At 36.4% G+C, this 102,221-nt stretch overlaps 1 protein-coding gene and 1 long non-coding RNA gene across 7 annotated transcripts; one reads left to right on the forward strand and one right to left on the reverse strand.

Annotated features, from left to right (window-relative positions):
* Positions 1–4,587: 4,587 nt before the first annotated feature.
* Positions 4,588–86,747, reverse strand: TMCC2 (transmembrane and coiled-coil domain family 2). 6 transcript variants are annotated; one of them, XM_026715555.2, is made up of 6 exons: positions 86,527–86,747; positions 85,952–86,170; positions 63,399–63,905; positions 15,440–16,374; positions 10,964–11,099; positions 4,588–8,476 (listed from the first exon to the last, which is right to left on the reverse strand). In XM_026715555.2, the coding sequence occupies exons 2-6, from the start codon at positions 86,138–86,140 to the stop codon at positions 8,165–8,167; spliced, it is 2,079 nt and encodes a 692-aa protein (XP_026571340.1). In that variant the 5' UTR covers positions 86,141–86,170; positions 86,527–86,747; the 3' UTR covers positions 4,588–8,164. The 6 variants fall into 6 exon arrangements, with proteins under 6 accessions (XP_026571340.1, XP_026571342.1, XP_026571341.1 ...); XM_026715557.2 differs by having other exon boundaries at positions 85,952–86,166; positions 86,527–86,743; XM_026715556.2 differs by having other exon boundaries at positions 85,952–86,320; positions 86,527–86,743.
* On the forward strand, positions 60,932–66,658 carry LOC113446095 (uncharacterized). The gene is made up of 3 exons (XR_015742819.1): positions 60,932–61,071; positions 66,083–66,207; positions 66,484–66,658. It is a non-coding gene; the product is annotated as an uncharacterized LOC113446095 (long non-coding RNA).
* Positions 86,748–102,221: the final 15,474 nt, after the last annotated feature.

Consider the following 102,221-nt stretch of genomic DNA (forward strand, 5'->3'; position numbering starts at 1 on the left):
GTTTTATTGTTTTATGTAACTTTGGACCACTGATTCTTTTTTATATTTGCTCATCAAATAAGATCAGGAAAAGTGGACTCTCTCTGAGACTGTTCTGGGAAAAGGACCATGGAGGTTAGCTCTTTGGAATTGAATTCCTCCTCAGATCCAGATGATCCCAATTCTACTGGGATGTAACACGGGCATTAACATCTGGATGACCAAGATACTATAGAAGATATTCCCTATTTACAAGCACTTCTAATACCAAAAGATCGAGTTAGATCAGCAGTCCACTCATAAAGTCAGAAGGCTTACAGGAACTGATGAAACATCCATAGAAATATTGCAAGTAATGGAAGAAGAATCAGTAAACATTCTAACTGAGCTACATAAGCCAATCTGGAGAACAACACAGTGGCCAATTGAATGGAAGAGGTCAATCTACATTCCAATACTGTACTCAAAAAGGAGATTTAACAGTGTGCAAACTATTATACAGTGTATAATAATTGTACATGCTAGCAAAATAATGCTTATCCAATATGGATTAGAGCCCTGCATGGAAAAAGAGATACCAGATGTTCAGGCTGGCTTTAGAAAGGCAAAGAAACACAAGACATTGCTTCTAGAGCATGCTGGATAATCCTGAAAGCTAAAGAATACCAAAAAGAAATCACTATAGGTTTTATTGATTATAGAAAGGTGTTTGATTGTGTTCACCTAAAGATGTGGTAGGTGCTTACAAATATGAGAATTCCAGAACATCTCACTGTCCTTTCTAAGAAATACTCACAGATCAGTAAACCATACTATAGGCAGAACAAGGCAAAACAGTCTGGCTCTATGTTGGCAAGGAAAGCAATAAGACTGTATATTGTTCTCTTATTTATTCAATCTATATCCTGAATATATATTAAGAGAAGTTAGACTAGAAATAGGTAAGCATGGTTTTAAAATCAGAGGAGAAAACATCAATAACTTATATTATTCTGATGACACTACTCTGATGGTTCAAAATTTATTTATTTGTGAACATTTTAATGGCTGCCCAACTCACTCTCAGTTACACCAGGCAGCTTACAATGCAAAGGATCTGCAAGCATTAGTAATAAAAGTCAAGGAGTATAGTGAAAACGTTGAGAATAAATTTATATCTGAAGAAGACTAAACTAATGACAACATACAACAAGCAACGTTAGAACTGAGAATTAAGATATTGAAGTGATAAATTCTGCATTTTAGGACCAACCTTCAACAGTAAAGGAACAAGTAGTCAGAAAAACACCACAGTCTAAGGTTTGGTAACACAGCCATGAAAGCTTTGGAAAAGTTGATATGGTGTGTCTATACCTACAAAGATCAGAACAGTGAAAGCCATGGTATTTCCAGTGACATTCTATGGAAGAGAAAGTTGGGTCTTTGAAAAAGCAGGATAGAAAGAGCAGTGACACTTTTGAACTTGGGTGTTGAAGAACAATCCTGAAAATACTGTGGACAGCTAAGAAATCAAATAAATGGGGCATTCCCTAAATCAACCCAGAGTTTTCACTACAGGCACAAATGACCAGCTCAAATTGTCCTACTTCAAACACATATGAAGGTTTAGCTTCCTAGACAAGGTTTTGATGCTGGGATAGGTGGAGGAAAAAAGAAGTGATGACAAGCAGCAGACTAGATGGACCTGGTTGCAGTGGTGATGTGCACAAACTGTTGAAAGACCTAAAAGAACAATTTGGAGACAGATCAACAAAGCAAGGATCAATCAATGTGATTGCTAAGTGTAAACAATGACCTGTTGATTGATCAATCAGTCAACCAAAACCTGACTTCAACAGGTTTTTTGGGGGAATATACAAGATAATGGCATTGCTTCTTTTTACAGTAAAGCACTTGTTTGACAGGATTTTAATATTCTTTGGTGCACAATTGAAAGTAACTTTGTAATGATTTGTTGGTATCTTCTAATCTTATTTATGGATATTAGATATAAAAGCTATTTAGAGTGACTATTGACTGAAGAAGCTGCCTAGCAATAAATAAATAAATACATACACAAATGCTTTGAAGACTGCACATTTGTCTTTATTATTCAGGTTTGTGATTGTCCTTGCGATATGTGTACTCCAAGTTGTCCTTGAAAGTGGATTAGATGTGAAAGCTTAAGAAGAACAGTAAATCCTTCTGCCTGATGACAATGTCCAGATAATCTTGGCTTAATCCGACTTTCTCCCATTTTGGAGCCAGGACAAAACTTCAGGTACTGATTTTGATGTATAAAACTATTCTTTTGCAGCCAATTCACATGGAGAATTCCAAGAAAAATACAAGGCCACAACCTGGCTCAATGTTTTAGCTGTTTGCTATTGCCTTAATAGGTTAAACCTTGATATATCTAGCTATCAGTGATAGGAACTAATGGTAGTATTGATGGCAATTGAGATATTTTTAGTCTGTGCAGTCACTTTTCCTTTTGTATTTTACTGATTCTTATCCTTTGCTCGAATATATATTTGCCATCCAAAAGATAGCATGTGCTACAAATCCAAATTCCTTCATGCAATTCCAGTCAATACCCATGTGAGGAAAGAGGGTTTCTCCCCCAAGGAATACAACTGCTGAGAATCCCTTTAATGAAGACTTATGTGTGGTAGCAATAATTGTAACTCACTCTATTGTTCTTTTAATTCTAGGTGGGAGATTGGCACTGCCCTTGTGTGCCTGCCTGCCTTTTAAGCTGGAACCAAGGATCTGCAAAATATATGAGCCTAAATTCTAGTTTGTTCTATGATGGTCCATTATACTGAACACATTATCTCTCATTGATTGTAAGATGCACTTCCTATACTTTCTGCTGCAAGTTACCTTTGAGCCTTCTGTCTTTGTACATTGACTGAAAATGTTGGATCGATCCCTGGGAAACAAAGGGAATGTTTATTGTCCATTCTGAAGTCTCCTACAAAGATAGTGGTATTAAGTACTTTCAATAGCAAAGCTCTAATTCTCTTTGAATCATTAATGTGCAAATTGTTTTGCTCTTTGGGTTTGAATTTCACTCTGATAGTGTGTCTCAGCTAGCTTCAAATGCAGTGAGTGATCTCCAGCCTTAGATTAGCAGGTCCTATCACTTTCTAGGGTTTTATAAATAGACAGAATGCTTCTGGTAGCAGATTGCTCGCACTAAATCCAGCATTTGAGACTTCTTGCAGGAGGCTGACCTTCTTCCTATGCCATCGTATTTAACCTAATACTGAGTAAATAATCATTTGTAGGTAGGAATGATAAAAAAGGATTTGATGCCTACATACCAGAATTCTATACATAAAAATCTTAACGTATATGTGGAAGTATATGTGGAGCATATGTGGAGCAAGAAGAGAATTAATATTCAATATTATTTGGTAGAAGATGCAAAGAGAGTCTCTGACAAATATTCAGAGTCAAGTCAAAGGTGGATGAGTGCAGATTTATACTCAGAAATGAACTAAGTTGAAACAAGCCTCTCTTAAACTGGGTTGTCCCATTTTTAAAAAATATAGCCCTTCATGGAACCTTCAGCAGTAGCTCTTCTTAAATAATCGAACTGTTGAATTGGAAGTGGCACTGGAGATAATTTAACTCCCTGCCTAATAGAGGATCTGCAATACAGCTATAGTGCCCCGATCCATTGCTGTTCAACCATTGCTGAAAGACCATTGGCAAAGAAGTACCCGCCACTTCTAAGGCAGCCATTCTACAATTGAACAGCTCCTGCTACAAGGCATTCTTTCCCGATGTTTATCCAAAATCTGCTTCATTACAATTTCTATCAGTTCTTGTCCTGATAATCGCAGTCAGTCATCTTCTTTGCATTCCTTCTTCCACAGATTCGTTATTCCACATTCACTTCTCAGCAAGCAGGTCTGAGCCCCATTTTACAATACCAGTTCTATATTTTCTTTGTGAGAGAACATTTTCTTTAAGCAAATTAATCTATTGGAAATACCAACTCCTAGTTTAGTTAACTCTGCAGAAGGATGAAGTCTTGTGCAAGGACTGAAACTCTGCTCTTCTGGGACTCACTAAAAATTTGAGCCTTCTGAATATTTCTCAGCAAACATGCTTTTTCTGCAGAAAACAAAGATTGTCTGCCAGAGAAGAATCTTATCTTCTGGAGTACCAACAACTGCTCATCCAAAAAATAAGGGATATGGAGTTTCAGGCTGAAGCTAATACAGTATGCTGCTCCAACATGGTAAAATCTGGATAAATGAGGGCATTTGGGAACCAGCAAAATATCTAATAGCTGGTATGTTAAGCCCAGCTATCTTAATCCTGGAGAAAGTTAAATCTTTCCCCAAGCTGAGGATAACTTGGCATAACATACCAGCTGGGAAATTCCAAGAGCTGAAATCCACACATCTCCAGGTTTAAGAAACTCTGTTCTAGAAACTTGGCAACTTTAAGACTTGTGAACTTCAACTCCCAGAATTCCTCAGCCACAAGTCTTAAAGTTGCCAAGTTTGGATACCTCTGTTCTAAAAGGCTAACTTTTTGCCCGTACACCATTCAGTAAATTGCTGTGTATTTTTTTCCTAAGAGGCTTAATAAAGCACTTTTCTTATGCCAAAGTTTTGAATCTCATTTTATTTGAAAAAAAAAGTAAATGAAAAAGCACAGTAAATTAATCCAAACCTGCAGGGCTTGCCTGGGGCTCCTAGTGAAAAAGAAATATAATATTATAGTATGGGGCGAGGGGAGTGGGTGGAAAAGATTCAAGCATACATAATAAATACAGTCAAACATTTCCAGAAAAGGACTATGCCTGAGGGTGAGGTTTAGACTTTAACATAGAGCATCATGAGAATCCTCCACATATATATTTAAATATATAATGGTATAACTGACGGTGTGATAAGAATCCTAAACTAAGATGTAATATGCTTCAAAAATATTCAGAGGGAGAACAGTTTTCCTGGGAACACAGCAGTTCCTCCTATCCTCAAAGCAGCTTCCAGGAGTAAATTCATCACATTAATGGGGTGACTAAAAGAGCTGTCTCTTTTTTTCAGGCTTGTGCAGAAGCCTGCAAAAAATGGGGGGGGGGGGGGGGGTGTTTTAATGAAGAGAGAAGAAGTGTTGTGATTGCCTGAGGCCCAAAGCAGTCCTTCTGAATCATTTTCATAGCGTGCACAGATCTATCCTAAAGAGGCAGAAATTTAGGCTTTCAAGAAACTCGGTATGTGGCCAATGCCACACCTTGGGAGCGAAGTGGGGGGGAAAAAAACAGTACTGAGTCAGCTGAATCTGGGATGGTAAATGAACTGTGCAATCTAAGGCCACAAAGAATTATGGTGATTGATTGATTGCTTTTTTCCCCCCAAGCTTGGAAAGATCACCAGCTTTTCTCCCATCAATTTATACTTAAACTTATCATTTCAAACATCCCAATCAAAATATATACCTTCTAATGTGTACAATGGCATATATAGGCCAATAGATCAGGGGTCTCCAACCCTGGCAACTTTAAGAATTGTGGACTTCAAATTTCCACAAGTCTTAAAGTTGCCAAGGTTGGAGACCCCTGCAATAGATCCCTAGAGGAGGGGAGGAGAATGGAATGGGGAACAGAAATAAGAGACAAACATTTCAAATAATTACACTCTCCTATTACTGTTGAAAGCAAGGAACATTACCTAGGAACAGCACCACAAACTTCCCTTACTAAAGCCAATTTGCTTTCCAATTCACACTATCATTTACTGACAGAGTGAAGTCAGGAACAGTGCAAAATAAGAACCATAGATGAAAGATCCAATCCTGCACAGTTACTCATTCACCACTGACAGTGGTCAACATTTATTTTATTTATCTTCCAGGATAGCACTTTTCTTGCAATCAACATCTCCTTTCTATTTCACATTCAGCACTCATTCTAATGTCATTTTATATGTTACCCATTCAAATTACAGTGTAAAACCAGATCCTTCTGTAACTGATGACAATATATGAACTGCTTCCCAGATTTTTTCAAGAAAATATACAAATCAAGTAGATGTGTAAATGAAAGTTGGGTTCTTCACATCTCCAGGGCTTATTAAGGGCAGAATGATGCTTACATTTGAGAGAATTTTGTCTTTAGAAAAACATGGTACTCAGGAAAAATCAACACTTAGGTCTCTACAGGGAAAAGAATTAGCCTCAGGGCAAAATTCCATGATGCTATTCAAACATGTAGGCCCGTTTTGGTCTCAGCTGCTTTAACTAGAGCCGTTTTCCCATTTCTAAGTGCTGGCAGTGAGTAAAACATAGATGCTATGCGATGACTTATTTTGTCTAAAATTATTCCCTGTAAATATCATTTTACCAAAAAGAATCTAGGAATGTTTTGTGTAAGAAAAAAAGCAAATGTGCAGTATGGTTACAGGAAAGAAGACCAGTGAAGGGAGAATAAAATCATTGTTTTGACAGGGTGAAGTTATTCAACCTTTAGTAGTCCGAAGGAGAATGACGCCAAACAGATGCATCCTTATCGGTTGTCTTGATGCTGGAGAATGGAAGCAGCTACTACAAAAATTAAACTTTCATAATTTCCCTGTGTTGTACGTAAAATAATTCCTTCTACCTTGCTCATATGTAGATGAGCAGATTCTCACAGACGTCAGTACTACCGTTCCTTTTCTTATCTATAACAAGGGCTGTTCAAAGTTCTTTTAAGTGCAAAATAAACACCTATGGTTTTAAAACAATATCTACACATGCAACAGAATAAAGTGGTAAAAGAGAATGAGGATAGCCATGACATGAGTCTGAAGTGTCCACTCTGAACTATCTCAGGACTCTCCCATTTCATTCTGTTAGATATTTAGATTCTAGCCTTTTAACCCTAACATGCAATTAAGTCTCTCTGTTGCCCAGAAGAGCAAGTGCATCTGAGCAGAATAAGAGCCGATGCTAAAATATCATCTGGCATAAACTCCCTAGTCAAATCAATACAATTTAAGCTTTCAACTTACAATATGCCATGATCTGATAGCTTCAGCTGAAAACAAAATGGCACCAAATGAATTGCAACAATTTCTATCTTCAAATATCTATTAGAGAAATATCCCTGGACCCGATGATGCATATCAGATGCTTACTCTTTCATGAGAAAACGTCTATCAAAGAATATGATTTCTCCAAAGTCTCCAGTGACAGTTGGACAAATTATCTACTGCTCTTAATTAATGAAAACACTGTTGAATTCAAGTGGTGGCTCATTCATTTTGTGCACTGAGGGTTTATTGCTATTAGAGCATGTTAAAGCCCTCCATCAAGTGAAGGCAGGTGACTACTTACTAATGCTTGGTTTAAAAAAAAATCTCTGAAATCAATAAATTAACACATGCACACTTACACGCACACACACGCACACACACACACACACTTGTAAAGATTATAAGTATTTCTAAAGTCCATGGAAATATCAAAAGGGAAAACAATTGAAAACAAAGCCAACCAAAACAGTTGAGTTTGCATCAGAAGGCTCAATGCTTTCTCCTCAGATCCTGTTGTCATTAGTTCATAAACCAACCCACAAGGACAACACATCCTTGACATGAAGCAGTCCAGCTAAACATCTGGAATTTCAATTGTCCTATGGAAAGGGAAAGTAAGCTCCATGTTGTGACCTGAATTATCTTCTGTTGTATGCACAATTTAATTCTTGGATTGTTTTCATGTTCGTGAGTTATAAAAAGATAAAGTTCAGTGTTGAATCTTTGTCTTTGTCTTCATATATTACTACATTGATAAATGTTCCATCACTTTTCTCCAACATAGAAGAAAATCCATAACTACACAACTGCTCTTTAGAGAAGACCATTTTGATTGTACATGAATTACTGCCCTCGTCTTCATAATCCCTTTATCCGGTTTAAGGAATGGATAAAAAAGATTGAGCTGTTTTGGGGGTTATTTGTCTTCCCATGCTGCCTTACAAGAGCATTCCAGAGGAGAGGTGTGACACAGTAAGCCTTTCATAAGCTCCCCTGTAATTACTCTCCCTACTGCTGAGACAATGTTGGGCACAACAACAAAGGGCTCTGAAGAGGAAGCAAGTGAGAATTGCACACTCCAAATGGACATAAAAACCAACTGGAAGTTGCTTCAGTTTTACTTCCTTTCTACAAGAAATGAACTCCCTCTAGCTGCAGAAAGAAAATCAGCTAGGCAGCAGCACATGTTCCAGGAGGTAAGTGATGGAGTCCCAGTGCTTCCAGAGAAGGAAGAAAAAAAGCACGAGCAAGGTAGTGCTCAGGAGACGCATGCGAGTCTTCACCATTGGAGTGACGAAACTAGCAATGGTGGAGACAAAGACCAGCAGCACGGCCATTAAGGCCAAGATGACATTGATGAATTTTCCCAGTAGAGCACGGGCATTGGCGTTTTCCACTCCTTCTAGTTGAACCACTTGCTGTTGCTGCTGCTGCAGCTCTAGCTTGGTGACCCGAGTCAGGCAGGACTCCACAGCTTCCTGTGGGGAAAAAACAAAAAAAATAAAGAAGGAATCAAAGTTAATTGATAACTCAGCAATAACTTTTGCATGCTTATTTTACCTAGCTGTAGTAAAATGATCATTATATTCAGTTCATTGTATCTAGCTAGCTATGATGACCCAATAACAGGTAATTGTGTAAAAAGGCACTGTAACACAGACGAGTCAATACTAGGACAAATGAATCCATTGTCTAGTCTAGCATAAACCAACTTTCTATTGATACGGTGCATCTCCTTCGAGGAAAGCCAACAAATTTCACAATGTTCAGGCCCCAGGAAAGTGTATGTCAATTGAACAGTTATAATATTGTGATATCTTCTATTATGATGTTCTAATGTGACCTACAGGAACTTCTTTAGTCACATTAAGAATTTCCTCAATTGAAGATAATACTAATATGTAACCTGAACATGAGTTGCATCACCAGTGGATAGAGTGATAATATGGACAGGAAACTACCACAAGCCTCGTGCAAGTGTAAGAAAGGCATGTAATAATGAGATGGCTCAGTGAAGGGAGAGTGTTGGCTGCCCTTATGGTGAATGTTGTTGCTGTTCACTATAGTGGCACTGAAGTTACCCCTACGTGCAGGGTTCTACAACACTCATAACAGTATTGCTCAGGGACATTCAGAGCCTGTTCCATTGCCTTCCCAGAATTCCTTCTCTTCCCAATATCTCATATCAGATGGAAGCAATTGCCTCAGTCATCTGAACAATGAGAATTCTTTTTCAAATTTTTGATTAGTATACAGGAGAGGATGGGAAAAGATGAGAGCAACTTGTGGAAGATACTTGACATGGCTGTGTTCAGCATTCAGAGAGGCCTTTCTCAAACCACCGTTTGAAATGCTAAGGCAGCTGCATCCCTCAAAGACTTGTGTAGCTTTCCTGGATTCTTTGAACGTGTGCGTGCATGCATGAAAGAAAAAAACCTCCCCAGAACTACTGTTGCATCGAAGTAATAGGATGGTAATATCTCAAAGCAATGTAAAGAAGAAAATGCACTTCTTTTAAAGTATTTAAAAGCAGGTGCCCTTCCTTAAAAATTCTGATGAATCTTTTTTTTTAATGTAAGAAAAAAATAGTGGCTTTTGTCCATGAAACATGCATTATCTCCTTCAATATGTCTGTTCTTTTACTTATTTGTTTGAAGTATTTTGATCAGGCTGAGATGTTCCTTGAATTGCCACGTGGGGGCAGAACAACACATATCGGGAGTACAATTCTCAATTACATGCAACTTTATATAATTTACAAAGAAAGAAGGGAAACATTTTTTTTATATCAGATTATACACAATATTATTTATACAGAAAGAGAGCAGCAGCAAAGTGCAGTGAAGCACAATACAGAGAAAAGAGGAAAGGAATATCAACTCTATATCATTATCACTGCCCTGATGGTGTTACTTAGTTTGGTTAATGAAACATTTGCAAGAAAACAATCAAGCTCAGATAACTCCTAGTATCTTTAATTTCAATCCAACAAATATTTTTCACGTTGATACAGCTATCTGAAATCATCTCCAACCTGCTATACCAACACTTTTGCTTTAATTTCTGCCATGGGATAATGAAGACCTATTTGCTCTCTCCCTCACCCCATCTTTTTAAAATTTTCATAGCAACATTTTTTCTCTCCTAAGTTATAAAGATCATGAGAAGAGGTATGGAAAGCAGGAGGAAGAGGCCTGATACTGAGTCAGATAATGGCTCATCAATATTATCAACTCAGTATTACATTACATGAATCCTGAGGATCTCCACCCAGGACTTTTTCCCAGTTTGGAGATGCCAGGAATTCAGCTGGGATTGTCTGCTTTCCTTTGGCCTTTTCACAACCTGGCAAAAGAAGGTAATTTATTGGCGAGTAATAAAATAAAGTTAAATCCTACAAAAAAAACCCTTTGTTCTTTTAATGTGGGTTTAATTCAGTGTTTCTTGAACCTGGCATGCTGGCTGTGGAATTCTGGAAGTTTAAGGTCCACACATCTCAAAGTTTGAGAAGATTTGATGTAATTCATTTTCTCCTGAGATAAAGATTTTTTCCCCCCAGACATTTATCTTTTTCATCTCCAGACAACCACATTCAGAAAACTCCTTGAGGGTATTTGTCATAGTTTCAGTCAAAAGACTTGGTTGCAAGTGCTGCCTATAGAATAGAATAGAATAACAGAGTTGGAAGGGACCTTGGAAGTCTTCCTGCTCAGGCAGAAACCCTGTACCACTTCAGACAAATGGTTATCCAAACTCTTAAAAACTTCCAGTGCTGGAGCATTCACAACTTTTGGAGGCAAAGTTGTTCCACTGATTGTAACATGCCACCTGAGATTTGTATGGATAGAACCATAAACTTTTGAAATGGTCAGAGGACATGCGCAATTAATTCACACCGAATTATGCCTGTGTGTGTAGAACTGGTTTTTGGACCAACTGCATGAACTTCCCATGTCAGTCTGTACCTGAATATCCCTGGCCCTTTCGTAGGACTGGTAAGCCACCTTCTCTTCCATGCTGGCCAGTTCCTGCTTCAGATTGGTCATCTCATTCTGATGAAGCTCAGTCAGGTCATTGAGCTGCTCTTCCAAGCGTTCATATCTGAATAATGGGAATAAGAGAAAACATTCAACCAATGGCTAGCTTAAAGAAGGGAAAAGCTTTATGCATACCTGCATCATTTTGAGATTACCGGTAACATCTCAATTTTGCTTATTTGAAAGTAAGCCTTCCTTATTTCAGGGAGATTTGCCTTCTAATACTTATGCATAAAATCTTGCTGTAAAATACCCAGCAATTTCTCAGGGGTTGATAGAAACAAGCCTGTGAATTAATCATGGAAAACCAATGCAATGTACATGCTTTAAAATATGTATATACGTGTGTTGCATGTGTGACCCCCTCACATCCTGGGCATAAATCATTTCAATTCCTCTCCTCAAGACACAGCTATAAGTCATTGCATGCCAAAACAACTAGACACAGGGACAGTTTCTTCCCTCATGCCATCACGCTGCTGAACACCTAATTTCCACAGTACAGTCTCATGTCTAAGTATATTTACTGTTTTGTATGGTAGTGGCCCCCTCAGGCAGCCCCCTAATTTCTGACCCTGACTCTCCTTTCTTTCTCTAAAACCTGTTATATTTTCTGGTATTATTATTATCATCCCCATCTTCTCTACTTTCTCCTCTTATTGGTTTCATTATGATTATTATTATTCTGTTGCTTGCCTATATACTGACAGCTTCTGCACCAAAGACAAATTTCTTGTGTGTCTAATCACAGCTGGCCAAATAAGGTATTCCAATATGATATATAAATAAGAGGCAACTATAATAAAATTTGCATGGATTGCTCCAGAATCAATAATGAAAGGCTCTCTGGAAAGGGACAAGTCTTTAAAACCATATGACCCTTCATAAAGTAACCTCTTCTATAGGAAGGGAGCCCATTATTTGGGCTCTTTTCCAATACACTTCCTGGTGTGGTAGGGATTCCAAGCGGCATTCTCTGATTGTCTTCATTAAATAAGCAGTTCTGATCACAAAAAAATGACTTATTAGATAAGAACTCCAAGTCATTAAGGGCCTTAAAAATAATGATTGCATCTGTCATTATGCAATGAAATACATAGCTGAGGAGAGTTATTTGCTTACAGCCTCGAGTCTAGTTAATAATGTAGATTTAGTAGACTTTGACTATTCTGACATTATCAGTGTGATAGATTTTAAAATAGATAAAATATTGCTTTCAAGAGGCAAATCTCATGTAATTGCCTTTCCACTTTTTTTCAGTAATGCTTTTTCTTCTTTATTCTTTCTTGGCCCAATCCTATACCTGGCCCATCACCCTCAAAGTAGTAAATCTCAATAACTATAGGCCTCCTAATATCATATTTTCAAGTTCTTTTCCCCAAAAATATTGAAAGTGGGAAAGGGAAACTATCTGCTTGCTTGCTTCTTGATAGCTAATTATGCTATAACTCCTTCCCTCAAGGACTGCTATTATGATATGATAGTGGCACACAATTTAAAACTATACATCTCAACATTTGACCCTATGCATGCTTATTTGGAAATAAAACGTAAATTACAATCTTCATAAATTCTTCAATAAAAATCTCCTGCACATGACAAGGTGAGACAGGTGGCTGCTGTATATAAAAAAAGTGTTTTCTTAGTAATAACACCAAAGGCAAGTATCTAGTATACTGTAGTACATAAGACTGGTTTAAGTCTCTACTCATCTGTACAGTTCATTAGGTTGTTTTGAATCACTCTCTCTCAACAACATACTGCAGTCAGTGGTGTATTAACCATTAAGCAGACTAACGTGCTTAGGGCACCAGGCCCAAAGTGGGCACCACAAAGTTGAGAATATGGCTTCATTTGTACAGTATGTACAAAGGAGGGAGGCATCAGTGAGCCTTAATCCGCCACTGACTGCAGTACTGCATGGAGTTTTATTCTGAGAATAAAATTATGGGAGGCCTCATGCAGGTCCCCTAATCTCTGACCCTGACTCTCCTTTCTTTCTCTAAAACCTGTTATATCTTTTTTTTTTTAGTACTAAGTCTTTTTTATTTTCTTAAAGTTTCAGACACCTTTTAATTCGGATTATTGTTTTATGTTGTGTTTATGATATTGAGGCTGTTTTGGTACTTACATTTTATTATCCAAACTATTCTGGGAATATATAAATAGACCAAATAAATAAATAAATTAAAAGGCAGTATGAATAAATTTGCAAAAATAAATATAGTTCTAATGTCTCCTTAGGGTTTTTTCCCTATTAAATGTTAAGTCTTTCCTAGTCCTTCAAATAGGACAGATGTAAATGAATGGAAAACAAATGAAGTGGGGGAGGAAGGAATGTCTCTTCTGCAGTCTGCCTGTGGGAACAAAGAGTTTTATTTCCATCCCTGCTGTTACTGATAACTGATTTTCAGAATATTTTGGGAAATTTTCCAGTTTGTTTTTCAACAGAGCTTAAAGGGGGGGGGGGACACAGAATGTAACCGATAACAGTAACCAATGAGAACAATTATCTGGCCATTTCAGCATCCCATAAACTTTGTACAGTTCTTCATTGCATGCAGAGAACCTGTGTCCATTATTCTATCTATATATGACTATTTATATAATCTGTTGACAAAAAGCTTTATGTTCGCATTAATCTACCAATTGTAATTCACAGGTTGATCTGTCATGATGATAGTGGAGGGTCAGAATGACGAAGACTATGAAAAACCAATGCTTAACTTTCCCTCCCCAAGTTCAATTGATCCATGAAAAACAAGAACTCTGCAACTACAATACAGTCGTTTAGGTTCATTGGCTCCTTCCCACACACGAAAAGTCTGAATACATAATTCTTTCTTCACTGATGAAACTCTTAGGGCCGAGAACAAAAGCTTGCTTGATTCTGAACTTCCCATCCATGGAAGATAAAAAGCCAATATTGAGTACTGAGCCAGGAATGGCTTTCCTTTCATGTATTATAAATAGACAAAAAATGAATTAATAGGGTGTCTTTCCTCTTGAAGATAATTTATATAGGAAATTCCAAAAGATTCTTCAAAGTTACCATCGGGCAGGCAGGATGGATTTATTTAAATCATCAGGGGGAAAAATGGTCTGTGCAATCACTGATTTAATCAGTTTTCTCTTTTGCAACTAATCTATTTTCCAAGCAAATAGGAAATAATTTCTCAAAGACTTACCTTGGCCATTAACATAGAATAGTCTGCATATATAGAATGTAAATTCATCTAAATTATGCAGTACACAGCAACATTCTGCCTAGATAAAAGAAGTCAAATTCTTTTTGGTATACTATGTACCTATTTGAGTTTCTCAACCAAAAGGGGTTGGTTTTTTTTTTTTTTTTAGGTTAATAGTGCAAACATATGAATAAGAAGCAAGCCTAACTTTGCAAGATTGTCTAAATAGTGCGTTTATATTATTTCTGGTCCTGTTCCAAGACTGTCCATACTGTTAGACAGATTGAGCCTGCAACATAATAGACAATTATTTATGACTGCCTATTCTCATTTTAAGGCTAGATAGTTTCTGGGATTTTTTGCTTATGGTATATCTTAATTTAAACAAGTAGACTACTGTATCATCTGTTAGGCAATGAAAGGTTTTCTGTGATCTGCTGTAGACATTTGTGACTGAATTGTTTGTAAAACCAACTTTGTAACCTGCTTTTAATATAAATATATGAGTTACGTTGACTCATTTCCAAGCCTAGGATTCTGATGTAAGTATCCTTAATATTAGAAAAGTGCAGACTAGCAATTAAGAGAAGATTTAAACATATGTTTCTCTATAACAGGTTTGCCCAACAGGTCAAAATTCTATCTCTCATCTCAAGCCAAGTCTTGCACACAGCACTTACAGTAGAAAGTTTCTAAAAGTTGCCACGAAATTATAATTTTAATACAACAAGGGGGGAAATGAGGCAAAATATGGCTGCATTATTTGCATCTTAGTTTTAAGTTAAATGAATTTTGTTTTCTCCCTGCCCCTTTGTTCTTACTCCTCCATATTTTGGTCCAAATATATTGGCCAAGGGCAAGTTCAGTTCTTGGCCAAAAAAGCTCCTCATTTCTATTCTATAAGATAGAACATAAAACCCTAAGCTATTACTGGCTACAAGTTATAATTCCTGCTGTAAAATTTATCATAACTTCTTTCACATGTAAATTATTGCTTATTTTACTTATTTTGCTTATTATATGCATATATAATCTATGCTCTCTGTAAAGTGAGATCTGCAACTAAATTGCTGTCCCACACTCAGCAGCCAACATCTTATTATTCTCCATTGCTGTGATTCTGTCACCAGAAATGAACAAGTAAGGGCATTTTTTTAAATTAGTGAGGAATATTTGTTCCTTGGTGAGGAGCAGGAAGACATTTAGCAAACCTTACCTGTATCGTTCCTCCTGCAAGCATTGAGTCATGTATGTATAGTCCCGTTGCAGCTGAGCTTTGAGTTCTTCCATGGAGTCCTCGAGATGGGATTGAATGTCTTTAATATCTCTCAATTCTTCCACAATGGTGTCAAAGTTATAATGATGACTTTCTAAGGTGTTAGACTTAGGACTGCCCAAGCCCCCAGGACCAGCCCCAGAATTGCTACCAGCTGCTGAGCCAGAAGTGGCACTGGAGCACTCATCATCGCTTCCATATTTGGGACTGGACACGAGGGTAGCGCTGCCACTCAGAGTCCGTGAGGCCTCTTCTGGGTGCCCATCCTCCAGAGTGTCCTTTAAGTGTGCAATGTTGTCTGCACTGCCAAATTTGTTGCGTATTAAACTTGCAAATTCACGGGGCTTGGAAACAACAGCTGTGTGTGTTGCTTGAGAAAGGCCTGACAACCCACCCTTGACCCCCTCTACCACACCACCACCAAAACCACTAATACTGGAGCGAACATTGGCTCCTACATCCTTGAGTCCCTGATGCATGTCCCGGAAGACATCTTTGGGCTGACGTGTCGGCCCATTTTGTTCAATCTCCTTTAGTTTTTTGTGGTAATGCTCAAGCTTCTTATGCAGCTGGGCAATGGTCTGAGCGGACTTCTGGTTCTTCTTCTCAAAGACCTGCTTGATACGAGAGGCTTGCTGCTTATCAGCATTATTAGCAAGCTTCAGGTATTCAGCTACATTGTCATCTCGAGCCTCCTGCTCAATCTTTATTTGCTCTGTGATCTTAAGAATCTTTTGGTGCAGGTGGTCAATGGCAGCTTTCGTCCTCTGTGGGTCAGGGTTGCCATCTGGAACATCAAGACAGATGTTGCTTTCAGCATCACTGTGGCTTGTATTGGAAGGCAGGCTGAGTTGGCTCACATCCCCCTTGTCCAACTGTTATAGGAGGCAGGAAGAGAAGAAAGAACACAGAAAGACACAAGTAAAGCTTTGAGGGATATTTTTCTTTCTCTGGAACAGACATTATTAAACAGAACAGTGGAAGCAATAGTAAGGAGGTACAGAAAATAGTTACAATATTCTTCCCTAGTGGTTCCCTCCAAATGTGTTATGATTGCAACATCCAGAATTTCTTTGTTGTTTGGAAATGTTGAAAATTGTAATCTCAAACACATCTTGAGGGAACCAGGTGGGGGAAAGTTGAATTATTTAAAAAAGGAACAATATCTGTTAAAGTATATATTATCAAATCACCTAATCTTAAAAATTGCTTTTTAATCACCCAATTAAAAAATGTTCTGGATAACAAATTCTTGATATATTTTGAATTCTTAAAATTGAGATAACTGCAAGTCCTATCAGATAAGAACAATTTTAAATGCTATATTGCATTTGTTTTGTCATTTCTTGGAAGTAAGGAACATAGAATATTTCCTATTATGGTAATACAACAGAGTCAATTAGCATAGCAAATCCAAACAAGTTACTTTGTGGAAGATTCAGGTATAAAAGACATACTGTGATTTTAGTTTCAGGAAGATCATCAGCTTCCATTCTTTTAAGCTTTTACTGTTAGACAAAAAGCTATATAGCAGTTTTCCTACAAAATGCAAATGTGTCTATTGCCTCTTACCGCAAAACCTGAATGCCCTAATGATTCTCATTGGGATCAACAACTTCACTGGAAATATTAATGAAGTTTTCCCCAGGATCTTGACCTATGTTTTTTATAGACCAATGGACTCAAGGTTCTGGACTTATGGCCCTCTAAAAATTTGAATCATTTGTACTGCTCACAAGTAAGGGACATCATAAACTTGAAAATAAGGTCAAACATTGTACCAAACTATGTACAGATAAACATTGTACATTAGAGATGCCCAAAGCATGGATTTAGCCTGTTATCTGAGAGCAGTTTGATCCCTGTCCCTCTCGGTTAGTAAAAGCTTCCAGGATGGTGACTTCTGTGTGAGTTTGTGCAGTGATTAATACATTGTTGCAGGAGTGGGTGTTCCTGACATTCTTTAAGGAAGCTGTCGTCTGACCCTTCCTTAAAAACCATCAATAAAACCTTTTTAAAAATAATGAAAGTGGAAGTTGTGGGGAGCACATAAAGACCTGCAACAGCCACTCATGATGACACAAAATACTTCTAATTCATTATTAGTAGAACTGGACGTTTGTTCACAGATCCTCATTTTACTCATTTTACAAAGTTTCTTGAACCTGAGGTTCAAGGAATTTGTAACTGATACTGATACTGCTTGCACTTGATTAAAAAACTGGCCCAATGAAAATGTAACTTCAATGGGTGTATGAAACTTATCATGTAACTTGTGGCACATGAATTAAGTGAAACAGTCTTTCACTTAATTCATGTGCCACAAGTTACATGATAAGTTTCATACACCCATATGCACATAAGACTGATCTGTAACTGTTATAAATAACTGTATAACCTGCGCCCCATTGGGTTATTGTTTCAGAAATATTTCATTACCTACACAGAGAAACAGAATGACCAAGGGCAAAAACGTAGTGGGAGCAAGAGTGATTTCCTGCCAGCTTCCTCATTGAATTTCCTTGTGAAAATCTGGCAGGGAGCATCAGAAATCTTCCCTTCTCCTTCCTCTTCCTTACCAGCAGGCAGGTGAGCGGGCGCTGCTGGGTGTGGGAAGGACCAAGGGATTGCTGGGAAACTGTCACCAATCCTTGAAAATGAAGATCATGTGATCGCAGCAGCAGCCCAGAAGTGCAGCAGCAGCCAGTAACACTGAAACAGCCACAATTACCCCAAATTTCATTCCCTCGAGAGTCATGGGTCCCAGATTTTGGATGCATTCGATAAGTTAGCTCATTTGATGCACCTTGGTTCAAAAATTGTTGTCCTATGATAGATACACCAGTTAAAGCCATAACAACAAGAGTCTTAGTAGTATGTAGATTGTTAGCATAAGAAACGAAAGGGCATTATCAGTTCACTTTCTACAAACAGGGCAACTGAGATGTTTGTTAAAATCAAATCAAAACAAGCCTCAACAGGTAAGGGGTTGAAGGATACTTCCTAAAGATTACATTGAAGGAGACTGACCTTGTTTTTCCTGACTATGCAATCATACATCTATCTGTTTAAACAAGCATGCAGGTACTGTCAGATGTCAGAGCACAAATTGTGCCAGGATAAAAAAAACATCATCCAAGAACAAAATATTATTCCTATTTCAATTTATATAAAACAGAAATGCCCAACATCCCAAAGAATCATTTCCAAAAAAAAAAAGGTTCTTTTGGATAGGAACTTAACCCATCTGTTCCAGTTTTGAACATCAAAACCAGTATCTATTAAGCACGTGTTGCTGTTTTTATATACTGAAACACTTTATCTTAAGGTCCAGGTCTAAGTTCACATTACACAGACCACCACAGTTTGAAAAAGATTTTGTTCCTTTGATATTGGTGTTCAGAAAGCAATACAGTTCCAAGGGCCTGTATGTGACCCCAGCCAACTACCCAACATCACTGTCTTTCCTAGCTTCTCTAGAGTAACCTTCAAATTACTGTTTCAATTAATAAAAACAACATTTATACATATAATTTCTACATATGCTTGTCTGCTACTGCATAGTCACCACTACTTTATAGTTATAACAGGTTTTTTTCTTATCTTTCAATATTCCTGCAGGGTGAACCTGAACTTATGCTGTATCTTTAGCACTCGTTAAGTGGCGAGGTTCCATTTTATGTCAAAAATATTAGATTTCTGGATAATAAGAAATTGTATGGATGGTTCAGAAATGCCTATTTATGACAACTCTTCTCTAGGAACAACTGGTTGGAGTATACAAACCAGACAACCTTTACACCATACCTTACAACGCTTATCTGGTTCCAACACTTTCTTCTTTTTCATAGTAAAGCCTCACTGATGAGCAAGAGAAAATCCCTGCTAATAAAAAAAAAAAAAAACTGCCAGGAAACAACAGCTCCAAAAGTTTGTCCAGGTTTTTCTCATCTGTGCCTCACACGTCTACTGATAGGTTTTGCTGGGTTATAGAGGCATGCAGGAGAAAAAAAACCACCACCCACATACAGTACAGTACATCTGCATACAAAACAACCGCAAACTTGCCTCAATCTTATATCAGCACTTTTTTTAAAAAAATTGCAGACTTTACAAATTTTGCTGCTGGCCTATTCTTAGCTTCCCTGTGTTGCTCTGAGGTTTTCCAGGATGAAGAACAGAGTGAAAAGTTGCTCCTGTGCTCTTATCAATTTACAGGCATTGGACTTACAGGAAAAGAACTTTTTTTTTTTTTTTGAAACAGATTGTTTTGGTTTGATAAAGATAAAAGTCACAACGTGAAATTGCCCGACTTGGTTTTAGTAACTGTGGAAATAGAGTTTACAGAGTATGCATAAACAAGATCATTTGGTTCTTCTTCTTTTTAACAAGATAGACTGCATACCACACGGGAACTGTGAAAGAAATAAGATCCGATCTATAGCATTCTGATAAATCTAGAGAAGAAATCCTTAATGACAGCATGGGGTGAAGATACAAATGTCTGCAATGGATTTGTTAAACAATTTTGAAAGGTTTGAGCTGTCAAGATTTGAAGAACCATCCAGAGATTTATAAATCAACATAGCCATATTCCAGAATTAAAATAATCATCAAAATAGGAAACCCATCATTAGAATGTTTTATTTCCCCTGTCAATTATCACTTTATAATATTCATAGGTATACAGGACTCCAATTTTAATCAGAGGATGAATAAATCCATTTTATTACCTGGCTCATCCTAAAGCTGATATTAGCCTTGAAGATCTGATGAAGATACTTGTCTTTTTCCTGTGTGAAGCTTCATATGGCTTCATACATACAAAAGGGAGAATTTATTTATTTAATGTATGACAAATACATGGACTTATAGTGGTTCAAAGGTTAACGTCCAGTCCACCCAGCCATTTAAGGACAGGGTGGTCTATGTTGAAAAAAATCAGACATTGGGCTGGTGTAAGCTCTTGATGGACATTCGGACACAGTATGATGGATATTTAAATACATGGCAATGGACAAATAAAAGGGAGAAAAAGTCTGCAGATGAAAGCAATCATTTATCGTTCTCTTTCCTAATGCTACTATTCTAAACAACATCAGCATTTGCTTTAACTTTGTTTGTGAAGAAAAGAATGTATGTGAAGAAAACCACACAACTGTGGAGCTGGAGTGGACTACAAGTATCTTCTAGGCCAGGGGTCTCCAACCTTGGCAACTTTAAGACTTGTGGACTTCAACTCCCAGAAGTCTACAAGTCTTAAAGTTGCCAAGGTTGGAGACCCCTGTTCTAGGCCAACCCACTATAATGTATGGGAAAACCATTTACATAACTCAAGAACAAGGAGGACAAGTTAACCATACATTCCCCATGCTACGTCCGATTTGCCCTCTAAGAATGATAAAGGCACTAGTTAGTCTTCAACAACCTTGCTCAACGAATAATTAGGCAACTATACAGCCAGTTCTTTTGATTTCCTCAACAGAAGTATGATTTAAGAGAGAAGAAGAGGAGAAAATAATTTCTTCACAAGTCTTCAAAGCAATTATGTCAGATTCCCAGACAGAACATATTTATGACAACAGAAGGAAGCCCAGCTATATAATAGGTAAAAGTCTTTTAATGATTTTTAAATTAACCTATACTTCCTTAGTATAGTCCTGTAATATACAAAACTCATTTCTAAATCCAGGAGATTTAGATGAGATCCATCAAAATCCACTTCAGACTTAATCATATATCTGGAGTTTAGAAATTCAAAGGTGCATACCCTACCCCATACAATACTTGATTTTAATCCAGTTTGAGTGTCAGTTCACCATATCTGAGTTAGAAAAGTACAGTTTTAAGCAAGTACCCATGTGTGGATGACGTTAGTTTTGATCAAGTGCAGTGGAAATACCTCTGAAGACTGAAAAATATACAACACACTAGATGGATGATTACCAAGTGGGACTGGGCATGGGGTTTATACCAGACTAAAAATAACTTCACTGGCTACTGTATTCTCATATTTCAAAAGATCAGTCATGACTTATAAAACTGTTCAGCTAAAATAATTCTCAAAATAATTTTTTTTAGCATTAACCAACCCAGCTATTAAAACAATCTTTAAAACCTTGCTTCTTTTGTCAATTAAGTATATAAAATTATTCTTGGTCTATTCAAGACCAAAATTTTCTCTCTACTCCCATACTACTTTCTCTAGAGTGTTTTCTAAAAGTGGAAATAAAAATAGAAGTGAAATTTTAGAAGATGGGAACTATTGATGACTGACTTTTTGTTTGACTAGCTTTCTTGCTTACAAATCATGTCTGAAGGAAGGAAAGTATTTAAAGATGGGAACAACAAGCTTGCTGATAGAAGAAATATATTAAACTGCCTGAGAAACACCAACTGAGAAAGGTCAGTGTCTTGAATTCAGAAAAGCATTTAAGGATTGGAAGGGAGAAGTGACATTTGATTTCACAAAACAAGCAAAGATCCTCAAGCTTTTTTCAGACTCAGTCTTGGTCCACGAAGCACCTATTATTCAAGAATTGGCTTATTCAGCAGCAGGTTCCAAACACTACTGGCTAAATTAACTATGTTATTGCAGGCAAGAATTAAGCCATATAGACATCATATTCTGTATTTGTTCCCTGCAATACGTAGTTATATACATGTCAAAGCTTTACATAGATACATAGACTGTGTGGTTTACAACAGTGTCTAAATTCTAGGATTTTTCCTCCTTCCTTTCTGAGTCAGTACCCATTCATATTAACAGAGTTGGAAGAGATCTTGTAGGTCATCTAGTCCAACCCCTCACCCAAGCAGGAGACCCTACACCATTCTTTTGATAAGCTTCAAAGGCACCCAACCCATGTGGGCATAATAGACTTCCCCATCATGCTTCAGAATCCTAACACTGAAATTCTGAGAAGCCACAGCCTTCAGTGCTGATTGGAAAGAATACTGGAAGATGCAGTTCGTTTTTCTGCAGTGCGCCACGGAAGATGGCAACGAAGTCCTTTCTATTTATTTCCCTAGACTATGGCACTCTGTCAAAAGATGTAACCTGATACAGGCATGGCTCAAATATCAGTAACATTTCCTTCTCAGAATTCCCCCCCCCCCCAGTCTATACTTTTAATTATCTTGCCTGATGCAGAGTTATCAGAAACAAAACGATTTGCAATTAATTGGTAAAACATTTGGTTGGAAAAAAAATACATTAACTCAGATAATTTTTTTTCTCCGAGCAAATCCAAAAAATTCATCTAAATCATATCAATTTTGGAGCAAATATAGGTTTCTGCCAGACAGGAAGGACAAATGGTAGCAATGCCTGGAGGGAAGGGAAATAATTATGGGGAACTATAATTCTGTCGGTTCATAACAAGATCTGAAAAAATGAAAACAGTGAAACTGAAAAGGAGAGATTTACAGCAATTTTAAGGGGGGAGGGAAGCACAAGGAAAGGATATTGGTATATCATGGATAGGGTTGCTAGGTAACAACTTAGAGATTCCCAGCATGCCTTCATTCTCTGATAAAGCAGGAGACAAAGCATTTAGGATTTATTTTGATTTTTTCCCCCTTTTCCCAGGAGGGCATGGGGAACATGGAAAAGTACAATTTATGAGGAGAGAATAAGCAGTTCAAAGAAAGAATCATATTATTTAAGAGAGCAAAATTAGGAAAGAAGAATGGGTATTTCCATTTCCCTCAATCTGAGTATTCCAATTGTATCGGACTACAACCCTTGTCAGTATCTCGACTGATGGCAATTTTTAGAGAGAAGGATGAGTGGATCAGCAATTGCATGTATGTTATATGCACATATGTGTTAGGGTAGTGCCTCTATTTTTAAACATCATAAGCTTTGATACTGCAGAATGCTTTGGTTTGGATGAGAGATCAGTTTTGTTATATTGCAAATATTAATTTAATCAAAAGGTGATAAAATTACAAGGTACTATTTAACTACCTTGATCCTATAAGGTGAGCCCTCAGTACTCCTAGCTGACAGTGGAAAAGAAATATTCCTAACAATTCTAGGAACTTTTATAAATGCCTCTGCACAAACTTGTCCATATAGTCAATTGACAGTTTTCCCATGTTACCTAATAGATGGTATGTTATTGTTGTCAAAAAAATATCTTCCTATTCCACGTCATTGGGAAGGACTCAATAGGTGGACAAAAATGCCAAATCCAGTCTAAATATACGGCTTAACTGATTTTTTCATGTTCAATTGCAAACAAAATATTTGTATAAATTCATTCTAAAAAGGTGGGAATGTATGGGTAAAAACAGAGAATAATATACGCTGAGAAATTGTCTAGTCTATCTTTACCCAATAGAACATTTATAAGTTAGGTTCATATAGATCCCTTAAGGATAAGGACCATGGACCTACCTGTGGGCCACAAATTAGCACAGGGGTAGTCAGATAAAAGAGCAACTTTGTGATGAGCTGTGCTTCTACTGCAGCATGATTTCACAGTGCCAACACAGTATTGTTTCATTACACACTTATAGCTAAAATTAATTCCGGTATTTAGCATACGTTTCCATGACTACTTAAGCCTACATTTTTACCAGAGGAATATTAGCTCTATTTACTTCTAAATAAAAAAAATTGTTGACAATTATGCTAATTAAAGGATATGAGAGCTGTTTGGTAGTGGTGTTTGTTTAATGCGTCAGGCTAGAAACTGGGAAGCCACTAGTTCTAATCCCACTTTCAGCACAAAGTCATTTGGATTACCTAACCCAAACACTCTTTTTCAGCCCTAGGAAGGAAACAGTGGCAAACCAGGAAAACTGGAAAATCTTGCCAGGAAAACTACAGGGACTTAGAATAGACTAATAACAGAGTTGGAAGGGAAATTGGAGGTCTTCTAGTCCAATTTGTCCAGGCAGTTGTCCAGGAAGTCAACACTAATTCCAAGGAGGGGAAATGATAACAACCAGTATCTTGCTGACTGATATTTTATTTGTTTATTAAAATCATTGGCCCAGTCTTTATGTATAATCTACAAGCTTCCCAGGAAGCTACTAGGGAGAAATTAAAAGGATAATGTATTATTAAAATTCAAAATAGAAATAGAAAGCAGAACGGATAGACCAGCCAGAAGCTAGTGGACAATCATACGAATTTAAATGAATTCTGGGTTATAATACTCAAGTTTGTAGCTCATGAACACAAAACTTTATGTCTTTTGTTAAACCATTCATTAAAACAAACATTTTATGAAATCAAACCCATTTGAAACCAGGAATCCATTTTAGAAGAGGAAACAATTGCATTCCTTCCAAGGATGATTAATATATTTTGACTCTTAAAACCTGATGTGCCCCCCCCATCAGACTTGTTCTATCTGTTATATTGACTGTATCAGTTTTATAGAAGACATGTTTCACAGAATAACAGAGTTGGAAGGGACCCTGAAGGTCATCTAGTCCAACCCCCTGCTCAAGCAGGAGAGTCTATTCCAAAGATTAGCCTCTACCTAGGATCGAACTCACAGCCTCCTGATTGTGAGGCAAGAATTCCACCTCTAGGCCACCGGAGCTGCCAACTCAGTTTCACTGAGGGCCTCATCAGGGTTGTGTTTGACCTCGGTGGGAGGGGCGTGGGCAAGAGGGCACGGCCAGCTTAACATTACGCCTGCCAGGGGTGTGGCCCTCCTGAACTCCCTTTTCACTGGCAGAGGGTTGCAGGAGGCCATGGTAGCCAAAAGTGGAACTCAGGAGGGCTGTTTTCACTGGCATAAGCACCATGGACTGGTCCTTGCTGTTTCCAGGCAGCCCCATGGGCCACATCCAGATTTGGCCCCGGGCCTTGAATTTGACACCCCTGAGTTAGAGGATCAGAACCAGTGGTGGGATTCAAATTTTTTTTACTACCGGTTCTGTGGGGGTGGCTTGGTGGGGGTGGCAGGGGAAGCATACTGTAAAATCTCCAGTCAGAGGTGGGATTTGCCGGTTCTCTGAACTACTCAAAATTTCCACTACCGGTTCTCCAGAACTGGTCAGAACCTGCTGAATACCACCTCTGATCAGAACATTCCAAGTAATGTCAAGATGATAAACAATTTTATAAAATTTGGAATCTATTCTATCAATGGTTAGACAATAAAATAATGAAATATGTAGACTTTTAGAAAATAATAAATATATAAAGATGTATTCTTTTCTTATTATATCTACAAAATGATTCTAGGATAGATTTAGGATGATAATATGAACTGTCATAAAACAAATTAAGTAAAATATGATTATTTCATAAAACATGAATGAATAAAAGTATAGTCAAATGATTGATTAATAATGATATTAATGTATTTAATATTTGATTGAAAATACGAGATTATATACAATGTAATTGTAATTGAAGACTATGAAATGGAAGCACAAAACAATTTATAAACCAACCGACATACTGTATGTATATAAATATGGAAGATGACTTGAGGTTTTTATGTTTTGTTTGTTTATGTTTGTTTTAAAAACCAATAAATAATTTTTTAAAAAAGAACATTCCAAGTAATGTCATAAGGGTGTACAGTTGCAATTGTGAAATAAGATGAAGCCTTCTCGAGCCCATTATGGGTGTAGCCCCTATGATGGGTTAAAGAGAAATAAAAACAAACTCGTCATTTTTCAAAAAATCAGTAATTTTCAGCAAAATATAATCACTGGTAGTTGTAGCTCATGCTGAGCGTTCAGCCCTTTAGGATCATTTCATAAACTCATTTACACTGACTGTATTACTTGCAAAAACCCAGTTCTTGATTTTGAGTCAAATTTGCAGCAACCCGTCTCCCCAAAGAAAACAAAGTAATTTGTTAATTGTGCTCTGCAATAAAAGATCTGTGCGGGTATCCAAAGCAATAAAAAGGATAAAGTCATGCCACAGTTCTAATAAACCTGAAATGCCTATATGCTGTAATAGACTTGTGAGAAAATTAGCAATTTTTTAAATTACTGTGCAGGTGGGGGAAAGGCTTTGTTCAGGAAAATACTCTTTCTTTCTTTTAATAGGAAGTCACTGGGCTCCTCTGATCATATGGGAGGCAATGGTGATCCAATCATAGTTTGAAAGAATGAAACACAAATGTAAAACTTCTACTGTAACTATGGCTACTGCAATGCAGACTCACACCCGGAATAGAATGATTAAAATAAAATGGAATTAGTAATACTGACATTAGGACAGTGACAGCATTAAATGCAAAAAATGTAAGTGCTTTTATGAAGTTGCAAACCCATAATAGAAATGACAGAGCTACAGAGTTCCATTGCCACAAGGCAGGAAGCTCAGAAGTAAAAGATGCCAACTTGCAGAAACACATGGCTGAATGTTCAGATGGATTCTGTCTCTAAGCAATCTGGTATCCTCTTGCATTTCAGCTCTTCTATTTCCAAGACAGTATCATGTGGGAGGCAGCAGGTTTGGAAAGGGGGAACTTTCATAGGATTGTTATTGTAGAGAAACTAGGAGGGGGAAGGAATATTATCCTATTCTCCAAAGGCAGAACAAAAAGCAGTCAATGGAAACTAATAAAGGAGAGAACCAACCTAGAATGAAGGAGAAATTTCCAGATAGTTAGAACAATTAATCAGTGGAACGACATGCCTCCAGAAGTTGTAAGTGCTTCAGCACTGGAGGTTTTTAAGAAGAGATTGGACAATGATTTCTCTGAAATAGTATTCCTGCTTGAACTAGGTTGAGTTGGACAAGAAGACCTCCAAGGTCCCTTCCAATTCTGTCATTCTGCTATGTTATTCTGTTATTAAGTATGTTCTTTGCCTTGAGTTATTTATAAAAAAATATTAAAGCTGGGATATAAATAAATGTGTCAAAACACCATCTGCTCTATAAGGCACCTTATTTCCTACCTGGATCAATGTCGTCCTTGAACAATTACAGAGAGAATTCTTACTGATCTTTTGGAAACCTAGTTATATTTAATGTCATACTGACATATTCCTTCAGAGCAGTATTTAATTCCTGCTTGAAACCACAGGGGGTGGGGGGAGGGGGGAAGAAACAAGAACCCTACATGTATAAAACAATTTTACTACATGATAATCATTTTTAGAGAGTGCTTTAGTCCATTTCTGAAGAGGCAGCGCTAACTTTTCAACTCCAAAAGAAATTTGGAGTTCAAATTCCATGAGCCCAAATTAATAGATTGTACTGTCAGAGTTCAATGCTAAATCAAATTGATATCAGAATGTGCATGAAATGTGTCATTTTGGCAATATATTATATAAATCCAACAAACAAGATATTTACAATCTGAGAGAAAACAGGACAGAATGACTTCAAGACAATAGAAAAATGTCTGTTTGGGATTAAGGATGCTCACTCTTTGGGATTAAGGATGCTCACTACTAACTAGAGCGTACAAAACATTTGCTAGACCAATACTCGAATACAGCTCATCAGTCTGGAACCCACATTACGTATCTGATATTAGCACAATTGAGAAAGTCCAGAAATATTTCACAAGAAGAGTTCTCCACTCCTCTACTCATTGTAGAATACCTTATGCCACCAGACTTGAAATTCTAGAACTAGAAAACCTTGAATTACGCCGTCTTCGGTCTGATTTAAGCATTGTATATAAAATCATACATTGCAATGTCCTACCTGTCAATGAATACTTCAGCTTCAACCATAACAACACAAGAGCACACAACAGATACAAACTCAAGATTAACCGCACCAAGCTTGATTGCAGGAAATACGACTTCAGCAACAGAGTGGTCAATGTCTGGAATACTCTACCCGACTCTGTAGTTTCTTCCCCAAACCCCAAAAACTTTAACCTTAGACTGTCTACTATTGACCTCACCCCTTTCCTAAGAGGTCTGTAGGGGGCGTGCATAAGCGCACCAACGTGCCTACCGTCCCTGTCCTATTGTTTCTTTTATTTTTCTTTCATTTTTCTTATATGTACTCATTTCATGTATTCATAATTATGTATACACTTTTACTTATTATCTCGTAAACAATTGACAAATAAATAAAATAAAAATAAATAAATAAATATATGCCTCTTTCATCCATAGTTGTAGCTGTATCGGCTGCTAATGCTGGCGCTAATGGTTAATGCTACCAAGGGCTCCAAATCAGTTCAGTTCTTTAAATATATGCATTTTTCAATGTAGGAAAGGTAATTTTGCATCATCTGCATAATAACCCTCCTCTTTGGTTTCTTAGTTTCTTTTCTGATTTCCCCACAATCAAAGTCAGGCTCAGAGCACTCCCAAATGAAGTACATAGTGTCACCTTCAAACCACAAACCATTATGTAGTTATTCTGTCTCCTTTGTCATGTTAATACATTTTTTTTGTAAGTAGAAGAGAACCAAGAGACAATGAAAAAAAAAAGACTATAAATTAAACTGTTATTGCAATTTAAAAGCATTCCTAAGGTGGTATAAAAATATAAACATTATTTCAACCTTCAGACCTCCACAAATAACAGCATCTGACAGAAGACTTCAAAGATTTTCCCCTGCTGCCTGAATCCATATCTTCTTCCCTAGTTCCATCAGAAACATTTTATACACATATATACATAGATACATTGAGACAAACAGGGACAACTGGGGAAATCTTTCAAACTATCTACAGTGAACTTTCTGAAGAATGTGTCTGCACTCATGCCAATGTACTTTGCAAAGTGTCCCTTCTGAATGCTTTACTCGTAATATGTATTCAGTGGTACAAAGAGACAAAGGTAGGAAATCCCTGGGGGAAGGAAAAGGGGGAAAAAAACAGAAAACGAACCAACGTTTCCTATTTCCATTCCAAGTCCTGTCTTTTCTCCAAAGAACGGGGGGGGGGGGGAGTAGAAGATGAAATGTTTTCTTATAGCACCTTATGTAAAATAGCCAAGAATGATATTCAGATATTGAAATTTTTGCTCCTCCCCAAATGACCTTTGATCCCAAGGCAGACATTTCTATATAGGATTATTGTACTTCCTATGAACTCTGACTGCTTGGGGACATTTTTTCACTATGGAAGGAAACAGCCAGTGGTTTCCTTGCATGGGTGCTATCTTGTTCACTTTTGCAAAAACAGACATGTTCTTCTGCTAGTTTGCCAGTGAAGTGGACAGCAGTTTGTTTACTTCTATTGGCCAGAAACAGGAATGTTATCTCAAGAAACACACAAAGGAATGAAGTCCCCCTCCCAGTTGTACTGAAATCAACTGAATTCTAAGAGCTCTGGTTATTATAATTAAATCATTTTAATTGAAAATGTATGACCAAATCAGAACACATTTAAATGTATGAATAAATCATACTTTTACATTTAATACTCAAGGTATGACTGTGCTGCCCAGACAGTATATAGGTAATTGGGAATTGAGATAGTTAAGTTAGAATTGGGACCTGTCCCCTTAAGGGAATGCCTCATAGTAAATGTAGTTAACGCATCATGGGAAATGTAGTTCATGTTATGTGGTCACATCTTAGTGATTGGTCACTGAATTGACCCTTGGTTGGGTTGGGGGAGTTTCCTTCACTCTTGCTTGGAACCCAGCCCCATGCTGGTGTCTCACCCTTTGCTCATCATTATGGGATGAAAGATCACTATAATTTTACACTATGAAGTCAGCTGTGCAAAGAGTTGGACATTAGATGAATCTCAATGTAACCGTCAGTTATATTTGAAGATGCGATGTGATCTAATAAAGAAACTTTGTATGGAAGCATTTGTAGAGTTTAATCTGACTTTATATTCAGCCAGCAATTAAAAGACAGAACAATGACTTTAAGCAAATCAGATTATGTATAATTTTTCTTAAAATAAACTATAAAGGATGGTTTAATATTTTCCCTAATATATTTCCCCTCCCCAGGAAAATAGCAAATAGCAGTGGCAGCTCTCATATACTTGACCCCCATATGTCAATCAGCTGCAAGCGAAGCCTCATTAAGAAATATCTTTCTGGATTTTAAACTCTTCCTTCACTTTGGTCATAATTGTGTTCTCTCTGGATCCCAATTAAACCATGGGCCTTATTTAGTGGTTATCCCTGTGCGTTTTCTCTTCCCATCCATCCCAAGAAAGCAAGCGTCAACCGCTTTCCCTTCTGTGGGCCTGTTTTGAGTATTCATTAAAAATGCAACTATTTTAGGGCTCTTGTCACTTAGGCCAAAGGAGAAACTAAATAAGATTCTTCTGAATTTCAGCAATTAAAAGAGAGGGAGAAAGAATGCTAGCCATTCCCCTTTCCCCTACTGAACCTTTAAACAACCACAAAACAAAAGTCCAACCTTTCATGACAGCTTTGAACCAGCAACCACAAAGTGGTTGGTTGAAGGTAAATAGTAGAGTCCGACAAGGGAACGGGGAAGCACAAGAACCCATGCCACTCACTCAGAACAGAGGCATTTGCAAAGGAGAGAAGGATGCAGAATACCCGGACCACAGCTAACAAGAGTAGAAAATGCTACTTTCAAAGCAAAGCCAGAAACCTGAATAGAGAGTGCCTTCCCAGCAAATCAAAGATGGACCTGGGTTGTTATAATCCATTCCTATTATCTCCAAATGGTAGCTAGAATATCTTCATGCTGGGATAAATGCAGATCATTCTAAATCAATTAGGATTTCCCAAATACCAACTGTTTCAACATATAACCAAAAAGTATTTTTCAGCCTAAATCAGAAACAAATTGTGGAGTTTTCTTTGAGGTAGGATTGGGGGCTTATGCCTCCTGTTCTGCTGTATTGTTGCCTATGATCTGATTCAGAAAAATAATAAGTATTAAAAAGACTACCAATTCATAACAGCTGCATGAGTATACACTATGTACAATATACATTAACAGTCATTCTTGGATCTTTCAAACAGCAATGCCATTTTTACTATATTAATATACAGAATATATATTTGTTATAATATGCCTCCATCTACAACAGGAGTCTCCAAATTTGGCAAATTTAAGACTTCTGGACTTCAACTCCCAGAATTGCCCAGCCAGCAAGTCCACAAATCTTAAAGTTGCCAAATCTGGAGACCCCTGATCTACAATATGACCAGGGAGGGAAGGAGGGAGGGAGGGAGGAAGGAAGTTAAGCAGATGGCCTTTGGGCCCATTTAATACGTCAGTTACACAATGCTACAGAATGTATAATCAATCAAAAGATAGGAACCATGCACTGAATAAGGCTAGCAGGGTATACATTAATAAACTTTGGGAAGGAAAAGACCACAGTGAATAAAATTGAGACTAGGATTAGAACAAGACTGAAATAATTTTCTCATAAGAATAACCATGCATATTTTCCAAGAACTACCAATTAAAAGTAGGACTTCTGTTCAAAGTTCACTAATTAAATCACAACAGCTGGCATATTTCTCATATTTTAATGTGATAAGAAAAAGAACTGTCATGCAGGGAGACAAGTTTTGCTTCTTTGTCAAAGCAAAGAAAATGACATCCTTGCATCCAAGACCATAACTTTGATAATTTTATTATGGTCCCTCATGATGTTCTTTCCCAAACATGGCTCCTCACTCATCATAACCTTACCGAGCTTTATTCGCTCAACCACTTCCTCATTCTACTTAAGGAAACTATGCTTCTCCTTTGGAAGAAGAGTTCATGCCTAAGAAACATTTTGCCTTACCCAGGCAGAAGGAAGAAGGCTGTACTTACAAAGACTCCAAGGAAAGAGTTGAGCAGCAGTATTTTCTTCCCAGCACAGGAATCACAGGAATGTGGCATGAGGAGTAGCTTTAGTTATAAACTATTAGTGCAATTGTTGCACAGGGAAACTCTTCATCAAGAACCAAATTTACTGTCAACAAACTGCAATGGATCTGAGACCAGCCTCCTGACATAAACTGAGTTAAGGGCTGGCAAGCTACATTTTGGTTGGGGCATGCAAAGCATTTAATAAAAGAAAAGAAAAAAGGAAGGCATGTGAGGTGAGGCTCTCTCTGAATCAACAGCCAGTACAATGAGCTCTGGCTAATACTGAGGAGAACAGCATGAACTCAAAGGCAAAAAGAACACACAACTCTCAGGAGGCAGAGGGGCCCCTCGGTCCTTCTATTTAGTCTCTGCCCTCTCTCTTCTCACTCAAGTGCTTCCAGAAGACAAACATCCACCACAACTTAGGTCTGAATTTGGATTGTCTTTCAAGGGAGGAATTCATAAATTTCTAAAATAAATTAATTCATGTATTTATTTATGGCAATCACTACAAAAATAGCATGGGATCCCTGTTAAATGCAATTATTTGAACAAAGTACTCTGGCTTTAGAGTATTTAAACTTTTGTCTGTAGTGGATGATCTGGCTCTTGCATTACTGATAATCCAGTTGTTTATCTGCAGCAAGTAATACTGAACTCAATTAGATTTACATCCTAATAAAAGTATAGTCTGAAGAACTTTTCAAACAACTTCCTAAGTATCCACGCAGGTAAAAATTATCTCAACCAAAGATTCATATGAACGTAGGCTTCTAGCATAAGTTTCTGAAGTTTCTTTGGAAACTTTGCTACAGGGATAACCAAAGAGACATCATCATATATAAACTGAAATGCTTTTTCCACACTAGCAAATCAAGCAACAAACTCTGACTATCAAACATATAATAACTGTTTTTGGTTAACATACATTGTACAACCATACAATATATTCTGAGAATACATTAATTTTTAAAAATTTAATATTCCACTGTCAATAGCCTCAGAGAAGTGCATTCTCAGAATTAAAATTGCTACCTATCATCATTATGAAAATACTATTTCCCCCCAATAAGATGCAAAATGGTAATTCTGAGCAATATCTAGAACGCAGATCAGTGCCTTGGAGGATATTTAAGCAAGGAGATGTGCACATCCTAAAACCCAAATACGCTTTTTTTAAAGAATCAACCTTTCTATCAACAAGTAGTATGTCCAAAAAGGAGAGCAGGCGCACCCTTCAATGTATGTATTAATAAATATTTCCTTTTAACCTTCTCTAATTCATGCTTATTTTGGGAATGATTCTCTTGATAAAGTATCTTCAAAATGTAAGGTTCTAATACAGAAAGAAGACTTTCAACTCAAAAGTTTTCCAAAAAAGAAAAAAGAAAAAGCAAGCTTATAAACACCATTTTAATTAGTTACTTAGTTCTTCATTTCTCTTACTGAAAGAGAAACTTTTTCTTTCCATGCTGTTATGCAATACACTTCCTCCAAACTGAACATGTCAAATTTATTATACTGCAAAATATTATTAAATATGGTGGGTGGAAGAAAGCCAGCATCATTCTAATTTTAAACTATAAGTAATTCACACTTGATTAATGTATTAGTTTGTTTTATATGTGCACAAATAATAGAAATTTAGTACTAAAAACTTATTTGGTGGGCAAGGCCACATGGATAAGCAAATTTTAGCTTATCATTCACCACCATAGACTTTTTTTTTGTTTAAACTACTAATCACTTGTTCTTGCTAGTTTTCAAACTCAGATCATTCATCATCAGGATTTATTGCTCTGATTGGGATTTAGGGGAAGCTATTTTGGTTCTTCATGATAGGAAATTCCAGAAGTTTCACAATCCCTGTTTGTGTATAGTCCAGCCCCATATAGATGACAATGCATGCTTGGGCCTGCTGGCAAATCATCAAAGCTCACTTTGAAGAAAGTTAGATTACATGATGAATGCAAAATAGCTTGAAATGTTTATCTGTCTACACTCCTTTTTATCTGCCTTCACTTCTTATCATCTCAGTTAATTGAAGGCAATGCTAGACAGCTTCCTGTGGTTTGGCGCCACAACATGCAACTGGGAGTTCATGAAATCATTACTTAATATCAGAAACCAACTTTCACTCTGCATAGTGGAGTCATTCCAGTTCCCATTTCCAGCAAAGGAACTGTAACACATTTGAACTGTGGGAACAGGGAAACTAGGATATTTCAGTCTTGCTTGGATGTGAGCAATCAAACTAAACAAAGAGATTATCAATTTTTATGGAACTATAGAGCAATAGAATACATGGAGAAATGATCTTTATTTTCTCATATTTACAATTGTTGCAACACTGCAATTATATCACTACTGTACTGTGTTGTACTGTATTGTACTCTAGACATTTCAAACACACTTCTCTCAGGGTAAAGAACTGAAAAAAAATCAATGTTCATCACAGTTAAGAGATGGCCCTATTTTGATAAGAACAAAAATTCAAAAGCAATATATACTATTGGGTTCTGATTTTTCTTTGAATCTTATTAAACTTCTAAACAGAATTCTTCAAATAACCACAAAGTAAATTTCTCAACATGGCAACAAAATCTAATTGCTTGCATCAGCATTGATTTTTTTTATAGGTAAGTCTCATCTTATGACCACAATTAAACTGAAAATTTCTGTCGCTAAGCCACGCAGTTGTTAAATGAGCTTTGCCCCATTTTATTACCTCTCTTGCTGTAGTTCTTAAATGAATCCCTGCAGCTGTTAAGTTAGTAACACAATTGTTAAGTAAATCTGGCTTTCCCATTGACCTTGTTCTTCAGAAGGTTGCAAAAAGTGATGACATGACCCTGGGACACTGCAACCATCATAAAAACATGCCAGTTGCCAAATGTTCAAATTTTGATTATGTGACCATGGGGATGCTGCAATGGTTGGAAGTGTGAAAAATGGTCATAAGTCACTTTTTCAAGTTCCATTGTAAATTCAAACATTAAATGAATAGTTGTTAAATTGAGCATTTCCTGTATTTTCTTTGGGTTTTTCCTCTAACTGTTACATTAGAAAAAAGAAAACTACATTATCTTAAGGCTAAAATTAATGGCACTAAACATAGGAAGGACATAAAAGAAACAGATATTACCATATTTAGTTCAAATATTACACACAAAGGATGAGTAGTTCACCACTTAGACTGAATTCCCAAAAGTTAACCCAAGTTAGATGTGGCCAGTATTTAACGAGAGACTAAACTGTAGACTAGGGGAAGTTATTTCCCTGGTCTCTCTCCCCCTTCCAAAGTCCTGGAAAAAAGTAGTGGCAATATATATCTGTAATTGTTGTTAAGAAAACAATATGGAACACTCCATTTAAAATTCAGTTCAGTTCCAGGAAAAGTTTATCTTATAATTTTCACATTTAAAATATCCCAATAAATTAGTTCAGCCATTTTCCAGTTTTCCAGTTATTTTAAATATTGTATCAGTCTCAAATAACTGGAATTTAAAGACACATTAAGATTGTGTAAAGATCAAAATCTGAAGGGGAAATGGGTTGGAGTACATGTGGATACAGATGTAGCATATGTTGGCTATTCTAAGAAAGCTATATCTTTACTGGACTTTCTGCATTTTAGAAAAATGCCCTTGATTTGATGACAATGTTTTGTATGTGTCCATACATCCCTTCAAATTTGGATCACTCTTCCATCTTCTTTACCATATTTGAAAGTGATTTCCTTTATAAGGTGGGGGTAGCATATGGAATGAATTTAAAACATATAACATACCCCATAAAGGAAACATAGAGAATCAGTTTGGTGTGGTGGTTAAGAATCAGACTAGAAACTGGGAGATTGCAAATTTTAGTCCTACAGGGATCAAAGTCAGCTGTGTGACTTGGACTAGTCATACCTTGTCAGCCTTTGGAGCAGACAATGGCAAATGACTTCTGAAAAATCTTGCCAAGAAACTGCAGGGACTAGTCCAAGCAATCATCAAAAGTCCAAAACTGACTTGGAGGCAAATAATAATAATAATAATAATAATAATAATAATAATAATAATAATAATAATAATAATAATAATAATAATAGGAAATTCTGAATTTATCAGACTTGAATGCCCTGATTCTACAAAAAAAACCAAACCACCCTACTTGGAACAGCTTATATCCCCCGACGCTACTTTAACAGTTCCTAGCTCCTTGGTTAGGACTTGAGCTGTTGATCTACCAACCAGCCCCAAAGGCTGTGCATCTCAACAAAGATTAACCACCATAATAATAATATCCCAAGTAGAATCTCAACTGTTTTATCTTAACAAGCTTTGCCACCCTTTCACTATCCACACTGTTATTTGCTCAGCTCCCTAAGAATAATATTATAAAACATTTGTGGTACTTCTAGACTCTGGAAGAAAAATAAAGCAAATTTTAACAATTTACATGCCAGAGGTGTTTAAATAAATCTGCTCCTATTCATCTTAATCATAAGATAATAAAAGGAAATTTAATAGATAAATATTTTTATTAATTGATTTCTCCCTGTTTTATTTCTTCTATTTTGGGGGGGTAAAGCACTGTTTTTAATTAAAAAGCAATAGATAAATATAATCAACAAATATACATGTTAAAGACAGATGAAAGATATTTATGACTAAAATCTCAGGTTTTGCCATATGCTAATTTAAGCAAACCCCTGAACTGGAAAAATGAATCATAAACATGTCACTGTGGTTATTTTCCCTCTTGTGCAGAGCAATATTTTGATCACTAACAACTAAGCAGCCAGTTTTTAATCTATTATTTATCCCTGGTTCTCCTCTTACTTGCATTTGATTCCCCCAAGGAGTATATGGAAAAAGATTATTTTGCTTATAAAATTTAAGGAGATTCTAGTTCCATGTTTTTTCTTGAATGTATTGCATTTTCTGTTCTACTTTGTAAAATGATTATTAATGTGGATCACAGCCAGTTTACTTTCTCCTGATGAGGATTATGATAGAAAAATTATCCTTGATTATAGCTATTATCAAATTATGAAGAAACTATTTATAGATGATTTTGGCTATATCTGATTGATGTTGCAAATTCTGTATTCTTCAAATGAAAGAATCTTTTTAAGGCGATTGGTTTTAAGAAGAGAGGAGAGATAGCATTAAGACATAAAAACTCATTTTAATTACATTTTGTCCTCACAATCTGCATACAGACAGGACATACACACAGATAAGCCATCTTGTTTCAGATTGTCTTTATTATATTTTAAAATAATCTTGGTCTCTGATTCTCACACCCAAGATAGCCACTAACATACCTCAACAAAAGCAAATGCAACCAGAGAGAATAAAAGGAACTCTTAATTTTGAATAACCTGCTGGGCTAGCTGACATTTTTGAAAATTTTGAGGACTCCTGAATAGATGAGTTTTCAAGATGAAAAACTCTGTCCTCTCCAATAAGAGGAATAGGATGGTAAAGAGCGGGAAGGAGGAAGTTAGGAGTTTCTTTGTTCCCTGAAAGTTTTGGCTAAAGGCCACCCATAAGGAAAGTGGGAGTCATAAAACAGATGCCACATGAGGAATCTAGAACCAAGATCCCAAAGTAGTATATACATCTTTGTAATAAAATTAAACAATAGCCTTGAAAGAAGTGGATCTGCTGAGGTAAGTGTCATTTATTTAGTTAAACAAGGGATTGTTTATTTCAGTTTAGTGCTGCTTGCTCAAATCAAGATAATGTTATAGTTCGTTATCTCTTTGGTTTTAGATTTTTTCAGGTGCTGCCATCCGCAGTGATTTCAGCCTTATGCTACTTCTAGCAACTGAACTATTCTCTGAAAACTTTTGCTACTTTTATTATAAAAATTGTATTTCTTGATTATTCCAAAATGACTTGGAACTGATAACATGGTAAGTGAAAAATGTGGCATTCATTTAAAGGCTTATTCCTACACAAGAAAGATACTGTTCTGTCCCATCCAGATACTGGTTGAATGAGGTATCTTCCTACTCACAAATAGATGAAACCCCTGTTCTATCACTGGTGGGAATAAGTTATACCTGGGCAACCTGGAACTCTGATAGCGGGGAGTGCAAAATTGAAACCCCCAGAAACAGGTCTGGCAGGCTGGTGTAGATATTGCTGATAAATACCTCCTTTTCCCTGCTTACAGCTTCAAAGGAAATCAAAATGGACTCAGGGTTGCATTGATTTATAAATATATTTAGAACAACTATACCTAAATCAGAAATACATATAAGCAGGTAAGGACATACTCTGTGTGCCTACTTAGTCTGCTTCCGAACAGAAATAAGCAACTGAGTAACCTCAGAGCCTCTGTTCGTTTGTTCTCTTTAATGATTACGTTAAAAATGAACCACTTTCAATAAAAGTTTTTTGTAAAGCTCCATATATTGTCACACTATTTTTACTTTGCCATAATATAAATATTCATAAAATTTGCAATCATCATCTGTGTGATCACTTTTATCAATAAATATATATCATTTAACCAAACAAAAAAAGGGTTTCAGCGAGTAAATTTGTATACTCAGAATTCTTATAAACTCAGAATCAAAATCTGAATTATTTTGGATTTATTTATCAAAATGAAGATGCGCAATTACCTTCTGTGCCAACATGCAAATGACAAGGACTCAAACACATTCATTGAGCAAGACCTTCAGGCAGTAACAGAAGAATATATTTATGGCAGAAAAAGAACTCAAGGCAGAGTACTAGATCCATAGTCATAGTCCTGTCAGATTATATATGTCTGTCTTTGTCTGTCTGGGTTTGTCTGTCTGCCTCCTACCTACCTACCTTTTAAAAGGCTTTTATGATTGAGTGCTCATCATGAATGCCATATGCTCTGTCTTAAGCATCTTTTTACTAGCTTCAATCTCCCCACTTCAGTTCAGCTAGTATCTGCTGTACAGATATTGCTATCCTATCATGGTTGCCAAAAGATGATTATCCACATTATGTTTAATGCAATATTTGTTTTGTTTTTAATTAGCATCATTGCGTGTTTTAGGGTTTATAATTTTGCTATAATTTTATAATCTTTTTACTGATCGTGCAATGATTGCAGTAAAGTTATATAGAGAAAAAAGATTGGTATAATTAATAGTATTATAACAAATAACATTTGTATTGTAAAATACAAATATATGGTGAGAATTGTCCATAAGTTTAATGTCAACTATGTCCATGTATTGAGAAAGAAATTAGTATCATAAAGCACAGCTGATTTCTTCTTTGCTTTCTTGCCAGCCAGCAAGTCTAGGTTACGGGATCAAAGATCTCATCTCATTTCAGCAACTAAGAAAAGAAGTAGAGGAGAGAGCTCATATTACCATGATTTCATCCCCTGAATTCAGAACTCTGTGAACTCTGCAAACAAAGGTTTCATTCAGGGGAACTACAGTCGCCTTCACAAATAATAGATCTGAAATAATACAGCATATAATTTGCTAAAAATATGGTATTTTATTTTAATCCCTATGCAACATTGCTATTCTTGAGTCACCACTCAAAACTAAGTTTACACTACTTGGAATTAACGAATCTGTTCTAATCCGGTAGGTAGAAGCAAAGGCATTCTTAATCTTAGCTTTTTAAAAAAAAATACAGAGTTTATCCAATGGAATGGATGAGAAGTTGAGGCATAGAAAATTTTAATGAGAGCTACTGAAGATATATACAAAAATATGTTTGTGACTTTTATAAATGTATATATAATATATATTTATATATGTATAGATATTTGAAAAACAGAAACAAACAACAAATGTACAAGTAAAAATCATATATAGATAAGATCTGCACCCAAAGGCACCTTCTAACACAATTCTACTCTAGAACTCCCTAAATTAACATTGCTTTGGAAAGGAGCAGAAGGTTGCTATTTTCAAGCTATAGTGCTATATAATATAAAGGATACTCTTGGAAATGCTGTGAAATTCTCCACTGTCCTTAGTCCAATGTCATGTTGTGCTAGGTCAGGGTATTTTTGCTCTTCTAAATGTCTCTCAAAGAAATGTCTTTTGCCTCCACCATTCTTTTTCTTTTTCTTTCTGAAAATACTCCTCTATTTTAATTCACTTGCTCTGGTTCCTGCATGGTTTGTGAACAGTGCCTCTCAAACAGTCCAAACGTTTCAGCTCTCTGGAGCCGTTTTTCATTCCTGGACAGTTGTCAATCCTGACAAGTTCTTAGTAACCCAATCTTTAAAAGGGCATGAAGAGGCAGAACCTTGAAACCTAATCCAGCTAGAAGTCAGCTGGCATGAAGGAAGGAGCCACAGTTGCACCCAAATCCCGACCAATGAGAAAACGCCGAGTCAGAAATGACAAGCATTGCCAGTCCTTCTCAAGCAACAACTTCTTGTCTGAAGCTCAGACAGATCATTTGAGGCATCCCAGGATTTTCAAGCATGAGAAGTATCCAGTCATTGAAAACCTATGGGATGATTTTCTATTTCAACACATGAGCATAGAGTCACCACCTTGGGCTATCATGTTATACCTTCAAGAAAGTAGGACACAGGCTATTGGTTCCATTTTTTTTCCGACTTAGTAGGGCAAAGGTTATTGAACCAGGACTCTGTCTGTCTCTCAAAAACTCACTTCTATGAAATCTCCAAAATGGATATGGAACAAAGCAGTGATGGGATTCAATTTTTTTACTACCGGTTCCGTGGGTGTGGCTTGGTGTGTGTGGCAGGGAAGGATACTGTAAAATCTCAGAGTCAGAGGTGAGATTTGCCAGTTTTCCAAACTAGTCAAAATTTCCGCTACCGGTTCTCCAGAACTGGTTAGAACCTGCTGAATACCACCTCTGGAACAAAGTTGCATAAGGAAAATACCACTTTTGTTTCCTAATGTTTTCAGTATCAAGTAAGTACTATTAAAATGACCTCTATTTCAAGTCAATATTCTTTCTCTATAGTGCAATGAAGAGGAAAGAACTGAGATATAGTCTAGCAAAGAAACATGATAATACATTACAGAATGCAATTTGGCAATATAAGTCATGAAGAAGCCCATTGAAATCTATAGAAGATTGTAATGTTCAAGTACTTTGGAAAGGCCAGAAAAGAGAATAGATAGCATAAGAGCTTTAATGGAAGCACAGCTTTTGGGCTCCTCTTTTCTAGCTGATTATGATAATAAAATAATAACCAATACTTAGTATATCCTTGCGTCTGTTTTTCTTTCTTTTTTCCAATCCCTTTCTTTTTTTCTTATGTCTTCTGGCCTGAATGTCTGAATGACAGGGGATTGTCATTGCTGATCTTTTAAAAAAATCCGTTAACAGCCTTCTTCAGCTATAAAAAGGTCAAATCTCTATCAGTTCTAGTTCAACTTTTTGTAACTCTTTAGAGATATCCATGTAATTTTCTGAATGTAGGAAAGTTATTTCCCTCTGCCTTCTTGCAAGATATGCCTCAACTTCTCATTCTAGTTTACATTCTTTATATTCCTAAAGGCTGCTCATTCTGGTACTCACCAGATTGCTTAATTTTTAAGTCCAGTCAAGGTTAGTCAGATGAAGCACCTGTAGACCCTTTTGTACTTGTAGAACAAAATGAACATAATAAATCTCAATTTGTATTTTCAGAACTGTTTGTAATGGAAGTCCAAAAACACTCAAGATGATTACCTTTAAGATTAGGTTACCCAATAAACAAGTAATCATTGTTATCATTATATTTTACAAAGGAAAAGGAAAATAACTACCAAAAAAGGGGGAGGGGAGCAAAAATGGATTTCTGTTTCTATTTTTCTTCATAAAAAGACTTGGTAAATTGATTGCATAAATGGTAAAAAGGGCTTCATAAATAGACTTGGTTGGCATAAACTTGCTCATGCTTTCTCCTACTGTCCAAAATAAAATGCCATGTTTTCACCTTAGAGGCAATGCGATTGCATTTTATAGCTGGATGGATAGCCATCACCATATAATTGTTGAAACATTTCTTAAAGAAGCCGGAGATGTAAAATCAGTTTACTTTTTCAACTCCGTAAGTTAATTTTGATGGTGCTCATACTAGTGTGCTGTTTTAAATGAAGTCCATTGTCATCAGATAAGGAAGGCTTCAAACCATTTAAAACTTAATTGGATTTTTGAAACTGAGTCAATTGTAACTTTAATATATCTAAATCATTTTTAAAAGATTTTAAGTTTTTTTAAAGGCATAGGTACTCCTGCCATTTTTGTTAGAACCGCATTGCACCAGCAAGAGAACCAAGGTTAAACCAAGCTGCACAGAAAAAAATAAACTAAACCCATTTTAGGTCTAAATTAGATAAATGCATCTAAATGCTTTATATATTTACACTGCTATTTTTAAAATTGAAATAGCAGCCTGGGAGGAATCAACAGAATAACTGCATTGCATAGGGATGAAATATCTTCCCATGCCTGGGAGGAATGCTATCACTGGGGTCAATCATTAAACTTCCCCAGCATCATGATCCTAATCCAATTTAAAAACAGATACACCAATTGCATTACAAGCAAGTTTCACCTTAATGAGTTTTCTAAATAAAGAACTAATCAAGAATATGAGCATGATGTTACTAGTGAGTTTTCAGGAGGGTTTTTGTATGGCAAATGCATTAGATTAGAACATTTTTCAATATTAAATCACAATTTATTCTTTTGCTATCTACATACTCAAATGGATGTGTGGGTGGGTGGATGGACGGATGGACAGACAGACAGACAGAAATCTGGGGAAGCAATGGAGAACTGAATATAGTTCAGTGAATGAATTGGGTCCCCAAATTCTTCCCTGGGTTATGGAGAGGACTTGGGATCCTCTTTAAAGTGTTCTTTAAACACACTCCCCACAATGAGACCATAAAACAGGGTTTCTAGCAGGTTTTAGGGTTCTCGGTACCAGGACAATTAGTTTTGTCCAAGTCACACTTTGGTACTTTCAAACAGATGCACTGGGCTCATCCACTTCCTTTCTTACTGGAAAACTGGCTTTTAAATTCCTTTTTAGATACCAAGAACTTTTAGAAGAATAAGTGATTTTTCTTCAACCCTCAGCAAAACAAGTTTCATGTAAGTTAAAGAAGCTAAAGAAAATGTTTTAAAATTTGGAAATAAAAAGCAAAGGTGATTAGAACACTGATTTTCGAAAGTTCTAAAGTACTATGGGTGACTGCAAATAAGATTTTGAAATAATTATAAGAATATTTTTTGTAATTTGTTTAAAAATGTATTCAAAATATATGAAGATTTTTAATTTAAGGGTAAGAAATCATCACTTGGGGAAGTGTTGTAGATTAGAGAAAAACACAAGAGGAAATATTGAAGTCTGGTTACTACAGGAAACCAGAAAGAGCTAGATTATAATAAAAGGAGAAGGGCCAATAATACAGAATGAAACAAGTATTTTAATTCTGGAAAAATTCAAGGAAATTTGGCAACAATATACTTTTAAGACTGACTATTACTATAAAGATGGATTCAAAAGAAAAAATAGAAGAGGATACACCTAGAATCAGACTGTTTTGGCTGTGGATTTAAAATTGACAGAATACAAAAATGACATTGAAAAAGGTATTATACAAGACTTACAAATGAAACTAGCAGATGTTTTAATAGCTAAAAAGGACACACAAATAATACATCAGAAGAGTGACTTGAATGTGTAGATTTCAACCCAGAAGAGTGACTTGGACAACTTGCTAATTTTGAACTAACAAAGATATGTGTTATATTTGTGAAGGAGTTGTTGTGAAAAGATAGAATGAAAAGAAATTAGCTTTGGGACATGACTTAAAAGGAATAAACATTAAGATTTTCTTAATTTGAATTAGCTTCAAATTTTTGTATTTTTAAACTTCAATAATAATTATGTAAAAAATAGGTATATAACCTATGGAAAATTGAAAATCATGACTCAAAGCATATAAAAAAATCTAAAGAATTTATATGTTCTCTGGCAATTATTTGATACCTTTTTAGAACCCTCATTTTAGAGTCTAAAGTTATAAAGAAATCCTGGACAGACACACATAGAATACTGAAGGACTGTTTGGAATTATCAAAGTAACAAGCTTCAAATTCTCTATACTTTTGCTTCTTGACATAATGAAATAAATCTAGCTGCTTCCTCAGATTTAACATCCTTGGTCTACTCTGAGTAGACCAATAATCTAATATATTATTTCTCAATGACTTCATCAATGCCAACTGTTCCACCTAGTCATTTCCTCAGGAGTGACTTATAAACTCATAGCATTACCTAATCATCACTGAAGCAATATGAAGCCTGTCCTCATTGCTATTATTTTGGGACAATGAGCACTGGATCATTTTAGAAAAAAAACCCCTGATGTATGAAGAATTGAGCTTGGATTGTCTTCATTTGCTTAGTTACATTTAGATCTATTTACAGGGAATTATGGGAGTGATAGCTATAACATGATGTCATTCTTAAAGGACTGGAAGTAAAGCGCTCCTTACAGTCTATATATTGCACAAAGCAAAATATATTATAGATTCTCAAGGAAATTACTCCACTCTTGAATCAGCATCCCTTACAACAAGGGTGTCAAATTCCCATCATCATGGCGGTGTCATGTGACATATCAGGACTTTTCCCCCCTTCGCTAAACCGGGAGGGATCAAGGCCAGCACATGATGAATCCGGCCCACAGGCCGTGAGTTTGACACCCCTGCCTTATAATAAGCAAAAAATAATCACCAATGCCATCAGTACTCTCAAATCCCAATTTCATCAGAACTTTGCTAATGTAACAAACTTATGCTATAGAGCTCACCTCCTTCTAGAAAAAGAAACAAAATTATTTATTCAAGCTTTTGTAAGAATCTACTTACCACACTGGAGACCTCTGCCTCTAGTGTGATATCCCATCATTTACAAGTGATGCTCTCTAGATACTACATAAGATAAACAGGCCAGAGTTTGTGCAAAAGAATGGTCACAAATTTGTAATCAGAACTCATTGTGACAACAAAGTAATAATAGACCATTTTAACCTCACAGGATGTCCCATTATGATCTGAACGTAACAGTTTTGGAGAAGAAAAAACTTTGCCAGTATAATTCAGTGAAATATATTGAAATATACATCAATATATTTCAGCTAATTTTAGAAATTCTGAACAAACACAATAGAAAGACCAAATAGAATAGTAGTATTCTTAGGAAATATAGCAAAATAGTTAACAGACTAATAATTAAAAGAGAGGATGTTCAAGTTTTTATCCTCAAACATAGCATCAGTACACAAATGATATGAAGTACGCTTTTCATTTTTCATATCCTGATGCATAAAATATAAACTAGGCTTCCCCCCCCCAATTTTTTTTAAAAAATAAAGTTTCTCAGAATTTTCTGCCCTAAAATTATTTGTCCTTACCCTTGCATTTAAATGTACACCAAAACAGATTTAAGTAGTTTCATTAATAGTTTTGTGGAAGATGTGGAGACAGAGTTAGACAAATGTCACCTCTTTACAAGAGGCTCCAAAGATAACATAAATATTCCCAATACTTGGAGGAGGGCCACAGAATAATGGTTAACTAATAAAAGTTATAAGTTCAGTTCTTACATCTCCAAATAGGCCTGGGAGAGATTTTTGTCTGAAATTTGTGACTGCTAAGATCAACCATGGTACATAATCCTGACCTAGATAGATCAGTAGTCTAATATTCCAAATTTGATAGCTTCCATTTGGCATTCTCTATTAACAATGTTGGATGGAATTCAAGGCATCATAGCATTTAGGTTGTCTAAGGTAGTTTTTGTTTTCTTGGCAAAAGTAGAAACTCAGAACAGAGACATGGATGGGTGGGAGCTACTTAAAACTTGTTTCTTTATTTGAAATGATATTTTCTTTGAGTATCAACTGAAAGTAGTCCTAGTACTTCTACTTTAACAGACATCCATAAAACAGGGATTAAAACAAGTACTGAGAATAATGTTAAATGATCAAAGGACTGTGAACGGGGTTACTGAAGAACCCAAAATGTCTCTGATCTAAATCCACATTCAGGGGTGGGGGTGGAAATAGCTCGATAAGCATTTTTTGTAATTTAGTTGTGGAATGTTACAATAGCACTGGCTACAAGAATTATAAAGAGCAACCAACAACACCAATGAATTACACACGACTGCTCGGAATTGAACCACATAATAAACTGTTGGTTTTTTAAATGTTATAGAAAATCAACCAGGATGATTATTGCAAACTTCTGTTCCTTCTGTTAAGTTTCTCTATAGGTGGCTTGTCTATAGATTGTGCCAGTCTTAGAAAGAATGCTGGGTTGTACAGATTTTTAACACCAGATGACCTTCATTGGTCATGGTTACCATTTGTACATTTAGTCCTTAAAACTCTGGTCAGTAAATTCAAGAGTTTTCTGGGACAACACAGTTGAATATAAAATCCAGAAACGTATTAAAACTTTGGCCCGCCTTTGCCTGATTTATTTTTAAAAAGAAGCAGCTATCTAGAACATGAAGCCATAGCTCCCTTGCTGCAATGAGACAAATACTGTTAATAGATCAGGACAGCTGCTCTGCCTCCTCCACCACATGAGAGCACAGCCAGCATGCTTCATCACAGGTGCAAATCATCCTACATTCTCAGTGTACCCAAACGTCTCTCTTCTTCCCACTCTCTCAGTGGGCTGAAAATCACAGCATAGTTAATCTGCTCCCTTCTCTGCTCTTCTTCTGTCTCCTGTATGTTATAGAACAAACGCTGCTGGTAGAGCTGACTGTGCTTTGGAAATGACAATGGATCTAATACACATGATAATAATGATGATGAAAATGATATTAACAATAAAAATAGCAAACTTCTATCCCCTCTACAAGCCTCTTACCCTGCATTTTCAATTACATTTTGAATCAGTAAACATCAGTTACTTCTTTGTTCTACTTTTTTTTTAATCCACTGCTCTACTGTTGTCTCTATCCTGCTGCTCCGCCCCTCCAAGCATCCACATTTTAAAACCAGAACAAGCTATTTCCAGGAATTTATCCTGGAGCACCAAATGGACGTCCGGAAAGAATGCTCACCTGGGCATGAACCATCTCGTGGAATCATGAAGACTGCACAATCCCAGTGGATGACCTTCTGCCCCTCTCTCCGGTAGCATTACAGATCAGTGCAGCCTGGGGCCACAGCATGCCGCAGTCCGTCTTGTGTAGGTGGAGGGTCGGAAGGAAAAATACTGCTTCAGCCATACAGGCTCTTCCAAATCCACAGGGAGAATGCTTTCATTCAGCATTAATCCAACATCGTCTATATATCGCCCCGCCTCACTGACAGGCAGTGAAGGTTAAGGCCTGAGAGTGAATTCCAATTATTTCCATCCCTTCCGCCTCCCCCTATGACTGTCCAGCGAGATGGATGATTCTATCTTGGTAATTCCCTCTGTCACTCACTTCCAAGAAAGTCTGGCAGGTCATCAAAGGAGAGATTAGTGAGATAATGAAAATGCCCCTCTTTGGAGCATTCCTAATTCCTTCGCTGAGATTTGAGCACTGACATTCCTCCCTGGATGAGACAGATGCTTCAATTATCTAGTATTGGTTTGATCTCAGTATGGAGAAATCTTTATTCCTCACTACTGTACAAATTCTTCCTACAGGCTGCAGCATCATCTGCTGGCATCAGTCAGAAATGCTGCACAATTTCTCTCACTGAAAATCTATTGATGTTAAAATCCATCTATTCCTCTTATATTTTCAACATACACATATAATCGCAACCATGTATTTTGGTTGAGGCAAGAATCCTGAAAAGCATCAGTCAATAAATTGTGAGTCTAATCTCATAATAATATATGACCTATGTATGAATAGATTCTTAATATTATTACTGTAGAAAGGCTGCTTTAACAGTTATTCCAGTAAAAAGATGTAATAAACATGTTCTAATTTAAAAGCCCAGCCATAAAACATAATTTATTATTTATGTCATTCAATTTATAAGGGTTCCCACCCCATCTAAGCGACTGTGAGTGGAAAACAAAGTTTAGAAACAACAATGTAAATAACAATTCCCAAACAAACCACACCATCAAAACAAAAGAACGTCAATGTCATGGAAAGTAATAGCTCCAGAACAAAGCAGGCTCCATCACCCTCCTGACCTTCATTTGACCCTATCGCCCAACAGCCAGGTCTTAAGTGCTTTCTGAAATGACCTAGTAGAGTTGGGCCAGTTTGACCACAGGAGGTAAGGTGATCTAAAGGACAGATGCTACGACAGAGAAGGCATGCTGCCTGAGTCCTGTGAAATGGTATTCTTCTATCTGACAGGATTTGGAGTATGTCCTCCTTGATGGGGTGGATAAAGGAAATGGAAAGACACAGTTTCTCAGATAGCCTGGCTCATCCTATTCAAGTTTGCAGGACTTGATAAGTGACAAGCAGAATCTTGAATTGCACCCAGAAACCTACTGAGAGCCAGTGCAGTATGTGAAGCAAAGGTATCACACATCAGCAAATCAAAAGATGCCCATAATAGCTCATGCTGCTGCATTCTGGAGCAATTGCAACTTTGAGATGTTCTTCAAGGGCAGCTCCATGTACAGTGCATGTCAGTAATCCACATGGGAGGTGACCAAAGCATGAGTGACTGTGTGCCGAACCTCCTGCAATTAGTCACACAAATATTTATTTAGTGCCATCGGTGTATTTGATTCTTTACAACAACAAAAAGCCAGTCCAAGGAATTTAACAAGAGAAGGATGAGAAACCAGAGATTTCTTCCTCTTCTCATTCTCTATGGCAGTTGTTAACTGTTTTACTCCCAGAACTTCTGTCAATTTTTAAAAATTATGGAGGAGCCCAAAGATCCTTTTCTTTGTATATTATTATTGATTTTATATTAAAAAATTAAAATGGGCACTTTTGCTGTTGCTGCTGCTTTTTGCTATTATTTGATGGATTTTAATTTTGTATTATTTTTCAGTTTAGGTTGGCAAACAGTTTTAATTTTGTGGAACCCTGAGATAGTCTTGGGATACCAGGAATCCTAGGACAACACTTGAAGAAACAGTGCTCTCTAAGCCACATACAATTCAATATGCTTGGTTTCATCCTCCATATTCACTTTGGGAAAAGATCTTAACTGTGATAATCACTCATTACGTAATTATGTAACATTATATAAATGTTCAAACAATTGTATGTTTTCCAACTCTAGAATACTCTTTTTACATCATTATATGTTCCTTGTTTATTATTAAGTAGATATAATACGGCTACCCAAGTCACACATGGTAACTCTGGGTAGCATACTGCTACAAAATAAAAACCCAGAAAATCCCACCCACAATCAATCATTCCCAATTAATTCCTATTCACTATGAATCAGTCCTACCTTTATAAACACTGGTCCAGTTTGCCTGACATGATGACTCAGTGTTTTTCCTACCTCTATTAATTAACTTGCTTTCATCCTGGAAGATTGTGACTGGAGGAGAGAAGAAGAGTATATGGAAGAGAATAAGAAAGAATAAGAGAATTGGAAGGAACCTTGGAGATCTTCTAGTCCAACCTGCTGCTTAGGCAGGAAACCCTCTACCATTTCAGACAAATGGTTATCCAATCCCTTCTTTAAAACTTCCAGTGTTGGAGCATTCACTACTTCTGGAGCTAAATGGAATGAGATTATTTAGAGTTAGGAAGAAGAAGGGGCATACAGGAGAATGGTCAGTGCAGGACCATTGATTCTGATTCTGAGATAATGGCAGAAACATTGGTCAAAGTCCAGTTGCTGGTAAAGAAGTTGGCAAAAGTTAGGTTGGCAATAGCTGGAACTATAGAGAGGTGGAAGTAGAGAGCAGGAAGTTGGACAGAAAAGTAGAAAAAGCATGCAATGTTTATTGTCCTCCTTCAGGCTTTTGATTAGAACCAGACAAAAAGCAGCAGTTATAAGCCTTAGTAATTGTCCATAAATCAGTCACCACAATAGCAATACATGAGATATGTCCCTGAATGAAAATTATGGATAGGCACAAGCTTGCAATCAGCAAAATACAGTGCTCTTGCCTACAACATATAAGTGGGATCCTGATCAAGCTTTTGACTGAAAACAGATGAAGACAAAATGCGGAGTTATCTAAGATAGTGTCAGTGCCAAAGAAGTGAATAAAACCCACCCCAAAGATAAAGCTAGAAGTCCACTACAGAGGAATAAAAAAAAAGCAGAGTATAAAGAAAGGTCAAAATTGTAATAAAGTATAAGAATTCCAGCAAGTATTTTACTTTGAAATGAGACTCATAAGAGCATTTATGGCAGCAAAAACTCTTCTCTGCTTTCTTAGTGCTGTTATGATGAAAGAGACTGGAAGGTTGCCATTTTCATAAAGGCACCATATGTATATGTTGGGTTTGGGGTTTTTTTTTTTTTTTTGGATGATTGCTGTTTGACTTCTTAGTGCAAGAAATAACTCACTGATAACTCAGACTTGGTGATTATTTGGGGGTATATGGCATATGATGTCATATATATCAGTCCTTTGGCCATCAGCCTTTAATATAGGATATGTAAAATGCTGAATTGTTATGGTTGGGTCATTGTTGTGTTATGTTGCACATCATTGGCTTCCTGGAAGAAGATATTAGGATGTTCCACCCAAGTGCCTGATGGATAGAATTGAGTTTTAAAGTATTTGGGAGTTTGCCAGTAATGTTGAAGGTATTTTCCCAATATCTGATTGATTCTGACAAAATGAGATTAGAATAGTGAGATTGCTCTGGTAGGGTTCTCTCCAGTCCAGAGATTTTCCAGATTCTTTGCAGATAAAAATCATTCACTTATTCAGAACTTGATGTGGTTGGACAGAGCCAAGAGTAATGGTGGGAGCTGAATTTCATGTCATCTGGAATTCTTCTGAATGCTATGGACACTAAGGGTATGGCACAGTTCTCTGCAGTATGAATTCTGCCATGTCTGAACTGGATTAATGATCAGATGGGCTCCTTTCAGAGCATGTATGGCTAGATTTAAGAAGTAACAAATGTATCTTCAAGAGAAGATAAGGTGCTATAAATTTTGAACAAAGCACTAGCATGCCTTTTCTTGAAGAGGCCATCTCTAGATTCAATTGTGTTAAGACAACTTTCTCCCAATCTTCAAGTGAAGATTTTGTAAGAAAAAATGGTCGTTATGATAGTTATAGTTGAAGAAGATTATTTAGATGTTCTAATCAGGATTCAGGAGACACAATTGAGGCAGAACTCATTGACCTGCTAGAAGAGCTCTGTTGCCAGCTGGTAAAGGGTATTTACTTTTGAAACTTTCAGCAGCATTCACTACCCCTGTCTGTGATACCCGTTTTTACCATCTCTGAAAATCAAGAGTGGAATTACTGTTTACAATGGTTCTATTCCTACCAAAATCTTTAGTTTCAGTTGGTAGCTATGATGGTGCAGCAGTCAAATTCTTAGCTGTTCTACAGGGCTTGATGCTTTTGCATTGCTTAACATCTATAAAAACCACTGGGAGACGTCATCTATTGGTCTGGAGAAGGTATTCTAAACATGCTAATGATAATGATGCAACACCTCCTCACAATGGACTGGAAATGCTATAGTTTTTAACGTGTGGAGCAGATGTCCCACAAAAAGCTTAAATTAAATCCTAGCAAATAAGAGTTCCTGCTTATTTGGAAACACTGTAGCTATAATTTCATTCCAATGATAGCTTTAAGCAGATCAATTTGCTCCTGAATGAGCACTGCTGTAATTGGCCCATCCTTGTGTATCTCCAACTGCTGCTAGAGCTGCAGGTACAAGCTGTCTATGTCGGTTTGTGGCTCTTTTTAGACCATTAAGCCCTGGCAGTACTGTAGTGACTCATATTGTCATTTCACATTTTAATTACAGCATCACACTGAACATGGGGCCGTTTTTGAAGATCACTTGAAAGCTGCAATTCACATAAACAGCAGCTAGGTGCTGATGGAACTGTGTGGTTTTTTTCAACTATTTTCTTGATTGTTGCACTATTTCCTGTAAGTTTTTGAGCCTAATTCAAAGGGCTGGTTATTACAGTATATACAACAATCCATGTGGTGCATTGCCAAGATATTAGAGGGACTGTCTTCCTCAAAATGACTCTTCCTGTCTAGGGAGAACATGGAAAATGGGTTTTCTTATGGTTCAAACCTCCATGAGGAACCCAAAGGCAAGCGTGATAGCACTGATGTCTTGCCTATCATTTTGCACCTGATCTTATGCATCATGTTATTTAGACAGACATCTTAAGGGGCATGGTTGCAGGCAGGTTTATTTCAGGTTCCTGTGGCTTTACATTAGGTTTTTATATACTGTAAATTATGGAATTATACTGTTAATTATGGAATTGGGGTGATATACAAACATATCTAATAAATGGGATTTTATACCCACATATTTTTCATACTTTATGTATCATTGAACACATTAAAGGGCAAATGGAATTTTATGCATGATTAATTGGTTTCTATACATGTACAATGAATGGGAAAAATTTTTTAGCCCATTTCAGCTGAGGACCATTAAATCAAATGTTTACTGTGCCTAGGTGAAAAGATTATTTTTACGTACAGTTTTTCTCAAGATAAACTTCAATTATTAATATATCTATTTTGCTTTCTTGGTGACAATATGGAAGCAGTTTACCACTGCTGCTTTACCTGCTGCTGTTTTTAAACAAACTTTCAGACTTTAGGAATTTTCATCTAAACTATAGCGAACTTTGACTCAATTGAACTTTTTCAATCTCAGCCAAGACCAACTAGCTGTGCCACCTAGTAGGGCAAATATTATAGTATTTTTTCAATTACTTAAACCATGAGTAGTGATTTTAAACTTGTCATGTAATTTAGTTAAGATCTAAATATTGAATTAAATATTTTACACCAATCATCTAGCTTCCTTCCTTCCTTCCTTCCTTCCTTCCTTCCTTCCTTCCTTCCTTCCTTCCTTCCTTCCTTCCTTCCCTCCCTCTTCTCCTTCCTTCATTTGCCACCTAACTCCCTGCTAAGGCAAGTCTATATTTCAGAAATTGAAGCACAAATGATTTAGAATTAATTTTTACTACCAGTAGAGGGAGATCTATATTAACACAACTGGCAGTGAACTTAATGTGGATTGAGATTAAAAAAAAAGTTTTCCAGTATGTAGCATTCAAATTATGTTTATTAGACAAGTGATAAGTATTTAATTATGAATATTAACAGCTAGTCCAAGTGCTTGCTGTGAAAAAGCGGTCGTATAATAAATTAATTTAGCTCTTCTACTGAAGGCATTATGCATATTCTTTCCACTGTTCCTATCATTAAATGTTTAACATCCGGATGAGCTGAACATAGATGAACTGAACAAGAACATACAGCAAGAAATGGCAGGCACCTGGTGTCAGCACAGTTGGCACTAGAGAATCACATCTCTAATTTCATAGATATGTACAAGCAGGAGGTCAAGAGACCTGATATAACTATCCAAGTAGACTTCTGTGATGTTGAGGAGGGCTTTATGTAGCTTCTTGCACATTAGAAAGTATTAAAATGTTGTACTTCAAATATGTGAGAAAGAGACTACTTTTTATGGTGAGAAGGAGACATTTCCTTGAGACAATATATTTGTGTACAATTTTTTCAAATCCTGGGTCCATCAGGAGCCATGTCTGCTTGGAGATGGATCCACACATGTACATATAGAAGATATATTGCTAAAGTATGGTTCCTATGCTATGTGTTTAGAATCTCTAGGTATCCTTCAATTGAAGCATTTCTCCTTTCCTAAAGGTCATTAGAAAGAAATACTAGCCACTTATCAACATATATGAATAATTTGGGTGCTCAAGAAAAATAAGCTTCAGACTGTCATATGAATGGCTTACGTTGATTAGTGGTTTACAAGGCAAAATTTAAACTAATTTATATTTGTAAGGGAGGCGAGACTTCCATAAAAGGCAGGCAGGTTAGAAAAGATGAACTGCATATTTTATGATAGCTAATGTTTCAAAATGAGCAGTGTTGTTTAAAGTATCCACATCAATAAACATTTCTAGCTTTTTCCAATTATCAAATACACATAAATAGCAATAGCACTTAGACTTATATACTACTTCACAGCCCTCTCTAAGCAGTTTACAGAGTCAGCATATTACCCCCAACAATCTGGGTCCTCATTTTACAAACCTCGGAAGGATGGAAGGCTGAGTAACCTTGAGCCTGGTGAGATTCTGCCAAATTGCAAGCAGCCAGGAGAAGTAGCTTGCAGTACTGCATTCTAACCACTATGCCACCATGGCTCTTTAGCTAAAACTAAAGTGTTGGAAGGGACAACCAAGCCACCAAGTCCAACCTGCTGCTCAATACAGGATTTTTTAATATGGCTATTTTATAAATAAAGTGAATAGAATGGAACCAGACAATTTTCCTACAGGTACCTAATGACAAAAACTCACAAGCTAATTGCATGGATATGTGTGGTATATCACTCTAGAAACCTCCAATGACATTCCATATGCCCACAGACATCTTAATCAGTTCCTCTGAAAAATGAGACTATTTGTATTTTATTTAACTTTATATATTTTTATCAGATCAAAGCCCCAATCACAGCAGATGAACACTTTCAGAAATATATGATATACGACAGAATAGGGATCCTTCCAAACTTTTCCTGAAGATATCAAATAGATAAATTCCATGAGATCAAAACATGGTCCAACAAAATGCAATGATTTCTCATGTTGTGTGGATGTGTCTATATTTTGAGTTGCCCATCATATATGGCAGGATAATTTCTCTGCAATTGCCCCACTCCAGCTTTTAGTATAGTTGTTCCCCTGGCTTCCCCATGTCCCATACCTTCTACAAAGCAGAAAAATTTATTAATGAGTTCCCTGCATACAAAAGGGATGATAGGCTGGATCCCTGCACACAAAATCTAAAGATTCTAGTTAGCTAAAAGCAGAGAATAAGGATCTCAAATTTGTTTAATATCCACCTTTAGAAACATTTAGGAAGGTTTTAGGAGAGTTCTAACTGTTGCCACCAAGGAAGTTCAGTACTATCACAAAATGTCAAACAACTGGATTCGTTGAGCGGAGCCAGTGGAATGAAAATGGTTAATCTTCATAGCACAGTTAGAGCATAAACATTAATCATTGTATTCATAAAGATAAAGCAGAATTAAATAATAGATAAATAGATCACTTCCTGGATTGTAATAACCTTGCATCTCTGTCATGCAGCTTTTAAATTATTTCTTAATTGCTGCTATTATAGCAAAAATGTGTATCACATAAGGTTTTCTATTTTTGTGTAAAAGCTTTGGTGTTCTTTCCAGCACAGCTAAAAATGAGCTGTCCTAGAAACGATGCCTCCAACAGGCCATTTGTCCTGCAGGCGAAGTGCCAGCAGGAAGACGAAGGCAGTTCTGTGAAGCAGATGTACAGAATTCATCTCAAGGGAAAAGAAAAACTGGAATCATATATCTTGACTGCTCCAGCCTCTTCTCAGTTTCTAGGGCAGTCAAGGTCAATAAGCACCACACTGAGAATGAAAAGCATAGTATTTGAATGTGGCACATAAATGCTAGCAGCAAAGTAGCAGTAAAGGTATTACTGAAACATTTACTTACAGCATTTACAGACTATCACAGCCTATTCTTACTGCTCTCTCTGTGTTTATACTTTTGTGCCTGCTCACAAACAAATCTGGTGATATGACTATGCAATGACTTGAGTACAGTTCTGAGCTCAAACAGATTGCATATATGAATGCATGTGCAAAATTACATAATAATGCATGTGCGTGTGCACATTTTAGGCATAACTAAGCAACTTACTGCTGTTAATATAATGTTAAAATATATAATGCTCTCTTTTGCTCAGTTTACACCCAAACAGATGCTCACTCACTCACTTCACTCACACATTCCAAATATAGAATGTTGGATGGAATCTCAGTTCAAAAAAATGGAATGGAAAAATAATGACACAGAATAATGCAGCATTTCGGTTTAGATTAATAAAACAAATATAATATTTCAACTGATTTGTAATAACTACACTAACTTTATTTTGTCTTTAGCTGATTTAATTATTTGTTGGTAGTCACTGAGATTTCATAACTTTCATACTTAACCTTTAACTTATTAGTAATAGATTTATAAATGGTTAGATTTGTAAAATGCCTTTTTCTGAATGTCTAAAATGAGATTCTTCTCCCTTCATTTTATATATACAGTAAAATAGCAATCCTGTAAAGTATATTGGTTTAAGGGAACAATGACTCCAAAGTCCCCCAGTGTGTTTCCATGGCTTAGGGTAGATGGGTTAAAAATGTAAATACATCCTTTAAAAAAAATAAAAATAGCATCAGCCACAAAAATTCATTTGGGATTTTGGAAACAGTCACATTCTTTCAGTCTCCTCTATATCACAGGATTGCTATGAGGAAAAAAGCATGAGAAAGCACTATATATGGTGCCTTGTGTTCCTGAATGAAAAGCAACTAATAACTGAAAATATATGCTTTGAAAAATGCAACGGAGTCCTGATCTTCAGTTACATTAAATATATTGTGACTTTAATAAAACCTCAGTTTTAAAATGATTTTCTCACCGAAGCCACCTTTAAAATAACCTTTTAACATAGGACCATATATCTTGTATACTTACGATTTATATTGACTGTTTCCTAGTATGATTGATTGCTAATTGTACCCTATGACTATCATTAAGTGTTGTATCTTAAGATTCTCGACTCCTGACGAATGTATCTTTTCTTTTATGTATACTGAGAGTATTTACACCAAGACAAATTCCTTGTGTCCAATCACACTTGGCCAATAAAGTATTCTATTCTATTCTATTCTATTCTATTCTATTCTATTCTTGAGAAATGGGAAAATTAAGTTCTACATCCTAGGTCTCTAATTGTAACACAATACTAAACTTTCATTGACTAAATTTTATTAATAACTGGCTTCTTTGGTGTTTTAGAGATATTGGGATATTGGAATCTTAGTGGTATATTGAGTAATTTTTAATATATTAAACTATTACAAAATGACTCAACAGGAGACAATAAAGATGTATGAAGAAATCTTAGTGGTGTCTAAAAGTATTTATGAAAATGTGACAAAGAATCATAAGGAAATGATGGGATTCTTCAAAGATAAAGATGTGAGTGTAGAAGATCTTCAACAAATGGTGGAAAAGGTGAATATAATATTCAGAAGACAGATGAGAAATTAGGAGTGATCGAGGAGACAAATCAAAATAAGACAAAAATACTGAAGAGACAGTAACAATAAGTACTAAGAATCAAACAGATAATTCTTTAAGAGCTTTAAATAGAACCGGGGGGAGGGGAAGAAGATGTCCCCAAAATAATGAAAGGGTTGGGTATTCAAATGATGCACCAGAAGGAGACAAGGAGTAAGGCAGAGGGAACATTGAGTCTGTGTAAAAATGTTAGGAAGAAATATAAGATTCTAAGAGAGAAATATAAAAGAATTATCAAAAAGTCAATAAATGATGAAACTCCAAAAAGACTAAGAGTTGATGGATAGAGATAAAATATTTTGCAATACGGTGACTGTATTAAAAACGAATAGAAAAAAGTAAAGAGTATAAATTGGGAAAATAGTAGTATACATATTGACATATAATAGAATTTATTATAACCACAAATATATTATGTTAGGAGGTGGAAGACTATGATTAGGTATGTTTAAATGTATTATTATTATTAACAGTGTGTAAAAATATATTGAAACTTATAGCTTTCAAGGACTATAAATTCAGGGGACAGAGATATAATCCTAGGATTGATTAATCCTATTAATAATTTTATTGGTGTTTTTAGAAAATTGAGATATTGAAAGTATGGTGGAACATTCAGCAATAATTAAAATATTAAAATATTAGTGATTCAGTAAAGGACAACATATACATTGTATAAAGAAATGTTATTGATAGTTAAATATACAGTATTTATGGAGAGTGATAAAGAATCATAAAGAGAAAATTGTATTGTTTAAAGACAAAGATGTTAATATAAAAGAACCCCAACAAATGAGGAAAAATGAGTACAAATTGGGAAAATAGTATCATATGTATTGATATATAAAAGAATCTATTATAATTACAATGTCCATATTAAGGTTAGAAGTTGGAAGACAAAGGTTATGTATATTTAATTGTATTATTATTGTTAGCATTGTGTAAAAAGTATATTGACCCAGTCAATATACTGTCCACAAACTATGTATGGCTGTTAAGGGAAAATTACAAATGAAATATATACAAAAAAGAAGTCTATACAGTTACTGTTTCAACTCCTTCCCTCAAAACAACGCTATAGAACATTGCACACCAGAACACTAGACACAAGAACAGTTTTTCCCGAAAGCCATCCCTCTGCTAAACAAATAATTCCCTCAACCCTGTTCAACTATTACAAAGACTGCACTACTATTACTGTAAATTTTTCATCACTCCTTATCACCCATCCCCTCCTACTTGTGACTGTATGACTGTAACTTTGTCGCTTCTATACTTATGATTTATATTGACTGTTTCCTAGTATGATTGATTGCTTATTGTACCCTATGATTATCCTAAGTGTCGTACCTTTTGATTCTCAACTCCTGAAGAAAGTATCTTTTCTTTTATGTATTCTGAAAGTATTTACACCAAGACAAATTCCTTGTGTTTCCAATCACACTTGGCCAAAAAAGTATTCTATTCTATTACCAATCACAATTCAGACCAGTAATTTCATCATCAAGTGACATGATTTTAAAGTGAAAAATTATGTGACAGTCGTGGACTTATGATATCAATTCATCAGTATTGGCTGCAACTGGTAAGTGAATTACTATGGATTGTTAAGCCCAATGTCACGTGACTATGAATTGAAATTTCCTGCCAACTTGGTTGATAACAGAAATCTGTCATTAGAAATGCCATTAGATGTTTGTATTGCAGTGTTTCTACAACCTCAGGAACCTTAAGATGCCTTGACTACAATTCTCAGAATTCCTCTACTAGCATGCCATCCCCAGTCATCATGCTAGGGAATTCTGGGAGTTGAAATTCATGCATCTTAAATGTGCTGAAGGTGAAAAACACCAGTCTATTGCTATAGTCCTAGGCTTACGACCACAAAATTTTCATTGCTAACAAGGCAGTTGTTAAATGAGTCATAACCCATTTTACATCCTTTTTGCCATGGTTAAGTAAATCACTGCAGTTGCTAAAGGAATCATGCAGTCCTCTAAATAAATCTGGCTTCCTCAATTAACTCTGCTTGTCAGAAGCTCCCTAGGAAAGTTGCAAATGACAATCCCAGGACCCTTACATCAGGGGTGGGATTCAACTGGTGTTACTATCGGTTTGGTGATTACATTTTGCCTGTGCATGCGCATGTAAAAAAACCTTAAGCTGTGCAGCCCGGAGAGCTGAAAAGTGCCTTTGTAGCTTTGGTCATTAAACAAATGGCTGTTAAGTCAAGGACTACCTGTATACCAAATGATGAGTGAAATAAGAGAAAGGAAGGGAATGCAAATGCTATTGTTTCTATTATGGCATCAATCCACACAAGGTTCAAACGATCACATTTCATTCTTTCATGACATACAGAAAGACATTCATTTCAGTTACTTAAGGAACAATCGCAGCCAGTCGTGAGCCATCTGTCTCTCTTCTCTGATTCCTTTTCTTTTGAATGTATAAATCAGGTTGCCTGGAGGTTGCTGTCCTGTTGAATGATATCAATAGGAAACAGGAGCCTGTCACCTGAGACTCTTCCTTGCCTTTCAAGTGAAAAAAGCTGTTGTGGCATCCACCATGCAGAGCAGTGAGACCAAATGTCTTGTCCAGTGCACCAAAATTGGCAAACAAACTGAAAAGCTAGTTTATGATTAATTTTCAGACCTCAGTAAGCCATCACTGTTCTGGATATAATTTGTACAAAAATTATACATTATGACTAATACCCCCTTTTAAAAAAATCTATTATTAAACTAGTATAAGGAAACTGGTCATGTTCCTATAATTATGTGTTTTTTCCCTTCACTGGACAGAACAACAGAACTGGAAGTGGACTGCCATGGAAACCCTCCAAAATGAACTATTCTCTGCATACTAAAGCAAAGGATAGAAAAAGTAACATGCGAAGTCCAGTACTAGCTACTCTGTGAATGAATGGAAATATAGCCCTACAAAGAACATGGGGAAAGGAAGATGGTTTTGAGTGGTTTACTGAAAAAAATGTCTTCATGGATTCCTTGATTTCTGTTACACACCTCACTTAACAAATACTAGGCTGGATTAAGTAAGAGGGAGATGCCAAAGAGTCCATACTGGTTCTTTTCTTCTTATAATATCAGCATAGTGTTTATGGGTGACAAATTATGCCAAGGAACTGCTGGGATACTGTTGGGGCACAAGAATGCTATGCTTAACTGCTTCGTGAGAGTGAGAGTGAGTGAGTGAGAGAGAGAGTGAGAGAGTGAGAGTGAGTGAGAGAGAGAGAGAGAGAGAAAGAGAGTGAGTGAGAGAGAGAGAGAATTTTATTGTGCCTTTCCCTCTCTGCCAGGCACTTGGTTATCCCTCTTTAATCAATTAAAGTTGCAAGGCTTGTTTAGCAATACCCTTCCTCCTTAGGAAATAAGTGAGATGACATCCTTCTTGTCTTTCCAATATCAGATTCACTCCAGGAGGAGTTCTGAAGATTTCCAGTTCCATCACCATCATCTCCCTTTCCACAGAGAATCAGTACACAAAATTGGGCATCAAGACTTCCTAGTTCCATTTTGGACATATTCTTTGGTAGGTTTAAGAGAGAATAATGTCTCTACTATTTCAGATCCAGAATTTTGTAAGTATGAACAATTAAGTTTCAACCAAAAGGGCGGGGACTATAGTACCGAACTGAAAAAGGCGCACTGGAGATAGTGGTTTGTCCACATTTTGTCCTTAGCCACATTAGTTATTGCCTGTCTTTCAGCAGCAGCAAGCTAAGAAACCTTTTTTAAAAAATGAAAGAATATGAGTGGATTTTGTAAAATCATCAGTAGAAGGCAAACTGGATGGATGAATGACAATAGACATTTTCCTGTCAAAGAGAAACTGGCTGAACTGAGTGAAGGGAATCAAATAGGGAATTAGTCTGGAATCCCTATGTGGGCATAAGAGGGTAAAGTCTGATACCCCTCGAGTGTCACTGAAGCTTATCTAGTCTATCTTAGGTGCAAATTATCAAACAGCTAATTGAACTCTTTGCATGTGGATCTGTTTGTTTGTGCCTGACATTATCACCATTGCAAGCACTTGCCCTTGTAATACTCCCTATACTGAAAAACATAGCAAAATATTTCGCCCTAGCTGCCCTTGGCAGGCAGAAGTAGTTGCAACGAGCAAACTGAATAAAATTTTCCTGCGATATTGACTTACATTTTTCTAATTCACTGTGAGCCAAACAAAACAACTTTATTGCAATCCACACTCTTAATTTTTTTCCAAATCCTCTCTGAACTCCCAAGCAGTTCTATGACAAGGCTATGCTTATTTTACCAAAATGTTTCTTCTTGAATTACTGGCTTTCTTTGGTAGAAGTTTAGTAGAACTATAGTTTCTGCCTTAATAACAGCTTGCAGTGACTGCTGACTTTTGCTTTATGGAATATTCCCAAATAGTTCTCAACAATCATATTTTAACTGCACTCATTGCAAGAAGAACAGCTACGGCAAGTTAGGATATCTTACTAGGGAACTTAATTTGCTGAGTAGGGTGAAAGATAATGATTGCCTCTTTTTTGCCGAGTTACGTGGAAAGAGAACATGAGGGAAATCATTCTCAGAAGTTCGCTAATCTACAAGCTTATGAAAATAGAAATAAATCCAATGGTGTCTCAGTTCTCCCAAGTTAATATTCATGCAATACAGAAAAGCAATCCAAAGAAAGAAAAATAGTAGTTTGCTGGGAGCACTAAGAACTCAACAGTTCAACCTGAGATACACAAGTTCTTTTGGAAGTACACAAGTAGCACCTTACCTAGGGCAACAGTTGTTTTCGGTTTCTTAGAACTCTTCATCAGACAAGATGGTCAAAATAACGAAATTTAAAGATGAGCCACTGAGTAAAATTCAAAGTCCTTTCCTAATGCAAGCAACTGGAACTATGTATTCAATTTTTAGATGCTCTCTATTAAGTAAGTTGGAATTCTTTAGATTTTCATTCTTGAATTTAATCAGTATTGCATTGAATTTATTCAGCATTCGGTGTTAAAGATACTGCTGTAAGAATTATGCCATTAAAAAGCAGTATGTAACATGGCCACTCATAATTGATTATTGATTGAAAATAATGCTTTTGAAAGGTCAGAAAATAAAAAAGCTAAATTTCCTCCATCACCAACTGTGTGTTAAGTATAATGCTATTTTCTCAGTACAATACTCAAAACTTCTGATAAAATAGACAAAAATTTATAGAATAATTCGGTCCTTAAAGTGCACCAAGATTCAGTTGTATTTTCCTGGGTTGTAACTTCAACTGCTTTTGCCCCACTCATTTTCTCTGGGTATAGGCATCAATTGGGCACCCTTCCCAATTGGGAAACATATGATGAATATAACACAAGCTTACTGTAAAGGCAACTGAATACAATTTAGAGTGAAAACAATATTTCCTGAATGCATAAATAGTGCAATCATTAAAGCACTTTTAGATGGAAAAATGTTTAAGCCTACCCTAAATTTTGATTTGTGCAATGAGGATGGGAGGGAGAAAATCTCTACCTATTGCAGCATGGCCTGCATAATTCACCTGAAACAATGTTTTTCTTAAACATTGAACAGATATATGATTTTTGCTAAATCCTGAATATTTCTCTTTTTCTTGAAAAAAAGAAATGACAAATCTCCAGTACCAAATATCTATGCCATACATTTAGATATACACTTACATATCTATGCCATACACTTAGTAGATATACATCTACTCTGACATTAGTTACCTGTCCTGTGAAATTGGATTCTAGGGTCCAGTTTTCCTACCAATGACAAATCCAGCAGTGATATAGAACTGAGCAATGTAGAACTGAGCAGTGTCTCCCATTTTTTCTAAGCTTTACCAAAGCCGTGACCATTTCATCTTACCTTGTCACTGACGCATTCAGACTCTTCTGTCAGAAGGTAAACATTCCCACTTTCAGCCATAAGGATAGTAGTGTCTGTAGTAGATGAAGATCTTGGCCGGCCTTGATGTTGATGCAGGATTGCTGTCAGGCTGCTATCCTGGGGGGCCCTACGCATAAGGTGTGGACTGCTTTTTTGTGGGTCTACAGAGCTACTCTTGGCTCGGCGACTGCCACTGTGCAAACTGGTTCCTCTCTTGATGGAAGGACGGGAGCGAATCTGCTGTAGCACCCTGTTGAAGGCAGTGGGTCGAGCTGGGAGGTCATGGAGAGACACAGCATAAGAGACACGGTGCATCTCAGGAGAGCGTTCTTTTTCATCAGGGGAGTCATGATCAGACATGCCATGGTGTTGCTGGGATGACTCCTGGGAATTCTGATGCTCCCGTTCCCGGGATCGTCTACGACTATGGAAAAGATGTTTCAGTCCATGACCAAACATAGAACCTTCAGACAGCTGTTGTATCTTCTGTTCAAGGAAAGAAGACAAAATATTGGAAAGATAGTTATGGAAGGAGCTACCCAAAATTTGTTGCAAAACACAGTTGAAATATGAAAATATGAAAAAACCCACCCTGGCCATGCCACCCCAAATCACAATTTTGCTACCAGTCACTGACTGGTATCATTCTATTGAAGTCCAGATTTCATCCATATGAAGAACACATCATAACCAAGAAGCCTGGACACTATGCTTCCTCATTATATTAGTAAATTCCTGTGTTGCCCTATCTGCAATATATGATACATTGTTCCCCCTTTGAAAGGTAGCCAATGTCCACTGCTATGGAGTGCTATGGAAAAAAAACATGGGGAAGCAATCCAGAGGCCAGTAGGAAAATGCCAAGTGCAGAAAAAATATACATTAAATCTAGAGAGGTGCAACAGCATTCCAAAAGACTAGTGCCTGATCTAACTCCATCAGATATCAGAGGGAAAGAAAGAAGATGTGGATAGATTTGAAGAATAAATTATCTAAATAAAGTTTAGTTCTATTTTTCTGTGTAGTCTGTTTCCTGATATGGTTCATCTTGAAGGGATGACATCAGCAATAGTCAGAGACTTGTGCTGAAGAAGTAGGAGTAGAGAGTAAAGAGGCAGGCCTTCATGGAGACAGGAAAGATCCATTACCAAGGCAATAGTCAGATAAAGTGGATTGAGCCTACATCAAGAAAGAGTTTTACAAAAATTCCCAGAGAACTCCCCCCGCCATCGTATTAGAGAAAGGAAAAAAGAGGGAACCACATTTGGACTTGTAAGATTCTGTTACTATTAGTATTCTAATAATTGTCATGTTGGGCCTACACAGTTTCTTATAAGGCTGATAGTAGCAAAACTCTGAGGAGGACAAAGATGAATGCTTAGGGGTAAAGGGCAAGAAGACATAAAAACCATATGATTAGAAGAGCTGCAATTAATTGCATACCCTTTAGCATCATAGGGACATACTGTCATAATATAATTTACTACCTACTCACCATGCTATTTTGTTTTGGGATAAATAAGTTTATGTAAAACATAGAAAAGAAATAATGAGCAAAGGAGTTAGATCTAAGAAGAAAAGAAAATATAGCCAAACACAGTTTATATATGTTGGGTATATTGATACACCAACTAGGTTTGGGTGAATAAATATATAAACCAAGGTTTAAGTATTTGTAGCTTTAAGCACCAAACTGCAATGTAATTGGATAATTAAGGGTGCGGTTGCAAGCAGCAATAAAAGGCAGTAAGAGAAACGTAACAGTCCTGGTCCCTGGTCTCTCTGCTCTCTGCCCGCCTGCTGCTTACTCCTGTTTGAGACGTCTGCTTCATACTGTTTGTTGGCTACTGTGCTGGATACCATTTCTGCTGAACAAAAGGACTATTTCCTTGGTAAGCTGATATCCTGTGTATACTCAGCGTTGTCTTCGAGAGAAAGGTATCGGGAGGAGAAGATTTACAAGCAGATAAGGACATAGTATTGACTAGTTAATGGACTAAGTTACTGGATGGATATATTTGTGAATGACATATGGACTGATTGACAATGCTTAAACTCTGAATGGATTAAACAACTATTTAAAACAACAAACAGTGTTTGTCTCCAGTGTGTGTATACTCTTGGGCCCGGCCTCTCTCGTTTGGCTGCCTGGCTTGACTGCTGCTGCATACTCTGCTTGGGGGTTTGTCCCCAAACACTAACAATATACCATCACCATTCACTACTTTTCTTTATTCCTATCCTTGCAAATCATCCTGTTTCCCCTAGATTTACATATTGATATTGTCATTTGTTCTTTCAGATTGCTATATTATTTCTTCTAAAGATACTTATGTGATGGCAAACTTACTAAATCATGAAAGTCATTCATCATTGCTATGTGTCATTTGAAACATGGCATTGTAAAGAATATCTATTGTTGGATATTTTGAATATCAAAGCAGCTCACAGAATCCACAATCTAAAGTACAACTTGTGTGCAACAGTATTGTGATCACTTTTGTTTTGTCTTGTAAATCTTAATAATATTTCCAAATGAAATATTTATTTTTGCCCTCCTTAGTCTGATTTAATTAGAAAGCGGCCCCAAAAGCTTGATCAGTCTGTTACATATACAGTGTTAACGCTACTTCTGTTTCTTTACTGTTCTCCATTGGCACCAGCTATTGCCAAAGCCACAATTTGAAAAGCCTAAGGGAAAAGTTACTCAAAGGAAGAGCAACGTGTTCTGTCAGCTCTGTTGCTTTTGCCAAACCACAAGGCCAGCTAAAGTTACAGATATTAAAAGGTAAGCCTAACAGATACATCGTATTATAAAAAGACCAAAAGGAAATAAAAGTTCCTACAATATTCAAAAATGAAGGCCAACGAGATTATAGATATAAGCTGTTCCAAGTAAAACTGCCTTTTTCCATTGACTGGGGATGATTTTATTAATAGCAATGATGGTTATTATTTTATGATAAAAATAAGCAAAAAGCATTCAGGAAATAGCTTGAAAGATTCAAATAGTGGGACACAAATCACTACTTATTTCTTCTATCAATGTTTTTTATTTGTACAGAACCTTCACTCAGGTGCAATAGGAAGCAAGAAAAGGCTAATGATGGGTCAAGAGCCATATACAAAAACAGTGATCATGTTACTGCACAAAAACATTAATCAACAGAGGATAATGGAATGCTATTAAATTCCATTAAAAGCCTAGCTATTGTTTTCTTATTAAAATTCTGAAACTTTTCAGACCTCCCTGCCTTTTTCTAAAGTTATTCTACTTTTTGAGTTTTTCAAGTTAATAATCCATTCTACAATGAATGTCGAGAGATCCTGACATATGGTTGTGAACATATGACCTGTGTGCATACATTTCTGGATTGGAACAGTAATCCACAAAGCTTGAGATGACAAATAGATCAGACTGTTTCCAATTCTGTCCCACCCTACAAAGTTTAGTTTAGTTTTTGTTTAGTTTTATTATCATTGCACCTCGTACAACGAAATGAAACACCACTGCACATCATGACCATGACCATGAAAATAAACACAAATTCACCCTTCATACATTGAACCAAAAATCCCCGACATTACACCAACACTGCACTATACAGCAGAATTCAAAAGAGCCACTGCCCTGGGATAGAAGCTGTTTTTCAGCCTGTTTGTCCTTGTTTTTATTATTCTGTACTGTCTGCCAGGTGGCAATAGTTGAAAAAGAGGGTGCCCAGGATGAGATGGATCTTTGAGAATGTTTTGAACTGTCTTAAGGCAGAGGAGCTATAAAGCTCTTCCAAAGGGGGAGAGGGCAACCAATGATCTTCTGGGCAATGACGTTAACCCTCTGGAGTGCTTTCCTATCTGCCACTGTGCAATTGGCAAACCATACAGAGGTGCAGTATGTTAAAATGCTCTCTATGGTGCAGCGGTAGCTCTTCCTGCATCAGATTAGTAATATGTGACAACAATACCACATATGCAATATAGATTAAGGATGATTCTATGTTATAGTATTCTCAACCCTATCATGAATACAAATATTATTGAATAATTTAATTTCTCTTGTGAACCAGCCTCATGTCACTGCAAACACACAGGTATTCCAATCACTAAACATCCTTTTTGCTAGTTAAATAAGTTAGCAGTAAAAGATTCACTGAGGACAGCCTTTTTACATTAGTATTTATAATCCAAATATAGGTTTTAAAATTCCAGAATTTAATTTTAACTGGCCTTTCATAAAATATCTGAGGCTATGATATATGAAAAACAGAATCCAATGTTTGAACAAGACATAATTTGTTGTCATCCATATCCTACAGATTGTTGTCTTAGAAAATTATTTTTGAAAGGGGGGAAAATCTCTACCGAATTGTTGCTTTGGACATCACAATTTAAATTTATTCTATTTATAGTGTTTCTATGGAAACAGTGTACATAGATAAAAAAGAACTACAAAACCTACAGATTTCTCCCATCACGATACAAGATGGATTTAGATTCATCTGCCTTTAAAAAGACTCATGGGAACCAAAATGAACAGTTCCCACATTTTAAAAATAACTAAAGTAAAAACATTAAAAAGAGAAAGTTGGTGACAGAGAAGGAAAAACAAGTTATTTTGACAGCAACGTACAAAGACTAACTTAATCTCATTTTTTCCATTTAAAGTGGGTGGGGGTGGGAGTGGATTGGGAGCGGCAAATGACAACCAAATAGCAAAACAAATAAATGGCAGCTAAAATTTTTGCTTTGTACATTGTTCAGGAAGATGCATACACACAGAAAGAGAACAAGTGGTCTGTTCAATCGCAACAAGTAACTCAAACTCTAACCTCATGTTGGGACTACAACCCCCAGAACTTCCAACATTGCAGGACTCTGCTGGGATGTTGTAGTCCCAACACATCAGCAGTGATATCCAATTTCATGTAGTGGTCAGGATTTATAAGGTTACATGAAGTTGACAAAGAAGCAACTGTTTTTCAAAAGTATATTACTTCTGGATAATTCATGTTACCAGAGAATTTGACTACACATAGCACAGGTTCATTCACAATATGTATATTGAAGTTTAGCAGTAATATTTCTTGCTGAATTGGTACCACTATTAAACAGAACATTACTTTTGTTTGTTTGTTTAGGAGATCTATAATGCCACCCATTCACACATGGTGACTCAAGGCAGCTTATAAGAATATAAAAGCATCATATAAAAACAATAAACTAATAAGAGAGAGAATTATATAATAAATTAATAAAATAATATAATGAAACAACCACCCACCACCCACCCCGACAACAACACATCATACGAGCCATTTAATGGGCTCCATCCCGCTCTGCTTTCCCCAGGCCACTGGTAGAAGCAGGTCTTCAGTGTCTTCCAGAAGAGTGTTAGTGCGGGCTATTCTAATTTCTGGGGAAATGATGTTCCAGAGAGAGGGAGCCACCATAGAGAAGGCCCATGTTCTGAGTCCCACCAGGTCTTGCAGGTCCCATCCCCACTAGGGGATGGGACCTGCAACATTCCTTGACTCCCCCCACTCTGGTGGGTCAGGTTGATGTGACCAGCATAAATGGTCAGTTGAAAACCAAACCGACCTGATCCCCTTTTTGATAGAATGACCATATTAGTCAGGCATGTGAAATGTAGCAGATGTGCTGTACCTTGATTTCAGCAAAGCATTTGACAAACTTTCACTGCAATTCTAGTAGAGAAGATGGCAAGATGAGGCCTGGACTAGGCTACTATTAGAAAAATACAAAGATGGTTGAATATCTGTGCCAAAGGGTATACATTAATAGCCTACATCAAGCTGGAGGGAAGTACAATTGAATTGCAACAGGGCTCCATGCTTGTCCAATGTATGTATAAATAAATACAGTGCTATGGGAATGCAGAAATGGAATGCTGATGTCAGAATGACATAGATACTGCAGATGGAAGAATCCTAATCATATCCAAAATGAGGAAAAATAATAAGTTTTTTTCCCTTTAAGAATGTATTTATTTCTATCACATTAACTTTTGGTGTTTTATTCTTTTTATTTTGTCATTATTTTAAAAGCAATAAAAATACGCACACAAAAAGCATTGCTATGTACTTCACAGGAATATTGAAACAGACTGGATGACTACTTATTATACATGAAGTAGAAATGGATTCCTGCACTAGATGTTGAAATCCATTCAACAACCACAAGTGAACCATCAACTGGGCTATTAATTGAAATGGCTGCTAAGTGAATTATGATTTTACTTCAGTTTTCCTTTCCTTTGCTTTATACGTAGATCTGCAAAGGTTGTAAAATGAGGATTATAAAGACACTTTTTTCATCACCAGTCACTAAACGAGGACAACCTGTACTTGGTCACCAAGTCCCTTCCAAGCCTTAGATTTTTCTGATTCTATGATCCTCAAACCTTGAATTTTATGCTCGATCTGCCACTGTGGAAATGTTTCTCTTCTGAAAAATTAATGGCAAACATCTTATTCAAGAACAGCTGCATTGACCTGCCAACCTTAGCCGAGTGACTCAACAACTGCCTTTCAAGCTGAAAAGAAAAAGAAAACCAAGCAAACCTAATTCATTTTCCTTAAAATATAAGGCAAAATGCAAACAAACAATATATGCTGAGAATAGAGATGGACTCCTATTATTTTTTCCTCATTTTGGATATGATTAGGAATCTTCCATCTGTAATATTTGTGCCATTCTGGTAACAGCATTGCATTTCTGTGTTCCCATAATACTGCCCTTCTTGAACAGCTAAGATAATCATAATTCCATTTCAGAAAACTGCTGATCAAACTGCAGAATTCAATGTTATAATTTTTAAGTTTTGAGTTCCAAGAGTTTAGGGGCAGGCTAATTCTTCAGTAACAAGAACCATCATTGTCTTGTCCTATTTCACATAGCCTGAATTCAGATCTCTCTGGGTAGATTTCACAGGCAGCTCTACTGTGGTATTTCTACTTTTTAATCCCTCTGTTCAGTTTTATGACACCCTGCCAAGCTTGATTTCCCTGCTTACACACATCATTCTTACTTTGGCAAGCCTTCCCATCTCTGGAATCAAGCAAGCTGTTATTCCCTGACCCCTGCCACAAATATAGATGCTACATGGTCACATGTAATCACCACAGCCTTCACTGAAATTTATATCAGGAAAACTCACATGTTGAAGGCTAAGCAGCTTTGCCCCCATACTGACACTTCACACTTTTTGCAAAATGACTAAGCAAATATTTATACCAAATATTGAAAATACTGGGGTACTAGCACTTTTTTCCCCTCCTTTCTATATGGGGCAGAAGGAAGAGGATTATTTGTTACCCCATTAGCTACTGAAGTTCAGGAAGGGAACACTAAATGATGGTTTTGCACATTCCTTTTTATTGGCTAGAGGAAGCATTGATTAACTCTTGATGTTATCTGCAGTTCTCAGAATTTACATAGAACTTCAATTCACCAGAAGCAAAAACTTCAAACTGCTTTGGATGGGGAAAAAAAGTATACCATGTGAGAACCTGCCCTAAATATTTGGCACATACAGGTGATCCAAATAAATATAATAAATATGGTAGTAGTAGCTTAATCTCACTAGAGTGTTGTTGAAAAAAACTTACATTGATTAATGATTTCTAGGTAAGCATTCATATTTGGATTTTGGCTGATTTTCTGTTAAAACACTATTTAGTTCTAGAAGAAGCTATAAAAGGTCACATTTCTCCCAGGAACTAAGGAATTCTAAATATGTTTTAAAGCATTTCCATAGCTGGTCCTGGGCATTTCAGGAATTGTATTTCTGTGACGCTGCAGTACTCTTGGCACATTTCCTTGCATTCTTCACTCATCCCTCCCAGGAATAATCCCCATAACAATGAGGCAGTAGAGCAGGATTTAGGGAGACAGCTGCCATGTATATATACACATTACATTTATCTTTAAACCAAATATTGGAATTCGATCTTTTTCTAAAATATACCCATCAAATAAACACTATCTCATTTAACTTTTGAGTCTTTGAATGGCCAGGTCACTTTTTCTTTAGTCTGTCATCCATTTATGCATGCCATATGATAGAATAACCTTGCCCTGGAATCACTTTCATTCAGAATATTGTACAATTAAAATGCATCTGTAATTATTATTACTATACCCTGCCTGGAGCATATCATGAAACTATCACTCATCTACTAATTTATATCATCTAGATCATGGGTGTCAAACTCATTGCATCACATTGTCGGCACATGATGTTTTACAACATTGTTCCCATTAGCAGAGCTGGGGTGGGCATGGCCTATGTATGATGCATCTGGCCCTTGGGCTGCCAGTTTGACACCCCTGATCTAGATGATACAAATTTAGTCTTTTTAATCAGAATGAGACCATTCCCATATATCTATTCCCCAGTCCACAAGTTCACACCACCTTAACTCATCCTTTTTCCTTCTCCTAGATTCACCAACAAACAACACACTTATTTTTTTACTTTTTTTTCAGTCTTTCATATATGTTCTTTCCCATTTCATTTTCTTACTTTCCAAGTTGCAAACTTTAAACAATTATGGTTTTTAAAAAGACTTTTCTACATAATGGATGGGCCAGTTTGGAGACATAAAAACAAAGACCTCCTTTGGACTTTAAAACAACCAAGGAATGCTACATTATTTAATATACCAATTTAAACTATTTACACTTCGCTTCTCTTATTCAATCTCAAATGGTATAACAAAGAATCTGTCCCAGTGCCATTCCCTGCTTTTGTATCTAACCCTGTCCATCACGTTCACTGAGGTAACCTGAGGAGAATCCCATTGTGGGACTGAATCTTTTCTGCACCACTTCTTTCTCAGTGGAAGAACTCACTACTTTGTTCACTTTTTAAAGACTTGAAACGCACGTCTTCCTAAATATTTTCATTCATTTTTAATATCCTGATTTTTAACATCACTTTAAGATTTTATCTTTAAGTTGCAAATCACTGGGGTATTTCAGAAGTCAGTAGTATATATAATCTAATAAAAGAAATAAAGTGTAAAAGGCAAGGTGATTTAGTTCTCTTTTATTGAGCTATAGCAACTGTGAATATCTATACTATGGAAGGTCTTGTCCCCAAACATCTTGTTATCATAATGGTACCTCAGAGATTAAATAAATAGTGTAGCCCCCTACCAAATGTGTAAAAAGGCATACAAGAAACTTGATGCAAGAATGAATTCCAGTAGCTGAATGGTGGTGTTAACAGGTAGTTACTAATCATGACATTCCAGAAACTAAGATGGTCCTGCTCCAAACTGTTTTCCAAACAAATATAACTGAGGAGGCTGAAACACAATAGAGTCTTCCTCCCTGCATGTTAGAGATATTAGCAACAGCTCTGACACTGTACACTAACTTTAAAAAAGGCAGCAATATGTCAACTTACTTCAGCTATCCCATGCAGCAGAAAGTTAATGGCTCTTGATAAAGAGTATTAATTTTAAGGAAAGTGGTGGCTTAAAAACAGGAAAGTAACTTAAATATAGATATATAATGATGTATTTTGATTAAAATTTCATGGAAAGATATTTTTTGTTAGGCTTCAGTTGATAGGAAACAAGTTCATCTTTTTCAAAGGGTAAAAACTGAAAACGAGTCATTTGTGCTACTGCATTTATAAAAACTTGGGAACTATTTCCAAATAATATATCTTGCATATTATTTTAATGAAAATAACAGGTGCCAGGATGCAGATGGTAGAAATATTCCCCTTCTTCAGACTCCTATCTTGAAATGCTACCATTCAGGTGTGGAAGACATGAGTCAGCTTCTGCAAAATCTTTTATTGCATAGATCAGTTATAGAAGCTGTAATAAGTCTGACCTCTTTTATCCACTGCAAGCTCTTTCGCATACAATATAATCTACTTGATCTGCATTGTTTGTTTTTGGTACCTGAGAACTAGATAGTTGCTTCTTTTGTTCCCAAGTTAAGCTGGGTTTCTTGTCACTCATGAAAATACCTACTGGAAATGAAATAAAATAAAATGTGTATACTTTAAAAATGTATACAGTTTTTGTGGACACAGATAATCCTGAACAATGAAAATTGTTTGCAACAACTTCTTGCAAATTATGACAGTTTTCTCCTAATTAAATAAAATTCTAATAGGATTCATTTTCCCATTGTTATCTCTCTGTTGAATACCTTGGCAGTCATTCAACAGTGTACTTCTTCGTTCATCCCACCTTAGCATTAATGAGGCAAGTAAACAATTTCATCCATTCAAAAGTTATTAGATGCTTGTAATTAAATTCATTCCTAGGCCTCAATAAATGCACCATATGATAATCAGCAGCATATATTCTTTTGCTGGTAATCCTATCTCAGCCTTTCCCAATCTGATGCCCTCTAACTACGGCATCATGATAACATCCAACAGTGGGAAATCTAGTTAACGTAATCCTAAATCTTCTGGGAAGGCATCAAGTTCCATTCACTTCAAAACTTAACTTCTACAAGTGAAACAATGGCTGGATTCACTGTTCAGCCTAAGGTATAATATAATTTGTTTAGCTTTGGTTCATGATATTAGTAGAATCTAGCCAATTGTTCTTTAGTCAGGAAATATTGACTATATAAACCAGAGCTTAATGAGATATTTGATAATCCAGTCAATCAAAATTGCTTTGGATAGATCCCAGAACTGCACACAGTACATAACTGAACTTTGGAATCCTCTACCTAAGATATAGTGTTGGTCCCATCAAACTTAAATGCCTTTTAAAAGAAAACAAGCCCAATTAATAAAGGCATTAATGACAACCAATAATGAAAGCTGTATCTACTCTCCAGAATAATAGGACCTATATCTTTAAGTACTAATGGCAAGGGACCATTATTGGAAAACTGTTATTACTTTTAAATCATGCTTGTGAGCTTCCTGCTGCTATTTCGTTCTAGAAATAGGTTTTAGACTAAATGGATTGTTCTTCTTTTATATGAAAATATCTCATGTGTGCAACTAGTTTTCCTCACTGCAAATTAATTTAGTGAAAGAGATATCAGGAATCCTGGAAATAAATCTCACTGTCAAGTGTAGATTCTATAACCACCAAATATTTTCTATACCCTATAATTCTGAAATAAAAAAATTGGGTTATGGAATTGAAAAGAGGAATGGAAGACTAAAGAATGGAATTTTGTGGAAATTGGCTTCTTTATGTCCATGTTATATTTGATATTAAGTGCAGCATGGAGAAATTCTTTAGCTTTTGTAATAGTAATCATGAAGAGTCTGCAATCTTAATGGGAGATTAAGAGATTCTTTAAAAGCTCAGCTTGCAAAGAATAATTATAATCATATGCCTCATGAAGAACACAACCTTTGCAAAACTGAATTTTAGCAAGGAAAACAAAGCTGTTTGTATGGAATTCTGAGATTGTATAGACAGTTGATGAAATTATATTGCCTTTTACTCCACAAAATAAAATGAAGGATGCACCTACATCAGCATTTTTTTGACAGCTGAAAAAACAAAGGCCTTCAATCACAACCTTACTGAAGAAAGGGAATACTATAGAATACAACAAAAGAAAAAGACATGATACTATAATTTACTACTTATTCACTTGGTAAAGTAACATTTATAGAAAGAAAAATATATATGTAGCTGCAGCAGCATGACTAAGCCTGTGAGGTAAGAAACTGGAAGTCTCAAATTCCTCTTCCAGATGCCTTCAGTGTCTATTCATTTTAGTTTTAGCCTCCTGTCTTGGTGCAATGGCTTGAAAGTCCTTGCTGCTACTGCCGGTCTCCAGGGAATAATTTATATGGAATCTTACTAAAGTATGAAAAACAGAAGGGGCTTTTGCAACCTGTATCATTTCTCTGGGAAATTCAAATGGAAAAAATAGAAAGAAATTAAATAAATTCTATAGTTGGCCTCATGGCACAGAGATGCATAGCTGGGGGAGGGGGGAATCCTCCACAAAATCCTCTAGCTCCAGGAGCTAGACCAAACTCATAAGAACTAAATAGAATCTATGTAGCAACCATAATATTGCAATTATCTCTTTTTAAAATAGCAACGGTACAGTAGAAAAAATATTCCTGGACAATGCAATGTTATTTGAAAAGCAAGAATATGTCACTGCACCTGGGAGAAAAACATTGTCAAAACTCATTTTGATCAGTAAGAACTTGGCAGAGTTCCAGTAGTTAGGAACTAATTTTCCACAGATTTTTTAAATTCTATCACAATAAATGGCTGACTGTGTATTCCAAATTTTCTTAAATAATTATGCTGACTTCATAATCACCATCCTTCCAACTCGTCCCAGGCAGAATCAAGTCATCTATCTCCTGTTGCCTCTTACTAGGGCTTTTTCGAAGTCTACAGCCCTGATTACGAAGCTTGCTTATAACTGGATGGCCCGTTTCTCTACTTGAAAAAAGTAAACATGCAACGCTGAACTCTTATTTTTCCATCTCTGAAAATGCTATAGAATAGATTATTCACTATTCCTAATGTTTCAGCAGAACTTTAAAGCCTGAAAGCTTTAAAGAAGAGGGACTGAACTCCACTCTGCAGATTCTTTACAATAACCTTTTTTGTAATGGGGGGGGGGATAGCTGGGATGTAGGTGAGAGTGGAATTGTTCACAGGATGCTGGAATACAAATAATATGTAGCTAAGTATGAGTGCCCAGGTTCAACCTCTATTGCTGCCAAGGAAAAAGACATCAAGTAGACACTTTCATGTAAAGAAGCTGTACTAATTCAAATGCCCATCCAGATCTCTATGACCGCATAATGTTGACTGGATTTGGCAGTCAACAAATATTTCCAGCTAAGTTGCAACATAACTCAAATCCCTAAAAAAAAATTTTTTTTCATTTTGCAACTGACAAGCTTTATGAAGCTCTTGAATTCCATATTTGAAGTATTTTTTTTCCAGCATCAACCACCATGTTAAAGTGAATGCTGGCTTGATTTAACAGGGATGACCCAGATGAGGGCTATATCAGTATCTCACTTTTCTTTGGCAGGGAAAGTCTAGGCACATTAAGCACCAGACTGCTTAGATTTTGAATATATTTTATTCTCTTTTCTGGGAAAGTATTTTGGTTATTCCAATAGAGTCCCAATGAGGATGGTGGTATAGAAATACCTTCACAATCACCAACCAGTCTTTTCAGCCTGTTTTTAAGTTTATAATTAATAACCCCTTTCCTCACTCAGTCACTGGTTAGACCCTAAAAAATACATGGTGGCAAAATTGATAACATACCTCCATAAATTTGTAGTAATGGAAAAGTGATCGTGGTAAACCAGGCAGATCATCCTTTCAGAAACATTCTGTTTTGTTTTTGTAAAGGAAGTTTCCCCTGTTCTGTCATGTCCGACTCTAGGGGTCAGTGCTCTTCTCCATTTCTTAGCCAGCATTGTCCAAAGAAGCTTCCATGGTCATATGGCTGGCATACCTATATGCCAAGGTACATGGAGCACTGTGGTACCTGTTTATCTACTTGCATTTGCATGCTTTCAAACTGCTAGGTTGGCAGGAGCTGGGGAAAGAACGGGAGCTCACCCTGTTATGGGGTACTTGGGTCTCGAACTGCCAATTTTCTGGTCGACAGCCCAGCATTTTAACTGCAAGGCCACTGTGTTTCTTTTCTGTTTTCATAAATGGCCAGCACACAATGTGTACTGAAAATATGTATTGGTGGGGAGTTTTCTTTTGGGGTTGAGGGAAAGGGAGAGGGGTTTTTTGCTGCTTCAAGCCAGGTAGTGGCTTAAGTAGAGTACCAATTGAATGTATTTTTCTCTAAATTCCTGACCTAGAGGGGGCAGCATAAATTAGCTCATTGTATTTTACTGTTCTGGAGTGAGCAGTTGGAGGAATTTAGGGATAGAAGCAATGCTGTGAGGAAATGCTATACAATGTTACAGTCAAGAGCAAGACAAATAAGAATGGGGTGGACATAATTGCAGGCATTTACACTAGGTGGAGCCAGAGCAATCTTCAAAGTTGAAAGCTGCACATCTCAACAGAAAACTTATCTCCAAAAGGATCCCATTTCACAGAAATGTGAATGAAGACTAAAAGGCAGATTGTACATATATAAAGCAGAACATGGTGGATCTAATGTCCACACACACAACTTCAAAATATCTTCATTTGTGCTGCAATAAGAAGTCTTTATCAACTGTAATTACATTCTACTCCCAGACTTTTCAAATATCTTTAAAATGCAGCAGTTTGGTATTCTAATAAAATAGCAAAATATGTGTTTTGATGGTTATGTTATTATAGGACCACCAGATATAAAATAGCATAGTATACTTATTTAGAATCTCCATACTGACACAATTACTGGGAATATAACATTTTTTGTAACCATCCACACTTTCTGCTTCCTCTCCCATTTATCACTTTTCCTTTTTTATTCTTCAAGTTACAATTCTAGCATACAAATATAGGATAAAGTCCATTGAAATAGGCAGAATTACAGTACTGATAAATGAACCTACATAAGCTTTCTCTACATATCTTTTATGTCTCCCAAAAATATACATTCTGGCATACCACACTCTCTAACTCTAATCCAGTTACTCTTTCTACCTTCTCTTATAGAAATTGTGGATGAGGGAAGAAAACAAATAGAACTAAAAAGCATTAAAAAATACAAAGGAAACATAAAGCATGGGGGAAAAGAAAAGAAAATGATGGGAAAATAAAGGGAAAAGGCATAGTAAATGGAAGTAAAATTAAACTAATACCAATAGCTTTTCATTTATCTTCAAAACCAAAAGGCGGCAGAAAAGTTTAAAGTCACAAAATAACATACTGTCAATTCTCTCTAACTTGCCCTCAGATTATTATCTTCAGGCTTCTTCTCTTTTCCACAGATTTCACAGGTTCTCTGGTTTTCAAGGAAGAATTGAGCAAACAATGTGATTCACTAGGAACATCTTTAAAGAATATTCCAGAAAGACAATAACAGCTGTATTCAATCAATTTAGGGAACCAATTACAGTACAACTAAAGTAAAAAGCAGAATGTCTTTTTAGTTGAGTAAGTTGATCTTACTTTACAATAGGTACAATAACTATTATTTGGACAAGGAGCCTTAGACTGTTTATATTCTTATGATAGACTTAAACCATGTCTACTGATATTGATACTACAGGGTTGCTACGCACCTGGTAATTCATATTAGACAATTGGGAAAGTCACACTTTCCTTGATCAACTACAAAACAACATCTAGATTTATGTCCAATTTTCTCTTCCATCTAATCACTTTGTTTCCAGGTTGGGGGGAAGAAATAAAAATTGTGACCCAAATGGGGTTAAAGCCATGGCAATATGGAGGGTATTAGCAGCTTTGCCTCCTTCTGCCTCCATTTTGTTACCTAGATGGATAAAAAGAAAAAAAAGGAAAGGAATTGATGCTCTAGCTTCATGTCTCCATGTCAATAGCTGGAAAGGGGATTCATTTCATTTTAAACTCCATTCCAAGTTCACAAGATACAAGCTAGCTGAGTTAAAAGAAAACCTAACAATCCAAATATTTTGATTTTAATTGGGGACTCAATTCTAAATTGAGTCTTTTGGAAATTTGCACCTCAAAAGTGCATTTGGTCTCTTTTTTCCTTGAATCTGAGTAAGCAACATGGTTAAGTGAAGCATAAGCACATGAACAGGCCAACAGAATACTGCTTCAAACTGAGTTTGGTTGCATAAGTGAGTGAAGTATAGTATAAATGATTATTCATAGTGATGCAAGCCTCAAGGGAAAAAAAGATTTCAATATTCCACATAATCCCTTAAAACTGGGTTCAGAAAAACCTTAGTTATACTTGTGAGTCTTGCAAACATAACCATTATCCAGCACTATTCAGAACAATAATACAAAATGAATTTCCACTTTTTGACCTTAAGTGATAAATTCCAGAAAAGAGAATTCCCAGCCTGGCTCCAGAAAGAGAAAGGAAGCCAATATTATCCCGTTTGAGTTGGCCTTCATTGTATGTCAGTACATTTACCAGAACCTCATAGCTGACTAAACTCCCATCCAAATACAATTGCAAATTTTAAAATGGATCACTCACGATGGCTGAAGATAGTGCATATCATGACTTTCTTGTCCAATCACAATCATTCTCTAACAAGAGAAGTAAGTTATTCATTTTAAAGTCTGACCCAGCAGAATCATGAAAGGACTTAGTCCTACCATGTTTTAGCTTTTCCCCTTGGATTAATTACATCTCTGATGAAATTGCATGTGCCCAAGCCCACAAAAGAGCTAGTTGTACCAGATTAAGATTCAAAGAAACGAGAGACATCACTGCATCAGGGAAGAGCTGCATGGAAGTTGGGAATTCCTCCTGAGTAGTTCTAGATTCTATTTCAGGGCAATTAGCATCAGCTGGATGTAGGTGAATGATAAAAGACTTCCTGTATAAAAGTTTCTATGGTAGCTATGATGAGTCAGGTTCTAGAATAGTATCAGCAATAAGCTTGCCTTATATATTCTTAGCAGTGGCTTGTGTAACTGATTTTTCTGGAAAACTGACCTTTACTATTGCTTAGCTATGATGGGTTGCTTATTACTTGGGTTCTGTGTATCATATCTCTGAAACATTCTTTGACCATGTCTTATCCTAATGATTTCTGCTATGAATGAGCTTGGATAATTTTATTGTTCACAAATGTATACAAATAAGTGTGTTAAATTATCTTACTGACCATCACTTGTAGTTCATTCTTGCTGTAAGGGATCTGCTTAATAATATTGCTGTTGAAGGACAGCATTTTAAAAATTGTCTCTCATAAGGTCAAAAGGATTGAAGTATATTTTAAAGCAGTTCTGAATAGTCCTTTAGATTTTGAGAGAAGTAGATTATTTCTCTTTATAAACTGTACAGTATAAGAAAGCAGTGACAGGTATGTGACATGTTTATATAAGTTTACTATTCAAAAATATGCTCAGAGAAAAACTACATCAAAATATCTGACAATCTGTATGCAAAAGGAGGAATAATGAATAAGCAGTCAATCAGAAATCAACTTGGCATTGACTGAATCCTGAATTGCTCAAGTCCAGTGTTACAATTTATAGCATAAAGTGGAAACCTACTGGCTGTCTTGTGACATGTGACAGTCCTTAAGATAATAGTAGACTGCTGCATAAATGGAACCTAACACATAGTAGAAGGCTTATTGTGATATCTAAAAGACATGTCTTTTCTTTCAAAATCCTTATTTACATATTTGAAAGAGAAAATATCAATACAGATAGTCCTTGTTTAATGACTACTGGGGCTGGCGACTTGTTAAATCAAGGGGTTGCTAAATGAAACCATGACTGTGCTCATTTAGCAACTGCCTTGTTTAGCAAGTCTTGCAGTTACAATGGTAAAGAAAAAGTAACTTTGTGGCCAATCCTTGTATTACCACCTTCACAGGTCTGTAAAGCAAAGGAAAGCTGAAGAAAGATAAGCGTAGGCATGGTTTCATTTAGCACACTTCATTTAACAACCAGATTGCTGGTCCCAATTGTGATCGCTAAATGAGAACTACCTATAGTTTGTGTTACCTTGATGTCTTATGTTGAAAAGAAAACATTGTCCTACTATAATAATTCCTATAATCTCCAATGAACATAACCGATAGCTATACCAACTGTAATGGGACATGTAGTGTAATATACTAGATAACTTGGTAAGCACTAGTTTGAAAAGGCTTTTATAAAATCTCAGTTTAATAAATTCATCCTTTGGATGACAATCAACTGTTCTTAGCCTATTGTCACAACGTGTTCAAACAAATTAAAATCCTAGTACAGGAATAGGCAACATTTGAAAGACCAAGCACTGCAATCAAGTTCCCAACCTTTCAGAGAACTGCAAGATTTGTGTCACATCACCAGCAGGGATATAGGTGGTTCTTTCTGTTTTTTGCCCACCTTTTGGCTGGAAGGAAGGTGGGCAGTTTTAAGATTGAAATGGAAATATGAGGTTTTCTGAAGGCAAGCTACTCCCATTCCATTCTTTAAACCCATTCCAAAATCTATTAAATCATCCAGATAATACCACTGAAATGTGTCCATGCACAGCTGAATTTTGTTCGTGGGATCTAGAGTATGGCAACCTATAGACTGATTATGGACACACTTTCAGATGGTTTATTGCTGTCCTAGTATATAATTCAATAGCAATAGCACTTACAGATTGCCCAGGGAGAACTGTAAAATGCTTACAAATAGCACTTTACAGCACACTCTGGGCAGTTTACAATGTTAGCCTATTTCATCCAACAATCTGGGTCCTCATTTTACTGACCTTGGAAGGATGGAAGACTGAGTCAATCTTAAGCGCTGTCAGGATTGAACTCCAGGCGATGGACAGAGTTTGCCTGCAATACTGCACTCTAACCATTGTGCCACCAGGACTCCCCAGGCCATACAATTATTTGTTTATTAAATTTCTGTGCCACACATCTTGTCTGGAGGTGACTTGGGTAACTTCCTTTATCTTCAGCTCCCTTTTACTTCAGCTTCTGTCATCCCTTCCAGTTTCCATATGCAGAGATGGAAGCTTATAATAGTTTCAGACTGAAACTGATCCAGCCAGTCTGCATAATATTATGTTTTATTGCATTCCTTCCTTCTCCCCCACTACCAACCACAAGAATACAGAAGATCAAAATACTGGCACACTTTTATGATGTCTGCAATTCCAATTAGGCCAACATAAAGCAAGAAGCAAAGCCCTAGTTGAGGTTGACAGACAGTACTGAAACCCATTGGTTCAGTCCTTTATAAATTACAGAATTTCTTATTTATTTGTTATCTTGAAATTTTCAAGAAGCAGTTCCACAAATTCACCTCTCATTTTGGGGCATCACAATGCTGCAAAGTTTGAGGAGTTTTAAAAAGAAAAACACTTTTTCTTCTTTCCAGGGAAAATAGCATTCCATTTTTTGTCATAGTATCTATTTACATACTATATCTGCATGAAATTTATTCTATTTTCTTTTTAAACAACTAGTATTTTATATACTGTGATTAACATAATATGTTCAGCATATCACAACTGAAATTTCCTTGTGTTTTTCTGAATGCTAACAATGCTACACTTGCAACTTTCCAATTCCCAGGAAATATAAAACATGGCAGTGAAATTCACTAAACAGCATTCTATACAATTTTACACTATCTGATAAACTTATTGTGGCCTTTGTTCCTTCTGATGCCTTTAATGCTGTCTGCTTTTTATTGGATTCTTTTAAATTTCTGTTACTCAGATGTCTTTTCTTATTGTAAACCCCTGTGTAATCACAGGATGAAGAGCAGTATATACATTTCATAGTGTTAATGTTAAAATTATGCATATACTTGTTCTGGGAGTATAATGCTTTCTTAGATAAGACACTTTTTAAATCTCACCTATATTTAATCCTATCAGAAGAGATTAACACCTCTGGCTGATCTGCTCACCAAGTGCTACATTTCAACAAGTTATATACTGGGTGCATCTTGTTCAAATGCATCCTTATAATAATAAAAAAATCCATATTTTTGTTGGCTGTAAATATAACTGTAAAAAGACTACAACTGTTCTTAAAAACAGACTAGAATTAACATTTTTTTAAAAATATGATGGACATGTACATCAAAAACTTAGAGATGCTGAGCATGAGACACCACTGAAAAATATTTTTGTATGTCCTCATCAGTGGTGTTTTTATTTAAAAAAAACATAACCTGGGATCATACAAACCCAACAGAAATATTTAAAAAGACAAAGTTACAAGTATGTTTTGGGGTAGGCCTAGAGATTTGTGATAATTTAATAGATAAATATTCTCATAGGGAGACCATTTAAATGGAAATGGGGATGAACAGATCTTAAATGGGATGGGAGCTGAAGAATTATAGAACAGTGATGGAGAGGGTATATCTGATGTTCTGTTCATCTTGGACAGTAGAAAAAAATATAGTTTTTACATTTTAACTTATTTTGTTCTATTTCTATCTCTAGTTTTCAGCCAATAAAACCCAGAACAGCTGGAGAATAGGATTATTATAAAATGTCTGCAGAAATTTCATTAAGTTTTCAAGATGTAGTAAATAAGGTTCCACAGAATCAACCAAAAATGGGCAAATATAAACACCAAGTAAAATAATTAATGTATAGTTATGACATTTTTGCAAAAGTATCTACAGTAATTACTGACCCATCTGAGCCATGTACCTCAGGGCTAACCCCATAACCGCAGTGCTGACATATCCAGGTACCCCATTTTGTATACGCCACATCTTCATTAGTTTCTCTCTGTCTCATTTCTAGTAGTCTAATATTATGTTCAGCTGTCCAAGGTTTAAAACATGTTCTCTCTCTTTTCAACACAATTTTTGCTGGCAATATTTTTAACACACTTAATCAACCATTTGATTAATAATGTAATATGGGCTGGGGAACAGTTCAACTCCTATTGGCCATTTTGCACTGCTAGAGGCATAGCCCCTACTCCTCTAGATGCTGAGCATTGCCCTTTGTGGTCATTTTCAATTGAGCTGGAGAAGATACCAGATTCTTCAGAGGGACCTTCCATGTAATGTCTGAGAGACATTTTCATTTGACCTCGTTATTGTGTACAGATTCAGTGCTCTTTTGAAAAAGGAATTAGATCTGTGTCAACAAGATTAACAGCGTGTAATCCTATGTTTCACTAAGGGTCAATTTAAACTGCGAAAGACAGATGCTGTCCATTGCATACTGCTGTCTTGTCCTTATTTCCTGTAGGGTAACAGTAGTGTTTTGACCATTCTACGGGTTATTTCTGCATCCTGTCACCTTCCCTTGTATCACTAGCAGAGAATGGAAGTTGCTTGTTTATTCATTGCTCCTTCTTGCTTCACCTGTGCCCATCTTATCCATGTTACTGATCACAGGCACCAGAAGGCCTGAGGTAAGGTGGAAGATAAGAAAAGCCATGATAGTCCTCAAAAGTTTTCTTCTATATCAGCAACCTGTCACTCAGGCAATTGGAAAGATGGCTAAACTTTTCATCCTTGGAATCTTCTACACTTGCCCAACCCTAATTTACCATAGATTAAGAAGAGTGATTAGCAGTGATTCCCTACCTCATCTGTGGAAATGATGCTCAGCGGAAGGGGGAAAGTAGTTAGGGGAATCCAGCAATCATTTTCCTTAACCCAGCCTGCAATAAAAATTTTAATGTTGGCACCACTAATTGCCTCTTTCCTGAGACAGGATAAGGTTCAGGGCAGCACAATTTATGCTGGCATAGTTTTCTGCTGATTCAGGAATAATATCATAATGCAGCCATCTGGTTGTGCCCCGAAACAGTCATTTATGGCTCATTAAAATCTAAAAGAAAAGCAGCAGGAATGCTCTTCTAATTTATAAAACGTTTTTTGCCTGGTTACTTGAAGGAGAATGTTATTGTTACAAGTAAGTCGACAAACTTGCAACAGGACTCGATATGTAACCTATAACTTTTATATTCAAACCAGTTTACTAAATAGGTTAACAAACAGTACTTAGTCTGGTTTTATTAAAAATAATTCACTGTTAATGATAAGAACCTGTCTGAGAAATTCTTTTGGGAACATCTTAAACTCCAAAGTAATAAATAATCCATACAAATATCAATATCACAATAATGTTATATCATATGGTAATAAGATTATAGTTCATAATTTGAGTATATTTTGCAGTTGTACAGATAAGTTATACCAAGTTCATTAAATCATACTCCACAATAAATAAAAATAATCATACCCGCACTTGGTCACTTCTACTGACCCATTTATATTCATTATCCTATTATAACAATGTCTACTGCTAAGATCAACATCTTTTGATAGTCACAGATATCTAACAAACCGAGGATAGAATTGCATAATTTTGGCTAGCAGCTGTCTAAATTTTCACTAAATTAGATGTTACTTTATTAAATTTTACATAGTAACTTGTATTTACTCTCTACACACAGTGAATAGCAGTCAAGGAATTACTAGATAAAATTTAGAACTAGCAATACAACTCTGCAACAGTGCATGTTTAAACATAGGTCCCAATGGGCTCACTGGGGTTTATTTTTGGGCATGGAACTGCAGCCTAAAGATATAATAGGTAAAAATGATGGTGTGAAATGTCAACTTAAAATGTCATTGAATATGATCAAATCAGATTCCCCAACCACTGCACCACTATAGAATATATTTTATTTATACTATGTTGCAAAGGTGATGAACTGAAGGAAGTATATTATTTAACAATGAACGTATATGACCACAAGAAAACTCAGCACTGGGAACTTGTCATGCAAGCTGGATAGTACAATGACTGCCTTGACTGGTACACCTTTAAAATTAAGTATATGCAAATGTAGCACCTGTGACATTTTTGCACTTGTCAATAATTTATACACCTCCCGGTTGCGGGGTGGGGGGTTCAGGCTCTAGTCCAGCCAAATACATTTTTAAAAAGCATTTTAAAAATACCTTTAAATCAGGAGGTTTGCTCCGGGTAACAGGATGGGGAGCTGGGTTTGGATTGGAGACACCCAAATCTGCCGGAGCAGCAGCTGAGTCCCCAAGCTTGGCATCCATGGTTGGCATAAGGAGAGCATCTTCTGTCCCAGCAGAGTCTCCCTCTAACTGCTGCAGCTCATCTGACTTGCACCTCTTCATGCTGGGTGAGACGTCAGCCTCTGGTTCTTGCTTTTCCAAAGCATTGCAGATAACAAACAGGAGAGAAGGGGAAACGGGGGGAGGGCGGGGGGAGCGAAGGACCAAGTCAGATCATCCCAGAAAGCTGAAGTTCGTTTTCACCTGTGATCCGGAGGGAGGTAAGCAGACTACAGGGAGGAGCTGTGAAGAAAAACATGCCCATCCAACTCAATGCGCTGGATGGCAGGACAGGACCCGCTCCCACCACCCAACTTTGACTGCCTGAGTTAAAAACTGCAACTGGGAAAGAGCTGGCCGGCTGGCTAGGGTTTGACTGGGAGGATGATGCGCGGGTAAACAGTATGCATTTGCTAGCGCTCCCCTCCCTTCTTTCACAGGCTACTCACTGCTTAGGAAAACGAAAGAGCGATCTTGATCTGAGCATCCTCAATGGGCGGCAATTCTCTCCTGCCGAGGGCATCTCTTCCTCTTTTCTTTTGACGCGACGGCCAGTCACTGCTTGCTTACTTCCCCCACGCATGCAAAAAGAGAGAGAGTGAGAGAAACCCCACTTTCCGCCGTTCCTGCTGAGGCTGAAGAGCAAATCCCTCAGCCTAACCCACCCATTTAGCTAGCCGGCGGGCTAGCCTGATTGATAGCCAGGACTAGCCAATCCGAGTCGCCGCTCGATCTGGAGAGCAGGAGGAGGATCTAAGGCTCGAGCGCTTTCCAGGTTTGGTTGGCCGGTTGGCTCTCGTCCTCCCCCGCCCGCCGCCCGCCGCCCGCCGCCCTCCCCTTCTCGCTCTCAGGAGCTGTCAATAGGGGAATGGTGCTGCACTGGGCTGCGGCTTTGCGGTGCGGGCGGGAGTTCGCTTCGCAGCGTTGCGGGGACGGGAGGAGGACATTGGCGTGGTCTCCTCGCGTGAACCCTTCCATTGGGTCCCGCGTAGCCTGTTTTGGGGGACGCGTCTGATATCAGTCATGCCAACTCTTTTCTATTGCCATGGGAACTCCTCCCACCAGCAAGCCACTCACTAGGGCAGGTTTTGCTTTGAATTTATTCGCAGCTTCTCCAGCGGGATATATTTCAGCCGTAAACGTTTGGTTGCGTTTCGGTTAGAATTCTGGCTCCGCATTTTCAGGTGTGCGTGTCAGTGTCGGCAGGACGTACAGACTTCGTACTTCCATTAACACACTTCGTTACCAATTCCATTGAAAGGAGGGGAGAGGTGTTTGATGGTCCCGCATATGCATGCAGCAAAAAGAAATCCACCACAGCACCCATCCACCTCAGGCGGCAAATGCTCCTGTGCAAACTTATTTCAAGCATGTTCTTCTGCCATTTATGCAATCGTATTTATTAATCTATGCACTAACATTTCACCACGTGGCATTAATGTATTTGAAGCCTATCATGTGTCACATACTATTGTTTTTTTCCCCTTATTGAAAACTTTATCTTGTAACTTTTAAAAAGCAAGGCAGCAATGTGCATAACATGCTTACATATAAATCACAACTCATGTTGCTGTGTGTTATATGAAATTGGAATTACCATATGGCTTTTAAATGTTACTTGACCTAGAAAATTGGTCTGCTGCTTTTCCCATGTGCAGGTTAGCATCATATTTATGGTGGAGATTTCCCATGGTACCCCAGACCCACACACACCATTTCAATCTCGATCAGTCCCACAAGACTTATTAGCTTTATTTATGGTTGTTTTTAGAAGACCTTCCCAGCATAGGCTCACCAAATGGATTGGTTTACAATTCATTCCTCGGCATCAGGGTAGCATAAGTTGACTGGACATTAATGCCTTAGACCAAAATACTTCAAGGATGCCAGTGGTTCAAGAAGATTAGATCATTGAGTTCTACCCTACCTTACCTAGGGTAGTTTTATCTTAAGAACCATTATCGTAAAAATGACACACACTGTACTAGGTTCATTGAAACTTTATTAAGACTTTCAGGAAAGTCTTTTCAGGAGGGAGGTGAAGAGGAGGGAGAGAGAGGGAGTTATCAGTCCAGTTATTAAATTAAAAGATTTTTTTTTACCCACCCCAGGGATCTTCAAAATCTTAACTGTTAAAGGATTTTTTTTTAAATTAAATTACTAATTCCCGATGATTCGGTGCATATGATTTTCTTTTGAAATTATCCAAGATATATAAAGGAGGCCAACAATAAAATAATAAAACTACTGTCAACTACGGAAGCTAGATGATTTCTGTCTGTAACAATCTATAATTAGCTACTTTCAACTGCTATTAAAAGTTATTTGACTTATGTCCATAACAATCTCTTCAAATCATATTGCCCTTTTGGTCAGCTGTTTGTCAGCTCTTAGTCATCTGATTTACTGTAGTGTAGTAATGTTTTTGTGGGTGCATATATATTTGCAACAGTATTTATACTGTATTTATGTAATATATAGCTTGAATAGAGGCTTTTGCTACTTCAACAATAAAGTCTTTGAACATCAATTTTGTTCCAATTTCTAATTCCTACGGAAAAAAGATGACCCACATTTTATAGATTGCTTTGAGTCTTGTTTAAAATGTTCACTTTGAGCTTTGTGGTCCAAGCAGAACTTGAACAACGTATAACACACAGTAGCTTCAAGACTAACTACTCAGTCATATGACTTCAATACATAAGAACAGTATTATGTTTTTGCCCTGTCTTTTCCTCTGTCCTATCAAATGAGTCACTCTGACTACAGTTCCAAAATAAAATAATCCAGAAAACTAGCAGGAGCCTTTTCTGGGTTTATACCTTTCAATTAGGTTTTACTCTTGGTGACTACCTCGATTAATCTATAGTAAGCTGTTTTCTTGGTCATATTTTCAACAATAGTTCTTCCTAGGCCTGAGAGGTAGTGGCTGGCACAAAGTCTGAACTACAACAATGCCTCTTTAAGCAGGGGGATGGGATTTTTTTATCAAGGGATAGTAACTCTTGCCCTGTTGCAGTCTAGTAATCCATCTTGGTGTTTAACTGGCACAATGAATTATTCAAGTCATACATCTTCTGCGACAGTTCAAAATAGCTATTTTGACCAAATATAATATACTGTCATTTTAATCACAACAGAACTATCTAAGATTTGGCTTGGGAGGACCATTTATTCTGAGATTCATCTGACAGAAAAAAAAATAGCAGAATGAACTTCCCCACATGTACATTTCCTATGATTAATTGGGTTAATAGTCCCACAACAGCTGCAAAAGCTAATTAACCTATGTATAACAATCCATGTAAAATAACTTAATCGGGTAACATGGTATTTCATAGGAACATGATGAAATAGCCTGTTTCAGATAATGAAAAGGATAGATAAATGCAGGAATGATTGTCAGAACAAGACTTTGTATAATGTAATGTGTAATGTCTACTCTTAGTTAAAAGCCAGTGACTTTAATTAGATTACTTCTGAGAATGTACATTTAGAACATTTTGTTTTATCCAACAATTCTATGTTGAGATCCCTTTGGGATCCAATAGAGTTTACTCCACAGAAGTGGGTGACAGATTACTATCTTAAAGTATTTGACCAAGCAAGAGGTTGTGCAACCATTTTCTTTTCTGCCTCAAGCAATAAATTATTGAACTAACATTAGTTTTTAAATGGTAGCCAAACTTTAGCCTTCAAGTTTCTAAGATTCACGCATATTCTCCTTGCTTTTCTTCACCTCATACTTTCTATTAGAAGAGCTATTTAAAGTTCTAAAAACTGATCACAAACCTCTCAATACAAAATACATTCATTCTTTAACTGTAGTTCAATTTCAATTGAGCTGTTGCAAAAAAAATAAATAACTTAATAAATGGCAATTAACTTTTAAAAACTAGGATGCAAAATAGTTAAGATAGAAATGTTTTTCTTGTATAATATAGACAAGAAAATCTAACTGAATATTTAAAAAATAATTATTTTAAATGCATCCTAAAAATCACGATGTTTTTCAAGCAACTGAAATATTCTGAACAGTCATCTCAGATCAACTTTACAGAACCAATTATGAACAATCCATAATGAAAAGGTAAGATTGTCTGGTTTCATTGACACTATTTTCAAGCAATAGTCTCAGTCCTATGAAGATGTTCAGAATATAGTTCTGTGTGCATAAGATCAGTTTCAGTCCTTTCAAATAAGCTGATGATATCACAGAGATAATTGCTACAACAGACTATGGATGACTAGTTTTTTTTTTCCAAAGGAAAAAGTTAAATAGAAAATGAAATATGATAGATATATAAAATTCCTTTATCTTAGTAAAACTTTGCCCATTTCTGATTTACCAAATTTTGTAGAGTTTGAATGGTTCCCCTATTTTTTAAGGCATGGCTCCAGTTCAGTTTTCAAATATATTCATTAGACAGCATGAGGGCTAAAATCAGAATGTGCCTGGTGCATAATTCACTAAGTCAGCAGGATGTGAATAAGCTTCACAAAGATAATTTCCTATGGAAGTCCTTACCGGGTGTGTATGTGTGTGTGGGGGGGTATCCTTATGGGGGGTGGGGGGTATTCATTACAAATGTCTCAGTTGGAGCCCTTTGGAATTAGTTTTGTGACATATGAAAATGATCCTGGTAGGTTCTCTCAGTGTATATTAAGATATATTGGGGGTGCAAATTCTAAAATTTCCATTCTGGTAGACCAAACACACCTAGAATCAACAGTTGGATAAGGTATCTACAGACAACTTAATACTCATTTAAGAACTGCCTAGAGGAATGGGGAAGCTAAGGAAATTGTACAAACAGAAGATTCCCACAAAGCAAGATAGCAATTGAGTTTCCATGAAAACTAATAGACCCTGCTCTTACTGTGGCACATTCCTCACTAGAAACAGGAAAATGTCACCATCCCCTACATCAGGCCTATTTTAGCTACTCTGTGTAGCTCTACCACTTCTCCTGGTTTTCCCCATACTTGTATTTGATTGCACACTTTCTATTACAACATGAGCAGCAGTAACATCAAGAGGTTATCAACTGAATAATTTCCAGTATAATCTGCCAAGTAACTTTAAATGCCATATTGCAACTATATGCAGAAGGAGCTTATGAATAATGCTATATTAACTATCACATATTTCCGATTACTTTACAGGGGTCTGCTATCAAGCAGAAAGGTAAAAAAGAAATACTTTAAATAAATAACTAGTCTCACATATCATAACACTGATCAAGGGAGACTAAGGATTATGTTAAAATATTACAGTTAATTTAGAATACTAAAGTAAACAAGGTGAGCCTTCAAAATATTTTTAGTTTGAAGCTTACTATATTGTTAAAAGAAAGAAACCACTATCTGCTTTGGAATATTTGTAACATAAAATTGGAGATTTGCCATCAATTTGAAACATTATGTATGGTTTAAAAGCCTTTTGTCTTTGAAGATGTAGAGTATACCGGTCCAATTTTCTTTAGACTTGTTATTAACTTGTTCAAATCTGTTTTGCAGGTTTTTGAAATATAAAAACCTACAAATCCTATTTCAGCAGAGCCAAAGTAGGATGGATATATGATTGAATAACATAAATCATGTTTTTAAATTGTCTCCAATTATTGACCTTGTCCCGCCTGTTTGATCAGTTATGTGGAAGGAGTTGCACGAGTGTGAATGAAATAAAACGTTCCCCATGAACCATTAAAAGCCCTTTGTTTCTGCACTTCTGTTCCCAGATACTTTAACACCCAAATTTCTCGTTTCCTGCATTTTTCTTACTCCAAAGTATATTAGTGGTGCCCAAGCCAGGAAGGGGCAACGGAGAAGAGGTTGCAGTGTGTGTAAGCACAGAAAAGCTGGGGAAAGAGGGGAAGAAGGGTGTGATGCTAGCAAGCAAAGACCAGGGATGGAATTTTCCTATCCTGCTGCGTCTAGGTAGTTGTGTGACTACCATATCTTGTGGGTATCAGACTACAGAAGGCTGGTGTAGCATTGTTTTATTTATGTTGAGAAATCTTACAAGGATTTCTGGTTGGAAGATAAGATGACTGATTAAGGTTTAGGCTCTGATAGAAAACTAGATTTACCAAAATACTAGATTTACCAGTTCCCAAGACAACCAATTACCTTGGCATAAAAACACTGGCTTTTTAATGTTTTAGTTTTTAAAATCTTTATGCAGTTAATTACTGTAGTTTAAGTGAGTAAAAGAAAACCCATGGATTCTAGCAAGGTCAGGACTGTCTGTTTTATGATACCTCATCTACGATTAGGCAAACAACCTACGTCAGGAACAGTTTATCCCTGGGGAGTGCAGGGCAGTGGTCAATTCTACGGTCCATAAAGAAATACAAAGCCTAAAACAGTCCAGTGAATTCCATGAGGGTGTGGTCAGGAATTATTGTCTCTGAACGACAACCCTGAAATAATTCTGAGATAACCATTGAAACTTTGTAATGTAAACAAACCTTCAGAGATTAAGAAGAAACCTGAATGGATCCTGACTGCAAACTGAGTGTATTGCACCATGAGTTGTTATCATATAGTTTAAAAAAAATAAGATTCTATATAGCTCTAGCCTTCCTCAATGCAAAGGAAGACTAAAGCAAAAAGCAAAAAAAGAAATGAGAAAAAGGACTTCTCACCCACCACCTTTGCTTATACAGTGACATTTTGGAATGATCTAGTAGGCAAACACCAGTGTAAGTTAAATATTATCACCAGAGCATTAACATGTAGAGAATTTATGCCTTGATTTAATGATAGTTGTTCAGTGATATATATTTTTATACAGTCCATTTTAATTCTATTTATATCTCTGCTGATTCCACAAAACATTTTAACCCATGATTTAGAACAGAAGCATACAAGCATTCAAAAATTCATTTTTTTAAAAAAAAAACATCAAATCATTTTCCATATATGTACATACAGCGTGCCAGTTGGTTTACAAATTGTTTTGTACTTCCATTTCATAGTCTTCAATTATAATTACATTGTATATAATCTCGTATTTTCAATCAATATATTAAATACACTAATTATCATTATTAATCAATCATTTGACTATACTTTTATTCATTCATGTTTTCCAAAATGATCATATTTTACTTAATTTGTTTTATGACAATTCGTATTATCATCCCAGAGCTATCCTAGAATCATTTTGTAGATATAATAAGAATATATCTTTATATATTTATTATTTTCTAAAAGTCTACCTATTTCATTACTATATTTTATTGTCTAACCATTGATAGAAGAGATCCCCAATTTTATAAAATTGTTTATCATCTTGTTCTCTAAATGTCAATCCACTCATTTCAGCACATTCCAATATTTTCTTAATGATTTCCTCCTGTGATGGTATTTTCTCATTTTTCCAGTTTTTAGCAAATACAACCCTAGCCACTGTTAATACATTTACAATCGGGTATTTCAAGTCTTTACTATATATTTCAGGTAAAATTCCCAATAAAAATATTTCTGGTTTCTATATGCTTCTATATGCTTTTTTGTCATTTTTTCCAACCACGTGTGGACTTTAGTCCAGTATTTTTTAGCATCCGCACAAGTCCACCACATATGGTAATATGAGCCAGGTATCTGATGACATTTCCAACATTTTTCGGATTTATTCTTGAACATTCTTGCTATTCTTTTCGGGGGAAAGTGCCACCTGTAAAACATCTTATACAAATTTTCTTTATATGCTGTTGACATTGTCATTTGAGACCACAATTTTTGCCATTTCTCTAGATCAATCCCATATCCAAAATTCTTCCCCCAAGCAATCATAGTTTCTTTGACTTATTCTTCTTCTAGTTTAATTTCTAATAAATATCCATACAATTTTTAAATCACCTTTTCATCAGTACCTGTCAAAATCTTATCTAAGTCAGTCAGTCAATCATAGAAACCTTCTGTTTTAGAATCTTTATCTTTATACCTTGTTCCTCTAGTTTTTGTATAGATTTAAGTTCACCCTTTTCATTCAATATTTCACCATATCTAACTGTTTGTTCCTTTTTGTACATTATAGGATAAGAAAATGCTTCAATAGTCAATAGCCAGACTGGAATTTTCAAATAACATTGTCTTTTAATCTTCTCCCAATTTAACCACAGAGACTCCCATATATAATGTCTTCTAAAATACCCCTGGGTTTTAGTTCCTTTATACCATACAAAAAGCATGCCACCCCAACAACAGATCATGTCCTTCTAATGTCAATAATCTAGTATTTCTTAATGTTATCCATTCCTTAACCCACATTAAATTTGCAGCTTGATAGTACAACTCCCAATTAGGCAAACCAAATCCTCCTCTAATTCTAGCATCTTGCAAAAGTTTTAACTTTATTCTTGCTTTCTTACCTTGCCATATATATTTCAACACAATTTTATTTAAATCTTCAAAGTAGTCTTTTCCAAGCCTAATTGGAATTGTTTGAAACAAATATAAAATTCTGGGTAATATATTCATCTTGATTGTTGATATTCTCCCCATTAATGACAGTTGTAAATTTTCCCATTTCGCCAAATCTAGCGCTATCTGCTGTTTAAGTTTGATATAATTATTCTCTTTTAGTGTACTGCATCTTGCTGTCAAGTATATCCCCAAGTACTTGATCTTATTTGTGACCTGAATTTTCAATAGGTCTACCAATTCTTCCTTTTGTCTTGATAGCATATTCTTTGTCAAGATCTTTGTCTTATCTTTATTTATTTTCAAACCAGCCACCTTTTGATATGTCTCTATCTTTTCTATCAATTTTGATGCTGTTTCTAGTGGGTCTTCTAAAATAAAAACCAGATCATCTGCAAATGCTTGCAACTTAAATTCTTCCTTTTTAATTTTCATCCCCTTTATATTCTTTTCATCTCTAATATTTTTGTTTAGCACTTTCAAAGTTAACACAAACAACAAAGGTGATAGTGGGCACCCTTGTCTTGTTCCTTTTCTTATATCAATAGATTCTGTCAGTTCTCCCTCTATCATTACCTTTGCCGTCTGCTTATGATATATACCTTCTATTGCTTGAATAAATTTTCTAGCAAAGCCCATCTGTTCCAGCAGTAATAACCTGAATCGCCAATTCACATTATCAAATGCCTTCTGTGCATCTAGAAATATCAAAGCCATTTGTTTTTTGGGATGTGCCTCGTAGTATTCCAAAGTGTCCAAGATTACTCTCATATTGTCTTTGATTTGTCTCTTTGGCAGAAATCCATTTTGGTCAGGATGGATAAAATTATTTAAATATTTTTTAAGTCTTTCTGCCAATATTGAAGAAAAGATTTTATAATCTGCGTTTAGTAGGGTGATAGGTCTATAGTTCTTGATTTGTAATGGATCAGTCTCCTCTTTTGGAACAAGTGTGATATAAACTTCTGACCATGATTTAGGTATCCTCTTCTTTAACATAACTTCATTCATAACTTCTAGCAATGGAAAATTCAATGATTCTTGTAATGTTTTGTAAAATTCTGCCGGAAGTCCATCTGGGCCTGGTGCCTTTCCATTATTTTGTTTCTTAAGTGCTTCAGTTAACTCCATCATCGTTATATTGCTTTCTAACATTGTTTCAATCTCTTTAGATATCTGGGGTAAATTAGCATTCTGTAAATACTCTTTAACTCTTTCCTCATCAATATTCTCTTGTGTGTATAGTTTCCCATAATAATCTCGACTAATTTCCTTCTTCTCTTTACTACCATAGCAAACTTGACCTTGGTCATCTATTAATTGCAATATTTTCTTGCTTCTTTCTCCTTTCTCAATGTATATGCTAACCATCTACCTGGTTTATTTGCATCTTCAAAATAGTTCTGTTTGGCACCTCTAATTTTTTGTGCTAATTCTTCTTTTTCTATTAGACCCATTTTATGTTTGGTTATATCCATTTTTAACTTAATGTCCTTTCTCTGTGGCATTTTCTGTAGCTCTTTTTCAAGTCCTTTATACTCATCTTCTAATGCCTTAGAGGCTAATCTTTTCATGGTATTTCTTTTCCTTGTATAGTCTATTATCAAGCCTCTGGCATATGCCTTCATTGTATCCCATACATTCTGGATTGATGTATCTTCTTTTTTGTTTTCTCCAAAGAAAAAGGCCAATTCTTTCTCCATCCAGTGTGTGAAGTCTTTTCCCTTTAAAATAGTATCATTTAACATCCATCTAGATCTTCTTCTTTATCCTTTCCATTTAATTGTCATTGGATTGTGATCTGCACAAGTACTTGTTTCAATATTTATTTCTTGAATATTAGTTAACAATTCTGTTGACATATCATATCTATTCTGGACCATGGTAAGTGTCTATTTGAGTAGAAGGTGTATTGTTTAGTTTTAGCATTTCTTTCTCTCCATGTATCTTTTTAGTTTATTTCATCTACCATTTTAAAAAAAGATTTAGGAAGAGTCTTTCTATTTTGCTTTATTGTTTTCTGTGCTGTGTAGTCCAGTTTATTGTCTACAATTCCATTAAAATCTCCCATCATAACTATATTAACATAGTCCAGTTCAACTATTTTCATATGTAATTTTTTATAGAATTCTTCTTGATTGTCATTAGGAGCATAGATTGCAATCAGGAGTGTTTCGTATTATTGTCCATTATTTCCACCATTAATATTCTTCCGTCGTCATCAGTATAAATCAATTTCGCTGAGATGGTCTCTTTAATATATAAAACCACTCTTTTCTTACATTGTGTCAAGGAAGTGAATATTTTCCCTAATTTTGGCTGTATCAACAATTGTTCATATTGTTTTGTAATATGTACTTCTTGTAGACAGATTATATCAACTTTTAATTTCTCCAATTTATGAAAGATTTTCCTTCTTTTAATGGCTGAGTTAAGTCCATTTATATTAATTGTAATCAATTTTTTCTCTTCCATGGTTATATTTTGTAATTAGGTTTGACGGCTCTCGTGGATCTTGGTTCACGTTGTTCTTTGGCTTCCACCTTTCCACCTACTGCGCCTTCTTCTTTTTCAGTTGCCATTTGGCAGTCCTCTTGGAATTCAATTAGTGAGATCTCTTTTTCTGCCTCTTCCTCTTTCCTTCCCAAAAATTCTGTATAAAATAATTCCGCTTTCTCAATTGAGTCAATTCTATGTCTCTATTCTTGCCATGTGAACATTAAACCTTCTGGAATCAACCATCTATAATTCACCTCTTTTTAAAGTAACAATTTGGTCAAGAATCGGTATGTTCTTCTCATCTCTCTCACTCTTCTGGGTACTTGTTTCAAGACCACAATCTCCTTATCTTTGTATTTCAATGTTTTCTCTCTTGCCACTTTCAATATTTGTGTTTTAATGGCTTTCTTTGTAAATCTGATGTGAACTTCTCTTGGTAAGCTATTTCTCATCGCATATCTTGTGAAGACTCGATAAATCTCATTGCATATCTTGTGAAGACTCGATAAATCTCATCGCATATCTTGTGAAGACTCCATAAACCTCATCTATTCCATCCATCATCTTCTCTTCAGTTATTTCCAAAACTTCAGCCAATATTTCTTTCATTATCTCAGCTAGATTTTGTCCTTTTTCTTCCTCTATGTTTTGGAATCTAAGATAAAATTCTGATCTGTCCATCTCCCATCTCAGCATACCACTTTTATCTTGTTCAACCATAGTTAATCTGTTGTCAATGTCTCCAATCTTCTTGTCTCTTTGTTTATCTTCTTCTTCAATTTTTTGGAGTCTCTCATGATACTTCATCATCATTTGTTGGATTTTCTCCACTTTTTCATCGGTTTTCCCTGTTCTTTGTTCAGTGTTCTCTGTTCTTTGTTCAATGTTCTCTATTCTCTTTTCAATATTCTCTGATCTTGTTTGAATATTTTGAATTCCTTGCATAATCATCTGCAGGGTCACTTTTTCTTGTTCTTTTTCTTGCCTTAATATTGTCTGTATTGAATGTTGTCCTCCAGATGGTAGAGAGGAAGAAGTAGAAGTTGAAGAACCAGGAGCTGTTAATTTCCTACTCATTTGGAGGAGTTCAAGATCTTCAGGTTCTTCTAGACCTTAATCCAATCAGTTGTTTAGATGACAGTAAAAATTCAAAAATGATGGAAAAGACCATAAACACACCATGAACACACACAAAAAAGAAAAAGTTGTAAAATCCTAAAAAAGGCAAAAAAGTGAAGAAAAAGGCTTTTAAAAAAGGAAAAATTATTCAGGTTCTTCAACACCTTAATCCAATTAAGAGGTCTCAAATATAAAAGCATGCATAAAAATAAACCAAAGAAAAAAAGAAAAAAAACCCAATATGGAAGGTAGATGGAAAGACAAAAATACCAAGAAGGGAAAGAAAAGAAAAAGGCTACTCCCTTAAAAAGAAAAGGAAGCATTAATACTAAAGCTTTTCCTTTAAAATAAAAAGCAGACATAGAAATTTAACTTCCAAAGACAAGAAAAAACAAAAAACAAAGACAAATTCCAGAGAGCCAAAAATCCAAATAGCTATTGCAAAAAAAAGTAAACTGATGAGGAGGGATAGCACAGCTTAAAAAGAATAAAAAGAGCACACTGCACTTTGTTTAATTATCCAAGGCTCTTGTTATAACTCTCTTCTCCAAAGACTTATCACCTTTTCTTTTCCTAAGCTTCAACACCAGACTCCAGCTGTTGATAGAAACCCAGAAGAGCACCTGTAATAATACTCTCCCGTGCTCTTCCCTCTATCCTATCAAACAGGCAATGTCCTTGAAAAAAAGTCTCAGTTCTTTCTCAGCTTCGTCTGGTCAAAAGAAAAATAGAATATCTCCACGCCTCTAGCTGGCAGTGTTACAAAGTTTCTTTAGCTTTCACTTTCCCCCTCCTTTTCCAAGCAAAATATAATAAGAATTAATTAAAAAAGAAAAGAAAAAGATATTTAAAAAATAACTAAAAGGGAGTCTCTGGCTTAGAATATTATAAAATCAAAAAGGAGAGAAGAAGAATATATAAAAAGAAGAAAAAAAACCAGTCCAGTTTCAAAATATAAGATCATGTGTAGAAAATCCAGCAATGAGAAAAAAAAAAATTACTTTGACATTCCTGTTTAAAATCGCCGCTTAATCACTTCTGTCAAAACTTTTACAGATTCTTTCTTTCCCTTAGAGTGTCCTTTCAAGTCTTAAAATAAAGAAAAAGTTCTCAGCAAACCGGCACACTCTCTCTTTCCGTTCTCTTTCATTTCGGAGCTGTCCCAACTTCAGCAGCTTTAATGGCTGCCTCTTTGCCGCTGGCAAAAAGAGCTTCTCCTGGATCTACCAGGGACTTTGCAATATCTCTGCGATCAACAGGATCCGCTCTTTACATTCACTGGGGCAGAGCTGGTGTCGCAATGATACAGCATGCGATCTTGGAGATCTGAGATCACAGCCGATATCTTTGCTCCTGGATGGTCCAAGTGGATCTAAACCATCCCCCCAAAATTCAATGTTATGGCCCAGCATGAGCCTTAGACATATATACATTACTTTACAGCCCTCACAGTGCTTTACAGCCCTCTCTAAGCAGTTTACAGAGTCAGCATATTGCCCCCAACAATTTGGGCCCTCATTTTACCCACCTCAGAAAGATGAAAGGCTGAGTCAACCTTGAGCCTGGTGAGATTTGAATTACCAAATTGCAGGCAGCTGGCAGTCAGCAGAACCACTACGCCAATAATATTTATATTGATTTTAAGGGAATCTAATGTTGGTGATATATAGCAGAATGGGACATGTTGTTTATACAGTTAACAGGATTCTGTGGAATAACTTATACAAGACATTATCTTATTATTTCAATTACTAGAATTTATTACATGACCACTAGGAAAATATACAATAAGAGTTGAAGAAGTCGGTAACCTAATTTCTTCAGAATAAACACTTTTCATAACTTATTGATACATGCTTAAAGCAATTTGTCTGGCAATTACGGATAAGAGACAATGGTGAGAATGAAAAAACACAATCCTGTGCACAGTCATTTAAAATTTATTAAGCACTGTGCTTAATTATGAGATTTGGCTCTGGTTTTGTGTGCATTGATAGTAACATTCAAGCCAATCAGTTAACCAGATATGACTATTTTAATATTTGGAGAAATTAAATGTTATATCCTAATAGGTCTTATAGGTCTTTATCACGAGCAGCTGTGGGACACTGATCATTGCATGATTCACCTTGTACCTGCCTACAGACAAAGACTTAAAACCATGAAACCAATAATTAAATCAGTGAGGACTTAGTCTGATGAGGCAAAGCTGAAGCTCCAGGCTTGCCTTGATTGCACTGATTGGAATGTTTTTTGAAGATACCTTTGCAGACCTAGATGAGCTCACAGATATTGTAACATCATATGTCAGCTTCTGCAAAGACTTATGTGTACCAACAAGGAACCTGCAAATATATAGTAACAATAAACCTTGGTTCACAGCTAAACTTAAGCACCTATGTCGTTCCAAAGAGGAAGCCTCCAGAAAAGGTGGCAGAATGCTATACAATCAGGCCAGAAACATATTAACAAGAGAAATCAGAGCAGCAAAAAGAAGCTACTCTGAAAAGTTAAGGAGTCAGTTCTCAACAAATGAACCAGCAAACATGTGGAAAACTCTTAAAAACATCACTGGCTACAGCAAACTTCCTTCCCAGGCACAAGGAAATCAACAACTAGCAGATGACCTGAATGTGTTTTATTGCAGGTTTGAAAGGAAACTACAGCCACCTATCTTTACCCCCCATCTCAAACACACCAACAGTAGCCAAGCCAACTGACCCCAATCCATTGATTTCACAATCTCTGATGATCACAGAAAAAGAAGTGCAAGATCTATTTCATAGACAAAAGCCAGGAAAAGCACCAGGGCCAGACAAGATAACTCCTTCTTGCTTAAAAGTCAGTGCTGACCAATTGGCCTCCATCTTCACCTGAATCTTCAATAAATCACTAGAGATGTGCTATGTTCCTTCTGGCTTCAAACACTCTACTATCATCCCAGTGCCAAAGAAGCCCTCCATCAAGGAACTGAATGACTACAGACCAGTTGCTCTAACATCTGTAGTTATGAAAATCTTTGAAAGGCTAGTGCTGTCCCACCTGAAAACCACCACGGATCCGCTGTTAGATCCCATACAGTTTGCATACTGAGCAAATAGATCAGATGATGCTGGTAACATGGCTCTGCATTACATCCTACAACACCTTGAATCTCCAAATATCTATGCGAGGGTCCTCTTTGTAGACTTCAGTTCAGCATTCAATACCATCATTCCAGATATTCTTCTAACTAAATTAAATTAGCTAGCGGTACCTGAACACACTTGTAAGTGGATCATAAGCTTCCTAACAGACAGGAAGCAGCAGGTGAAGCTAGGCAGAATCACATCTGATACCTGTACAATTAGCACAGGGGCCCTCCAAGGCTGTGTGCTTTCTCCACTTCTCTTCTCCCTATATACCAATGACTGCATCTCAAATGATCCATCTGTTAAAATACTGAAGTTTGCAGATGGCACAACAGTGATTAGTCTAATTTGAGACAACAACGAATCTGCATACAGACAGGAGGTCGTGGTGTAACCAGAATAATCTGGAACAACACACTCAAGACTGTAGAAATGGTGGTAGACTTTAGAAGAAACCCTCCCATACTACCACCTCTTACAATACTAGACAACATAGTATCAACAATAGAGACCTTCAAATTTCTAGGTTCCATTTTATCACAGGACCTAAAATGGACATCTAACATCAAAAACATCATCAAAAAAGCACAACAAAGAATGTTCTTTCTGCACCAACTCAGAAAGCTCAAACTGCCCAAGGAGCTGCTGATACAGTTCTACAGAGGAATTATTGAGTCTATCATCTGCACCTCTACAACTATCTGGTTTGGTTCTGCAACCCAACAGGACAGACACAGTCTTCAGAGGATAATTAGGACTGCAGAAAAAACAATTACTACCAATCTCCCTTCCATCGAGGACCTGTATACTGCTATAAGTCAAAAAGAGGACTGTGAAAATATTTACAGACCCCCTCACATCCTGGATGTAAACTGTTTTAACTCCTACCCTCAGAATGATGCTATAGAGCATCACACATCAGAACAACTAGACACAAGGGCATTTTTCCCCAAACACCACCA

Source organism: Pseudonaja textilis, chromosome 3, assembly GCF_049901715.1.
Source record: "Pseudonaja textilis isolate UNSWEBS1 chromosome 3, rPseTex1.2, whole genome shotgun sequence".
Lineage (NCBI taxonomy): Eukaryota > Metazoa > Chordata > Lepidosauria > Squamata > Elapidae > Pseudonaja > Pseudonaja textilis.

What these genes read in the sequence shown, in the direction of transcription:
- TMCC2 (XM_026715555.2), bottom strand. Translation starts at nt 86,140, where the DNA reads ATGAAGAGGTGCAAGTCAGATGAGCTGCAGCAGTTAGAGGGAGACTCT. An exon ending in GCAAACCTCCTGATTTAAAG is followed by an intron (nt 63,906 to 85,951) that starts GTATTTTTAAAA and finishes TTCCTTGAACAG; the next exon opens with AAGATACAACAGCTGTCTGA. An exon ending in CTGAATGCGTCAGTGACAAG is followed by an intron (nt 16,375 to 63,398) that starts GTAAGATGAAAT and finishes CTCCTATAACAG; the next exon opens with TTGGACAAGGGGGATGTGAG.